This window comes from Oncorhynchus mykiss, chromosome 4 (assembly GCF_057628025.1).
Source record: "Oncorhynchus mykiss isolate SJ-2025 chromosome 4, ASM5762802v1, whole genome shotgun sequence".
Classification (NCBI taxonomy): domain Eukaryota; kingdom Metazoa; phylum Chordata; class Actinopteri; order Salmoniformes; family Salmonidae; genus Oncorhynchus; species Oncorhynchus mykiss.
In genome coordinates, this window is record NC_143025.1 from 83,689,793 (window position 1) to 83,818,660 (window position 128,868).

Consider the following 128,868-nt stretch of genomic DNA (forward strand, 5'->3'; position numbering starts at 1 on the left):
ATGGTTCTCAATCAGGGACAACGATAAACAGCTGCCTCTGATTGAGAACCATATCAGGCCAAACACAGAAATAGAAAAAACATAGAAACACAAACATAGACTTCCCACCCCAACTCACGCCCTGACCATACTAAATAAAGACAAAACAAAGAAAATAAAGGCCAGAACGTGACATATACGCTGAGTTTGAGAAGGGATTGCATGACGATTAGCTTAGCAACCGCGTGTCGCAGCATGACAATGGAAACGCGATTGGTCGACGGTCTGCTGGGTGGGGTGTTATAGGTTCTTTCATTCATTGGATTCCCATCTCCTTTCTATGGCAATGGTAAAAATGATAAATTATACATTTCGTGAGTTAGGAATATCACAAAAAATATGATCAATGACTCATTGGAGAGAAGACATCCTCTGTCATTATGACATCAACAAGTCTGACACGTTTGATAGATGTTTTAGATCTAAAACTCGTATTCCTGTTAACTTCCAGTGTAGTGAGAGAGACTTTATCACAATGTCATAACGGCCAGATTTCTGCCTGCTTCAACAGCAATAACTCAGATACACATGAAAACAAACAAATGACCCAGGGAATCGATAGAACATCACTCAGAGATGCACAAAAACAGTATAACAGTAAAACATTGAAAATGGGTGAATCTTTCCTTTAAGTATAGTTTCTGGTCTTTTACTTTAGGTTTTGTACACCAGCTTCAAACAGATGAAAATACAATATTTTTGGTTATTGAAAATATATTTAACAGAGGTTTGATTTTCTGGCAGGGCTATCCCAAACCCCGGTCACGAAACCGTCTCCTGACAAAAGCTGAGGGAAACTTTCGTAACGCCTATAGGATAGCTAGCTGCTGCTCCTGATGAAAGCATTGTCCGATGGATGGAAAGATAATGAGATCATATAATAGAGAGGAGGAGCGGACGGCTGCTGCCTGGGTCGGGTGCGGAGTGTTGTTTTTTCCTGTAAAGCGCACTTTCCCCTCCTTGCTTAAACGTGTTGTTATTTTTAAAAAGGGAGAGAAAAACGTCTGGCAGCTTTTTGAGCAGGTCCAGTTAAGAAAAAAAGGGAGCAATGTATTTTTTAATTTTTTTATTTTTCAAATCTGCTGGAAATGTAAGCAGCAGAATGAAACTGGGTCCTTAACCAGTCAAGTCATAAAAGATGGGGTTAGACCAGATAATAATAATAATACTAGAAAGTTGTGTAATGGTCCATCAATAGCTTCATCATCTCCAGCAACAATCTACAGCGGTTCTTCATCTCCAACAACAATCTACAGCGGTTCTTCATCTCCGCAACAATCTACAGCGGTTCTTCATCTCCAACAACAATCTACAGCGGTTCTTCATCTCCGCAACAATCTACAGCGGTTCATCATCTCCAGCAACAATCTATAGCGGTTCTTCATCTCCGCAACAATCTACAGCGGTTCTTCATCTCCAACAACAATCTACAGCGGTTCTTCATCTCCGCAACAATCTACAGCGGTTCATCATCTCCGCAACAATCTACAGCGGTTCTTCATCTCCAACAACAATCTACAGCGGTTCTTCATCTCCGCAACAATCTACAGCGGTTCTTCATCTCCAACAACAATCTACAGCGGTTCTTCATCTCCAGCAACAATCTACAGCGGTTCTTCATCTCCAACAACAATCTACAGCGGTTCTTCATCTCCAGCAACAATCTACAGCGGTTCTTCATCTCCAACAACAATCTACAGCGGTTCTTCATCTCCAGCAACAATCTACAGCGGTTCTTCATCTCCAACAACAATCTACAGCGGTTCTTCATCTCCAACAACAATCTACAGCGGTTCTTCATCTCCAGCAACAATCTACAGCGGTTCTTCATCTCCAACAACAATCTACAGCGGTTCTTCATCTCCAGCAACAATCTACAGCGGTTCTTCATCTCCAACAACAATCTACAGCGGTTCTTCATCTCGAACAACAATCTACAGCGGTTCTTCATCTCCAACAACAATCTACAGCGGTTCTTCATCTCCAGCAACAATCTACAGCGGTTCTTCATCTCCAACAACAATCTACAGCGGTTCTTCATCTCCAGCAACAATCTACAGCGGTTCTTCATCTCCGCAACAATCTACAGCGGTTCTTCATCTCCAGCAACAATCTACAGCGGTTCTTCATCTCCAGCAACAATCTACAGCGGTTCATCATCTCCAACAACAATCTACAGCGGTTCTTCATCTTCAACAACAATCTACAGCGGTTCTTCATCTCCAGCAACAATCTACAGCAGTTCTTCATCTCCAACAACAATCTACAGCGGTTCTTCATCTCCAACAACAATCTACAGCGGTTCTTCATCTCCAACAACAATCTACAGCGGTTCTTCATCTCCAACAACAATCTACAGCGGTTCTTCATCTCCAGCAACAATCTACAGCGGTTCTTCATCTCCAACAACAATCTACAGCGGTTCTTCATCTCCAGCAACAATCTACAGCGGTTCTTCATCTCCATCAACAATCTACAGCGGTTCTTCATCTCCAGCAACAATCTACAGCGGTTCTTCATCTCCAACAACAATCTACAGCGGTTCTTCATCTCCAACAACAATCTACAGCGGTTCTTCATCTCGAACAACAATCTACAGCGGTTCATCATCTCCAACAACAATCTACAACGGTGCATCATCTCCAGCAACAATCTACAGCGGTTCTTCATCTCCAGCAACAATCTACAGCGGTTCTTCATCTCCAACAACAATCTACAGCGGTTCTTCATCTCCAGCAACAATCTACAGCGGTTCTTCATCTCCAACAACAATCTACAGCGGTTCTTCATCTCCAGCAACAATCTAGTGTCATTGACATCTGCAAATCAATCCATAGCAACGTCCTTTCTCAAAGCAGCATTCCCAAGTGATCATGACGGCATACCCTCCACGGTCAGTACCCTCCACGGTCAGCACCCTCCACGGTCAGTTGTGTGTCAGCTACTCAGTGTGTGCATTAAGGGGACCTGTTGTTGGCATGATGATGCGATAGCGGGTCGAGAGAGAGAGCGAGCAGTGAGCACTGAGGAGGAGTTTGTACACGTCTACCCTCCTGATCATAAAGCCAATCAAAGCCCTCTGTATTCAGAGAGGAGATAGAAGAAACACCATCCTGGTAGGAGAGCTCTGTTCTGGAGGCTGGCAGGAAGCAGCAATCGCATCACATCAAAGAGACACTTGTGAGGAGAAGGCCAGATTAACACGAGCCATTCAATGGAGGAACGGGAAAGAAGAGAGAGAGAAAAGCCTTTTAAAGAAAGCCATACTGGACTACGACAAGAGGACACACACACACACACACAGGGAGAGAGACTAACAATGCTTACTTACATTCCCACATGGTTATGATGAGGTGAAAATTAGTTAGAGGGAGTAGTGATTATACATCTCCTTGTGAAGAATAACAACAACTAGGACTATTTCTTCAGTGCAACGCTGAATATAAAAGTGTGTGTGTGGGAAAGAAACAGTGTAGTGTACCCCCTTCCTAAACAGAATGTTATTTTGTGATATTACATTTCCTATAAAAGTTTAGCGGTGTCTGGTCCCCACAAATATCAACAAAGGCCTGATGGTTTGTGGGTAAATCAAACGCTTCCAACTAATGAACTTTGACAGAGAGCCAGCAGGTTAAACAAGTTTATGACACCGAAACCACACACACAGACCTGGCATACACAACCCAAAATGTCCTCCCCCCATCCCCTCAAGGTTCATCTCCTAACAGTCACCACGTAGTCTTCTAGGCTTTGATTTATGTTACCATGTTCCAATAACATTTCAGGTTTCAGATTCAGAGTGAAAACAGCCCAATGAGTTATGGTGAGCAGCTTAAAGGCACATCTGTCCTGAGGGGAATCTATGGTTTATGCAGTGGTCAGATAATACAGATGGGGGTCGTCGGGGGGCGGGTTGTTCCTCTTTCACTCATCTCTTCCTGTTCACCAAACGTGCTGCTGGAATAAGTAACAGCAAGGCTTTTCTTTCCAAGAGAGAACAGAGAGCTGCTCCAAGGAGATGGAGATGTGGCCTTCCTGAAAACCTCTCAGTTGCCTTAAATCAGTCGTATGACTATAAAACACTATTTCCTCTTATTAGACCGAATGCAAGACAGGGTCACTGATTTTGTACATTGGGTGAAGATTAATTTAACCACAAAAAATAACCGTTGTATGAAATCCGTGCCCATTGGCTGGAAGGTAATCTTCATTACAATGAGGCCATCTGCATGGCCAGCTGCTGTTTCCATGGTGTTGACCATCACCCTGGCCTGGTGGAAGGGTCAGAGAGAGAGAACTACAACTGGAAACAGACTGTCTGTCCACTCAACCTCTAGAGGGATGCCCTCCTTCTGGAAAGAGTAGTTTAGAACAGCGAACGGGACACAGCTTACTTGTGTATCACAATCTGTGAAAAAGAGACGGAGGGAGAGATGATAATTAGAGAGTGAAAGAGAGAGAGAGCGAGAGAGATAGCGAGAGGAAAGAAAATAGAGGGAGAGAGAAAGAGTGAGATCTCGCCATCAAGAGAGTGAGACATGATATACATAACAGAGAGAGAGAGAGATCTCTCCAACACGAGAGTGAGACATGATATACATAACAGAGAGAGAGAGAGAGAGATCTCTCCAACAAGAGAGTGCGACATGATATACATAACAGAGAGAGAGAGATCTCTCCAACACGAGAGTGAGACATGATATACATAACAGAGACAGAGAGAGAGAGAGATCTCTCTAACCAGAGAGTGAGACATGTTATACACAAAAGAGAGAGAGAGATATCTCTCTAACAAGAGAGTAAGAGATGTTATACATAACAGAGAGAGAGAGATAGATCTCTCCAACAAGAGAGTGAGATGTTATACATAACAGAGAGAGAGAGAGATAGATCTCTCCAACGAGAGAGTGAGACATGTTATACATAACACAAAGAGAGAGATCTCTCCAACACGATGCCTGAATCTGGAGACAGTGAATCTGGAGACAGTGAATCTGGAGACAGTGTGAAAGTTAGGCACCGTCGAGCGGAATGACGTGGCACGTTACCAATGACAGAGAAGAAGAGGGAGGTGTAGGGGTTGTGAGGTTACATGAATTGCCCAGAGGCTGCTAAGAGTTTGCTTCACGCCTTTTGAAGATTCCAACGTCCCAGATCTGTCCCCTTTGTCACCCAACCACAGATAAGAGCTGATAATAGGACATGGGTCATGGTGGTGGTGTTGTGTTGCATTTTCCTGGTCCCAGATCTGTTGTGCCGTCTTGCCTATTCCAGGTAATTCAATACAAACAGATGTGGTACCTGGATAGTGCTGCATGGCCTGGCTTAGTTCAAACCAGCCTGGGCCTTTTAGCGGTTACCATTGAAATTCAAAGGAGGAACTAGTAGAGGCCAAAACAAGACGGTTGAGGTTCCTGCAGCACATATTGGTGCAAACAATGCCGAAATAACAAGGAACGTCAAAACAAGGAAGTTAAATTGGCTTGGATCAGTGTTTTTGTTCATCAGGCTGGACAGACTGTTGGTGGGTTGAACGAGAGGTCATTCTAGCCATGCTGAATCCCTGTGAGTTTTGGCCTGGGAAAAATAGAGAGATTGTGAGGCAAAAGTGTGGACTTTTTTTTTTTATATCATTTTCATTAGATTGATGCACCCTTTGGGACGGCATTACCTGTGAAGCACTGTGACCACATACTCATTCAACAAGCTTTAACCTGATGGTTCTTTACTTTCGCTCACAGTATGACCAGTCAGTTAAATGTTTATTTAAACCTCACAGTATGACCAGTCAGTTAAATGTTTATTTAAACCTCAGTGACCAGTCAGTTAAATGTTTATTTAAACCTCAGTGACCAGTCAGTTAAATGTTTATTTAAACTTCACAGTACGACCAGTCAGTTAAATGTTTATTTAAACCTCACAGTGTGACCAGTCAGTTAAGCGTTTCATTAAACCTCAGTGACCAGTCAGTTAAATGTTTATTTAAACCTCACAGTACGACCAGTCAGTTAAGCGTTTATTTAAACCTCACAGTGTGACCAGTCAGTTAATTGTTTATTTAAACCTCACAGTACGACCAGTCAGTTAAATGTTTATTTAAACCTCACAGTGTGACCAGTCAGTTAAGCGTTTAATTAAACCTCACAGTGTGACCAGTCAGTTAAATGTTTATTTAAACCTCACAGTACGACCAGTCAGTTAAGCGTTTATTTAAACCTCACAGTGTGACCAGTCAGTTAAATGTTTATTTAAACCTCACAGTACGACCAGTCAGTTAAGCGTTTAATTAAACCTTAGTGACCAGTCAGTTAAGTGTTTAATTAAACCTCAGTGACCAGTCAGTTAAGCGTTTAATTAAACCTCAGTGACAAGTCAGTTAAGCGTTTATTTAAACCTCACAGTATGACCAGTCAGTTAAGCGTTTAATTAAACCTCAGTGACCAGTCAGTTAAGCGTTTAATTAAACCTCAGTGACCAGTCAGTTAAGCGTTTAATTAAACCTCAGTGACCAGTCAGTTAAGCGTTTAATTAAACCTCAGTGACCAGTCAGTTAAGCGTTTAATTAAACCTCACAGTGTGACCAGTCAGTTAAGTGTTTAATTAAACCTCACAGTGTGACCAGTCAGTTAAGCGTTTAATTAAACCTCAGTGACCAGTCAGTTAAGCATTTAATTAAACCTCACAGTGTGACCAGTCAGTTAAGCGTTTAATTAAACCTCACAGTGTGACCAGTCAGTTAAATGTTTATTTAAACCTCACAGTACGACCAGTCAGTTAAGCGTTTAATTAAACCTTAGTGACCAGTCAGTTAAGTGTTTAATTAAACCTCAGTGACCAGTCAGTTAAGCGTTTAATTAAACCTCAGTGACAAGTCAGTTAAGCGTTTATTTAAACCTCACAGTATGACCAGTCAGTTAAGCGTTTAATTAAACCTCAGTGACCAGTCAGTTAAGCGTTTAATTAAACCTCAGTGACCAGTCAGTTAAGCGTTTAATTAAACCTCAGTGACCAGTCAGTTAAGCGTTTAATTAAACCTCACAGTGTGACCAGTCAGTTAAGTGTTTAATTAAACCTCACAGTGTGACCAGTCAGTTAAGCGTTTAATTAAACCTCAGTGACCAGTCAGTTAAGCATTTAATTAAACCTCACAGTGTGACCAGTCAGTTAAGCGTTTAATTAAACCTCACAGTGTGACCAGTCAGTTAAGTGTTTAATTAAACCTCACAGTGTGACCAGTCAGTTAAGCGTTTAATTAAACCTCAGTGACCAGTCAGTTAAGCATTTAATTAAACCTCACAGTGTGACCAGTCAGTTAAGCGTTTAATTAAACCTCACAGTGTGACCAGTCAGTTAAGCTTTTAATTAAACCTCAGTGACCAGTCAGTTAAGCTTTTAATTAAACCTCAGTGACCAGTCAGTTAAGCATTTAATTAAACCTCAGTGACCAGTCAGTTAAGCATTTACTCAAACCTCAGATTTACTACAAAAATTGAGGAGTTAAGTGGAAGAGGGAGAAGGTAGGGAACTTGTTTGTCTGCCATATATTACAAATACAAATTGGCTGAAAATAATTGGCATAGTTAGAAAAATATACCAGTTTAATTTGAAGACAAAAATGTTGACAGCTGCGATATACAGGTTGCAAAATAAATGGGATGAGATTTCTAATGTACCAATTCCATGGGACATGGTTTATGAACTGGTAAAAAACAACAACACTCGATTCACCGCTTCGAGTTTTTCAATTTAAATGATTATACAAAATTCTTTCAACCAACAGAAGGCTATAAAAAGTATATGGGGCATACAAAAATCTCAACTCTGTAGATTTTGCTGCGAAGAGACAGAATCACTAGATCATTTATTCTGGTATTGTCCCTACGTAGCTTGTTTCTGGTCACAGTTTCAGGAATGGTTAAAAAAAAAATCACAATATTAATTTAAAATGAACCTTACAAATAGCAGTGTTGGGTGATTTGGAAAGCAAAAGTCAGTCAAAAAGTAATATAATAATACTGGTAGGAAAGGTTTTCGTCTTTAGCTCAGAATATGGTTGGTCATGTATTATTATGTGATTGCTGTATATGAAAGTAACATGTATGTAACATGTATGTAACATGTATATTGAGCAGAAAAGCTGTAAAATAACACAAAAATAAGATGTGTCCTCCAAAGATGGATGGTGGTCGATAGGTAAAACAACCCAAATATTTTTTTAAATAATTAGGGCTAGGTTCCTTTTCTCTCAATTTCCGCCTGACTGATGTGCCCAAAGTAAACTGCCAGTTGTTCAGGCCCTGAAGCCAGGATATGCATATATTTGGGACCATTGGAAGGAAAACACTTTGAAGTTTGTAGAAATGTTAAAATAATGTAGGAGACTAGGAGAAAATCCAAAGAAACCAAAACTGGATTTGTTTTTTTGAGAGCCCAAGCTCTTACAATGGAAAGTATAGGGAAATAATGAATTCTAGCTCCCAGGATGCAATTCCTATGGCTTCCACAGGGTGTCAGCAATCTATGTTCAAGGTTTCAGGCTTGTAACTTCCAAAAAGAGTAAGAAATATGAGTTTTAGTACGGGGACATACTCTTGGAAATTCGTGTTTGGGCGAGCGATGAAGACAAGACGCAGCTGCTAATATCGGTTTCCTAGTGAACATACTTCTTTCCATATGAAATATTATAGTTTGATTACATTTCAGGGTATCTGAAGAGTCAATAGAAACATATTTTGTCTTGTTTTAAAGTTGTGAACTAGTGGATTACTCAAATCGATGGCGCCAACTAAACAGACTTTTTGGGATATAAAGAAGGATTTTATCTAACAAAACTACACTACATGTTATAGCTGGGACCCTTTGAATGACAAATCAGAGGAAGATTTACAAAAAGTAAGTGAATATTTAATATCTATTTGTGAATTTATGAAACCTGTGCCGGTGGAAAAATATTTGGATCTGGGGCACCGTCCTCAAACAATCACATGACATGCTTTCGCTGCATTGGCTACTGTAACTCGGACAGTGCAGTTAGAATAACAAGAATTTAAGCTTTCAACTGATATAAGAAACTTGTATATACCTACATGTTTAAAACCTCTTTGGGCTAGGCGTGCCTCAAGCGACCCACCTTGACAACATCCAGTGAAATTGCAGAGCGCCAAATTCAAATGACAGAAATTGTAATATTAAACATTCATGAAAATACAAGTGTCATACATAATTTAAAAGCTTAACGCGGCTGGATTAACAAGAAGTTATCAGATTTCAAAAAGGCTTTACGGCGAAAGCACACCATGAGATTAAATAAATCCCTTCCCTTTGAAGATCTTCATCTGGTGGCAATCCAAAAGGTCGCAGTTACACAATGAATGGTAATTTTGTTTGATAAAGTCCTTCTTAACCTGTCTACGATACTGGTTCCCAATTGGGAATCAACCCTCCCACGTGCAGCTGGAACGGTGGCGCATGGAACGCAAAAATATTCTTAAAAATATTTAACCTCCACACATTAACAAGTCCAATAGCTCAAATGAAAGATAAACATCTTGTTCATTTAGCCAGCAAGTCAGATTTCTAAAATGTTTTACGGCGAAAACATAGCACATATATATGTAAAACCACCACCAGACACAGCTCATTTCAATAGCCAAAACATGCAATCAACAAACGCAGGATTAAAAAATAAATCGCTCACTAACCTTTTGAAAATCTTCATCAGATGACAGTAATATGACATATTACACAGTACATATTTTTTTTTTTCAATAATATGCCATTTATATCCATAAATGTCCATTTACAGTGAGTTCACCTTCAGAAATTACTCAAAAACGCCCGCAGGAAATCTATGTAGCGCGGCAAGATAACGTAAAATAGACATCATAAACTTTGACTAAATATACATGTTCTACATATAGTTAGAAAGATACACTGCTTCTTTATGCAACCGCTGTGTTAGATTTATTTTTAACGTTACAGAAATCGCACACTATTCCATATTGTGAGACAGCGCTCAGTTCCAAGCTACATTTCCACGTAATGTTGGAGTCAACAGAAACACAGATTTAAGCATAAATATTCCCTTACCTTCGATGGTCTTCGTTCAGAATGTTCTGGAAGGCTTCATACTTACCCAATACATCGTTTGGTTTCAAGTCTTGCGTCTTTGTATTAGCTACTGCTAATAACATCAGCTGAAATGCACCCAAAACGTCCTCTGGTCCGGATAAGTTGCGCATCAAAACTTCAAAATTACACATTATATGTCGACTAAACAGGTCAAACTAAGTGCAGAAGCAAGCTTTATGATGTTTTAGACGTGCAAAACAAACTTCAATTCAATCGCCCATCGTCTGCCCTTCTCTTCAGTGCTGGAAACAAAGGAATGACTGTGACCAATTCGCGCCCATACGCACAGCCTATTCTCTCGTGGCACGCACTAATTTCACTCCCATAGGGTCAATTCTCGCGCGATTTGAACGGTTTGAAGCTCTAATGAAAGAGGACATCTAGCGGAAGAGATAGAAAGTGTCCCCAGAATCATAGCTGGTTGGGAAGGGTGGGGGCATGACGTCAAAGTTGCTCCAACTTTCATGGCCACAGAAACTAGTTTGGAAGAATGCCTGCCCTGTGAGTTCTGCTATACTTACAGACATAATTCCAACGGTTTTAGAATCTTTAGAGTGTTTTCTATCCAATAATAATTTTTATTTGCATATATTAACAATTTTTGAAAGATTTTTTTTCCAGTTTACTAGGGGTACCCAATCTCTCCAAAGGGGGCGTATGTCTGCCATATCCTCAACAGGTTTTAAATATCCCAAAAATGTTTGACGCACTTCATTCAATAATCCACCTGTTTCCCCTTGTTCAAAATGCATACAAAATTAATCCCAAACGTTACCAATAAACTTGGTCCAAACATGTCAAACAATGTTCCTAATCAATCCTCAGATACCCTAATATGTAAATAAACGATACAATTTAAGACAGAAAATAGTGTATTCAATGCCTGAGATAAATAACCAAGTGCGCGCCCTCAACGGAGCGCGTTGCAAACATTATCCAACCAAGCAGATGCATCACGAAAGTCAGAAATAGCGATAAAATAAATCGCTTACCTTTGAAGATCTTAATCTTTTTGCAATCCAAAAGGTCGCAGTTACACAATGAATGGTCGTTTTTTTCGATAAAGTCCTTCTTAAATATCCCAAAAATGTCTGTATATTTGGCGCGCGTGATTCAGAAATACACCTGTTTCAACTCGCCCAACATGCCTACAAAGGAATGTAAAAAGTAACCTGTGAACTTGGTCCAAACACTTCAAACAATGTTTCTAATCCAACCTCAGGTACCCTAATATGTAAATAATCAATACAATTTAAGACGGAATTAATTGTTTTCAATACCGGAGAAAAACAACGAGGAGCGCACACTCATTCACTCGCACCAAAAGACTAGAGTCCTTCTGAGTGACACTTAAAAAGAATACGAATACTTCTTCATTTAAAAAAAATAAAACATCGAAACATTTCTAAAGACTGTTGACATCTACTGGAAGCCATAGGAATTGCAATCTGGGTCCTAATAATTAGGCTTTCCCATAGAAAAGCATTGGAAACAAAAACATTATTGGATGGATTTTCCTCCTTGGATGGGTTTCGCCTGCCAAATCAGTTCTGTTATACTCACAGACATTATTTTAACAGTTTTAGACACTTTAGAGTGTTTTCTATCTAATACTACCACGCATATGCATATCCTAACTTCCGAATACTGCCCCTTATCCCTAAAAAGATGTATTAATATCCATAATTTGTATGATTATTTATTTGAATTGCGTACCCTCCAGTTTCACTGGAAGTTGCCCTGATAGCGGGATGCCTTGCCCTAATAAACCTCAGATTTGCACTAGTAGAAGAAACAACCCCAATGGCATCTAAGAATTCTAAACGTTTGCTTTCCTAAGGTGCAGTTTCCAAATTCGAGCACTTATCTTTAGTTAGGGCCAAACCAGCTGCAGATGTCTGCTGTAACTTCCATTTCTTTATTTCAGTTTAAAATAAAGCTGAGTGCAATTTCACAGAGGGGGTTAGAGTACTTGTAGTTGCTAATCAGTCATTTTCGCTAAACCCACTCAAATTAGGACCAGTGTGAATTAATGCCATCTCAGTGATTTTCACAGGCATGCAGGGCTCCACGGACAACAGCAACCAGTCAACTCTGTTTTGAAAACCACAATGCCCACAGAAACATGTCATTAACTCTGACAGAGACATGTCTCCCTGCATAAAGACCTCTCATGTTTTCACTAATCAGTTAAATCTATAAGGAAATGGTGGTTGGCAGGCAGGCAGGCAGGCAGGCAGGCAGGCAGGCAGGCAGGCAGGCAGGCAGGCAGGCAGGCAGGCAGGCAAAGATAGATAGGTTCAGTTGAGCACGGATGGACAGACAAGCAAACAGAAAGACAAAGCATACGGAGAGAGGGAAACAGACCGACAGACAGACAAGCAGACAGACATACAGACAACCAGAAGGCAGAGGCACACACAGTGTCAGTGAACCAGCCGGTGGACTCAGTGGACCCAGGCACCAGAGTGAAGCCTTAACGGACCAGTAGCTGTGGACTGCTGCTTTTCCTTTCATTCTCATTTATTTTGGGGGGATTTGGATCGTAAAACGAAAAGTTCACAGCCTTTCGTTTGGGCCTCCGAGGCTTTTGGGAGTTGACTGTGGAATGCACCAGCAGCTCTGAGTCGTGCAGGATGAGACTAGAGGGAGATTATTGTGTGTTTATGTATGTGTGTCTGTCTGACCCAGGGGAGATCAACTGCCTGCTCTGATTGAAACCACGGAAGTTCAAGGCCAACCGCGGTACTGCAGTAATTGTTTGCAGAAAACAGGATCTCCCATTATAGTTAATGGAAAAATGTCAATCTTTGTAGTCAATCTTTGGGTAAATAAATACACATTAGAAGACAATCATGGTACCAATCATTGCTTCTAATACACCAGATGTATGTCCTTGAACTGATTATGTTTAAATCACACACAGAACAAGTTATAAGGATAATGTAATTGCTAATGGCAGCCTGCAGTACCCCAGTTGGCCTTCAACTGGAGTTACTAAATGAGAGGGGGCAGCACTGAGCTAGCGTTCCACTTCCTGGAACTTTCTGAAATATTTCAAACTGCGCATGCTATGTATCCATGAGACGCCTCTTAACTGACTTAATTTGGCTTCAATGCACTTTTGAGTCTTCAAATAGGAATGAATGGTGTCACATGATCGGTGGCTTTGTCCATTCATATACATTAATTAATCTGTCCACACTATTTCCCCAAGAGATGATCTAAGCCTGGTCATATTTCAGTAGTATTAACTGTGTGTCCTGTGAAAGTCTGGTAACAGTTACCAGATCATGAAGCCCACAGTAACATGTCATTAACTCTGACAGAGACACGAATCCCTGCATAAAGACCTGGCATGTTTTCACTGAAATATAACAAACCATTTCACATGGAAACACTGGATTTTCAGCGTTCAAAAGAAACGAAAGTTTATTAATATGAATATCATTCCACCCATGAGGCCACTAGAGGGTGATTTGGTCATTTGACTGCAGGAACTACGGATCCTCATTGTTTACACCATAATTCATAATTATTTCCACTTTACACATGGTCTGACGTCATTGATTATAACAAGCAGCAAGTGAATGATTTCCCTCATCCCTGTCATAGTTGGTAAACGTTGTCTCGTGAAAAAGTGCTGTCTCAAGAGACACATATATAGCCTATAACCCCACCAAGAGGGTTCAAAGTCACCAAACAAGCACTGTGTGTGTTTGTGTGTGTATGTGTGTGTGTGTGCGTGCGTGCGAGACCGTGCAAGCTGTCTAACAACGATTAACCAGTCCAGAACACAGCCCCAGCCACCTGACACACTGTTATCATCTTTTGCTTTTGTGTGACCATGATTCTCTCTGCTCCCATGGCACCAATAAGCCTTCGCTGAGCCTGGAAGAACTAATTGTGTATGCGTAAGGCTGAGCTTGGGAGAGCTAATTGTGTATGCTTAACTTCTTATGGCTGCAGGGGCAGTATTGAGTAGCTTGGATGAAAGGTGCCCATATCAAACGGCCTGCTCCTCAGTCATAGTTGCTCATATTTGCATATTATTTTTAGTATTGGATAGAAAACACTCTGAAGTTTCTAAAACTGTTTGAATGATTTCTGTGAGTATAACAGAACTCATATTGGCAGGCAAAATCCTGAGTTGAAAATCTGAGCTTGTATGTATTCACCAGAGTCACCAATGAAATCCCATTGACATATGAATGATGTTGCACTGCCAAGGGGTTCCACTAGATGTCAACCATCAATAGAAATTATAATGAGGCTTCTATGTTGTTGTGGGAGTGAATGAGAGCAGAATATATCAGATGTCCATCAAGCAGCCACTTTGTGATCTCACTTTTTCCTCATAGTCACTTGCGTTCCATGGCTCACGAAGACTAGAAGGAATACTCCAGTTGGAACTTTATTGAAGCTATATGTTAAAAACATCCTAATGATTGATTCTGTACTTAGTTTGAAATGTTTCTTCGACCGACATAACGCTGACCAGAATTAGCGTTTGGATATGTATACCAAAATCACTTGATGTTTTCGGAACTAGTGAATCTAACTCGCCAATGTAAACTCAGATTTTTTAAATATAAATATGAACTTTATCAAACAAAACATGCATGTATTGTGTAACATGAAGTCCTATGAGTGTCATCTGATGAAGATAATTCAAGGTTAGTGATTAATTTTATCTTTATTTCTGTTTTTTGTGAATGCTATATTTTGCTGGAAAATGGCTGTGCTTATTGTGGTTTGGTGGAGACCTAACATAATCGTTTGTAGTGCTTTCGCTGAAAAGCCTATTTGAAATCGGACACTTTGGTGGGATTAACAACGAGAAAAGCTTTAAAAGGATATAAGACACATGTATGTTTTAGGAATTGTAATTATGAGATTTCTGTGGTTTGAATTTGGCGCCCTCTGTTTTCACTGGTAGTTGTCATATCGATCCCGGTATCGGGATTGCAGCCATAACAGGTTTTAAGGCTGAGCCTGGGAGAGCTAATTGTGTATGCTTAAGGCTGAGGCTGGGAGAGCTAATTGTGTATGCTTAAGACTGAGCCTGGGAGAGCTAATTGTGTATGCTTAAGGCTAAGCCTGGGAGAGCTAATTGTGTATGCTTAAGACTGAGCCTGGGAGAGCTAATTGTGTATGCTTAAGGCTGAGCCTGGGAGAGGTAATTGTGTATGCTTAAGACTGAGCCTGGGAGAGCTAATTGTGTATGCTTAAGGCTAAGCCTGGGAGAGCTAATTGTGTATGCTTAAGGCTGAGCCTGGGAGAGCTAATTATGTATGCTTAAGGATGAGCCCTATGGGGTAGTTGTGTATGCTTAAGGATGAGCCCTAGGGGGTAATGGTGTATGCTTAAGGATGAGCCCTAGGGGGTAGTGGTGTATGCTTAAGGATGAGCCCTAGGGGGTAGTGGTGTATGCTTAAGGATGAGCCCTATGGGGTAGTGGTGTATGTGTGTATTGCCTGCACTCCTGTTGTAACCATGTCCTTTTTATTCCCTTCCTGAATGTTGTTTCCATGGATTAATTGGGGATTCGGCTCGCACAAGTGTCCTATCAGCAACTCTCACTTCCTCAAAACATTTCCTGTTTTGCAAGACCGAGCAAATAAAATAGGCACACCAGGATGTGATGCAAGTTTCCCCAGCCAGGAGGAGGTGGTGGATTTTAATATCGCAATGAACTACAGAGAAAGACACTGGTTAAAGGCAAAGAAGTTGAAAAATGACTGAATGAACTTAAGGACATAGAACATACAGCACTATAAGACCAGCGGTTTCAGAGTCAAACCAAAGTGTAATACAACTGAAACTAAAGCATGGGGCCTTGGTGCATCTAGTTAACCATTACTGTAGGTTTCATTAACACAAGCAGTGTTTCGCTGAGTTTCTGAGCTGATTCAAAAAGAAGGACAGCGAGGGAAAGGTGAAGGAAAGAGAGGGAAAGATGAGAGGAAAGGATGAGGACAGAGAGGGAAAGATGAGGACAGAGAGGGAAAGATGAGGGAAAGATGAGGAAAGAGAGGGAAAGATGAGGACAGAGAGGGAAAGATGAGGACAGAGAGGGAAAGATGAGGAAAGAGAGGGAAAGATGAGGAAAGAGAGGGAAAGATGAGGACAGAGAGGGAAAGATGAGGACAGAGAGGGAAAGATGAGGAAAGAGAGGGAAAGAGAGGGAAAGATGAGGACAGAGAGGGAAAGATGAGGAAAGAGAGGGAAAGATGAGGACACAGAGGGAAAGAGAGGGAAAGATGAGGAAAGAGAGGGAAAGATGAGGAAAGAGAGGGAAAGATGAGGACAGAGAGGGAAAGATGAGGAAAAAGAGGGAAAGATGAGGAAAAAGAGGGAAAGAGAGGGAAAGATGAGGACAGAGAGGGAAAGATGAGGAAAAAGAGGGAAAGAGAGGGAAAGATGAGGACAGGGAGGGAAAGATGAGGAAAAAGAGGGAAAGATGAGGAAAAAGAGGGAAAGAGAGGGAAAGATGAGGAAAAAGAGGGAAAGAGAGGGAAAGATGAGGACAGAGAGGGAAAGATGAGGAAAGAGAGGGAAAGAGAGGGAAAGATGAGGAAAAAGAGGGAAAGAGAGGGAAAGATGAGGAAAAAGAGGGAAAGGTGAGGAAAGAGAGGGAATGATGAGGAAAAAGAGGGAAAGAGAGGGAATGATGAGGAACGAAAGGGAAAGAGAGGGACAGAGAGAGAAAGAGAGGGAAAGATGAGGAAAAAGAGGGAAAGAGGGAAAGACGAGGACAGAGAGGGAAAGATGAGGAAAAAGAGGGAAAGAGAGGGACAGAGAGAGAAAGATGAGGACAGAGAGGGACGGAGAGGGAAAGAGAAGGCTGGAGGAACAGAGAGGGACAGAGCGGTAGACTAAACAAACACTGTGTGCGCTGCTGTACAGCTCCCTGGAGAAGGATGGGGGACTATCAGCCTCTTTTCCATGCCTAGCTCTCCCTCTGCCTGTTAGACAGGCCTCACACAGAGCACAGAACATAACACACATACACACACACTCCTTCAGACCCTACCGCTATCCCCCATCCAGGGATGTAGTGGTAAAAATATAGGTGTGTAAACTCTGATCGCTGGTCGCGGTGAAACAATTACTGCTCTGTATACTTTCAATGCATTTGACCCTCCACTACACCACTGCCCCATGCTAAACCCCCACTGATCTTACAACGCCAGCATCCCACATGTTCTCCCACAGCTGGACAGGAACAGAGAACAGATGGTGTAGGAGTCTAAAATCCACTCCAGCAGTTCAACACCCTATCTAAGTCAGGACTTGACCTCTGGACAGCTCTGAGTGGCACCTTAAGTCCAAGTGCATTTAAAGTGCTTCAAAATGACAACAACAATAACCCAGGACATGTGTTTACTAGTACATAGCTAGAAGACCTTGTCCAGCACTCAAGAGTTCATGTTGTATGACGGAGAACATAGTGTGTTTCCCTCCCTATGCTAATAGAGAGAATGGATAGTATATGCTGCAGCGATGATAACCATCTCTGATAGAGAGAGAGAGCTCTCCGGAAAAGCTGCCCCGCTGGGAAGAGGAGGGCTCCAATAAACATGTCCAGCACAGATCTCTACCTGCCCCTTTTCCCTTGGTCTCTCTGTCTTTCTCACTCCCTCTTTTTGCCTTCTGTTTCCTTTCCCCTCTGTCCCTCAGTAAACCCTAGTGGTCTAGTGGCTGGGCAGTCTTTGTGCTGTGTGGCTGTGTGTGACCAAACCTCGAGGGTAGGATGCGGCGGTTTGATTAGGGCGACCGATTTGGACGGAGGACAACCCAATAATGCAGATAAGGCCCGAGTGAGGGCATGGAAAGTGTCTCAGTGTGTTGCTGGCTGGCTGCACACAGTGGCTCCCTTATCAGAGGCAGATCACTGGAGCCTCTGTCACACACAGTTAATGAAGGAGCTCTGCTGCTGACAAAGGGAGTCTGTCTGTCTGTCTTTTTGTCTGTCTGCTGGGCCCTGCTGTTGACAAAGAGTGTGTCTGTCTGTCTGTGCGTTACAGACCTGGGCTCAAATACTATTGGAAATTATTTCAAATGCTTTGTGCTTTTGCTTAATCCTGTATGGAGTCTGGACAGGGTTTGCACCTTTGGTACTATTCTATTGATTAAATTGTACCAGGGCACACATAGCTTAACTATTCAAAATGATTTCAAATAGCATTTTGGAAACTAGTCTGTCTGTCCGCTGGGCCCTGCTTTCTCACAGTGACTGACTTATGACCCCCTCTCTCCCGTCAAGCCCCAGAGGGAGCACAAGGGGTTAATTAAACCACACCGGATGGCTCCGTTGAACCTCATTTAAAGCCTATTTTTATTTACATCCCTCCCTCACACAAACACCCCACTCAGAGGCAAGAGTGCACATGCATACACACACATCACACAAGCATTCATTAGGAACACCAACCCTCATCCATATCTTTAGGCTTTACGCTTGCCATTGTGAACAGCCAGCCAACGGTTTGGGGCATTTTATGTGCCCTGCCTTGGGGATTGCCTGTCTCAACTGTTGGCACCAAACTACCATTGGCATTGGCACTGGGCTGGCTATTGAGTTTTCATCAAAATGAGGTCAGAGGGAGCTTCAGTTGGACAACTGCAGTTTCACTAGATTAAAGACAGAGCTGGGACAGGCCTTAAAGGGATCCCATGTCCCTCAGAGATTTAAAACGTTCTTTCTCTAATATTGTCTATGACAACATACAAAAACAGATGCAGACATTTTCAGAAGTTAGGCAGTTAGGCGTATCTGAAGACAAGCACAGTATGACATCAGTAGAGTATTTCTGCATTGATAGCTGGGCTAGAGCGGGTGCTGGCTTCGAGCAGGGATTCCCAATCTCTGGGTGGGGCCAGGATCGAGTTTGGGAAACCCTACGTTGCAGCATGTATAGGTCAGTACAGCAACCAGCTCATCTCTACCCAGTAGTTTCTCTACAGCGATAGACAGCTGTCCCTGATTGAGAACCATACCCGGCCAAAACATAGAAACAGAAAACATAGAAATAAAGGAACTAGAATGCCCACCCTAGTCACACCCTGGCCTAACCAAAATAGAGAATAAAAGCCTCTCTATGGAGAGAGAGAGAGAGAGAGAGAGAGAGAGAGGCAGCCTTTCTTCGAGGGGCATCTTTGTATTTAATGAGAGAGAGTAGTTTGTCAGAGAGAGAAAGAGAGAGTACTGTTACAGGTCAATTCCATGTGTCTATTAGATGACGTAAGAGAATCAACGCGTATCTCTTTACTCAAAGGCTAGCCTCAGCATAATGTTGATCCAACATTCACTGTTCCGACTACTCCGCCAGGACACAGATACGTATTCACACACATGCTGAGGGAGTGATGGAGAGAGATACAGGATACAGGTCATAGAATAGCTGTGTTACCAAGGCGATGGCGGATAAAGGAAATAGAAAAGCTGTGTTACCAAGGCAATGGTGGATACAGGTCATAGAATAGCTGTGTTACCAAGGCGATGGTTGATAAAGGTAATAGAAGAGCTGTGTTACCAAGAAGATGGTGGATAAAGGTAATAGAAAAGCTGTGTTACCAAGGCGATGGTGGATAAAGGTAATAGAAGAGCTGTGTTACCAAGGCGATGGTATACAGTAGGATCAAACAAATCTCAGTGACCTATCTTTGACACTTGATATGTTTCAGAGAGTCACAGGCAAGGGGACATGCTACACACGTCACTACATCAGTATGTGGTGTAATGTCTTTGTTCAATAGTACAGTAAGTAGTAGTAGTGTTAGTAGCAGTGGTAGTAGGGATAGTAGTAGTAATGGTAGTAGGGATAGTAGTAGTAGGGAGAGTAGTAGTGGTAAGTAGCCTTAAACAAGTCAGGAGCCCATCTCAGTAATACCATGAATATAATACCATGAAGATACAGTAATACCATGAAAATAATACCATGAAGATACAGTAATATCAAGAAGATAATACCATGAAGATACAGTAATACCATGAAGATAATACCATGAAGATACAGTAATACCATGAATATAATACCATGAAGATACAGTAATATCATGAAGATAATACCATGAAGATACAGTAATACCATGAAGATAATACCATGAAGATACAGTAATACCATGAAGATAATACCATGAACATACAGTAATATCATGAAGAAAGTACCGTGAAGATACAGTAATACCATGAAGAAAGTACCGTGAAGATACAGTAATATCATGAAGAAAGTACTGTGAAGATACAGTAATATCATGAAGAAAGTACCGTGAAGATACAGTAATATCATGAAGAAAGTACCGTGAAGATACAGTAATATCATGAAGAAAGTACCGTGAAGATACAGTAATATCATGAAGAAAGTACTGTGAAGATACAGTAATATCATGAAGAAAGTACCGTGAAGATACAGTAATATCATGAAGAAAGTACTGTGAAGATACAGTAATATCATGAAGAAAGTACCGTGAAGATACAGTAATATCATGAAGAAAGTACCGTGAAGATACAGTAATATCATGAAGAAAGTACCGTGAAGATACAGTACTACCATGAAGAAAGTACCGTGAAGATACAGTAATACCATGAAGAAAGTACCGTGAAGATACAGTAATATCATGAAGAAAGTACTGTGAAGATACAGTAATATCATGAAGAAAGTACCGTGAAGATACAGTAATATCATGAAGAAAGTACCGTGAAGATACAGTAATACAGGTTTGTCATGCTAAATGTTAATTTCATGTTTTTTTATCTGAAAGCAGTGAACTTTAGATCATGAACACAAAATAGTACAACTCCTTGTTTGATAAGACCTGTCATTAAAATGGGAGATTGCTTTTACTTGACCTTAAAAGACTGATACACAATTGTCAGTAGTAGGTCAGAAAACAAAAACATTGAGACAATGTGGAAGGTTAATATGTATCCAAACCAAAACAGCTCTTAGATAAATGCATTCTGAATTTCATTGGGTCTGAGACTGACACAGCAGAATTTTGAGTAAATTCACTCAAATAATCAGTGGTGCCATCGCAAAGCAGCACTTTGTAAATCAAATCAGCCTTAATGAAATACCAACGTGAGAAATCGGTTGCCAATACAACAGTGTCATAAAAAGAGCTATAGTTGTCTTAAAGCCTCCAGCCTCTGGCTTGAGAAAGCTACATGGTGCCTTGTAGCCAGCTGCGGCTGACATAAGTCCATTGGTCAACAAAAAGGCTCCAATAATAAGCTCATGTTTGGACAAGCAATGGGCTCTCCTGTGTTGTTCTAATCCAGAGAAACAACACAGTTGAATTTTTAACCCATAGCCTCAGCTACATCCTGTAAACTTACACCAAATCAACAATTCCACACAATCTAAGATTGGAGTAGAGGCAATTGGCTCCAATCTACCACAGTCATCCAGTCTCGCAAAATTTGGCACCGTGTCATACAAACAAGAACAGGTAAATGTAACGACCCTAGTGGTTTGGCACTGGGTGCTAATATCAAAAGTCTTTACTTATTTAATCATGATAGCCCTCATAAGTGGCCCCTAGCAAGGTAGGATAACCTCGCTGTAGTCTCTAGTCAGGGCACATTTCTGTTGATAATATGGAGGGGGTGAAGGCAGCACGTTCTGCCAAGTCCAAACAGCTCTCACTTTAACTGTGGAAGGGGTGAAGGCAGCACGCTCTGTCAAGTCCAAACAGCTCTCACTTTCACTACAAACATGCTTGTATGGCAAATGGCAGCAGGTAGCCTCGTGGTTAAGAGCGTTGGGCCCCAAGCCGACTAGGTGAAAAATCCTGTCAGTTAACCCTACTTGCTCCTGTAAGTCACTCTGGATAGGATCATCTGTTAAATGACTGAAATGTAAACATGGTGCATATGACTTACACACAAGCTCAATGATCACAAAGGTACACAGATTAAATAAAGAAGACATGTTAGCTAGCAAATACATAATCAAATGAGTTTAAAGATGGATAGGAAAGGACAAGAGCTGTCAAATCTGAACCTCAAAGCCAATTTCAATGCTTTTATCAGTCTTCCTCTCTAACCAGGAACTGATTTAGACCTGGGACACACCAGTTGGAGGTCATTATATTATCAGTTATTCCGGAGCTCGTAGGATAATGTTGTAATACCCCTGGCCTAGAGTATGGTGTATAGTACAGTCGCTATGTAAGCAGAAGCGTACGGGGTTCAGTAACCATCAGGAGGATCCCACTGCAATGTCACACCAGGTATGTTCACATGTGTAAATACAGTCATGACATTCTGACTAGTTTTAAACAGCCCTGTCTACACCTTTATGACAGTAGCGGCAACTACATCCTCTATAGACAAAAAATAGCCGCCAGTAAATAAGCTGTCAGTCATGATGAAAGGACAAGCTTCTGGGCCACAGCTGTGCGAAACACCACCTGTTCACCTCTGGCTGTCAGATGGAGTCATGTGTTACTAGGGGGAATGGAGTCATGTGTTACTAGGGGGAAATGGGGACATGTCATTAGGGGGAAATGTTGTCATGTGTTACTAGGGTGGAAATTGAGTCATGTGTTATTAGGGGAAATGGAGTTTTGTTATTAGGGGGGAAATGGTGTTGTGTGTTATTAGGGGGGAAATGGTGTTGTGTGTTATTAGGGGGGAAATGGTGTTGTGTGTTATTAGGGGGGAAATGGTGTTGTGTGTTATTAGGGGGGAAATGGTGTTGTGTGTTATTAGTGGGGAAATGGTGTTGTGTGTTATTAGGGGGGAAATGGTGTTGTGTGTTATTAGGGGGGAAATGGAGTTGTGTGTTATTAGGGGGGAAATGGTGTTGTGTGTTATTAGGGGGGAAATGGTGTTGTGCGTTATTAGGGGGGAAATGGTGTTGTGTGTTATTAGGGGGGAAATGGTGTTGTGTGTTATTAGGGGGGAAATGGTGTTGTGTGTTATTAGGGGGAAAATGGTGTTGTGTGTTATTAGGGGGGAAATGGTGTTGTGTGTTATTAGGGGGGAAATGGAGTTGTGTGTTATTAGTGGGGAAATGGTGTTGTGTGTTATTAGGGGAAATGGTGTTGTGTGTTATTAGGGGGGAAATGGTGTTGTGTGTTATTAGGGGAAATGGAGTCATGTTGTTAGGGGGGAAATCGAGTTGTGCGTTATTAGGGGGGAAATGGTGTTGTGTTTTATTAGGGGGGAAATCGAGTTGTGTGTTGTTAGGGGGGAAATTGAGTTGTGTGTTGTTAGGGGGGAAATGGAGTCGTTGTTATTAGTTATTATGGGGAAAATGGAGTCGTGTTATTAGGGGGGAAATTAAGTAATGTGTTATTAAGGTTAAATGGAGTTGTGTGTTATTATGGGGGAAATGGAGTCATGTGTTATTAGGGGGGAAATTGAGTCATGTGTTACTAAGGGGTAATGGAGTCATGGTACTAGGGGTAAATGGAGTCGTGTTATTAGGGTGAAATGGAGTCATGTGTTGCTAGGGGGGAATAGAGTTGTGTTACTAGGGGGGAAATTGAGTCGTGTTATTAGGGGGGAAATTGAGTCGTGTTATTAGGGGGGAAATTGAGTCGTGTTACTAAGGGAAATTGAGTCGTGTTACTAAGGGAAATGGAGTCGCGTGTTACTTGGGAAATGGAGTCATGTGTTACTAGGGGGAAATTGACTCATGTGTTATTAGGGGGGAAATTGAGTCAAGTGTTATTAGGGGGGAAATTGAGTCATGTGTCACAAGGGGGGAAATGGAGTAGTGTGTTATTAGGGGGGAAATTGATTTGTGTTACTAAGATAAATTGAGTCGTGTTACTAAGGGGAAATGGAGTCGTGTGTTACTTGGGAAATGGAGTCATGTGTCACTAGGGGGGAAATGGAGTCATGTGTTATTAGGGGGGAAATGAAGTTGTGTTATTAGGAGGGAATGGAGTTGTGTTACTAGGGGGGAATGGAGTCATGTGTTACTAGGGGGGAATGCAGTCATGTGTTACTAGGGGGGAATGGAGTCATGTGTTACTAGGGGGAAATGGAGTCATGTGTTACTAGGGGGAAATGGAGTCATGTGTTACTAGGGGGAAATGGAGTCATGTGTTACTAGGGGGGAATGGAGTCGTGTTGCTAGAGGGGAATGGAGTCGTGTTACTAGAGGGGAATGGAGTCGTGTTGCTAGAGGGGAATGGAGTCGTGTTACTAGGGGGAAATGGAGTCATGTGTTACTAGGGGGGAATGGAGTCATGTTGCTAGAGGGGAATGGAGTCGTGTTACTAGAGGGGAATGGAGTCGTGTTACTAGGGGGGAATGGATGTTGGAACCCATACACTCTCCCTGAAGACTAAGGAGGAAAGTCTGAGTAACAGGCCAGGCACTGAGGGATTTACAGGGGATGAATTCAGAGTTGTTGCTGTAGTAATAACGGACTTCACTCCCTAGTGCTAGTAGGCTAACCAGGCTAGCAGTTGGAGAATATAATCTAGTAGATGATTTGATCAAATATTGCATACTCCAGGGCTTTTCAAACTTTCTTGGCTGAAGACCTCTTTTGCGAGAGCAAATGAATCAGGAACCCCCTCATAATCAGAACACAACTCAAGGGCTATACAAATTGTCTACAGGGAGTTTTACTATGATGTCTGCAGTGCATGGCTGGACGAACCAAGTCTAAGGCCCAGAGAATTCATTTTAAAAGACCTCTTGGCGTCGGGGATAGTATTGAGTTTAAAAATGAATAATTGGTGGAGTACTGTCGATACCAATATCCCTGTGAGCCTCCTCCCAGGCCCATGTTGCCCAGGGCTAAGAACATACATTGTAGATTCATAATATTACATTGTATTATATTGTATTAAAATATAATAATAATATATGCCATTTAGCAGACTCTTTAATCCAAAGCAATTTACAGTCATGCCTGCATACATTTTAAGTACGGGTGGTCCCGGGAATCAAACCCACTATCCTGACGAAATAAAAAATAAAAATATATGATTTATTTATTTGTATTTATTTAACTTGTCCTACAAAGTGCATTGCACTATTGCCTTTCCACATCCCACATCGTTGGCAGCTTCTTTTCTCTTGGCTTATTTTATGGGATCGTTCTGACACCTAGTGTCTGAATGGCAGTTCTACAGTATATTAGGCATGAGAAGTGGTAGTCCTGAAGGTCTAATGATTATTTTTCCAGTTTAAATGTCCTCAAATAGGCTTCTAAACAGCTTCTACCCCCAAGCCATAAGACTCCTGAACATCTGATCAACTGGCTACCCAGACTATTTGCATTTTATTTCATTTACATTGTTTGGTTTTCTTCTTAAAACTACATTGTTGGTTAAGGGCTTGTAAGTAAGCATTTCACTGTAAGGTATTCCTAATGTATTCAGCGCATGTGACAAATGCATTTGATTTGATTTGATTATCCATTGTACTTTAGAAATACCCTGTATCTAGACTCTGTATCTATGTAGATGACACATCTGTCAAGGCCACCCATGTTCTTGGGCAGAGTGGCCGGCACACTGAGCTTCAGTCACATCAAGCTCTTCCCACAACCTGAGGGGCCTATCACCTGAAGGAGGGAAAAGAGGTTCAACGTCACCAGCTGTCATCATAGGCAGCTCTATGGTGGGAAACATCTCGGTCCCCAGGGCAAAAACCCTGTGGTACCCAGGAGCACGAATACAGGACATAACAAGACTGTTCTACCACAGATGCCGTTAACTGACACTGTCGTAGTCCATGTGGGGTCAAACAACATCAGGAGGGCTCAGCTCTGATCATCTGAAAATGGATTTTAAAGAACTGATTTTAGCATTAAAAGAATCCAAAAAACAGCCTATCATTTCAGGTCCAGTACCATTGTTGGGCCGCGGATGTGAAAGATTCAGCAGACTGCTGACATTACACATCTGGCTAAAAGACTACTGTAGCTCAGCTGGAGTCACTTTTATAGATAACTTTGACACCTTCTGGAAACAGAAGATACTCTACAGGAATGACGGAGTCCATCCAAATCATCTTGGCTCCTGGACTCTGCACACGCATTTCATGTCTGCGTTGAAACAATGACTTATCAATGATCAAAGACCAGCTCAGTTTATCCCTACCATTGTGACAAAAAGTTGTCATAATGCTGCATCAAATGTACATTATCCTAGGGGCGTATTTAAATCAAATGAAATATAAAAGATAAATAAATATTAACTAAACATGGCATACTACAAAGACCAAAGTCTAGCGCCATGGCGCATGAGATAACAAAAGCTCAGGGTTCCCAGCCCGGCGGAGATACAATCTTTCGCAAGGAGATTCCTGCAAAAATATTATTTGAAGATGACAAAAGTCTTAAAACAAAAATGCACACAGGAGGAACTCAAAATCCCAAAACACCTCACGGCCATCAAAAAAAAAAAAAAAACATTTAAAATGAATAGCTTTATAAAATAGAGTAGTATTTATACAGAACATACAGAACTGGCACGACGATGGTTCTTAAAAGGTCCCGAAGTCTTGTGATGTGCTTCCATGACACGGAGGGCTCTCTCTCTCTCTTCTTCTTTGTGCAGGTAGATCCATTTTTTGAAAAGCTCTGTTTACATATGAATCTATATGTTAATATATTATAACATGAATGAAAATCACATACATATCTGGATGTTGCCCAAAAAATAGATTGGTAAATGTTGAATTAATATGGAAATGACTAAAAGTAACTCCACGACATGTAGCTATTATTCACAATGTAAGTAACTTAATTGATGTCCCTCTAAATGGCCAAATTATTAGGTTCAGGCACATGGGCTACTAACATCTTACTACACCACATACACTTAGTGTTAGTTTCTTAGCTACAGTATATATATATCTCCCTGGCATATTGCATAATGCCAGGGAGAGGGACATCAAAACAACTGTGAACTCTGAGAAAAACAAGGTGGAATCATGGTGATCATGGAATCAATTGATCGTCAGGTCATAGCTCTAGAAAGAGGCCGGATTTACCATAACGAGTTGGATGACCATTCAAAACGTTCAAAATGAAGCTTGTTTATTCCCGACTTCCCAGTTGTCTTGAACTCACTGAAGTCAAGTTTTTGCAGTTCTGATTTAACACTTGTTTTGAGCATGGCATGGCCAATGTTGAATGTTTATCATTTTAAACTTAGAAAAGAGCCCCTTACTGTAATCCCAGATGTGAGACCACACAGCCACTCAACTGAATGGCAGGCTAGTGATTGCTTTGCAATGCTTGCAGTTAGCCACTATCACTGATTCCTTCCACTGTCACTGATTCCTTCCAAACTGCTCATTGTTGAATTTGCAATTTCAAACTTGTTGTGTAATGTTTATGTCCAATGGCCGATGAGCATCGATACCTTATATCTTACATTTTTCTTCATTATTTCTCTTCATATGACAAGGATTTGTATTTGTCATAGTATTTTTTAGGGATCCCGATTACTATTTTTGGGTAGCAGAATGACTTTAGCTTCCCTCCAGGCCTGAGGGCACACACTTTCTAGTAGGCTTAAATTGAAGATGTGGCAAATAGGAGAAATAGAACACTTGAATAAGAAAAGGAGAGCCACACACTCTAGGAGCTCAGATGCAATAATTGAATAACCTGATATCCAACGTTTGGACAGACAAGCTGTCTTCATCAAGGTTACACTGTCTCTTTAACTGCCTTATTTTCTCAATCACTGTCTCTCTCATTCACTTCATCCATCTTACTACTTCTCCCTAAATCCTCTAGGTTATATCAGCTATGTCGGTAAACCCCTCCCGCATCTGAACTGGCTACATAAAGGTCACAGCATGATCAGAGGTGAAAGGTCACTTGGTCGGGTCAACTGGAATTATTATTAAAAATATGCTTTACATTGAAATACAGATAGAGATGTAGTAGTCCCAGAGTTAATGATCCAATGTCATTTCACCTCCTGATGATTATGATGACTGACAGTGTTAGCATGATTAAGCCTTGTTTTTAAAAATTCTCTCTCTCTCTCTCTCTCTCTCTCTCTCTCTTTCTCCATCTGTCTCTCTTCTGCAGCTATGTTTTGATGTGAGAAATGCCAACCCCCCAGTCCCGTCATCGCCACCTCACCCACTTTCAATATATGCTTTGGGCCAACTGGGGGCCCAAGGCTGGTTAGGAGACACCGCTAGAGTCACTATTATGTAACTGTGATGAACTGAGAGAATATGAAGTTTAGTAGCACTGTAATTCATTAATCATATGCGTTCTTCCCTAGTAGCACTGTAATTCATTAATCATATGCGTTCTTCCCTAGTAGCACTGTAATTCATTAATCATATGTGTTCTTCCCTAGTAACACTGTAATTCATTAATGATATACATTCTTCCCTAGTAGCACTGTAATTCATTAATCATATGTGTTCTTCCCTAGTAACACTGTAATTCATTAATGATATGCGTTCTTCCCTATTAGCACTGTAATTCATTAATCATATGTGTTCTTCCCTAGTAACACTGTAATTCATTAATGGTATGTGTTCTTCCCTAGTAGCACTGTAATTCATTAATCATATGTGTTCTTCCCTAGTAGCACTGTAATTCATTAATGATATGCGTTCTTCCCTAGTAGCACTGTAATTCATTAATCATATGCGTTCTTCCCTAGTAGCACTGTAATTCATTAATCATATGCGTTCTTCCCTAGTAGCACTGTAATTCATTAATGATATGCGTTCTTCCCTAGTAGCACTGTAATTCATTAATCATATGTGTTCTTCCCTAGTAGCACTGTAATTCATTAATCATATGCGTTCTTCCCTAGTAGCACTGTAATTCATTAATCATATGCGTTCTTCCCTAGTAACACTGTAATTCATTAATCATATGTGTTCTTCCCTAGTAGCACTGTAATTCATTAATCATATGTGTTCTTCCCTAGTAGCACTGTAATTCATTAATGATATGCGTTCTTCCCTAGTAGCACTGTAATTCATTAATCATATGTGTTCTTCCCTAGTAGCACTGTAATTCATTAATGATATGCGTTCTTCCCTAGTAGCACTGTAATTCATTAATCATATGTGTTCTTCCCTAGTAGCACTGTAATTCATTAATCATATGCGTTCTTCCCTAGTAGCACTGTAATTCATTAATGATATGCGTTCTTCCCTAGTAGCACTGTAATTCATTAATCATATGCGTTCTTCCCTAGTAGCACTGAAATTCATTAATGATATGCGTTCTTCCCTAGTAGCACTGTAATTCATTAATCATATGCGTTCTTCCCTAGTAGCACTGTAATTCATTAATCATATGCGTTCTTCCCTAGTAACACTGTAATTCATTAATCATATGCGTTCTTCCCTAGTAACACTGTAATTCATTAATCATATGCTGTCATCCCTGCTCCTATGTTCTTATCTCTTTCCCTTTCTGTCTTTGACACTCTTTCTCACACCTCTCTCCCTCCTCCTCTTTCTTCCTCAGGTTTTATAGTGCACACCAGATGTGCATTGAAGTCCAGATTGAACTTGTATTCATAATATAATATTACAATTATAATATTTATAATTAATGTATTATGTATTTATAACACTTTAATAATGAACTTCTTGTCTACTGGATGGGTTCACATTCTCTACTGGTTGAAATGAAGTCTCTCATTTCATGAAATACTATCAAATCCAATCAATTTTATTCATAAATCCCTTCTTACATCAGCTATGTTACAAAGTGCTGTACAGAAACCCAGACTAAAACCCCAAACAGCAAGCAATGCAGGTGCATAAGCACGGTGGCTAGGAAAAACTCTCTAGAAAGGACAGAACCTAGGAAGAAACCTAGAGAGGAACCAGGCTATGAGGGGTGCCGGGTGGAGATTAAAACAGAACATGGCCAAGATGTTCAAATGTTCATAGATGACCAGCAGGGTCAAATAATAATAATCACAGTGGTTGTCGAGGGTGCAACAGGTCAGCACCTCAGGAGTAAATGTCAGTTGGCTTTTCATAGCCGATAATTCAGAGTATCTCTACTGCTCCTGCTGTCTCTAGAGAGTTCAAAATAGCAGGTCTGGGACAGGTAGCACGTCCAGTGAACAGGTCAGGGTTCCATAGCCGCAGGCAGAACAGTTGAAACTGGAGCAGCAGCACGGCCAGGTGGACTGGGGACAGCAAGGAGTCATCAAGCCAGGTAGTCCTGAGGCATGGTCCTAGGGCTCAGGTCTTCCGAGAGAGAGTGTTACGGATACAGGTATCCTGTGTGTGTATCCTGTGTTTCTTTTCTCTCCTTCTCCCCTCACAGGTGGCAATCATCATTCCCCCAATCAGTCACCAATAAGTCACCAATCAGAAGACACACCTCCACCTGTTTCCTTACCCTATCACATTCCCTTTCCCTTGGTTTAAAAACCCTGTCAGTTGTTTTCTCAGGAGCTCGATCTCTCAATCTCTCACAATATCTCTCTCTGTCACGTTCTGACCTTTATTTTAATTTGTTTTGTCTTTATTTAGTATGGTCAGGGCCTGAGTTGGGGTGGGCAGTCTATGTTTTGTGTTTCTATGTTTAGGTTTCTGTTTCGGCCTAGTATGATTCTCAATCAGAGGCAGGTGTCGTTAGTTGTCTCTGATTGAGAATCATACTTAGCCTGGGTTTCACTGTTGGTTTGTGGGTGTTTGTTTCCGTGTCCGTGTTTGTCACCACACAGGACTGTTTCGGTTTGGTTATCGTTCATGTTCACATTTATTGTTTTGTATTTCTTAGTGTTCCGTTTATGTTTTATAATAAACGATATGGACACTTACCACGCTACGTTTTGGTCCAATCCCTGCTACAGCTCCTCTTCAGACGAAGAGGAGGAAATCTGCCGTTACACTCTCTCTCGTTATTGAGCTCTCTTTTGGTTTTTGCACCTACATGTCAGTTTGTCCGTAAACCTGTGAGTATTGTTTTGTTATGGTGTTTGATGGTGGGAAAAGGGGGTACTAAGACAAGTCACCCATGGGCATACACTACCCGTAGGTAAACTTTGTCTAAGAACACTAGTTAGAACTGGGCGGACCACCCACTATATTTTTGGTTAGTTAGTTAGCTGTATTGAAGTAGGCTAGTCTAGCTTAGGGGTGTTTTGGGATATTTGTTTCTTTCCTTGGGTCCAGCTCAGCCCCTGAGCTGCCCCCCTTTACCGTGTGTTTGAGTGTTTGACGGTAATTTAGTTGTCTGTGTTTTATTTCATTCTCACTTTTACTTTGTCACTATTATAATTTGTATGAGTTATGTTACGGGTCTCGTTACCATCCCCCCCTAGACTGTCGGGCCAAAGGGATTTGTAACAGAGAGAAAGAAAGAGAGAATTAGAGAGAGCATACTTAAATTCACACAGGACACCGGATAAGACAGGAGAAATACTCCAGATATAACAGACTGACCCTAGCCCCCTGACACAAACTATTGCAGCATAAATACTGGAGGCTGAGACAGGAGGAGTCGGGAGACACCGTGGCCCCATCCGACAATACTCCCGGACAGGGCCAAACAGGCCTGATATAACCCCACCCACTTTGCCAAAGAACAGCCCCCACACCACTAGGGGGATATCTTCAACCACCAACTTACCATCCTGAGACAAGGCTGAGTATAGCCCACAAAGATCGCCATGGCACAACCCAAGGGGGGGGGGTGCGCCAACCCAGACAGGAAGATCATGTCAGTGACTCAACCCACTCAAGTGACACATGCCTCCTAGAGACGGCATGGAAGAGCACCAGTAAGCCAGTGACTCAGCCCCTGTAATAGGGTTAGAGGCAGAGAATCCCAGTGGAGAGAGGGGAACCAGCCAGGCAGAGACAGTAAGGGCAGTTCGTTGCCCCAGTGCCTTACCATTCACCTTTACACTCCTGGGCCAGACGACACAAAATCACAGGACCTACTGAAGAGATGAGTTTTCATTAAAGACTTAAAGGTTGAGACCGAGTGTGCGTCTCTCACATGGTTAGGCAGAGCATTCCATAAAAAGTGAGCTCTATTGGAGAAAGCCCTGCCTCCAGCTGTTTGCTTAGAAATTCTAGGGACAGTAAGGAGGCTTGTGTCTTGTGACCGTAGTGTACGGCAGGACCAAATCGGAAAGATAGGTAAGAGCAAGCCCATGTAAAGGTTTGTAGGTTAGCAGTAAAACCTTGAAATCAGCCCTTGCCTTAACGGGAAGCCAGTGTAGCTAGCACTGGAGTAATATGATACAATTTTGGGGTTCCTGTCAAGATTCTAGCAGCCGTATTTAGCACTAACTGAAGTTTATTTAGTGCTTTATCCGGGTAGCCGGAAATTAGAGCATTGCAGTAGTCTAACCTAGAAGTGACATAAGCATAGATACATTTTCTGCATAATTTTTGGACAGAATGTTTCTGATTTTTGCAAATGTTATGTAGATGGAAAAAAGCTGTCCTTGAAACAGTCTTGATGTGTTGGTCAAAATCAGGGTCCAAAGTAACGCCGAGGTCTTTCAGAGATTTATTTGAGACGACTGTACAAAAAAAGAGATTGTCAGATTCAGGAGAAGATCTCTTTGTGTCATGGGACCTAGATCAAGATTCTCTGTTTTGTCTGAGTTTAAAAGTACACCTATCCTGTGTCCTCAGATCAGTGCAGATGAAGGAAATTAAATATTGAGATTAATCTGTTTTAGTGTATTTACATGGTGCATAAGAAGTGTAGTGTACTGTTTTTTAAATTCTGATTCTGTATATATGAATTACAAATCAGCCTTTAATGAACTAGTTAATTAAATCATGTGTTCCAGTCTATTGCCTAGTTACAATGTGCCCCAGGATCAGGATTGGTAAACACTGTTGAAGTGTATAACTGTAAGACATACATGCTGTCACATGCGTCGTATGAATCGGACCAAGGCGCAGCGTGGTATGCGTACATTCTTTATTATATTAGAATTAACACTGAACAAACTAACCAAAATAACAAAACAACACGTGAGGCTATACAAATTAGTGCTGACAGGCAACTACACATAGACAAGAACCCACAAACACCAAAGGGAAATGGATACCTAAAGATGATCCCCAATCAGAGAAAACGATAAACAGCTGCCTCTGATTGGGAACCATATCAGGCCACCATAAACATACAAATACCTAGACCTACAAAACCTTAGACATACAAAAACCCTAGACAATACAAAACCCCTAGACAATACAAAAACTAGCGTACCCACCCTAGTCACACCCTGACCTAACCAAAATACACTGCTCAAAAAAATAAATGGAACACTTAAACAACACAATGTTGTTTAACTCCAAGTCAATCACACTTCTGTGAAATCAAACTGTCCACTTAGGAAGCAACACTGATTGACAATAAATGTCACATGCTGTTGTGCAAATGGAATAGACAACAGGTGGAAATTATAGGCAATTAGCAAGACACCCCCAATAAAGGAGTGGTTCTGCAGGTGGTGACCACAGACCACTTCTCAGTTCCTTTGCTTCCTGGCTGATGTTTTGGTCACTTTTGAATGCTGCCGGTGCTTTCACTCTAGTAGTAGCATGAGACGGAGTCTACAACCAACACAATTGGCTCAGGTAGTGCAGCTCATCCACGATGACACATCAATGCGAGCTGTGGCAAAAAGGTTTGCTGTGTCTGTCAGCGTAGTGTCCAGAGCATGGAGGCGCTAACAGCAGACAGGCCAGTACATCAGGAGACATGGAGGAGGCTGTAGGAGGGCAACAACCCAGCAGCAGGACCGCTACTTGCGCCTTTGTGCAAAGAGGAGCAGGAGGAGCACTGCCAGAGCCCTGCAAAATGACCTCCAGCAGGCCACAAATGTGCATGTGTCTGCTCAAATGATTAGAAACAGACTCCACGAGGGTGGTATGAGGGCCTGACGTCCACAGGTGGGGTTTGTGCTTGCAGCCCAACACCGTGCAGGACGTTTGGCATTTGCCAGAGAACACCAAGATTGGCAAATTCGCCACTGGCGCCCTGTGCTCTTCACAGATGAAAGCAGGTTCACACTGAGCACATGTGACAGACGTGACAGTCTGGAGACGCCGTGGAGAACGTTCTGCTGCCTGCAACATCCTCCAGCATGACCGGTTTGGCAGTCATGGTGTGGGGTGGCATATCTTTGGGGGGCCGCACAGCCCTCCATGTGCTCGCCAGAGGTAGCCTGACTGCCATTAGGTACCGAGATGAGATCCTCAGACCCCTTGTGAGACCATATGCTGGTGCGATTGGCCCTGGGTTCCTCCTAATGCAAGACAATGCTAGACCTCATGTGGCTGGAGTGTGTCAGCAGTTCCTGCAAGAGGAAGGCATTGATGCTAAGGACTGGACCGCCCGTTCCCCAGACCTGAATCCAATTGAGCACATCTGGGACATCATGTCTCGCTCCATCCACCACAGACTCGCTCGTTGCACCACAGACTGTCCAGGAGTTGGCGGATGCTTTAGTCCAGGTCTGGGAGGAGATCCCTCAGGAGACCATCCGCCACCTCATCAGGAGCATGCCCAGGCATTGTAGGGAGGTCATACAGGCACGTGGAGACCACACACACACTACTGAGCCTCATTTTGACTTGTTTTAAGGACATTACATCAAAGTTGGATCAGCCTGTAGTCTGGTTTTCCACTTTAATTTTGAGTGTGACTCCAAATCCCGACCTCCATGGGTTGATAAATTTGATTTCCATTGATAATTTTTGTGTGATTTTGTTGATCGGAACATTCGAATATGTAAAGAACAAAGTTTTTAATACGAATATTTCATTCATTCAGATCTAGGATGTGTTATTTTAGTGTCCCCTTTATTTTTTTGAGCAGTGTATAAAGAAAACAGAGATGTCTCAGGTCAGGGCGTGACACATGCAGACAGAGTATCATTCCAATACTGGAGTTTGATACCCCTGGTATTGGATATGACTGAAAAATAATGTCTCGCAGACATCCACACCTGAACTACACCTTTATTTGCCAAGGTAGAGTACATGATCAGTGATTATATTCAATGACAGGCTACAATGTGGGGGAACTCATGCTTGGAAATAACTACATGTATATACGACTTGCATCCTTGGCACAATAAAGTTATATAATACTCAATTCACAGGCTTTATTGATGCCAGTAAGACTGTACTGAAGTCAAGAAAACTGTCTATGATAGCTGAGGTTCATAGCTAGGTTCTGAACTAATATTTATACCAAACGTTTTAAGGTCCATACACAGATTGACGACATAGATAGCTACACATCCATAAGTATACAGGTATTTTTATACTCCACTACACAATAAGCAAGAAAACAGTTAGCTAGCTACATTACATCAGCTGCATTGCATAGCAAATATCAGCAAGGCAAGCTTACAAAATTGTATATTCAATATGCAGTAAATGCTTTATCTAGCTAGATTTTTTGCAACCCCTGTTTCACAAGACGGCAGCCTGGTTTGCTGGTTTTCTCAGGAGACCCTAAAACATTAAACAACACGAATTACAATTGTATTATCATGTCAGAACATGCATAAAGCAAGCTAATGTTGGCTAGTCAGTTAGCTTACTAAATAGCGATTTTTCTAAATGAACTTCATGACAAAAAAATATACATAATCGCTTGTCTCTAAATGAACTATTATTCCACTCAACTGTACATTTTTTTTGCATGATTCGTTATGACATCATAATTATTTATATTTGCTTCCATGCAAGCTCTTTTGTCAGCCATCTTTACTGAAGAAAGTCTCCAGTGTTGGTTTGCATAGCATCAAATTTGTCATGGGAACCACTCGATATGATAGGTCATCGTTCCAAGATGGCATAGCAGTTCAGACGTCTTTTGTCCGCGTCTTGTCGTGTCCCGTGTATATGTATGTATGTATGTATATATATATATATATATATATTTACAACTTTCTTCGCATACCTTTTTATATATATTTTTTTATTTTCCATAAACTCATCTTCAAAACACTCTCCTGCACGCCGCCTCACCAATTTATATTTATAAAAAAAGAAAGTATTATTTACCTCAAATCTGTAATCCTCCATAGAAGCTAACCAGAAGCTAACCAGAAGCTAACCAGAAGCTAAGCCAGAAGCTAATCAGAAGCTAATCAGAAGCTGGTTAGCTTCTTTACTGGCTAATCGTTAGTATTCAGCTAACCACGGTTTAGCTCGAAAATCTATTGCCAGTTTTGTACGGCGCGGACCTATTTTCTCTCCATGTCCCTGGATTTCAACCACTAACTCTGGACATTTATACCTGGATCTCGCAGCTAGCTAGCTGCTATCTGGCTTTCGTCGATTCTGGAGCAAACATCAATTATTCCGGAGCTAGCCAGCTGAAGAGTTCCATCAATCACTCTTGGGCTACAATCAGCTATCCGGACCCGTTTTACTGCCAATGCGGAGCCCCACTGGGCCTTCACAACTGGACTACCGACGTTATCTACCGGAGGGAGTTATCCGGCTGGCTCCTCCGTCACGACATTACCTGAATGCCCATCTGCGGTCCGCTAACCGTTAGCTGTCTTATCGGCTGCTATCTGAACAGACCTATCTGACAATTTATTTCTTTTTTCTTTTTTTTTCTTCTTGGGCCACTATATCTATTTTTATTCCATTTTTTGTGTGAATTGTATTCATCCCCTCTACCACATGGAACCCCACTAATCCTACCGACGGAAACGCACGAGGTGGCTAATAACAGACCTCCATCCTATGCTAGCTTGCTACCGATGATCCGGCTAGCTGTCTAAATCGCCGTGACCCCAACTAATCTCACTACTCACTGGACCCTTTTGATCACTCGACTAAGCATGCCTCTCCTTAATGTCAATATGCCTTGTCCATTGCTGTTCTGGTTAGTGTTTATTGGCTTATTTCACTGTAGATCCTCTAGTCCTGCTCACTATGCCTTATCCAACCTATTAGTTCCACCACCCACACATGCAATGACATCTCCTGGTTTCAATTATGTTTCTAGAGACAATATCTCTCTCATCATCACTCAATACCTAGGTTTACCTCCACTGTATTCCCATCCTACCATACCTTTGTCTGTACATTATACCTTGAAGCTATTTTATCGCCCCCAGAAACCTCCTTTTACTCTCTGTTCCAGACGTTCTAGACGACCAATTCTTATTGCTTTTAGCCGTACCCTTATCCTACTCCTCCTCTGTTCCTCTGGCGATGTAGAGGTGAATCCAGGCCCTGCAGTGGCTACCTTCACTCCTATTCCCCAGGCGCTCTCTTTTGATGACTTCTGTAACCGTAATAGCCTTGGTTTCATGCATGTTAACATTAGAAGCCTCCTCCCTAAGTTTGTTCTATTCACTGCTTTAGCACACTCTGCCAACCCGGATGTTCTAGCTGTGTCTGAATCCTGGCTTAGGAAGATCACCAAAAATTCTGAAATTTTCATCCCAAAACTACAACATTTTCAGACAAGATAGAACTGCTAAAGGTCTGTACCCAAACAATTTGAACTTCTACTTTTAAAAATCCACCTCTCTAAAAACAAGTCTCTCACCGTTGCCGCCTGCTATAGACCACCCTCTGCCCCCAGCTGTGCTCTGGACACCATATGTGAACTGATTGCCCCCCATCTATCTTCAGAGCTCGTGCTGCTAGGCGACCTAAACTGGAACATGCTTAACACCCCAGCCATCCTACAATCTAAGCTTGATGCCCTCAATCTCACACAAATGATCAATGAACCTAGCAGGTACAACCCCAAATCCGTAAACACGGGCACCCTCATAGATATCATCCTAACCAACTTGCCCTCTAAATACACCTCTGCTGTCTTCAACCAAGATCTCAGCGATCACTGCCTCATTGCCTGAATCCGTAATGGGTCAGCGGTCAAACGACCTCCACTCATCACTGTCAAACGCTCCCTGAAACACTTCAGCGAGCAGGCCTTTTTAATTGACCTGGCTGGGGTATCCTGGAAGGATATTGATCTCATCCCGTCAGTAGAGGATGCCTGCTTATTTTTTTTAAATGCCTTCCTAACCATCTTAAGTAAGCATGCCCCATTCAACAAATTTAGAACCAGGAACAGCTATAGCCCTTGGTTCTCCCCAGACCTGACTGCCCTTAACCAACACAAAAACATCCTGTGGCGTTCTGCATTTGCATCGAACAGCCCCCGTGAGATGTTCAGGGAAGCTAGAAACCATTATACACAGGCAGTTAGAAAAGCCAAGGCTAGCTTTTTCAAGCAGAAATTTGCTTCCTGCAACACTAACTCAAAAAAGTTCTGGGACACTGTAAAGTCCATGGAGAATATGAACACCTCCTCCCAGCTGCCCACTGCACTGAAGATAGGAAACACTGTCACCACTGATAAATCCACCATAATTGAGAATTTCAATAATAATTTTTCTACGGCTGGCCATGCTTTCCACCTGGTTACTCCTACCCCGGTCAACAGCACTGCACCCCCCACAGCAACTCGCCCAAGCCTTCCCCATTTCTCCTCCCAAATCCAGTCAGCTGATGTTCTGAAAGCGCTGCAAAATCTGGACCCCTACAAATCAGCCGGGCTAGACAATCTGAACCCTTTCTTTCTAAAATGATCTGCCGAAATTGTTGCCACCCCTATAACTAGCCTGTTCAACCTCTCTTTCGTGTCGTCTGAGATTCCCAAAGATTGGAAAGCAGCTGCGGTCATCCCCCTCTTCAAAGGGGGGGAGGACACTCTTGACCCAAACTGCTACAGACCTATATATATCCTACCCTGCCTTTCTAAGGTCTTTGAAAGCCAAGTCAACAAACAGATTACCGACCATTTCGAATCTCACCATACCTTCTCTGCTATGCAATCTGGTTTCAGAACTGGTCATGGGTGCACCTCAGCCACGCTCAAGTTTCTAAACGATATCTTAACAGCCATCGATAAGAAACATTACTGTGCAGCCGTATTCATTGATCTGGCCAAGGCATTCGACTCTGTCAATCACCACATCCTCATCGGCAGACTCGACAGCCTTGGTTTGTCAAATGATTCACCAACTACTTATCTGATAGAGTTCAGTGTGTCAAATCGGAGGGTCTGCTGTCCGAACCTCTGGCAGTCTCTGTGGGGGTGCCACAGGGTTCAATTCTTGGACCGACTCTCTTCTCTGTATACATCAATGATGTCGCTCTTGCTGCTGGTGAGTCTCTGATCCACCTCTATGCAGACGACACCATTCTGTATACTTCTGGCCCTTCTTTGGACACTGTGTTAACAACCCTCTAGGCAAGCTTCAATGCTATACAACTCTCCTTCCGTGGCCTCCAATTGATCTTAAATACAAGTTAAACTAAATGCATGCTCTTCAACCGATCGCTGCCTGCACCTGCCCGCCTGTCCAACATCACTACTCTGGACGGCTCTGACTTAGAATACGTGGACAACTACAAACATCTAGGTGTCTGGTTAGACTGTAAACTCTCCTTCCAGACCCACAACAAACATCTCCAATCCAAAGTTAAATCTAGAATTGGCTTCCTATTTCGCAACAAAGCATCCTTCACTCATGCTGCCAAACATACCCTTGTAAAACTGACCATCCTACCAATCCTCGACTTCGGCGATGTCATTTACAAAATAGCCTCCAATACCCTACTCAACAAATTGGATGCAGTCTATCACAGTGCAATCCGTTTTGTCATCAAAGCCCCATATACTACCCACCATTGCGACCTGTACGCTCTCGTTGGCTGGCCCTCGCTTCATACTCGTCGCCAAACCCACTGGCTCCATGTCATCTACAAGACCCTGCTAGGTAAAGTCCCCCCTTATCTCAGCTCGCTGGTCACCATAGCATCACCCACCTGTAGCACACGCTCCAGCAGGTATATCTCTCTGGTCACCCCCAAAACCAATTTTTTCTTTGGCCGCCTCTCCTTCCAGTTCTCTGCTGCCAATGACTGGAACGAACTACAAAAATCTCTGAAACTGGAAACACTTATCTCCCTCACTAGCTTTAAGCACCAACTGTCAGAGCAGCTCACAGATTACTGCACCTGTACATAGCCCACCTATAATTTAGCCCAAACAATTACCTCTTTCCCTACTGTATTTATTTAATTTATTTATTTATTTTGCTCCTTTTGCACCCCATTATTTTTATTTCTACTTTGCACATTCTTCCACTGCAAATCTACCATTCCAGTGTTTTACTTGCTATATTGTATTTACTTTGCCACCATGGCCTTTTTTTTGCCTTTACCTCCCTTCTCACCGCATTTGCTCACATCGTATATAGACTTGATTATACTGTATTATTTACTGTATGTTTGTTTTACTCCATGTGTAACTCTGTGTTGTCTGTTCACACTGCTATGCTTTATCTTGGCCAGGTCGCAATTGTAAATGAGAACTTGTTCTCAACTTGCCTACCTGGTTAAATAAAGGTGAAATAAATAAAATAAATAAAAATTGCCCAGCGTTTGCCACTGGTGATTTGCATGAATAAATTAGCAATTTCATTTTGCAATGAATGAAGGAACATATAACGCCCCACCCAGCAGACTGTCGACCAATCGCTTTCACATTGTCATGCCGCGTCACGCGGTTGCTAAGCTAATCGTCACGCAATCCCTTCTCAAACTCAGGGTATTACTCGACAAACCTGCCTATTTTCCTCAAAAGGACGTCACAATTCCAAAGCAATACGATATTACAGAGAACAAGTTCATTATCTCACATCTGAAAATATTTCTAATGTTGTACTTCTTGTTGACAAAATTCATGCTAATGTTGGGTTTTTGAGCCAGTACCCAATTGACTCCCATTCACTCCTTGGAGGAGATCTCCTTGTCCCAGAATCGCCCAGAATGCACCGGGCGGGCCATTGACGACACTTGGGCAACGTACACAATGGGCGTTAACTCGATCCCAATATAGTTTCCCATCTCCTCAGAAGTATCTCTTACCACACTGCACTGGGTCCATACTTTGATGCACTGTTTTTAGGCCTGGGACTGGCTGATGAATTTCTAAAGAAAAAATAAACAAAACACATTCTTTCAAATGAAATACAGTGGACATGTTGTGTTATTGTGATGTGGTGGGACTGTAAAGTAGACCGCAGCAGAAACCCATCACATATGAATTATTCCCTGTTTATCATCTCTCTGTCTCCCTCTCTCTGTCTAGACCCCATCACTCCATCCATGGGCACCTGACTTTGACTGAAAGTGGGGGTGCAAAAGCTGAGGTGACCTTCCTCTGGAAATGATTGCATTTTTAAAACAATTTTCCTGCAATTCTTCACTGTTTCTTAACTTGAGAGTCTCCATCTCCCCCATCCTATGTCTGTATCAATCCTGTCTATTATTTGGAGTGACTGGGGTGTGATGGAGGCCCATGTAGGGCCATCATGGCAGGGTTCTCCCTTATCACCAGAGAGATAAGAACCTCCCCTGCACCCAGAGGTAGGCATGTCATGTCCCGTTGCTGAGGTGGCCGGTTAAAATAGAGGATGAGAGGGGCTGGTTGATAAGCTCAGGGATAAGGCTACCAGTACTGTTTGCTCTGCCAAGTTATCACCAAGGGGAAATGGGCAACACTGGACGAGTAGTATTTTTAACACTGACACTTGAAATACCACATAGGGACGCTGTTATTGTTAAGGTATGGTGTAATATAGGGTGCATAGCAGAGGAATATTAGAGACGGGACCATGAGAGATATCAGTCTCTACTGTACAGAGACTGGGGAATGGAGCTCGGGTGACGTCTGACTGTGTGTTACGGAGACCAACATTTCCCCAACAGACCAGTTTCACCCATTCTTGGTTGCTGAGCCAAAACTTTGGTTCTGGACAGACCATTCTGGAAGTGTTTATTTTAAGATCAGTGCATTCCCAGGCTCCAGAGGGAAAGCAAGCAAGCTTCTGTGGAAAATAGCAACACCGTTTCCATTTACGTTGATGCTGTTTAAGTGTATTTATCTTATTATAAAAATAGAGCATGCATTAGTGGGATTTTAATGGAAGGCTATTTCTCTTGGAATCGAATCAAGAGTAAGAATGTAAATCGTTGTGAATAATGAGTTGGACTAAAGTCCTCTTATGAGATTTTTCTCATTGGTCATGTCTAATAGCCTTGGCTGAACTTTTGAATTTTTCGAAAATGTATTAATCTTTCCCCTCAACTCAATATTCTAGGGACTTGTAAGAGCATCACTTAACATTCCGTCTGAGTAGCAGAGAGGTAGAAGAGCGTATCCTAACAACCACACAAAGTGGAAACAAACATGTCTGTTGAAAGATAAAGTACGAGAGGAGAACTCTCACACTTCAAATGACATACAAGTGATTACATTGTCTCTCATTGAACTAATTCACTGAGCCTGAGCCTGCTGTCACATTTAAAATTTGCTCGCAAATATAAATAAGCACAGATATACTACTGCTACTAGGTATTATTTAGTTCATTTAGTTCATTTAGTTCATTTAGTTCATTTAGTACATTTGGGTTAAATTAAATGTCTGTCCTAGTGGACTAGGTTCAAGTCTGCGGTGCAGTGGCCAAGGGACCAATAAACAGTATTGGGACTGGGCCAGAATCAGCAGCATATACGTCATCGTAAAGGAGGGGCTATGTAAATTTCGTAGAGTAATGTAAGGGAGGATGCTGTCTGCTATTTCCACTTTTCCATCAATAAAAGCTAGCCGATTCAAATTACTGAATTAAAAAGAAAAAAGGAAATAATATTCTCAAGGGGGCATTAGTCCAGAATACAATTAACATGGCATCGAAATGTCCTAAATGCGACAAGACAGTTTATTTTGGTAAGTGCATTTTTCATATGATCGTGCATATCCTTCCATGCTATCCTCCCATGGGTTTTATGTACGAACCCCACACCCCAAGTCAGCTATGTAATGACTATTGTAGTCACCGTTATTTTGTCTAAAATCTGAGCCAACTGTTGTAACGTTATAATTATACCGTATGCATATTAACCTATAGATTGGGGGTAGGCCTAATAAACAGTTGTACTGCCTTTGATATATTGTATAAGAATGAACCAGTATTAGGCTATTTACTATAAGTATTGGTCAGCCTGGCGTTCCTATAGAGACTAAACCAATTATGCCTGGTTCCTGACTGTAAATGACTTCAGACGTTCTGTGTGGTATAGTCTACATGTGCTTATGCAGTCTTTGTGTTGATTGACAAACCAAAGCCATGTCCTCGCAGGTGTGATCATTTATTATTTCATGAGGTCATATGGGAAACCTACTGTATGACTTCATGTAGCTCGTGGCTATACATCGGTCATATCAGTCCAATAAAACGCCAGCGGTGCGATAGGATTTCCGCGCGCACACCACTTACCTGCAGCTGACCAGTTGGGTTTTTGGAGGGATATAAAGTGAAAACATCTGTCCCCAGATTAGTGACATAAGCAGACTATCCCATTGATGGCTATTAGGTGGATCTAAAAGCAATCTCTTATCCTTAACCGATAGCCTGTTTACAGTAGGCCTATTCAGGGAATGTGTTCGTAGTTTTAAAAGATTTGAGATAGCCTTTAGCCTAGCTCCGTGGCACAATAAAGAGATTGAGCTAATGCAATTAATAAGGTTTAGGCTATTAATGTTGCTGCGCAGATAGATTGTCACTATACCTTGCATATACATTATTAATTCGTAGCATATGTGTGATGGATCGACTTTGCCTTGATCTATCTCTGGAGAACAATAGGATCCCCATTTCAGCACTAACTGGCATGGACAGCTCCCAGCCTCCCAAATAATGAAATGGAATGGATCCGCGCACGAGCCGACCGGCCAAACCGCACCCTTAAAATGACAGAGCATGCGTGTAGTGTGAGACACTCTTAAAGAAAAACGGATTCAACATGTTCATTCATATGGTCGATCCAGACCTGTTGGTCTCTGTTGAAACTGAAACATACTGTACATGGTTCAAACCATTATCATTCATTTTTTATCCCACTTCCCTGTCATAGGAAGCCCCTATACACCACAGTAAAAAACTAAATAAATAAATAGTTTTGATAGTTCTTCTTAGACTATATTAGAATAATTTTTTGTTAATTCATAAATTAAAAACAGTAAGCAGATGGTACTTGCTTCTGTGGTTCTTTATTTTTTGTGTTTGATAGTCAGTGGCAGTGTGTCAGAATGAAACCTCTGGGAACCTTGCAACACTTTTCACTCATCTTGAAGCATCTGTTTCTTTTGCCTAATTAGTCCCCAAATGGGCAATGGTTTGGGTTTTCCATCTGGTAATGAACGACTGAATAAATACCTGGTAGCCTTTCACTTGAAATCTGCTCGCTGTCTGAGACATTGAAAACTAAGCATCTTAGTACTTTCACTTATGGAAAGGCCCCTCTGAGCCATACTTTTGTAGCTTGTCAGTCTCTTTTTGTTTGTTCCCATTATTTACACACTGCCCCCCCCTTAGGTTCCTAGTTCCTTTAGTCCCTGTCTGCTTAATGGTATCATTGAGTGCTGCTATATCTACAGTGTTTACTTCTCTCAGTCTACTCCCACTCTCATTACGAAATACCTCATATTCTGTCCGTGTCCCTCTGCCTCAGGAGTTTAGATGATGTATGTTATGTAATTCCCAGTCTTTGATTCATGCCCCATGACTTCTCCTCATTTTAACATTGTAATCTGGGTCATTACATAATAGTCATCACCCATATCTCTGAAAGTGTACTGACTTTGTGGGTAATTTAGTGTTGCCCGTTGCTGTCCTTGAATGCTACTGATAATAATAATCCTCACTCCTCTCTGACTGTCAGAGTTCTCGACTGTCCCAATTAACACCCTATTCCCAATGTAGTGCACAACTTTTGCCATGGTCAAAAGTAGTGCACTACATAGGGAATAGTGTGCCATTTGTGATTCAACCATAGAGTCCTGCTCCTACACTGCCACTGGATGGATCTCATCAACAGATACAGGAAGAGACATAATCACATATTGTACCAAAGGGCAAACAAAATACCCCTTAATCAACATTGATTATTTAGAATGAACAAACCCCCACAGCCTCCTTTCTCACTTCCTCTCCCTGTGTGTGTGTGTGTGTGTGTGTGTGTTCGTGCGAGCGTGTGTGTGTGTGCGTGTGTGCTATGCTTGTGCAGCTAGACAAAGTAGAGGGAGAGAACAAGAGAGAGACTGGAAGGGCAGGAAGAGACACAGACGAGAGAGTGAGAGAAAGACAGACAGACGGACAGAGAGAGTGAGAGAAAGACAGACAGACGGACAGAGAGAGTGAGAGAGAGGGAGTGAGAGAAAAAACCCTGCAGGGACAGCACAAAGTGTTCACAGCCTCCCACTTAACTGTGTCTTGCATTAGTGACAGGTCGCCAATCTAAAGAGGATGGGATATCTGAGGTTAGAGATAACAGCCTTATCTTCACTACATTTCTATATACTGTATTGACCAACACTCTTAGAATGAAAGGTGTTATCTAGAACCTTATAGGATTCTCCGGCTGTCCCCATAGGAGAACCTTTTGAACCCTTTTAGGTTCCATGAAGAACCCTTCCGACTGAAGCAGCTCACTCTGTAGCATCTTATACTGAATTGACATGTCCCTCTAAATGGGTAAATTCAACTACAAATGTCAGTTTCCTGTACAGTAATGTAACCAGTGTCCCCCTCCATCCCCCACACAGCGGAGAAGGTGACATCTCTGGGGAAAGACTGGCATAAGTTCTGTCTGAAATGTGAGCGTTGTAACAAGACCCTGAACCCAGGGGGCCATGCTGAGGTAAGAGGATTCAGTACCTTACAACCATAGAAAAATAGGTGCTATCTAGAGTGGGCTCCCGAGTGGCACACTACATCTCAGTGCTAGAGGCGTTACTACAGACCCTGGTTCGATTCCAGGCTGTATCACAACCGGCCGTAATTAGGAGTCCCATAGGGCGGCTTACAATTGGCCCAGCGTCGTCCGGATTAGGGTTTGGCCGGAGTAGGCCGTCATTGTAAATGAGAATTTGTTCTTAACTGACTTCCTTAGCTAAATAAAGGTTAAATAAAAAAATACAAAATAAAATAGAATTGAAAAGGGTTCTTTGGCTGACCCCAATGGAGAACCCTTTGAATAACCCTTTTTGGTTCCAAGAAGGTTTGTACATTTTTTCACACAGAAACAGTCAGAAACTGCAGGAAGTGTTGTGTACAATAAAGATGAGTAACTAAGAGGACATTTTGGCTCTGTTCCGATAGATCTCTGGGAAGGTTATGGAGGGTTAAGGTCTCACGGGGAGCGTATCGGCATTCTGTGAGAGTTTTCTGACGTAGCCTGTTCATCAATATAGGTACTGTACAGTACTATACAGGGACCTAGGCCAGTTACGAACAGAGAGGATTGGCTTCTATAGTTCATTTAGGGTACAGTAGGCTACTAAAGTGTGGGGTGCTATCATGTGTAATGTGCAGTGCATCTAAAATCCATTGGTTTTCTCTCATTTCTGTTGCATGTTTCACAGATCCAAAGATCCCTCTAAAGCTACACAGGCTGTTTTAAACTCAAGTCAGTCATGTAGCATTCAATGCTAGAGTGGACGTCAATATGTTGTAGTGGCATTTTTACTTCAAGTTATACCAAGATCCACCCCAACAAAGTCCAATGTGTTTGTTCCCAGATACTTATTCTGCTCATTGTCTTTCCCTCTGTTCACAGCATGATGGAACTCCGTACTGCCACAAGCCATGCTATGCTGCCCTCTTTGGACCAAAAGGTGCAATACATTAACTTTATAGCCATCCATTATTTAGTTATGTGTTCTTCATGTGGTTATAAAAACATTTTCATTATTCACAGCAAGCCTATAAGATAGGCCTAATGTATGCGTTTGCAGAGAGACTTATAAAAGGAAACTATGATCACTGTGTTTGTATGTTGACTGAATTAAGCATTTCTCTCTGTAGGTGTGAATATTGGAGGTGCTGGCTCTTATGTCTACGAGGCGCCTGTCAATGATACCCCTGCCAGCGTTTCCACGGAAACAGAGGCCAAACCTGAGGAGAAGAAAGCTCATGCCAGAGGCCCAGTGAAGGGTAAGCAACATGAAAGAAAAGAGTAACAGATCTGCTGTCGTGTTATTATATCCCATATGAAGATAACCACTGGCTGTAACAAGCCTCATCTTCTCAATCTCTTTTTGATACAGCCGCAAGCTTCTCAACTTTCTCCGGAGAACCCAGTAAATGCCCAAGGTGCAGCAAGACAGTGTATTTCGGTACGTGTGTTATGTTACTGCCCATGCCATATTGGAGCTCTTACTGTATATGCTAATGTGTGTGTGGACACAAACTCACATCCTCCCACTCACATCCTCCCACTCACATCCTCTGTGAGTGGGTGTCCAGGGGAATATGGTGAGGTGGAGGAATGTTGTTTCCATGGTGATATGTCTGACGGTGTGTGTGTGTGTGTGTGTGTGTGTGTGTGTGTGTGTGTGTGTGTGTGTGTGTGTGTGTCTGTGTGTGTGTGTGCAGCTGAGAAGGTGACGTCCCTGGGGAAGGACTGGCATCGACCCTGTCTGCGCTGTGAGAGGTGCAGCAAGACCCTGGCCCCAGGCAGTCACGCAGAGGTGACAGACAGAAGACTGGGAGGAGGGGGGTGTGGGGGAGGGAGAGGGGGGTGTGGGGGAGGGAGAGGGGGATGTGGGGGAGGGAGAGGGGGATGTTGGGAGGGGAGTTATCAGAAAGATTCCAGGAATGCAGAACCATAGAAATACAGTTAGACAATGGCTGCTGGTCCACCCTTCAGATATAGTAACATTGACTTGAATGGGAATCAGAGTCAGATTCACCTTTTTTTCACCAAGTACATTTTCACATACATAGAATTTGACATGGTGCTGTTAGCAATATACAAAATATACAAAGATAATGTATAAAACGGGATCTACACATAATCTACACATAATCTACATACAGTATATATAATATAAAAACAATAAACATAGAACAATTACACATGATAGAAGAGTAGATTCTAAATGATAGTTGAAAATGTGCTGAGAATATACTGAGAATATACAGAGACTGCCATTTACAGTAGAATATACAGAGACTGTAACATTTACAGTGGAATATACAGAGACTGTAACATTTACAGTGGAATATACAGAGACTGTAACATTTACAGTGGAATATACTGAGACTGTAACATTTACAGTGGAATATACTGAGACTGTAACATTTACAGTGGAATATACTGAGACTGTAACATTTACAGTGGAATATACTGAGACTGTACCATTTACAGTGGAATATACTGAGACTGTAACATTTACCATGGAATATACTGAGACTATACCATTTACATTAGAATATACTGAGACTGTACCATTTACACTGGAATATACTGAGACTATACCATTTACAGTAGAATATGCTGAGACTATAAGATGTACATTAGAATATACCGAGACAATACCATTTACAGTGAAACATACTGAGACTGTACCATTTACAATGGAATATACTATAGTGCATATACCCTATGTGTATATATTGCAGTGCAAATGCAGTGTAGTGCGGTAGTTCTATTTCTATGGCCATAGATAGATACAGTATTTCTATAGCCATAGACATATATATATATATATATATATATATAGTATTTATATGGCCATATATATATATATATATATATATATATATATATATATATATATATAGAGAATATATATTCTTTTTTTTGCTGAGTTTTTATATAGTATTTATGTGGCCATAGATAGATACAGAAGCCTTTAAAGCTGTGTCTGGAACTGTCTCAGTAGAGTACATTATATTCATTCCATTCTGTTACAGCATGATGGGCAGGCCTACTGCCACAAACCGTGCTACGCCACCCTGTTTGGGCCCAAAGGTAGGCTCACTCACGCAAAACTTTCTTCCTCTTAACCACATAAAAGATCAAATGCCTTATTGCTATGGTTTACAAGTATTATGATATTTCATACACTGTATATCACCGTATTCTGACGTCTTTCTATTGGCCCATTCCAGGGGTGAACACTGGAGGTGTAGGAAGCTACATCTACCATGAACCCAGCACCGAGGCAGAGACTGAGGCCCAGCCTTGAGTTTACCCATACCCACCCAGACCTCTTCAACATTGCCTCCCTTACCCTGGCCTTGTTACTAACCCCAGTCGTAGATAGACTCACCCTTCCTGTATTTCCAACCTCTGCCAACACCTTCGACTATGTTCACACCTGCCCTGATTAAATAGTATTGTCTCCTTTAGGCTATTCAGCATCTACAGAAAAAAAAACACATGTTAAATCATACATAGTGTAGGCCTATTTAGAATGTTCTGTTGTATTTCTACATAAATTTTGTGTACGAAATGTCATCTTTATAGCTTCTCCCATCTAGCTAGCTTCTCCCTGTGAAATACACAGTAGGTTCATGGGTGTCCTCTACCTCGTTGTTCGTGTCAAATGAACAGTTGTGTGTAAGATGTACAGTACATTGTTTATTGAACGATAAGTCGCCATATGGTTTGACTCTACACAATACAGCACACACCTATAGGGGAAGACTTGGGTGTGGTAGGCCTACTGTTTGTCATTCCCTGAAAACTATGTCCTTTGTTGTGCACCAGTAATGACATGGCTGACACAACTGCTTGATGTCCAAGCTATCCGCTATGGGCCTATTTTCACCCTGCTGTATAGAGACAGAGTAGATAGATAGAACATACGGCTACTAGGAATGTGCATTAGTATTAGCCTATTGTTGTTGGTGATTGAATATGTTTTGTACTTTGTGTCTTTGAGCACCAAATGTGTGTTACTGAGAAGAACAGTGGTCATCAGAGGTTTTCTACAATAAAATTGTGAGAACAGGAAAGGTTGTTTTGTGTCTTATTTGGGGAAATATGTAAGGTTGTTACTTTACAGGAAGCTGTAAATGTAAATGTATGACATATTGGTAGCTACAGTCTAATTACAGTGTACATCACATACGTGACATCACCAGTGTCTACCAGCAGGGTGCGACTACTCGTTATGTAGCGAGGTGTCACGAGCACATGAGCATGTGAAGGTTTTGCAAAGCCTTGTGGATGTTGTTGTTCATTCCTTTCTCACTGTGTTACATAAATATTGTAAGTGAAACATAAAAGTATTCGCTTTAATGTCAGCTGCGATTATTGTGGCCGCTGTCGTCGGCGGTGGAATACTGCTAATTGTTCGCAGAATGTTCCCCCGGAAGAAAGCGGTCGAGTTGCTCCGGTACCCGGCCGATATGATGCGGGGAAAGACTGTCATTGTGACCGGGGCGAACAGCGGCATAGGGAAGGCCGCGGCCGGGGAGCTGCTCAAACTCCAGGCCCGGGTGATCATGGCCTGTCGGGATCAGCAGATGGCTGAGGAAGCAGCGCAGGACATCAAGAAGCAAGCGGGGCCAGAGCACGGAGAGGTGGTGATCAAACACCTGGACCTCGCCTCGCTTCAGTCTGTGCGGAGCTTTTGCGAGGAGATCCTGAAGGTAAATGTGCATTTTGCTGAACTTTATTGAGGTCAGTCTAGGCTAAATAACTATTGTACATAAGGCAAAAATGTCAAAATGTTATTCTGGTCCGCGAAGATAAAAGACTGATGCAGTGGAATATTCTGTTGTTTGAGCTGTTGGAGGGTCTCGTCTCGTTCATTCCATACCATCATACTGGGGCTGTTGTTTTTTTAAACGAAGGTTACCTTTCAAAGCGCCATAGTGAGCTGTCCAACGTTCTGAAACAATCACATGTACACATTCATTTTACGTTTTTTTTTACAAAAGCTATCAACATCAATTCAATTGTAAAGGGATTACATTTAGAGATAAGGTCTTCCTTATTACAATTCCTTCACTTGAAATCACTTGCATTGATTGTAGTTTCTTACTCATGAATGATTGAGATAAAGAGACCCACATGACACAGTTATCCAGCCACCACTAAGCAAAACCTCTCTACTAATGGTACAGTATGTCTGCCTCATACATGCCTGTCTTCTTCTGACTGCCCCTGTTAGGAAGAACAACAAGTCGACGTGCTCATCAACAACGCAGGCATTTACCAGTGTCCCTACACGAAGACAGAGGAGGGGTTTGAGATGCAGCTGGGGGTCAACCACCTGGGTCACTTCCTCCTCACCCACCTCCTCCTGGACCTCCTCAAGCGCTCCTCCCCCAGCCGCGTGGTGGTGGTCTCCTCCAAGCTCTACAAGTATGGCAGCATCAATTTCGACGACCTCAACAGGTGCGGTTGGTTCATGTTATGTTTTGTGTATTGTGTTTTTACCTGGATTCCATTCATTAGTGCAGACTGTAGCAAAACGGTTTGCACAAAAAACACTATTGTTTATTATTGGACAATAGTTCAAGTTAGTCTTTCCCTGTTTCGGTCAGTTTTCTTTATTTTGGTGCCTAATGAACACAACCCTTGTGTAATGTCTGTTGTGTTTCTATGGATGATTCTCCCCTTGAGGGATAATGTTTTCTACTTCTATCACCACTACAGTGAGAGAAGCTACAACAAAGCCTTCTGCTACAGCCAGAGCAAGCTGGCTAATCTGCTCTTCACCCACCAGCTGGCCCGGCGCCTGGAGGAGGAGGGCGTCACGGGGGTAACGGTCAATGCCCTCACCCCAGGCATCGTGAGGACCAGGCTGGGCAGGCACATCCACATCCCCTTCCTGGCCAAACCTCTCTTTTACCTGGCCTCGTTGTTCTTCTTCAAGAGCCCACTGGAGGGAGCTCAGACGCCACTCTACCTGGCGTGTTCACCCGACGTGGAGGGCGTGGCGGGGAAGTGCTTCGCTAACTGCGAGGAGGAGGAGCTGATGCCCAAGGCGACGGACGATCAGGCGGCCAAGAGACTGTGGGACCTGAGTGAGACCATGGTGGGGATAAAAACTCAATAAGAGACCTGGGTTCCAGACTCTCTTATAGAGACCATATGAGAGACTTGCCCTGGGAATCAAGTGAATTGGGAGATGATTGATTGAGACTTCTTGGGGTTTCATTGGAACTGGGGTCAGTGGGTAAAGTTTCCACTGTTTTTAATTAACCTCGGTATGTGGGTGTGTGTGTGGGCGCGTGCATGCGTGGGTCCGTGTGTGCACCTATAATTGTGTGATGTGCAAATGAGGTGTGGATGGAGTGTGAGTGTGATTGGAGGTGTGCAATGTGCCTGTGAAACTGAGAACTGCAGTCTTCCATGAATGTGTAACTAAGTATATCCGTTCCCATAGGAACCAGCTATTCTATCTCCTGTACTGTCTTCACCAGTGTTCACTGAATCAGAAGTTCACACAGTCAAAGTGGAGGGGAGCTAATTCCCAGTAGCGATTATCAAAGGGGAGCTGAACTGTCATATTTGCTTTTTCCGAGTGCGAACATGATTGGTTATAGTGCTACAGAAACATCTCCGGGGTGGTTTGAAAAGCCAACAGGTATGTAGTTCAGCAGCTGTAAGTAAATGCGAAGGCGGCTAAGCTCATGCATCCTGCAGCATGCACTTGGCAGTAGAAAAAGGAATAGGAGACTGGTTGTGTTGCGTTACCTAATCCAGTTTTCCTCTCATGATGTGTTTGACGTGTGAATTCGTCACCTTCTGCTGTGACAGGATGGACGGGAACAATAAAGTTGACAATGAGATTCAGATTCAGTCAGATGATGTTGATGCTGTGGTGACTCCTTCCTCTGGTTAGATGTTATCTCTCAAGTAATTCCCTTTTCGCTCCAGAGTTGAGTGAGAGGGGGGAATGTGTTTTGAATGTCAATGCGGAGGTATGGCTAATTATGTAGTCGAACAAAATAGTCGACAATCCAAAGATAATTTCTCTACACGTGTATGTGCGCACACACACAGTTTGATTTGAAAGCTTTTAAAACCATTACAGTGACATTGTATCTGTGATCTTTTACACTAAATGACATTATATTTATTTCCCACACACACTAAAACAGTTGAGGCAGCCTTGGCGCATCAAAATGCGTAGTTTGTGCTTTATTAGGTTAAAGGAAACACAACAGAAATATAGAAACATGCATAATGATGTGATAGTAACAAGCATGCAGTTGCTTTATGGGGGGGTGTGAGAATGAGAATCTGAGGTAGAGTGGGACAGGAAAACTTATCCAAAGGTTATAGAGAAAAAAATAGTATCAACGGGTAGGACAAATGTTTACATCTCAAAAGAAGTCCATTGTTTACAAAATAATACTTACATTAAACGGTCTCTTTAAGTGCTCTGGGTATTTTAAAATCATGTCAAAGCAAAAACTGAATGAGTGGACAGAGCTGCACTGAAATGGATTCAGCCTAGGGGCATCTATATATTTTTGTAAAAACACCTAGTACTGCAACTTTAACCCATTCCCCAGGCCCTTTACAGTATAGTGCTGCAACTTTAACCCATTCCCCAGGCCCTTTACAGTATAGTACTGCAACTTTAACCCATTCCCCAGGCCCTTTACAGTATAGTGCTGCAACTTTAACCCATTCCCCAGGCCCTTTACAGTATAGTGCTGCAACTTTAACCCATTCCCCAGGCCCTTTACAGTATAGTGCTGCAACTTTAACCCATTCCCCAGGCCCTTTACTGTATAGTGCTGCAACTTTAACCCATTCCCCAGGACCTTTACTGTATAGTGCTGCAACTTTAACCCATTCCCCAGGTCCTTTACAGTATAGTGCTGCAACTTTAACCCATTCCCCAGGACCTTTACTGTATAGTGCTGCAACTTGAACCCATTCTCCAGGCCCTTTACAGTATAGTACTGCAACTTTAACCCATTCCCCAGGCCCTTTACTGTATAGTGCTGCAACTTAACCCATTCCCTAGGACCTTTACTGTATAGTGCTGCAACTTGAACCCATTCTCCAGGCCCTTTACTGTATAGTGCTGCAACTTTAACCCATTCCCCAGGCCCTTTACTGTATAGTGCTGCAACTTAACCCATTCCCTAGGACCTTTACTGTATAGTGCTGCAACTTTAACCCATTCCCCAGGACCTTTACAGTATAGTACTGCAACTTTAACCCATTCCCCAGGCCCTTTACTGTATAGTGCTGCAACTTTAACCCATTCCCCATGCCCTTTACAGTATAGTGCTGCAACTTTAACCCATTCCCCAGGACCTTTACAGTATAGTACTGCAACTTTAACCCATTCCTCAGGCCCTTTACAGTATAGTGCTGCAACTTTAACCCATTCCCCAGGCCCTTTACTGTATAGTGCTGCAACTTTAACCCATTCCCCAGGCCCTTTACAGTATAGTGCTGCAACTTTAACCCATTCCCCAGGACCTTTACAGTATAGTACTGCAACTTTAACCCATTCCCCAGGCCCTTTACAGTATAGTACTGCAACTTTAACCCATTCCCCAGGACCTTTACTGTATAGTGCTGCAACTTTAACCCATTCCCCAGGCCCTTTACTGTATAGTGCTGCAACTTAACCCATTCCCTAGGACCTTTACTGTATAGTGCTGCAACTTGAACCCATTCTCCAGGCCCTTTACTGTATAGTGCTGCAACTTTAACCCATTCCCCAGGACCTTTACAGTATAGTACTGCAACTTTAACCCATTCCCCAGGCCCTTTACAGTATAGTACTGCAACTTTAACCCATTCCCCAGGACCTTTACTGTATAGTGCTGCAACTTTAACCCATTCTCCAGGATAGTATAGTTCTACAACTTTAACCCATTCTCCAGGACCTTTACTGTATAGTACTGCAACGTTTACCAGGATACCCCATTGGTCATACATATTTTACTCTGCATAAATGCAGCACAGTTTTCAGCCTGTGATTGACAATAAACAAATCTATAATTGTAGTTTAGACAGTCCTCTGAATCTTCAACATTCTAAGGACTCTATTCAATTCACATTGCGGAAGTTCAGCTTTAAAGCGTGATTGAAATTTAAAGGCAATGTTCTCTCTTTAAGGGAGGCTGCATTGACGCTAAACGCTGCATATGTCGGGTCAATCGGAATTCACTTTTACATTTCTATGGCGGAATCTTTAAAGATTGAATAGAGCCCCAAGTATCTCTCTTTGATTGGCAGATGCTCTTAACCAGACATATTTACAATGTGTTGCTGCCCACACCTGATTGAATTGTAGTCATTTCTATTACATTTTTGATGTTGTAATTAAAATATTAATATATTTCAACAGTTACTTTAAATGTTTCCTTTGTCTACAAGCTCACTGTGCTTTGTGTACAGCACATGGAACAATTGGTCTCTGGTACCTCCAAAGACAATTTTATGTACCAAATGTACCAAAGGTAGCAAAGTATTTTCCTATAGTCCCCACTCATTTGGGACAGTAATGAATTGTCAATTCACCTGACCCAGACAAACTTACACATTCGTTGTAGTGATGCGAACCACTAGTTTGTCAGTTTTTCACAGCTGTGGCAACAATCTGATAAATTCATGCTTAATTACTGTATCTTCCAACTGTCCTTTCAAAATGGATGTCCTTAAACTGAACAACTGGCTAGCCTCACACTAATCAATATGTTTTGCTAGATTCACCAAGACTTCTTACCTCACATCCCACCAGGGAAAGAGATGGATAAAAAGAGACAGTAAGTCAGAATACCTTCTTCTCTCAGTTCAGAAGTGTTCCATACAGCTGGGCTTTGGTGAGACTGTCCTTTCTCGAAAGTCCCAATGTGCCAAAATTGTGATACTGCGGTGGAGGGGGACAAGGTGGTGGCGGGGGCGGTGGTGGACTGCCCTGGGGGGGCGAAGGGGGCTGCATCTCGGACTGGTAGTGCTGCTGCAGTTCGGCAGCCATCTCCAGGGACCTCTGGTTTAGGGACTCATTGGAGCTGTTGGGGCTGATGTCCACGTACTCGTTGGTCTGTCCCGCTCCTCCACATCCTCCCCCAGCCCCCGCCACATCAAAGCTGCCCTCCCTGTTTTCGGGGCTCCCTGAGTGGTAAAGGATGTGCTCCGACTCCTGGTTGTCCTCCTTGGCCCGGTAGAGATGGGTCTGGTGGGCCTGCTGGTTGTGGGACTGATGGGACTGACGGAGGCCCCCCACAGGGCTGCACTCGGGGCTGGGCGTGGAGAAGCACACCGGGGGGTCCATGATGGGTCCTACCCCTCCCTGGTAGTAGTCGGGCCCCTCCTGGAAGCTGCTGTAGAGGGGTCCAAGGCGGATCTTGGCAGGCCGAACTGAGAAGTGCTGCTCAGAGAAGCTGTAGGGCGAGGCCCGACCGGGCGAGCAGTACGAGTGGGAGTTTAGATCCTCCGCGCTCAGCTGTCTCCAGCGGCCAATCGGCTCCTCCTCCTCTGGTGCCAGTGTGCTGCCGCGGCGGCTGTCTCCGTAGGCAACGCTTGGTGAGGAGGAGGGAGGGAGGGGTTCGTAGGGCTCGCTGAAGCACGAGGACATGGTGCGGCTGTAGACGGGTGAGCTGCCGTTCTGGTGGTGTGCTCCACCATGATCGCCGGCCTGCTGGAAGACAGCGTGGACCTTGGCGAAGCCTCCACCGCTAGGACTGTCCTTCTCCCAGGAGGAGTCGCTCTTCCTCTCATAGTCTCCCCCATCCCTCCAGTCCATGTAGAGGGAGTGGTGGTGGGGAGAGGAGGCTGTGCTGCTGGGAGGGCCATTGCCTTTGTTGTCATCTGAGCCCCCTCCGCTGAAGCTGGAGTAGGAGCTGCCTGAGGCGGGGCCCAGAGAGGTGGGGAACTTGGCGAAGCACTCCTGGGAGAAGCCAGACCTCAGCCCCAACAAGGTACCCTCCTCTGGGTTACTGTCCGTGGAGATCTTGGGGCCGTAGAGCAGCTTCCTCTGGCTGTGGACGTCCATGCTTGGCCTGCGTTCGCGGTTCTGATCGACCGGGCAATAGAGGGCTGTGTCACTGCTGTACAGGTCTGACTTGTATGCTGCCCGGAGGCCCAGGCGCTCGTCTCTGTCCAGGGTGTCCAGGAGGAAGCCTTGGTCCTGGTGCTGGGGGCTAGGCGAACTGGAAGCTTGGCTGCCGCTGCAGGCCTCGTCGGGCTTCTCCAATACCTTGGCGATGACGGAGGCGGGGACGGAGTCAGTGTAGACGGTGTGGCAAAGAGGTGAGCCATCCATGTGCATGGTCACTCGTTCCTGGAATTCAGCAGGTAACTGAGAAAGAGAGAGAGAGAGATAGAGAGATATAGAAAATTGTGATAAAGCGACCAGTGGTGAGAGAGTGCAAAGTTCATGAAAGATGTAAAAAAGACATAGAAACTACAAAAATGTTAACACATAATGGCACCATATGGCGAACAGACAGGAATTCAACTTTAAACCATAACCTGAAGTTAAAAGGTGGAACTGTTGTCGAACAAACACAGTGAATTCAGAAAGTATTCATATCCCTTGACTTAAAATTTTTTTTTGTTACATTACAGCATTATTCCAAATTGAACTACACACAATGCCCCAAAATGAAAAAGAAAAAAATGGTTTTTATAAATTTTTGCAAATGTATAAAAAAACCCCACCAGAAATCACATTTACATAAGTATTTAGACCCTTTACTCAGTACTTTGTTGAAGCACCTTTGGCAGTTATTACAGCCTCGAGTCTTCTTGGGTATGACGCTACAAGCTTGGCACACCTGTGTTTGGGGAGTTTCTCCCATTCCTCTCTGCAGATTCTCTCAAACTCTATCAGGTTGGATGGGAGCGTCGCTGCACAGCTATTTTCAGATCTCTCCAGAGATGTTCGATCAGGTTCAAGTCCGGGCTTTGGCTGGGCCACTCAAGGTCATTCAGAGACTTGTCCCAAAGCCACTCCTACGTTGTCTTGGTTGTGTGCTTAGGGTTGTTGTCCTGTTGGAAGGTGACCCTTCACCCCAGTCTGAGGTCCTGAGCGCTCTGGAGCAGGTTTACATCAAGGCTCTATTCATCCTTGCCTCAATCCTTGCCTCAATCCTCAATCAGTCCCTTCCGCTGAAAAGCCTCCATACAGCATGATGCTGCCACCACAATGCTTCACTGGGATGGGATGCTTCCAGGGACCTTCCAGACATGACGCTTGGCATTCAGGCCAAATAGTTCAATCTTGGTTTCATCCGACCAGAGAATCTTGTTTCTCATGGTCTGAGAGTCTTTAGGTGCCCTTTGGCAAACTCCAAGCGGGCTGTCATGTGCCTTTTACTGAGGTGTGGCTTCTGTCTGGCCACTCTACCATAAAGGTCTGATTGGTGGAGTGCTGCAGAGGTGATTGTCCTTCTGAAAGGTTCTCCCATTTCCACAGAGGAACTCTGGAGCTCTGTCAGAGTGACCATCGGGTCTTTATTCATATTTTTTTACACCTTTTTCTCCTCAATTTCGTGATGTCCAATTGGTAGTTACAGTCTTGTCCCATCGCTGCAACTCCGGTACGCACTCGGGAGAGGTGAATGTCGAGAGCCGTGAGTCCTCCAAAACACGACCCCACCAAGCCGCACTGCTTCTTGAGACAATGCTCGCTTAACCCAGAACCCAGCCGCACCAATGTGTTGTAGAAAACGCTGTACACCTGGCGACCGTGTCAGCGTGCATTACATGCGGCCCGCCACAGGAGTCGCTAGAGTGCAATGAGATAAGGACAACCCGGCCGGCCAAACCCTCCCCGAACTCGGACGACGCTGGGAAAATTGTACCCCACCTCATGGGTCTTCCGGTCGCTGCCGACTGCAACACAGCCTGGGATCAAACCAGGATCTGTAGTGAAGCCTCAAGCACTGCAGTGCCTTAGACCGCTGCGCCACTGGGGAGGCCTCTATTTATAATTTTTTATAAATTCCCCCAAAAATCCTAAAAACCTGTTTTCGCATTGTCATTATGGTGTATTGAGTGTAGATTGCTGAGAAAAATATATATTTAATCGATTTTAGAATAAGGCTGTAACGTAAGGAAATATGGAAGAAGTCAAGGGGTCTGAATACTTTCCGAAGTCATTGTACATCATGAGATTTAGTTTGATATTTTTACCGAGGTTCTATTCTTCTGGGCAGCTCTCGATGCAAACTGAAATGCACTAGAAACCTGTTGCTGCCACCTCTCCATTGCAACAAGAATTAAGCCAATTGCAGAACGTTATCAACATGAATCTAGTCAACTATCGCTAGTAAGAAGGTAGTAAATTATAGCTGCATTGGCTAATAGGAAGTTGCATCACACTTTCACTTTTTATGTAAATACCCAATTACCATGAGACATTTCGTTGTCAACACGTACCGTGAGGTCTGTAATTATTGGATCCCTGATAAAGATGGCAAAAAAAAATGTATAAAATACATAATACAAATACTGAGTTATATTTTATGCACATTTTTTTTTTATGTTAATTATTTTATACCAACATCAGAGAAAAATAAGTATTAAAAAAAATATCAAAAAGATAGGAGTCAGAGTTATTGGATCCTCTGTTTTCAATACGGCAACACCGTGTTGCACCACACGCCATCAGTGATTGTTTGATTACTTTCCAGCCCACAAATAAACAGGATAAAAGACATAAGTAGGACAATAACCTTTGTATATATCCGAGGTGTCATCTGTTTATTGTTTTCACTCCACATAGGAACAACACACACACTCATATAGGCCAGTGGAGGCTGCTGAGGGGAGGACGACTCATAATAATGGCTGGAATGGAGCAAATGGAATGGCATCAAACATGGAAACCATTGAAACCACATGTTTGATGTCTTGGATCCCATTGTACTTATTCCGCTCCAGCCATTACCATGAGCCCGTCCTTCCCAATTAATGTACCACCAACCTCCTGTGATAGAGTACACACACACACACACACACATATGAACACACACACCCCGCAGGGGACCCATCACTAGTTTATTATGTAACTGATAAATCGTGGTTGCATTGATATTTCCATTCCGTCCTCATTGTGCCAAATGTGATAAGGCATTTTTTAATGGTATAGGCAACGTGCCAGCTTTGTAATCTGCTCTTGCCATGCTGGCCGGGCACGAGGCCCAGGGCTAATACAGTGGAAAGCCTTGCCAATCCGCCCTGGCACTAACGCACTGATTAATTCTCACTTGTTCCTTTGCTGCTGGGCAACAAAAGTAGCATGGGCACTGTTGGGCACACTCAAATAGAGCCGGGCCTGTATGTATGTATATCTATCTTCCATCAATTACTCACCCACCTGTCACATAGTGCAGCTACAGCTTTCCATTGTTAATCCCTGTCAAACATTTGCTTCATTAGCAATCCATCAGTGGAGTAATCATGATTCAGACTGTTGATGTATTGGAAGTTTAGAACTGCATGAGCTTGTGTCAAGAGCCCCGGTTTTAGCCCTTAACCCTTGCTCATGCATTGATCGATGTGAACGGATCAAGACTCATGCATATATTTGCAACCCTGCACATCGTGCACATACCTGAAATGCTCAAGGTATTTGATACAAAGCTAATTCAAAATTTGAACCTAGTTGGTCTGATTGGTAGTGCTGTTGGTGGAGGACTCACCTCAGAAAGCTGGGTCCTATAATGGGACTTGTTGCACTGGAGCAGCTGGGCGGCCAGGTTACAGTCCTTCCTGTACAGGTCCTATAGGACAGAATGTGTTACACTGTGTTAGAAGAAAACAACATGCTTTAAAGAGTTCATCTAAAGAACACACAGCACTGACTTAGGAGAGGAGCCAGAACCGGGACTTGAACTCAGGTCTGTCTCAGTGCACCACCTTCGCTATTTCACAAAGTAGTCATAACCTCTTGGCAAAGACGCTATAGGTGATGTATACTAAGGTCATTACAATACACTTTGAGGGTTGAGACTACACTTTTGATGACCTCTACATCTGACCTCATAGAGTGTTGATAGAGAGAGTCCATACTAGCCAGGCCCTTACATTGTCCTCTTGTAGTTTTTCAATGGTCAGCTTGGCCTCCATCAGGTGGTTGTTGAGCACGATGATCTCTCTGCTCAGGGCTCTCTTCTCGTTGTCATGGTGCTGAGACTGAGGAAAACAAAGACTCATGTCAGATTCAAATCAGAATCCCGTTGCAAATACATTATTGTTTTTTCTTTGATTTCATGTAATGTAGCTAATTCCCACTTGGTTTGGAGGGCTGTGGGGTCAGATGAGATTTGCTGTGCCTCATAGAGTAAATTAGATTGAGGACGGGGGAGAACCCAAGCCAGATACCATATCATGAGTAAACTGCTTAATTGCTTACACATAACTTAAAATGTTCCTAAAGTATTCAAGTGTAATTCTCTGTGCCCCAGATCACACAGGACACAGAAATCGCAGAGGCCTCAACTCCTCGTGACAATCCAACCTTTAACTGGCTAAAACAGCTAAATTCCCCTCTCTGTTCCGGACAACATCACAGCATAGTAGGTGTTCTCATTATTTAATTGAAAATTGCATCAGTTTCATATCTACCAACATCTGTAATGATGCATGTATACACAACTCAGAATGACTATATAATATTGAGACTCAGAAGAAAAATTTGCCTCCAGGCCTTTCTAGCCATCATCCTTCAGCCTTCAAGCCTTTCTAGCCATCATGCCTTCAGGCCTTTCTAGCCATCATGCCTCCAGGCATTTCTAGCCATCATGCCTTTAGCCTCCAGGCCTTTCTAGCCATCATGCTTTCAGGCCTTTCAAGCCATCATGCCTTTAGCATCCAGGCCTTTTTAGCCATCATGCCTTCAGGCCTTTCTAGCCATCATGCCTTCAGGCCTTTCTAGCCATCATGCCTTCAGGCCTTTCTAGCCATCATGCCTTTAGCCTCCAGGCCTTTCTAGCCATCATGCCTTCAGGCCTTTCTAGCCATCATGCCTCCAGGCCTTTCTAGCCATCATGCCTTTAGCCTCCAGGCCTTTCTAGCCATCATGCCTCCAGGCCTTTCTAGCTATCATGCCTTTAGCCTCCAGGCCTTTCTAGCTATCATTCCTTTAGCCTCCAGGCTTTTCTAGCCATCATTCCTTTAGCCTCCAGGCCTTTCTAGCTATCATGCCTTTAGCCTCCAGGCCTTTCTAGCCATCATGCCTTTAGCCTCCAGGCCTTTCTAGCCATCATGCCTCCAGGCCTTTCTAGCTATCATGCCTTTAGCCTCCAGGCTTTTCTAGCCATCATTCCTTTAGCCTCCAGGCCTTTCTAGCTATCATGCCTTTAGCCTCCAGGCCTTTCTAGCCATCATGCCTTTAGCCTCCAGGCCTTTCTAGCCGTAATGCTTTCAGCCTCCAGGCCTTTCTAGCCATCATGCGTTTAGCCGATGTTTGCCACCAGGGCTATTATACCATCCTGCTTAGTCTCAGGTAATATTAGCCTCTGGTGCTATTAGTCTCTGGTGCTATTAGCAATTGTATTCTCACATGACTACCTCATATGACTACCTGTACCACAAAGCTCTGTGGCTTTGAGTCTCCTTTCTCTCCAGCCAAGTCAACATATCAGAAATTACAGCTACAGGCTTCACCAAGTCAAGGTATCAGAAATTACAGCAACAAGTTTCACCAAGTTAACTTATCAGAAATTACAGCTACAGACTTCACCAAGACGGATTGTACCTCATAAAATGTTTTAGAAAACAAGACTACTAAGTCCACCAAGACAGCCCTTGGCTTAACTTGGCATTGTGTGCAGCTGTTCCCCCAAAAATGAATGATCCACATACCAGTTGAAGATTGTCCAGTAGTTAGACATTAAATTGCATCATCTACAGAAGTTGCTTCTATTTTGAGCCAAATGAACTGTCTGGGGCTTCTGACTGAAGCAGAATTTTCTTGCCACTTGCTAGGAATCTCTGGCACTGCCTGGTATCAAGATGGTTGCATTTGGCGAGATCCTGATTAACGTTGGAGACGTTGGATTGTTCCAGAAGCTTATACTGCTTGGACTGCAAAACCTCATATTCCCAGTCCTATTCACTAGTTTTCTTTTTGTCCAGACAGACTCTGGCCGCCACTGTAACACTGACTGAATCCTCAGAGCTGGTGCTAATCTGAGCAGTGAGGAACAGCTGAATCTGACCATGCCCCGGGAGCAGCTTGGAGCCTTCAGTAGGTGTCTGATATTTAACCCAGTGGACTGGGACATTAACACCATCAGGGAGAATGGATTCAGACCCTTGAGTGCCAGAAGGGATGGTTCTACGACAAGACACTATGAAACCACCATAGTCACTAGTTTTGATCTGGTGTGTGAGAAAGATCATTTAGTTGGAGTTACACAAACTATGTTCATGGCTGGTATTGTTTTTGGTTCCCTCTTTTTTGGACCCACTGCTGAATCGTACGGTCATAGACAAGCAACTCAGCTACCTGTGGTGCAGGCCTGTCTTACTGTGATGACAGGCCTGTCTGCAAACCTGTACGTATACCTGGTATCCCAGTTTATACTAGTGGCTGCCCTAAGAGGATATTGAATCAACAGCACTGTATTAGCCACTAAATGGGTTGGAATGACCAGGCAATCCTTTGCCTCCTGTCTAAACTAGATGTTTGCTGGTGTTGGACAATGTGTCCTGGCTGGTTTGGTGGGACTGAAGAATTACTAAATATGTGATGGTGGCACCACAGGCACTGTTTCTCATTTACATATGGTTTATTCTGGAGTCAGCAAGTTGGTAACTTGGTCGGGAGAAAACCAAAGAAGCTAATGAGTTGATTCTTAGAGTTGTAGCAAACAACAAACACAGAGTTCCAGATACTCTACTGGAGGTGACTGAGGTTAGGAAAATACAGATACTCTACAGGAGGTGACTGAGGTAAGGAAAATACAGATACTCTACAGGAGGTGACTGAGGTAAGGAAGATACAGATACTCTACAGGAGGTGACTGAGGTGAGGAAAATACAGATACTCTACAGGAGGTGACAGAGGTGAGGAAAATACAGATACTCTACAGGAGGTGACTGAGGTGAGGAAAATACATAAATGAGGCATAAAGGTTCTATTTGCTTCACCTGTGCTAAGAAAATATTTCCTTATTTTATCATTTGCATGGTTTGCATTAATCTTTGGCTACTTCTGCCTCTCTGTAAATGTTGGTAAATTTGGCTTGGACATCTTTCTGGTGCAGCTGATGTTCAGTGCTCTATCTATTGGCCATGTACCACTGGTGCATTCCTACAGCAGTGTTCAGCAGCCTGTCATTGACTGATGGGGCTCTGTTCCTCCTGCTTCCTGAGACCTGAGAACTGAACCACCCGACTACTGATGAGGCCGAAGGGAAAAGGAATGTGAACATCATGAAGGCAGGAATCTGAATATGAAAGTGGATCATAGTAATGGTGGAAGATTAACCAAACTGTACTGTAGATTGTTTTTTGTTTTTTTCAGGTTTTTCCCTGGAACATTCCAGTCTAACAAACAATAACTTTTTTTAGTGGAACCGTCTCACATTGTAAACTAAATATTGTTCTGTTGAGCTATATACCTAAAAGGTTCCAGGAAGAACCATTTTGGATCCAGGTAGAACCCCTTTGGGTTTAATGTAGAACCATTCCACAGAGGGTAACCTGTAACCAAAAGGATGGTATGGGTACAGCCAAAGAAAGTTTTCGGAACCATTTTTTTTTAACCCTCCTGCTGTGTTCCCGGTCGAATTGAACCTTTTTAGAAGTTTTCTCTCTGAAAAATGTGGTTCATTTAATCTGATTGTCATATAAGGTTCCATGACTTTGTCCACACAGGGCATCTGAACACACAAAATACATGCTGATGATTTTCATTACGTTTAGGGTGTTTTATTTAACATTTGTACACCTGTGGTGTTCCCTGTCAAAAATGACGGGTCAGTAGAAATGAATGGGTGAAAACTGAGTTCAGGCACACACCCATTCATCAGATGGGATACACTTCCTCTCCCAGACCCCCACATGCATGCGTGTTTGAGCACACACACACACACACACACACACACACTTCACTCCCCTTCTTGGCTTCCATGGCAACCCCAACGGGAACCTTTCCCCAATAGAATCTTTCCCCCACGGGAACCACACCTGTTGGCATTCTCACAAACAATCGCAACATCTTTTCAATAAAATATATTGAACTTCTCTCGCAGCTCCGGTATATAATGCTATTTTGAGGCCTTGTTCACAATTCATTCTGTGGCAGCACAATGACCAAACGATAAACTGTATGTGAGACTCTTGTTCATATATTTGATCATGACACTGGTGAGGAGGAGAGAGTCCTTGTTAAACTTTGACACAAAGTAGCCTGTGATAAATAGCACAATATATTTCATCTGAGTATTTGTTATAGTCAAAATAATCCATTCATTATGCTTTTTTTTAACTAAAGGCCATAGAGGCCATAAATAGCAAATAGAAGTTCAAAACTTGTAATGTTCACAAGAACTTAAGTTGATAAAAAGATCTAACACAACATTAGGTGATAATATATGCATTATTATGGATTTATAATCAGCTATAATGGGGCTGTCATTTTGGACCAGGTACACATAATTAATCAACATGAAACGAACACAACAGGAGGATTAAGAGTGCAATAACTTCAAGCATACTTTACTTTTGCCCCAAATAAAATAATGTTTTATACTTATCCCAGAAACATAGTTGACCTATTTTTTTACCGGAGGCCGCAAAGTGTTTTTTGAAGTAAGAGCATAAAAGGTATGTAAATGCTTTGTTGGGTCATTCCACAAAGTGAGTACCTTTGTTGGGTCATTCCGCAAAATGAGTACCTTTGTTGGGTCATTCCGCAAAATGAGTACCTTTGTTGGGTCATTCCGCAAAATGAGTACCTTTGTTGGGTCATTCCGCAAAATGAGTACCTTTGCTTCCCTTTGATATATTAAGTAGGAATTGTCCACAAATATAGGATTTTACGCTGTTATGCAAACCCAAACTCTACTATGGTGAAATAATAATTTTTAAATATGTTTTTCAAAAGAAACATTGAACATCTAGTAGTCAAGTCATAGTGTAAAGGGAGGTGAGCAGGTTTGACTCTTTTTGGCCACTTTCTGGTGTTTTGTGGTGGAAAACTGAGCGGGTCGAGCATAACACGTCAACTCTGTTACCCAGAGATAGACAGGCTCAAAATGTTGTAGCAATAAAAAATAAAAATGTGAAGCTTGCATTCAATTGTCCCTCCCTGTTGCACACAACACACTTCCATTCCCCCTGTCACAAGGGGATTTATGGCTGATTTAGGATGAAATTGTCAACCCTGTTACGGTCAACCTTGTTACGATCAACCCTGTTACGGTCAACCCTGTTACGGTCAACCCTGTTACGGTTAATCCTGTTACGGTCAACCCTGTTACGGTTAATCCTGTTACGGTCAACCCTGTTACAGTCAACCCTGTTACGGTCAACCCTGTTACTTTATTTGGCACTTACAATAGTAAAAAAAAAAATGTTCACCTCGAGATTGGAAAACATTGCTTTGTTATTTTATTTTGGACATCAGAGCAATGATGAGGAAATCCTATTTGAGTTGGAAAAGGATACTAATATGATAGGAAAGATGTACAAATCCTCGCAGAGAGCCTATCCAACAGAAAATATAAACTATTGGAACCAATACTTAAATAGCAGAAAAAACTGACATTGGCACAAGATGGAGGGAGATTATATAGTCATGTATTGTCAAAGAGACAAAATTCACAAATCCTACAGCAGAATGGCAGTCATGTCTTAAGTGTAAAATGAACAATGACTGAATAATTCATTCCTTCTGGGAGTGCTATGAAGTCCAACAGTTATGGGCAGAGTTAGAAAGTTGGCTGTCCAAAATGTTACAATTTAAGATGACTTTTAATCAGTCTATCTGCATATTTCAAAACATGGCTTATAAGGGGCAGTGAGATACCCGATGGGTAGGACTATACTCCATCGTTAAGACAGTAGATAAATCAAATGCATTATTATTTAAATATTGAAAAAGTGTTGGTTACAGAGAGAGATAGAATAGTGCACTTTGACGGCATAATGGCATAGAGTGTTACATACACTGGAAATGCCCAAGGTATGAAGAATGAGAGTAAAAGTTGGAGACAGATGGGATGGGTATGGATGCTGTAGAAACGTGTGGTTTTGAGCAGCTGTGATGTCATTGACGTTTGTTGGAATTTGTGTGCGTCTCTTTATTGTAGGTTATATTTTGTTTGACATTTTTATTAAAGCTTTTTAAAAAAGAAAAAGAGAAAGACTGGTGAAGTTTTTTTTCCCTATCGAACTGCAATAAAGATCAGGGGTTTGTGAAGTGTAAAAAAAGTTAGTCAATTATCTACTGAGCACAGGATAACTACATCATCACTTTGGTAACCCCTAAAGAGGGAGCATCTGAGCTGAATAGACATACAACTGATAAGGATTCACAGCTTAACATCCAATAAAAAAAGACATATGCATTTTGACAAATTATTCAGTCCCTCTACGTTCCATGAAACAAAGACCCTCTCCACTCCTCCTCGCTATCAGCCTGCAACATCTTAAAGTTCCAGCTCTTTGTGATCATGATTATCTTTTCCTTAACAGATTCAGAGAGGGAGATATTCAGCTGTCTATTCATAGCGAGGAAGAAGACACATGATGATCGTACAATGCTGGAATGGCTGGATGGTTAATTGTATCCCTCCTTTTGCCATCTGACAAAAGATGTAAGTCGCAAGGCTAGCTCAGAACAATGGGGTTGCTATCCAACTGCCATAGGAAGGAGGACAGGCTATTGAAATAGGCTGCAATTAACGTCAGTGGTACCAACAGCTAGTGTATTCATATTCAAATCCATTGCTCAGTGCTTTTCATTGCCTTTTCTAAAGATTAAAGACCACTGCTTGCTTAGAGGCGTGTGCATGCACACACAACTACAGGTGTACACAAACATGCATGCACGTATGGGTACACATGCGCGTGCACGCACACACACAACACGCACACACAAATATGCACACATTTATGCCTGGACACACACCTACAGGTGTACACAAACATGCATGAACGTTTTCGCACACTCAAACACAAGCACATACATGCGCATGTGCGCACACACACACACACACACACACTTCACTTACATTTCTTTGGATCTTATCCTCCAGGTCCTGGTTGATCCTCTGCAGTGCTGAGTAGCTGCTTTGTATTCTACCAGGAGACACACAATGACACAGGCTTACCAACTCACACTATTAATAATTGAACACATTCTGCACCCTTTGGATTAATGATGTCTATGCTATGTGTCCATCATGATAATGCATTCCTGTGTTCGTTTTAGGGCTTTACCTTGATAGGTATCCTGTGTCAGATTTAGGGTTTTACCTTGATAGGTATCCTGTGTTCGTTTTGGGGCTTTACCTTGATAGGTATCCTGTGTTAGTTGTAGGGCTTCACCTTGATAAGTATCCTGTGTTAGTTTTAGGGCTTTACCTTGATAGGTGTCCTGTGTTAGTTGTAGGGCTTTACCTTGATAAGTATCCTGTGTTAGTTTTAGGGCTTTACCTTGATAGGTATCCTGTGTTTGTTTTAGGGCTTTACCTTGACAGGTATCCTGTGTCAGATTTAGGGCTTTACCTTGATAGGTATCCTGTGTTAGTTTTAGGGCTTTACCTTGATAGGTATCCTGTGTTAGTTTTAGGGCTTTACCTTGATAGGTATCCTGTGTTAGTTTTAGGGCTTTACCTTGATAGGTATCCTGTGTCAGATTTAGGGTTTTACCTTGATAGGTATCCTGTGTTAGTTTTAGGGCTTTACCTTGATAGGTATCCTGTGTTAGTTTTAGGGTTTTACCTTGATAGGTATCCTGTGTTAGTTTTAGGGCTTTACCTTGATAGGTATCCTGTGTCAGATTTAGGGTTTTACCTTGATAGGTATCCTGTGTTAGTTTTAGGGCTTTACCTTGATAGGTATCCTGTGTTAGTTTTAGGGTTTTACCTTGATAGGTATCCTGTGTTAGTTTTAGGGCTTTACCTTGATAGGTATCCTGTGTTAGTTTTAGGGCTTTACCTTGATAGGTATCCTGTGTTAGTTTTAGGGCTTTACCTTGATAGGTATCCTGTGTTAGTTTTAGGGCTTTACCTTGATAGGTATCCTGTGTTAGTTTTAGGGCTTTACCTTGATAGGTGTCCTGTGTTAGTTTTAGGGCTTTACCTTGATAGGTATCCTGTGTTCGTTTTAGGGCTTTACCTTGATAGGTATCCTGTGTTAGTTTTAGGGCTTTACCTTGATAGGTATCTAGTCTAGTATATTAATCCAGTCTGATATATTTCCAGACAGAAAAGCACAAAATCAATAGAATGTGATTAAAAAAGGTGTGGTTATGTGGTTAGGAATACCTGCGTAGTTTGTCGGTGAACTTGTCGAGTTCCTCCTGAGCACGGCGTAGCTCTGTCTCCAGGTACTGTCGGGTGGAGTCAAACTCGCTCTCTAGCAGCTCCAGCTTGTGGGTGGTGTAGGACAGACGCTTCCGGAGGTCCTCTTTCTGTTCCTGCAAAGAGCTGTGAGGGACACAAACACACACACCAGGCATCAGACATAGTGAAAGACATATTACTGGGGTAACTTCATGTTATATTATATGCATATATTTTATATGTTACATTGAGTATAAATAAGATGGAATGGGAGTCTTGTGTGATGACTCATGAACAATATACATCATACAGTGGTGATGAAAACGTTTTGAATTCCAAAATCATATATTCTATATGCACTTAAATAATATAAAGTTCAGGCTGCCTTTAGCTTCCAGTAACATTCAGCTCTAGTACCTAATACTTTACAACCTTGACGCATAGCACAGAACACCACCACCATAATCAGCCAGAGTGGTTACAGTGACTTACAGGATCACTTTAAACTAAGACTTTGTCACAAATGGCACCCTATTCCCTATATAGTGCACTACTTTTAGCCAGAAGTCTCCGGTCAAAAGCAGTGCCCTATAGAGAATAGGGTGCCTTTTGGGAAGTAACCTACTATGAAATATGGCTCTATGATCTGTAATCAATCACAGGAAAAGATTTAGACGGCTTGGATTCACTGAATAGTGATCCCCCATGTGTAATTCACTGAATAGTGATCTCCCATGTGTATTTCACTGAATAGTGATCCCCCATGTGTAATTCACTGAATAATGATCTCCCATGTGTGTAATTCACTGAATAGTGATTTATGTGTGTAATTCACTGAATAATAATATCCCATGTGCAATTCACTGAGTAGTGATCTCCCATGTGTAATTCAACGAGACAGCACAATGTGGACTATTTATAAAGCCCCGGCACAACCTGAGACCCAATCTAATAACAAGTAGGTGTGAGAAGTAAAATACATGTATCCCTCTCCCCTTTGATGGGTCTGAGTTTCCATGGCAGGCTAATGGGCCTGTATTGATGGACAGATGTAGGAAGTATGGTAATGACTCTATCTGCTGGGAGATCACCAATAACAGAGAGCGAGGGAGAGAGCGAGGGAGAGAGCGAGAGAGAGAGAAATGGAAGAGAAGGAGATAGAGGTGAGAGATGTGGCCACTGTGCTCTCATCCCTCTATCTCCTTAACAAGATCATAGAAGGAGGAAGAGGTTGCGAGTAGAGGCCAAATCTAATCAAATGTATTGTCACATACACATATTTAGCTGATGAAAATGAAGATGTTTCCTTTTAAAGGTGACGTCCCTTAATTAAAAGGGCAATCCAATTATCATTTCAACTTTTTGGGGGGTTTTAATCATGGAGATAATATCTTGAATTAAACTGAATACAGTGACTGTGCAAATTACATGAATTCACCTGAACGACGCAAACACATATACACAAACGCTCCAATCCATATTCCAAACACACACACTCCTACAGAACACAGACAAAACACAACCACCACAGCCCATGATACACATGCAACAAGGTTTCAGATTCCCATTAAGGCAAGCAGAACGTGCTCTTAAGATATGACTGAAAACTAAGCTATTGCTTCTGAGATAAAAAAAATAAATGAAAGAAGGTACAGTAAGTGGAGTGATAATACTGTTATTCCCTCCTGGGTTTAGTATTACTCATCTCCAGTTTACCTTCCTACTTGCTCTAAGTTTCACAGCTAACACGTTTATGACTAAATGGAATAACAATATCCTAATATTTGAATATCATCCCATTCTGTAACCAATGGTTAGTAAAATGTTTTTGGGGGGGCACTGTTTGAATGCTTTTCATGCTACTGTATAACAACCCCCTTGCCAGGTACTAACAACACGATGCATGGCTCACCACAGGTGTTTGTTACATGACAATAGAATGAGTTTATGAAGTCAATCTCCCAATGGGAATCACACATTAGTGACCTTTGGAAACGGCAGCTGAGTCACACGGTAATGAGTATTTTCATTTAGATGGCGGTCGGCGGTGAGAAAACAATGAGGCAGGATAATGATTCTGTTAGGAGGACGGACGTTCGAGTTGTTCACGACCACTTGACAAAGATGGGGAGGATGAAATGAACTCAGTGGGCAGATGGAGAGATGGAGGGATGAATAGCTTCTGAATTGTTCTCTCTTACCTCTTTTTCTGATGTTTACTGCCATTTCGGGAGACTTTTAGGGCCGTTTTGCCGATATATATCTTTTTCATGTCTGCTGTGTTCGCTCCCTCTCATGTGTTTTTGTGTTACAAATGGTTAGTGGGAGTGCATCTATTTTTCTGGGCAGAGGTCATAGGTCAGGTTGGTTAAGTTTGACCTGTTGAGTGAGTTGTCTGAGGGAGTTGTCTACCTGTGTTGGTCCTGTCAACAGAGCAAAGAGACAGTTCGGCAGCCATTAAAAAACATTCAAACCAGGGGCATAGGCACGTGTGAGTTTGGGTGGGCTCAGGCCCACCCACTGGGGAGCCAGGCCCAGGTAAACAGATTGAGCAACAAAAGAATACACTAATATATATATATATATAGGATATACAGGATATATATATTTTTTTTATTCTCTCCTTGTCAGTGTTTCAAACAGGAGATTATTTGTATTTTTACCTTAACACACTACAGTACTTGACTTGGCCAGGAGCTCACCGGAACTGAGTAATGGCACCTACAATTTTCTTCTGCTTGAGTTCCTGAACCTCCTATAGAATATTAGCTCAAAAGTATTGTGGAATTCCTGCACCTAAAATTAAACAGTCTCGGCACCGAAATGAGTATCGGCACCTACAGTTGAAGTCGGATGTTTACATACACCTTAGCCAAATACATTTAAACTCAGTTTTTCACAATTCCTGACATTTAATCAGAGTAAAAATTCCCTGTCTTAGGTCAGTTAGGATCACCCCTTTATTTTAAGAATGTGAAATGTCAGAATAATAGAAAAGATAATTATTTATTTCAGCTTTTATTTCTTTCATCACATTCATCACATCAGAAGTTTACATACACTCAATTAGTATTTGGTAGCATTTCCTTTAAATTGTTTAACTTGGGTAAAACATTTCGGGTGAGCTTCCACAAGCTTCCCACAATAAGTTAGGTGAATTTTGGCCCATTCCTTTTGACAGAGCTGGTGTAACTGAGTCAGGTTTGTAGGCCTACTTGCTAGCACACGCTTTTTCAGTTCCGCACACACATTTTCTATAGGATTGAGGTCAGGGCTTTGTGATGGCCACTCCAATACCTTGACTTTGTTGTCCTTAAGCCATTTTGCCACATCTTTGGAAGTATGCTTGGGGTCATTGTCCATTTGGAAGACCCATTTGCGACCAATCTTTAACTTATGTCTTGAGATGTTGCTTCAATATATCCACATAATTTTCCTCCCTCATGATGCCATCAATTTTGTGCACCAGTCCCTCCTGCAGCAAAGCACCCCCACAACATGATGCTGCCATCCCCGTGCTTCACGGTTGGGATGGTGTTCTTCGGCTTGCAAGCCTCCCACTTTTTCCTCGACACATAACAATGATCATAATGGCCAAACAGTTCTATTTTTGTTTCATCGGACCAGAGGACATTTCTCCAAAAAGTACGATCTTTATCCCCATGTGCAGTTGCAAACCGTAGTCTAGTTATTTTATGGCGGTTTTGGAGCAGTTGCTTCTTCTTTGCTGAGCGGCCTTTCAGGTTATGTCAATATAGGACTTGTTTTACTGTGGATAAAGATACTTTTGTACCTGTTTCCTCCAGCATCTTCACAAGGTCATTTGCTGTTGTTCTGTACTTTTTCCACCAAAGTATGTTCATCTCTAGGAGACAGAATGCGTCTCCTTCTTGAGCGGTATGACGGCTGCAGAGTCCCATGGTGTTTATACTGCATACTATTGTTTGTATTGATGAATGTGGTACCTTCAGGGGTTTGGAAATTGCTCCCAATGATGAACCAGACTTTTCTCTATGGTCTTGGCTGATTTCTTTAGATTTTTCCATGATGTCAAGCAAAGAGGTGTGAAGGTAGGCCTTGAAATACATCCACAAGTACACCTCCAATTCACTCAACTGATGTCAATTAGCCTATCAGAAGCTTCTAAAGCCATGACATCATTTTCTGGAATTTTCCAAGCTGTTTAAAGGCACAGTCAACTTAGTGTATGTAACTTCTGACCCAGTGGAATTGTGATACATTGAATTATAAGTGAAATAATCTGTCCGTAAACAATTGTTTGGAAAATGACTTGTGTCATGTACAAAGTAGATGTCCTAACCGACTTGCAAAAACTATAGTTTGTTAAAAAGAAATTTGTGGAGTGGTTGAAAAAGGAGTTTTAATGATTCCAGCCTAAGTGTATGTAAACATCCGACTTCAACTGTAGTTCAATCCAAGTCAAGTCAAGCACTGGCCTAAACATGCATACACTGTCACAATTCAAAGCAACCAGTAGGGAGGGGTGGGTAAACAAAAAGGATATACACTCAGTGGCCAGTTTCTTAGGTCCACCTATCTAGTACCAGGTCGGACCTCCCTTTGCCCCCAGAACAGACTGAATTTTTCAGGGCATGGAAACGTTTCTCAATGAGTATCAAGGGACCTAACATGTGACAGGAAAACATTCCCCACACCATTACACCACCAACCTGTACCATTGACAGCAGGCATGATGGGGCCATGCTGCTTATGCCAAATCCTTACGCAGCAGGAACCGGGATTTGTCCGACTCCTCAATTGTCCAGTGTTGGTGATCTCATGCCCACTGGAGCTGCTTCTTCTTGTTTTTAGCTGACAGGAGTGGAACCTGGTGTGGTTGTCTGCTGCAATAGCCCATCCGTGACAAGAACCAATGTTGTACTGTTGTACTGCAGCGTTATTTGCCTGTTTGTGGCCTGCCTGTTAGCTTGCTCAATTCTTGCCATTCTCCTTAGACCTCTTATCAATGAGCTGTTTTCTCCCACAGGACTACCGCTGACTGGATGTTTTTTGTTCATCGCACCATTCTCGGTAAACACTAGACACTGTCGTACGTGAAAAGCCCAGGAAGCCGGCCATTTCCGAAATACTGGAACTGGCGTGACTGGCGCTGATGATCATACCACGCTCAAAGTTGCTTAAGTCAATCGTTTTTCCAATTATAACGTTCAATCAAACAGTAGCTGAATGCCTCCATGCCTGTCTGTTGGCTTTATATAGCAAGCCATGGCCACGTGATGTGACTTACTGTCTTTCGGAGCAAACCACTTTCGTAAACGATGTGGTGTACCTAATAAACTGACCACTGAGTGTATTTTGACAATAATAATTATACATTTTATTTGGCAGATGCCTTTGAAGACACTCAAGGACATCTTACATCAAATCTAGTGCTGTACATAAAATATATTTCATTTAGGCCGATGTAATGAATTTGACCTATGCTGGCTTCTCAATTTTAAAGTAATGGGCGGGTTAATGCAAGTCACTTTGCACTTATACCATGTGCAGTAAACAGTAGCTATTGCTGTGTAGACTAGGCTACACCGTGTAGGCTATTCACAGTTAGCTAGCTAGCTAAGAGTCACTAGCCAACTGGGTTAGAAAAAACAAGTAAAATGTCTGAACAAAGAGACTGTGTATTGAAGAGGATGTTGGAGCATTTGCCAAGTTATTTGATATCAGTGATTTCGCCTTGAAGGGCCTCCAGTGACCCTTTATATCAATCACTGATTGCATTATTCTAATGGAGGGCCTTAAAAACTGTTTCAGGACATTCAGAGACTACAACACTGTTTTTATTCAACACTTTTACAAATCATGAAACATGCTTCTCCATTTCGACCCCCTCCACTTCGACCCCCTCCCTCCTCCACTTCGACCCTCTCCACTTCGATCCCCTCCACTTCGACCCCCTCCCTCCTCCACTTCGACCCCCTCCACTTCGACCCCCTCCCTCCTCCACTTCGACCCCCTCCACTTTGACCCCCTCAACTTCGACCCCCTCCACTTCGACCCCCTCCCTCCTCCACTTCGACCCCCTCCACTTCGACCCCCTCCACTTCGAACCCTCCCTCCTCCACTTCGCCTCCATCCTTCAGCTGAGACATGAACATCAGTCCAGTGAAAAAAATATAGATATATTTATTTTTCAATTTATGCTCCAATGTGCCTTGCAAGTAATAGACTATAACAACTGACATATTACCAGCTTCATCATTACAGCCTAGCTTGAGACTCGAGTTTTGAAATATAAGGGAACTCTATGTTATTTATAACAAAGGGTAGGCCTACATGGAGAAATTCACGCCTCTCTTATTATATATGAAAATAGGCAAATGCATGAAACAATATTTATTTCCAGTCAATGTAAATAGCCCATGCACTGTCCCTATAAGTTACTCAATGAATTGATATCACAGAATACATTGTAGGTGCACTTGATCTCCTGCATTGTGACTCATTCATTTGGATTTGTATTTATTATGTATCCCGATTAGCTGCTGCCCCTTCCTGGGGTCCAGAAAAATTAAGGCAGTTTATACAATTTTAAAAACATTACAATACATTCACACTCAGGCCCCTACTCCACCACTACCACATACAATATATAGTGTACAAAATCTATGTGTACATGTGTGTATAGTGCATATGCTATCGTGTTTGTGTGTATGCATGTGTCTGTGCCTATGTTTGTGTTGCTTCACAGTCCCCATCTGTTCTATAATTTGTTTTTTTTTTATCTGTTTTTAAATATAATTTTACTGCTTGCATCAGTTACTTGAAGTGGAATAGAGTTGCATGGACTCATGGCTCTATTTTGTACTGTGAGCCTTCCATAGTCTGTTCTGGACTTGGGGACTGTGAAGAGACTTCTTGGGGCATGTCTTGTGGGGTATGCATGGATGTCCGAGCTGTGCGCCAGTAGTTCAAACAGACAGCTTCAACATGTTAATACCTCTCATAAATACAAGTGGTGAGGAAGTCAATCTCTCCTCCACTTTGAGCCAGGAGAGATTGACATGCATATTATTAATATTAGCTCGCTGTGTCCAACCAAGGGCCAGCCATGCAGCCAGGCTGCCCTGTTCTGAATTAACTGCAATTTTATTTTTTGTGGCACATCCTTTTTTTGTGGCACCTGACCACATGACTGAATAGTAGTCCAGGTGCAACAAAACTAGGGCCTGTAGGACCTGCCTTGTTGATAGTGTTGTTAAGAAGGTAGAGCAGTGCCTTATCATGGACATACTGCTCTCCATCTTAGCTACTGTTGTATCAATATTTTTGACCATGACAGTTTACAATCCAGGGTTACTCCAAGCAGTTTAGTCACCTCAACTTGCTCAATTTCCACATTATTATTTACAAGTTTTAGTTGAGGTTTAGGCTTTAGTGAATGATTTGTCCCAAATACAATGCTTTTAGTTTTAGAAATATTTAGGACTAACTTATTCCATACCACCCACTCTGAAACTAACTGCAACTCTTTGTTAAGCGTTGCAGTCATTTCAGTCACTGTACTGTAGTAGCTGAAATGTATAGTGTTGAGTCAACCATATACATAGACACTCTGGCTTTCCTCGAAGCCAGTGGCAATTCATTAGTAGAGATAGAAATAAAGTGGGCCTGGACAGCTGCCTTGGGTAATTCCTAATTCTACCTGGATTATGTTGGAGAGTCTTCCATTAAAGAACACCCTCTGTGTTCTGTTAGACAGGTCCACAATATAGCAGGGGGTGTAAAGCCATAACACATACGTTTTTCCAGCAGCAGACTATGATCAATAATGTCAAAGGCCGCACTGAAGTCTAACAAAACAGCCCCCACAATATTTGTATCATCAATTTCTCTCAGCTAATCATCAGCCATTTGTGTAAGTGCTGTGCTTGTTGACTCTCCTTCCCTATAAGCATGGTGAAAGCTTGTTGTCAATTTGTTTACTGTAAAATAGCATTGTATCTGGTCAAACACCATTTTTCCAAAAGTTTACTAAGGGTTGGTAACAGGCTGATTGGTCGGCTATTTGAGCCAGTAAAGGGGGCTTTAATATTCTTAGGTAGCGGAATGAATTTTAAGCCTGAGGGCACACACTTTCTAGTAGGTTTACATAGAAGATGTGGCAAGTAAGAGTGGCAATATCGTCCGCTATTATCCTCAGTAATTTTCAAGTTGTCAGACCCGGTGGCTTGTCATTGTTGATGGACAACCATTATTTTTTCACCTCTTCCACGCTAACTTTACGGAATTTAAAATTGCAATGCTTGATCAGTTATACTTGGATGTGTAGTGTCAGCATTTGTTGCTGGCATGTCATGCCTAAGTTTGCTAATCTTGCCAATGAAAAAATCATTAAAGTAGTTGGCAATATCAGTTGGTTTTATGATGAATGAGCCATCTGTTTCAATGAATGATGGAGCTGAGTTTGCCTTTTTTCACAGAATTTAATTTAAGGTGCTCCAAAGCTTTTTACTACCATTCTTTATTTAATTTATCTTGATTTCATAGTGTAGTTCTTCTTCTTTTTGTTCAGTTTAGTCACATCATCTCTCAATTTGCAATAGGTTTTCCAATCGGTTGTGCAGCCAGACTTATTTGCCATTCCTTTTGCCTCATCCCTCTCAACCATACAATTTTTCAATTCCTCATCAATCAACAGGGATTTGACAGTTTTTACAGTCATTTTCTTAATGGGTGCATGCTTATTAGTAACTGGAATAAGGAATTTCATGTGTCAAGTACAGTGTCTGTTTGCTCCTCATTACACACCACGGACCAACACATATTATTTACATCAACAACATACAGTAGGAATCACTACAAAACTTCTTGTATGACCTTTTATACACTATATTAGGCCCAGCCGTTGGAACTTTGGTTTTCCTATATATGGCTACTATATTGTGATCACTACATCCAATGGATTTTGATACTGCTTTCAAGCACATTTCTGCAGCATTAGTAAAGATGTGATTGATACATGTTGATGATTTCATTCCTTTGCTGTTTGTAAATACCCTGGTAGGTTCACTGATAACCAGAAGCAGGTTGCAGGCACTGGTTACAGTTTGAATATATTTCTTGAGTGGGCAGCTTGATGAAAGGCAGTCAATATTTAAATCACTCAGAAAATATACCTCTGTTGGTATCGCATACATTATCAAGCATTTCACACATGTTATCCAGATACTGACTTGGTGGTCTGTAGCAGCTTCCTACCAGAATGGGCTTTAGGTGAGGCAGATGAACCTGTAGCCATATTACTTCAACAGTATTTGACATGTGATCCTCTCTAATCTTTACAGGAATGTGGTTCTGAATATATTCTATAAATGTTGTAACCTTGTATTGCTACCGCTGTATCATCAAAGGTAGTTTCTAAGTGAGTTTCAGAGATAGTCAGAATGTCATCTGTTACTAGCAAATTATTGATTTCATGAACCTTGTTTCTTAAGCTACATATATTAACGTGGGCTATTTTGAGCACTTTTCTTCTGGAATGCTTACTTGCTTTCATTGCTTTACTGGGAAGCTTAGCAGCAGTAGATGTGCTAATGTTCTTTATGTTAGTGCAGGGTGAGCTGCCAACAGTGGACTTCCTCCTAGGGAACACCGGTTTAGTGCTAACAGTATAACTCTGGTTCATAGACACATGATTACTGCATACAATAGCTGTAGGATCAGCAGAGGCATTCAGGCCAGTTAAAGGGACATACATTAGGTTACTTACATTGTGTACTGATGCCCCTGGTGTAATGTACAATTGGTAAAGCATAATGATGACTCAGCGGCACAATGGTAGGGATTAATTGAGCTGAACTTGGGTCATTGATAAGTCATTGTCGCAACACAACCTTATAATGCTGTGAAAGGATCCAGGAACCCAAATGATTTGGGTGGATCCCATCCTCCTTATAAAACATGTTCTGTTTCCAAAAGGTATAGACATTGTCAACTAAAGTTACACCCAATGAACTGCAATAATCACGTGGCCAGTTGTGAAGAGAGAATCCTGCTAAAGAGTTCAATGCCACGATTCAGAGATGGCAGAAGGCCAGATAAGATGTGTCTTTTGTTAGTGTTTAGGAGAGAGTCAATCAACTCTTTAAAATCCAGTTTCAACTTTTCAGAACTGCCCTTAATAATGTCATTAAAACCCACATGGACTATGATAGAATTCATTTCCATTACAAAGAAAAGGCTGTTCTAGTCTATATAGGCTATGTCTGCCTATTGAGATTATTACCGGGCAGGTGTTATGGGCTGCCCTACCGTACCTCCTTGCCCGTCCAAATAAAATATTGAAATAATGACAATTTATTTGACCGAGACACGCACTGACTGAAAGACGCATAAATCTCAGATAAAGAATCCAAGTGAGATAAACAGCGCCTCTCTGTCTCCGTATGTGTTGACCATGTATCTGATGCTGTCTGGACAAAAGGTGTATGGCATGTCATACTTTTTCTGGACAGACAGCATCAGATTCATGGGCTACAGTAAGAGAGAGCGGCTCGCTAGTTTCGGCAAAGAGGAAGAGGCGAAGCGAGAGGGTTCTCTCTCGCCTAAACCTGTCCTCAATAAGCCCAATGTGTTTGTATGGGCATAATATGCAGACCTAGGCTTGTCGACTGCATTCCCGCCTTTGGGACAACAACTTGCATTGTTTGAGCGGAGACATGAGCATCTCGTTATTATAGACAGATCTCTCGTTTCAGTCACTTGCGAATTGGTAAGGAAAGTTGGCGCGGATGTTGGCTCCCCCTAAAGTCAATTGATATTTTGCCAAAATTATATAATTACTCCTGTCTAAATAAAATAATTCAAAATATATTACAAGAGAGCTTGACTTAGCCATAGAGGATCATTAGCTTCTTAAAATAAATAGCTGTGGATTGTTTCAAATCACAAGTGCATACATGTAGGCCTATACCTAGTATTTGGGAAGCCAGCAATTTGGGCAGCACGTATGGCAATAGGCCTAGCTGATTATTGAGTTGGACGGGTCAGTGAAAAGCATCTAAAATATGTGAAGATAATGTGTCCTGAGTATAATTCAAAATGTTGAGACAATAAGAAGGGGAGGGATGTGTGGGGACGATATGGGCATCTCTCTCCAAAATACATGCATTCAGCTCTCCAGAATGTGCTCCACTGTCTCCCACCAATTTTTGCACATTCGTGTTTCATTATGTGAATTGTTTGTCCTTTGTTTTTGTTTTTTTATCAATTCCCCATGACATACCGTATGTAACCAGTAGGCCTAGTAAATGTACCACTAATCCCGGTAATTTGGTTAGATTCATTTCTGTTAACGCATGTATTACAGTCATTTCCCTTTATCTTTCTGGAAACATTGTTTGCAGAGTTCACAACCTGCTACACTTCTGAGAAACATGTTATGGTTTATTTCATAACCATAATTTAGGAGTTTAGCAAATTGTTTCATTGTCTTTTGTTTGGTGTGCTTCATGTGAGCAATGAGCATGTGTGGTATACAGTGGCAACATTTTTAGAAAAGATGAATACAATTTTAAATTAAAAAGGGGCTTGCCTATTTTTCATGTTATTTTGTCATTAATATGTGTCACATATCAGTTTGCAAACAATGTAAAAAAATATATATATCAATGAGTTAATGAAGCCGCATACAAACATGGTCTCTTTTTGTTTTCTTGAGGAAGGCAGATCTAAAATGCAGGTGTTTCATCCAAGCTCAGGGCTTTCTGTGGTGGTGGGGCAAGCCAGCAGAAAATAGGAAGCGTTGCGCCGTGATTGTCTCAGTGTTCTGTCATTCATACAGTAGCTTTGATTGGACTGATCATGTCAACATCATACTTTCAATATCTTAGCTAGCAGGCTTCATCATGAATCAAGTCGACAATCTACTGGCAAATCCTTATTCATCCTTGTCATATGAAGAGAAATAATTAAGAGAAATTATAGATAAAATGTATCAGTGCTCATCGGCCATTGGACATAAACATTACACAAGTTGAAAATCACAAATTCAACAATGAGTGGTTTGGAAGGAATTAGTGGCTTATTGTAAGCATTGTAATCATTAGCCTACTATTCAGTGGAGTGGCTGTGCGGTACTAGTGCCGTGCTAAAAACCACTGACTTTGGGGAGTTCAAGACAACTGGGAACTTGGGAAAAATTTGCTACGACTGCAAAATACTTTCATCCAACTTGGAATTGTAAATATGGAACTTGAGCTATGACCTCTTTCTAGAGCTATGACCTGAAGATCACTGACTTCATAATGATTCTAATTTTTTTCCCGAGTTCCCAGTTGTCTTGAAAGCACCATAAATCTAGAGAATGGCAAACTTTGATGACAAAGTTTAACGACAGAATTTGCCCACGAAGGACCACCGCGCCACCTTCCTGTTCAAGTGAGCACAACACAACAAGGTGAGTCCAAAAATGTCTTGTATGCTGCTGTATAAATTATGTAATATGCCAGGGAGATATGTATACTGTAGCTAAGTAAAAGTAATAGTAAGTGTATGTTGTGTAGTAAGCTGTTAGTAGCCCATGTGCCTCACCCTAATTATTTGGTCTATTTTCACCTCTTAATTTCACCTACTGTTCTGACTTGGTGGTGTGCATGTAGCCTATAACCTGTTTAAGAGAAATGTAATCAATGAATATTTTAAGAGCTTTCATTGTCTGCTTATATGTCCCCTTTATCTATCCTACGGTTCTGACTTGGTGTACAGGGAGAACACTGTAAGAACGGCCCATGTTCTGAATTTCAAAAGTGCTGAACAAATAGTTATATTGACTACGTCCGTCGTAGTAGTGGTGGTAAGGTGTTGGAACTGCTTTGTGGACTCTGCTGTTGGGACAGCTGTATGTAGGCCCTAACCGTTTGTGGGCACCGTTTGTCACCATTATAGTCCAATTCATGTATTGTTTAGCATAATGTTGTGTAGTGGCTTTGCTGGCATACAGCCCACTTTTTTTTTTTGCCCCACCAAGATTTACATGCTAAAATTGCCACCGGTGCTTTCTCTGTCCTGATAACGTTGAGGGAGCATGGCAACCAGCTGAGTTTATACAATGTTGCACATCACTAGCAATAGCTCAATTCAAGACATATAAAAATGGAGACAAACAGGTGGAGTAAAGAGATTCATCCGATAGAAAGAACCTGGATTTTCATCAGGATATTTTCAACTGATTTAATTTGTCTGCTTTAGGCCTTTATGTATTTCACTTAGTTGAAGATGGAAGTTATAGGCCTACTGCTGCATTAGCCTGTAGGCTATCTCTGAGTGCAATGCCTAATTTATTTAGCCGCTGTCACGACTTCCACCGAAGGTAGCTCCTCTCCCTGTTCGGGCAGCGCTCGGTGGTCGTTGTCGTCTGTCTACTAGCTGCCACCGATCCCTTTTCTTTTTCATTTGGTTTTGTCTGTCTTGTTGTTCACCTGTGTATAGTTTAGGTTATTAGTGGGGTATTTAATCTCACCCTACCCTCTTGGTTTTGTGAGAGATTGTTCGTTTAGCTATCATTTGTTTGGGTTGCGTTTTGGTTTGTTCTGTTGAACAGGTGTTTTCCTTTCGGGACTATGTTCCTGTTGTTTTGTGGCTACTGTTGTGGTCCTGTTCCTGTTCTTTGGACTTAAATAAAACGCCCTTTCTTGCAATTCGCTCTCTCCTGCGCCTGACTCCACACCCACCTCTCCTAGGGAGAAACTGACAGCTGCCAATGAATCACGGTGTAGGCTGTCTATGTGTCCATTTAGCAAAGGCTGGTGCTATTGCATTAGTTGAATTTTAACATTTAGATTTTTACTATTTAAATTCATTTTTTTTAACGATTAACCGTTATTATTGAAATTAGATTGTTCCAAGGAAATGCGCATATAAAAGTACTGGCGTGCAGATAGGTAGGAATTGTCTTTATTTTGACACCCATTATAAAACTCTTGTTCAGGCACACAGGGGGAAAAACGGAGCCGAGGTATAGAAATGTCCGTTCAACTGATTCATTCTGGCACCGGCCCTGGATTATTACTGCTCTGTCAGGGCACCAGCCCTACATTATTACGGCTCTGTCAGGGCACCAGCCCTGGATTATTACGGCTCTGTCAGGGCACCGTCCCTGGATTATTACTGCTCTGTCAGGGCACCAGCCCTGGATTATTACGGCTCTGTCAGGGCACCGGCCCTGGATTATTACTGCTCTGTCAGGGCACCAGCCCTGGATTATTACTGCTCTGTCAGGGCACCGGCCCTGGATTATTACTGCTCTGTCAGGGCACCAGCCCTGGATTATTACGGCTCTGTCAGGGCACCAGCCCTGGATTATTACTGCTCTGTAAGGGCACCAGACCTGGATTATTACTGCTCTGTCAGGGCACCGGCCCTGGATTATTACTGCTCTGTCAGGGCACCGACCCTGGATTATTACTGCTCTGTCAGGGCACCAGCCCTGGATTATTACTGCTCTGTCAGGGCACCGGCCCTGGATTATTACTGCTCTGTCAGGGCACCAGACCTGGATTATTACTGCTCTGTCAGGGCACCGACCCTGGATTATTACTGCTCTGTCAGGGCACCGGCCCTGGATTATTACTGCTCTGTCAGGGCACCAGCCCAGAATTATTACTGCTCTGTCAGGGCACCAGACCTGGATTATTACTGCTCTGTCAGGGCACCAGCCCTGGATTATTACTGCTCTGTCAGGGCACCAGCCCTGGATTATTACTGCTCTGTCAGGGCACCGGCCCTGGATTATTACTGCTCTGTCAGGGCACTAGCCCTGGATTATTACGGCTCTGTCAGGGCACCAGCCCTGGATTATTACTGCTCTGTCAGGGCACCGACCCTGGATTATTACTGCTCTGTCAGGGCGCCGGCCCTGGATTATTACTGCTCTGTCAGGGCACCAGCCCTGTATTATTACTGCTCTGTCAAGGCACCAGCCCTGGATTATTGCCTGCTCTGTCAGGGCACCAGACCTGGATTATTACTGCTCTGTCAGGGCACCAGCCCTGGATTATTACTGCTCTGTCAGAGCACCAGCCCTGGATTATTACTGCTCTGTCAGGGCACCGGCCCTGGATTATTACTGCTCTGTCAGGGCACCAGACCTGGATTAAAACTGCTCTGTCAGGGCACCAGCTCTGTATTATTACTGCTCTGTCAGGGCACCAGCCCTGGATTATTACGGCTCTGTCAGGGCACCAGACCTGAATTATTACTGCTCTGTCAGGGCACCAGACCTGGATTATTACTGCTCTGTCAGGGCACCAGCCCTGGATTATTACTGCTCTGTCAAGGCACCAGTCCTGGATTATTACTGCTCTGTCAGGGCACCATACCTGGATTATTACTGCTCTGTCAGGGCACTAGCCCTGGATTATTACTGCTCTGTCAGGGCACCAGCCCTGGATTATTACTGCTCTGTCAGGGCACCGGCCCTGGATTATTACTGCTCTGTCAGGGCACCTGCCCTGGATTATTACTGCTCTGTCAGGGCACCGGCCCTGGATTATTACTGCTCTGTCAGGGCACCAGACCTGGATTATTACTGCTCTGTCAGGGCACCAGCTCTGTATTATTACTGCTCTGTCAGGGCACCAGCCCTGGATTATTACGGCTCTGTCAGGGCACCAGACATGAATTATTACTGCTCTGTCAGTGCACCAGACCTCGAATATTACTGCTCTGTCAGGGCACAAGCCCTGGATTATTACTGCTCTGTCAGGGCACCAGCCCTGTATTATTACGGCTCTGTCAGGGCACCAGCCCTGGATTATTACTGCTCTGTCAGGGCACCGACCCTGGATTATTACTGCTCTGTCAGGGCGCCGGCCCTGGATTATTACTGCTTTGTCAGGGCACCAGCCCTGGATTATTACTGCTCTGTCAGGGCACGAGCCCTGGATTATTACTGCTCTGTCAGGGCACAAGCCCTGGAATATTACTGCTCTGTCAGGGCACCAGCCCTGCATTATTACTGTTCTGTCAGGGCACCAGCCATGGACTATTACGGCTCTGTCAGGGCACCAGTCCTGGATTATTACTGCTCTGTCAGGGCACCAGCCCTGGATTATTACTGCTCTGTCAGGGCACCAGCCCTGGATTATTACTGCTCTGTCAGGGCACCAGACCTGGATTATTACTGCTCTGTCAGGGCACCAGCCCTGGATTATTACTGCTCTGTCAGGGCACCAGCCCTGGATTATTACTGCTCTGTCAGGGCACCGGCCCTGGATTATTACTGCTCTGTCAGGGCACCAGACCTGGATTATTACTGCTCTGTCAGGGCACCAGCTCTGTATTATTACTGCTCTGTCAGGGCACCAGCCCTGGATTATTACGGCTCTGTCAGGGCACTAGCCCTGGATTATTACTGCTCTGTCAGGGCACAAGCCCTGGATTATTACTGCTCTGTCAGGGCACTAGCCCTGGATTATTACTGCTCTGTCAGGGCACCAGCCCTGGATTATTACTGCTCTGTCACGGCACCGGCCCTGGATTATTACTGCTCTGTCAGGGCACCAGCCCTGGATTATTACTGCTCTGTCAGGGCACCGGCCCTGGATTATTACTGCTCTGTCAGGGCACTAGCCCTGGATTATTACTGCTCTGTCAGGGCACCAGACCTGGATTATTACTGCTCTATCAGGGCACCAGCCCAGCATTATTACTGCTCTGTCAGGGCACCAGCCCTGGATTATTACGGCTCTGTCAGGGCACCAGACATGAATTATTACTGCTCTGTCAGTGCACCAGACCTGGATTATTACTGCTCTGTCAGGGCACCAGCCCTGTATTATTACTGCTCTGTCAGGGCACCGGCCCTGGATTATTACTGCTCTGTCAGGGCACCAGCCCTGGATTATTACTGCTCTGTCAGGGCACCAGACCTGGATTATTACTGCTCTGTCAGGGCACCGGCCCTGGATTATTACTGCTCTGTCAGGGTACCGACCCTGGATTATTACTGCTCTGTCAGGGCGCCAGCCCTGGATTATTACTGCTCTGTCAGGGCACAAGCCCTGGATTATTACTGCTCTGTCAGGGCACGAGCCCTGGATTATTACTGCTCTGTCAGGGCACAAGCCCTGGAATATTACTGCTCTGTCAGGGCACCAGCCCTGCATTATTACTGTTCTGTCAGGGCACCAGCCATGGATTATTACGGCTCTGTCAGGGCACCAGTCCTGGATTATTACTGCTCTGTCAGGGCACCAGCCCTGGATTATTACTGCTCTGTCAGGGCACCAGCCCTGGATTATTACTGCTCTGTCAGGGCACCAGACCTGGATTATTACTGCTCTGTCAGGGCACCAGCCCTGGATTATTACTGCTCTGTCAGGGCACCAGCCCTGGATTATTACTGCTCTGTCAGGGCACCGGCCCTGGATTATTACTGCTCTGTCAGGGCACCAGACCTGGATTATTACTGCTCTGTCAGGGCACCAGCTCTGTATTATTACTGCTCTGTCAGGGAACCAGCCCTGGATTATTACGGCTCTGTCAGGGCACTAGCCCTGGATTATTACTGCTCTGTCAGGGCACAAGTCCTGGATTATTACTGCTCTGTCAGGGCACTAGCCCTGGATTATTACTGCTCTGTCAGGGCACCAGCCCTGGATTATTACTGCTCTGTCACGGCACCGGCCCTGGATTGCTACTGCTCTGTCAGGGCACCAGCCCTGGATTATTACTGCTCTGTCAGGGCACCGGCCCTGGATTATTACTGCTCTGTCAGGGCACTAGCCCTGGATTATTACTGCTCTGTCAGGGCACCAGACCTGGATTATTACTGCTCTATCAGGGCACCAGCCCAGCATTATTACTGCTCTGTCAGGGCACCAGCCCTGGATTATTACGGCTCTGTCAGGGCACCAGACATGAATTATTACTGCTCTGTCAGTGCACCAGACCTGGATTATTACTGCTCTGTCAGGGCACCAGCCCTGTATTATTACTGCTCTGTCAGGGCACCGGCCCTGGATTATTACTGCTCTGTCAGGGCACCAGCCCTGGATTATTACTGCTCTGTCAGGGCACCAGACCTGGATTATTACTGCTCTGTCAGGGCACCGGCCCTGGATTATTACTGCTCTGTCAGGGCACCAGCCCTGGATTATTACGGCTCTGTCAGGCTACCAGCCCTGGATTATTACTGCTCTGTCAGGGCACCGACCCTGGATTATTACTGCTCTGTCAGGGCGCCGGCCCTGGATTATTACTGCTCTGTCAGGGCACCAGCCCTGGATTATTACTGCTCTGTCAGGGCACGAGCCCTGGATTATTACTGCTCTGTCAGGGCACAAGCCCTGGAATATTACTGCTCTGTCAGGGCACCAGCCCTGCATTATTACTGTTCTGTCAGGGCACCAGCCATGGATTATTACGGCTCTGTCAGGGCACCAGTCCTGGATTATTACTGCTCTGTCAGGGCACCAGCCCTAGATTATTACTGCTCTGTCAGGGCACCAGCCCTGGATTATTACTGCTCTGTCAGGGCACCAGACCTGGATTATTACTGCTCTGTCAGGGCACCAGCCCTGGATTATTACTGCTCTGTCAGGGCACCAGCCCTGGATTATTACTGCTCTGTCAGGGCACCGGCCCTGGATTATTACTGCTCTGTCAGGGCACCAGACCTGGATTATTACTGCTCTGTCAGGGCACCAGCTCTGTATTATTACTGCTCTGTCAGGGCACCAGCCCTGGATTATTACGGCTCTGTCAGGGCACTAGCCCTGGATTATTACTGCTCTGTCAGGGCACAAGCCCTGGATTATTACTGCTCTGTCAGGGCACTAGCCCTGGATTATTACTGCTCTGTCAGGGCGCCGGCCCTGGATTATTACTGCTCTGTCAGGGCACCAGCCCTGGATTATTACTGCTCTGTCAGGGCACGAGCCCTGGATTATTACTGCTCTGTCAGGGCACAAGCCCTGGAATATTACTGCTCTGTCAGGGCACCAGCCCTGCATTATTACTGTTCTGTCAGGGCACCAGCCATGGATTATTACGGCTCTGTCAGGGCACCAGCCCTGGATTATTACTGCTCTGTCAGGGCACCAGCCCTGGATTATTACTGCTCTGTCAGGGCACCAGACCTGGATTATTACTGCTCTGTCAGGGCACCAGCCCTGGATTATTACTGCTCTGTCAGGGCACCAGCCCTGGATTATTACTGCTCTGTCAGGGCACCGGCCCTGGATTATTACTGCTCTGTCAGGGCACCAGACCTGGATTATTACTGCTCTGTCAGGGCACCAGCTCTGTATTATTACTGCTCTGTCAGGGCACCAGCCCTGGATTATTACGGCTCTGTCAGGGCACTAGCCCTGGATTATTACTGCTCTGTCAGGGCACAAGCCCTGGATTATTACTGCTCTGTCAGGGCACTAGCCCTGGATTATTACTGCTCTGTCAGGGCACCAGCCCTGGATTATTACTGCTCTGTCACGGCACCGGCCCTGGATTATTACTGCTCTGTCAGGGCACCGACCCTGGATTATTACTGCTCTGTCAGGGCACCGGCCCTGGATTATTACTGCTCTGTCAGGGCACCAGCCCATGATTATTACTGCTCTGTCAGGGCACCAGACCTGGATTATTACTGCTCTGTCAGGGCACCAGCCCTGTATTATTACTGCTCTGTCAGGGCACTAGCCCTGGATTATTACTGCTCTGTCAGGGCACCGGCCCTGGATTATTACTGCTCTGTCAGGGCACCAGACCTGGATTATTACTGCTCAGTCAGGGCACCAGCTCTGTATTATTACTGCTCTGTCAGGGCACCAGCCCTGGATTATTACGGCTCTGTCAGGGCACCAGACCTGAATTATTACTGCTCTGTCAGGGCACCAGCCCTGGATTATTACTGCTCTGTCAGGGCGCCGGCCCTGGATTATTACTGCTCTGTCAGGGCACCAGCCCTGGATTATTACTGCTCTGTCAGGGCACCAGCCCTGGATTATTACTGCTCTGTCAGGGCACCAGCCCTGGATTATTACTGCTCTGTCAGGGCACTAGCCCTGGATTATTACGGCTCTGTCAGGGCACCAGACCTGGATTATTACTGCTCTGTCAGGGCACCAGCCATGCATTATTACTGTTCTGTCAGGGCACCAGCCCTGGATTATTACGGCTCTGTCAGGGCACCAGTCCTGGATTATTACTGCTCTGTCAGGGCACCAGCCCTGGATTATTACTGCTCTGTCAGGGCACTAGCCCTGGATTATTACTGCTCTGTCAGGGCACCAGCCCTGGATTATTACTGCTCTGTCAGGGCACCAGCCCTGGATCATTACTGCTCTGTCAGGGCACCAGCCCTGGATTATTACTGCTCTGTCAGGGCACCGGCCCTGGATTATTACTGCTCTGTCAGGGCACCAGACCTGGATTATTACTGCTCTGTCAGGGCACCAGCCCTGCATTATTACTGCTCTGTCAGGGCACCAGCCCTGGATTATTACGGCTCTTTCAGGGCACCAGACCTGGATTATTACTGCTCTGTCAGGGCACCGGCCCTGGATTATTACTGCTCTGTCAGGGCACCAGCCCTGGATTATTACTGCTCTGTCAGGGCACCGGCCCTGGATTATTACTGTTCTGTCAGGGCACCAGCTCTGGATTATTACGGCTCTGTCAGGGCACCAGCCCTGGATTATTACTGCTCTGTCAGGGCACCAGCCCTGGATTATTACTGCTCTGTCAGGGCACCGGCCCTGGATTATTACTGCTCTGTCAGGGCACCGGCCCTGGATTATTACTGCTCTGTCAGGGCACCAGACCTGGATTATTACTGCTCTGTCAGGGCACCAGCCCTGCATTATTACTGCTCTGTCAGGGCACTAGCCCTGGATTATTACGGCTCTGTCAGGGCACCAGACCTGGATTATTACTGCTCTGTCAGGGCACCAGCCCTGCATTATTACTGCTCTGTCAGGGCACAAGCCCTGGATTATTACGGCTCTGTCAGGGCACCAGACCTGGATTATTACTGCTCTGTCAGGGCACCAGCCCTGGATTATTACGGCTCTGTCAGGGCACCAGCCCTGGATTATTACTGCTCTGTCAGGGCACCAGCCCTGGATTATTACTGCTCTGTCAGGGCACCAGCCCTGGATTATTTCTGCTCTGTCATGGCACCGGCCCTGGATTATTACTGCTCTGTCAGGGCACCGGCCCTGGATTATTACTGCTCTGTCAGGGCACCGACCCTGGATTATTACTGCTCTGTCAAGGCACCGGCCCTGGATTATTACTGCTCTGTCAGGGCACCAGCCCTGCATTATTACTGCTCTGTCAGGGCACCAGCCCTGGATTATTACGGCTCTGTCAGGGCACCAGACCTGAATTATTACTGCTCTGTCAGGGCACCAGCCCTGGATTATTACTGCTCTGTCAGGGCACCAGCCCTGCATTATTACTGCTCTGTCAGGGCACCAGCCCTGGATTATTACGGCTCTGTCAGGCCACCAGACCTGAATTATTACTGCTCTGTCAGGGCACCAGCCCTGGATTATTACGGCTCTGTCAGGGCACCAGCCCTGGATTATTACTGCTCTGTCAGGGCACCGGCCCTGGATTATTACTGCTCTGTCAGGGCACCAGCCCTGTATTATTACTTCTCTGTCAGGGCACCGGCCCTGGATTATTACTGCTCTGTCAGGGCACCAGCCCTGGATTATTACTGCTCTGTCAGGGCACCAGCCCTGGATTATTACTGCTCTGTCAGGGCACCAGACCTGGATTATTACTGCTCTGTCAGGGCACCAGCCCTGGATTATTACTGCTCTGTCAGGGCACCACCCCTGGATTATTACTGCTCTGTCAGGGCACCAGACCTGGATTATTACTGCTCTGTCAGGGCACCAGACCTGGATTATTACTGCTCTGTCAGGGAACTATGTTCTAGTCTTGTAGTCCATTCATTATAGGCCTCTGGTTTAATATGTTTAGGTCTATGTGAGTCTCATGTTAAATGTTTCTTAGGCCTACAAGACTATTTGGTCTGTAATGCAAAATCACATTAGATTACAGTAAGATATAGTGTAGGCTATGCTTTTATCTTCATCTAATGATGATTTGAGAGCCCAAATTTTGGCCCACCTAATTTTTTGCTGGACCTGCCATCAATGGATTTCTGCCTACGTTACTGATTCAAACCCAACCAAAGTGATCAGATATTTGACTTCCGAATCATCAAACCAAATGAATTTCTCAAGTGGACGTGCAGTGCACACACAGGAGGAAACATTTTCACATCTTCACTCTCTAGCATTAAATCACTATGACAGAGGCCACTTCTGTAAATATTTCAGCTCCTGTCTCGATTGGGTCCATAGCACAGGTGCAGCTGTCATCAGGCAAAAAAACTGTAGGTAATGAGAGGAGACAGACTGCGACTTGATCAAAGCACCTCCGGGCTTAGAATAAGATGGACTGTCAAGCAGTGAACACAGTGAGACTCAGAGCCACAGCGGTGGTGGGCAAGACTGTGCCTTACAAATGAAATGTTATGGCTGACACAAACACACACACACACACACACGCACGAACACACCCAGATGCAAACACACACATGCACACAAACACATACACAAAAGAACGCACCCAGATGCAAACAGACACACACAAACGAACGCACGCACACAGATACATACACACACACTGTCATAGAGAGATCATTTGTGCTGACAGCTCATCCTCACGACTGGGACCTTATCAACTCCAGCTGCACCCCTCTGAGTCATCACACACAGTGTGTCTGTGTGTGTGTGTGTGCGTGTGTGTATGTGTATGTGTCCGTGTGTGTGTGCTTTTCCTTGTTTGCTTGTGTGTGCACATGCGTTTGTGTGTGTGCGTCTTTCTCAGTGTGTGTATCTCAGTAAGACTCTACCCACTCAATCTAATCCTCCCTGGGAGATAAATTAACAATGTCTTCTAGCTGCGACATAACGGACAGCCTTCCCCAACAAACAAACACACACACATTTCTCCTGGTGTCAAACACCCTCACCCTGGGAGAATCTCAATTGCATACACGTTCCCTCTCCTCTCTCCTATCCTCCTCAAAACTCATTGGAGGAGAAGGTCAGAGGGGAGGGACATCTGGCTTTCTCATCCAATGGGTTTTGAAAAGGAGACGAGGACAGAGGACGCGAGGAGTATGCAATTGAGATCTTCCCTCTCTCCTCTAAATCCCCTCCCTGACCCAATCCTCTCATATCGGAGAAAACATAGACTGTACTCGATTCAGATGGAACTGCTGCTGCCTCCCACTCATGTGCCACCCTGACATTTGAGAGGGGGGCTGAAAATGAAGATATTGAGAGCAGCGAGAGGAGGAGGGGTGATGAGGGAATGAGGTAGGAGGGAAGAGAGAGAGAGAGACAGCAGGGGCTGCAGGGAAAGAGAGGAAAGGGCCTGCTTCTCAGATCTGCCCCCCTGCAGTAAAGAGGGAGGGAGAGAGAGAGAGAGACACAGAGAGAGAGAGAAAGAAAGAGAGCGACAGAGAGAGACAGGGAGAGAGAGACAGGGAGAGAGAGACGGAGAGAGAGAGACAGGGAGAGAGAGACACAGAGAGAGAGAATGAAAGAGAGCGACAGAGAGAGACAGGGAGAGAGAGACAGGGAGAGAGAGACAGGGAGAGTGAGAGAGACAGGGAGAGAGAGACAGGGAGACAGAGAGAGAGATAGGGAGAGAGAGCCAGGGAGAGAGAGAGAGAGACACAGAGAGAGAGAGAAAGAAAGAGAGCGACAGAGAGAGACAGGGAGAGAGAGACAGGGTGAGAGACGGAGAGAGAGAGACAGGGAGAGAGAGAGACAGGGAGAGAGAGACAGGGAGAGAGAGACGGAGAGAGAGAGACAGGGAGAGAGAGACACAGAGAGAGAGAATGAAAGAGAGCGACAGAGAGAGACAGGGAGAGAGAGACAGGGAGAGAGAGACAGGGAGAGTGAGAGAGACAGGGAGAGAGAGACAGGGAGACAGAGAGAGAGATAGGGAGAGAGAGCCAGGGAGAGAGAGAGAGAGACACAGAGAGAGAGAGAAAGAAAGAGAGCGACAGAGAGAGACAGGGAGAGAGAGACAGGGTGAGAGACGGAGAGAGAGAGACAGGGAGAGAGAGAGACAGGGAGAGAGAGAGAGGCGATAAAAGAACGAATGAACAAGAAAGACAGAAAGAAAGGGAGCGTTGAAAAAAGAACAAATAATTGCTTTCCCATCACTCCACCTCTCCATCACTCCATCACTCCATCTCTTCATCACTCCACCCCTCCACCTCTTCATCACTCCACCCCTCCACCTCTCCATCACTCCACCTCTCCACCCCTCCACCTCTCCACCCCTCCACCCCTCCAGCTCTCCACCCCTCCACCTCTCCATCACTCCACCTCTCCACCTCTCCACCTCTCCATCACTCCATCTCTCCATCACTCCACCTCTCCACCCCTCCACCTCTCCACCCCTCCACCTCTACACCTCTCCACCCCTCCACCTCTACACCTCTCCACCCCTCCACCTTGCCACCCCTCCATCTCTCCACCCTTCCACCCCTCCACCTCTCCACCCATCCACCTCTCCACCCCTCCATCTCTCCACCGCTCCACCCTCCACCTCTCCACCCCTCCACCCCTCCACCCTTCCACCCCTCCACCTCTCCACCCTTACACCCCTCCACCTCTCCACCTCTCCACCCCCCCACCCCTCCATTTCTCCACCCTTCCACCTCTCCACCTCTCCACCCCTCCATTTCTCCACCTCTCCACCCCTCCATCTCTCCAACTCTCCACACCTCCACCTCTCCACCACTCCACCCCTCCACCCCTCCACCTCTCCATCACTCCACCTCTCCACCCTTGCATCTCTCCCTCACTCCACCCCTCCATCTCTCCACCACTCCACCCCTCCTTCTCCCCTCCTCTCAAACCCTCCATCTGTCCATCACTCCATCTCTCCACCCCTCCATGTACTCGTCTACCTCAGTAGACGGATTAGCTGTCAGGAAAGCCCATGCCCAGACTCAGCATTAAAGGAGAAAGCCCTAATGGCAGGCTCAGACTCAGCATTAAAGGGGGTGAGCCCTGAGTGGCTGCCTGGCTGACTCATGCACAGTGGCATATAATGGATTCCAAGGGAAGCCAGGCTTCCCCCCAAATTTGCAAGAGGCTGAATGTATCTCACCGGTAAAGCATCTGAGCGAAACAGCACCTCTCTGCCTCTGTATGTGTAGCCCATCTATCTGATGCTGTCTGGTCAAAAAGAGTGTGACATTGTTGCTGCCCGTAGCATTGAATGCAATGGCCTCCCTTGATCATTTTTAAAATAAAATAATAGCCAATCAGTGTTGAGCTAAACTGAGTGAGCTCAGCTGTGAATGGTCCCAGCGCCGGTTTGAATTTGGCTTCACACCAATCACAACACATCAGAAGCCAAACATCATTGACAGAAAAAAACTTGAATTGTTGCATGATCTCGTTGTTTCATTGACCTTCATTGGCCAACTAGCTAGCTAAAACCACCCCTTTCCTAAATTAGCCTTGGAGGGAGATAGGGATTTCAACCTGTGTATTTTCTTCATTCTCCTACTGGCCAATGATTGTAACAGTGATTCTGGAGGAGGAGGAGGAGGAGGAGGAGGAGGAGGAGGAGGAGGAGGAGGAGGAGGAAGAGGAGGAGGAGCAGTAGTAGTAGTAGTAGGAGGAGCAGTAGGAGGAGGAGGAGCAGTAGCAGGAGGAGGAGGAAGAGGAGGAGGAGCAGTAGTAGTAGGAGGAGGAGGAGCAGTAGTAGGAGGAGGAGGAGCAGTAGCAGGAGGAGGAGGAAGAGGAGCAGTAGTAGTAGTAGTAGTAGGGGGAGGAGGAGGAGGAGGAGGAGGAGGAGGAGCAGTAGTAGTAGGAGGAGGAGGAGCAGTAGTAGGAGGAGGAGGAGCAGTAGTAGGAGGAGGAGGAGCAGTAGAAGGAGGAGGAGGAAGAGGAGGAGGGGCAGTAGTAGTAGGAGGAGGAGGAGGAGCAGTAGTAGTAGGAGCAGGAGGAGGAGGAGCAGTAGCAGGAGGAGGAGGAGGAGCAGCAGTAGTAGGAGGTGGAGGAGCAGTAGTAGGAGGAGGAGGAGCAGTAGTAGGAGGAGGAGGAGCAGTAGAAGGAGGAGGAGGAGCAGTAGCAGGAGGAGGAGGAGGAGGAGGAGGAGGAGCAGTAGTAGGAGGAGGAGGAGCAGTAGTAGTAGTAGTAGTAGTAGGAGGAGGAGGAGGAGGAGGAGGAGGAGGAGGAGGAGGAGGAGGTGCAGGAGGATGAGGAGGAGGAGGAGGAGCAGTAGTAGTAGGAGGAGGAGGAGCAGTAGGAGGAGGAGGAGGAGGAGGAGGAGCAGGAGGAGGAGGAGGAGGAGGAGAAGGAGGAGGAGCAGGAGGAGGAGGAGCCGGAGGATGAGGAGGAGGAGGAGCAGTAGTAGTAGGAGGAGGAGCAGTAGTAGTAGGAGGAGGAGGAGGAGGAGCAGGAGAAGTAGCAGTAGGAGGAGGAGCAGTAGTAGGAGGAGGAGGAGGAGCAGGAGAAGTAGCAGTAGCAGCAGGAGAAGCAATAGCAGGAGGAGGATCAGTAGCAGGAGGAGAAGTAGCAGTAGCAGGAGGAGAAGTAGAAGTAGCAGGAGGAGAAGTAGCAGTAGCAGCAGGAGGATCAGTAACAGTAGCAGTAGCAGGAGGAGAAGTAGCAGTAGCAGGAGCCGTAGCAGGAGGAGAAGCAGAAGCAGCAGGAGGAGCAGTAGCAGGAGGAGGAGCAGTATCAGGAGGAGGATAAGTTGAACCAGGAGCAGTAGCAGGAGGAGGAGCAGTAGCAGGAGGAGGAGCAGTAGCAGGAGGAGGAGCAGTAGCAGGAGTAGGATCAGTAGCAGGAGGAGGATAAGGAGCAGGAGGAGGAGCAGTAGCACCAGGAGGATAAGTAGAAGCAGGAGCAGTAGCAGGAGGAGGAGCAGTAGCAGGAGGAGCAGTAGCAGGAGCAGGATGAGCAGTAACAGGAGAAGTATGAGCAGGAGGAGAAGAAGTAGCAGGGGGAGGAGGGGTAGCAGCAGGAGGAGCAGTAGCAGGAGGAGAGGTAGCTGGAGGAGCAGTAGCAGGAGGAGAAGTAGCAGTAACAGGAGGAGTATGAGCAGGAGCAGGAGTAGCAGTAGCAGGAGGAGCACTAGCAGGAGGAGCAGTAGCGGGAGGAGGGGTAGCAGCAGGAGGAGCAGTAGCAGGAGGAGGAGCAGTAGCAGGAGGAGGAGGGGTAGCAGCAGGAGGAGCAGTAGCAGGAGGAGCAGTAGCAGGAGGAGAAGTAGCAGGAGGAGCAGCAGCAGGAGGAGAAGTAGCAGTAACAGGAGGAGTATGAGCAGGGGCAGGAGGAATAGGAGCAGGAGGAGCAGGAACAGTAGCAGAGGGGGTATGAGCAGGAGGAGTAAGAGCAGAAGGAGAAGTAGCAGAGCAGGAGGATGAGTAGAAGCAGGAGAAGCAGGAGGAGTACGAGCAGTAGCAGTAGCAGGAGGAGCAGTAGCAGCAGGAGGAGGAGCAGCAGGAGGAGCAGGAGTAGGATGATGAGCAGCAGGAAGAGCAGTAGCAGCAGGAGGAGCAGTAGCAGCAGGAGGAGCAGCAGCAGGAGGAGCAGGAGTAGGATGATGAGCAGCAGGAAGAGCAGTAGCAGCATGAGGAGCAGCAGCAGGAGGAGCAGGAGTAGGATGATGAGCAGTAGCAGCAGGAGGAGCAGCAGTAGGAGGAGCAGGAGGAGGATGATGAGCAGCAGGAAGAGCAGTAGCAGCAGGAGCTGGCTGCCTGTGTGTGCCTTGCCTTCTGACAGACAGAGCCACAGAGCCACAACCATAGACGATCGCCAGGAGTGGTTTCCTTACCACATAACTTGACCAGTTATAGCAGGGCTATTAAACTGTCAGTAGTACTGTTGCTTGTCCTTCCTACCTGGCTTACTAAAAGTAACTACACTTATTAACTGATGGACCAGATCTGAGTCAGGCTCTGATCAGAGGGCCTGTGTCACCTATGGTTGCCATGGTGCTGTGAGGAGACCTTGGCTGAGAACTCTGCAAGTATTGTACGTATTTTTGTTATTTTGTGTATTTTGGGGGGTGTTGATAACCTGTTGAGTGATGATCCATGGAGTTGCAGGACTGATGATATAGCTAGCTAGCTAATCTAATCATATTTTTGTTATTTTGTGTATTTTGGGGGGTGTTGATAACCTGTTGAGTGATGATCCATGGAGTTGCAGGACTGATGATATAGCTAGCTAGCTAATCTAATCATATTTTTGTTATTTTGTGTATTTTGGGGGGTGTTGATAACCTGTTGAGTGATGATCCATGGAGTTGCAGGACTGATGATATAGCTAGCTAGCTAATCTAATCATATTTTTGTTATTTTGTGTATTTTGGGGGGTGTTGATAACCTGTTGAGTGATGATCCATGGAGTTGCAGGACTGATGATATAGCTAGCTAGCTAATCTAATCATATTTTTGTTATTTTGTGTATTTTGGGGGGTGTTGATAACCTGTTGAGTGATGATCCATGGAGTTGCAGGACTGATGATATAGCTAGCTAGCTAATCTAATCATATTTTTGTTATTTTGTGTATTTTGGGGGGTGTTGATAACCTGTTGAGTGATGATCCATGGAGTTGCAGGACTGATGATATAGCTAGCTAGCTAATCTAATCATATTTTTATTCCAGCTTGGTTTCTGGAAAGATGTGGACTGCGGTGTGAGGGGATGACAGAGGCTCACCTCACAGGACACTGTTGCTGATTACTGCTGAGATGTGATGGTCTCTTGGGCGTTTATAGCTACCAAATTACCACCTAGGCAGGTGCTACACGTTCAATGGTGGATGTTCCAGCCTACCTACAGAGGAGCTGTGACTGACAGAGGGGCCTGTCTGACTGATGTTTCTCACACCCTGGCTTTACCATCAACGCCTCCTCCACTCAAGCTACTCCTTTACTGAAATGCATCATCGTCTGGCTGTGGAAGATCAACTCCCTGAATGTGATTTTTTAAAAGAGATTTTACGATTCCGTATGAAAAGCACTATGTATAATTTTTACAATTCTTCTTCTTATTATTATTTTGACCTAAGCAGGAAAAACTCCTGTCCCCACTTCCCAGTAGGCCCTGTCTGTAAGACCAGTGGTAGCGTGGAATTAGAATGTCCAATTAGCTCTATTCCTACGGGTGGTACAGTCCCCACAGTGGACCCACACCTGAGAGCATTGGTCCACTCAGAACAAACCTACAAGTTTCCCTTTCCCAGCCACCACCCCCAACTTCTTCATTACCAACAGCACTGGGCTAGCTACCGGCAGAAGTGATTTCCTACACTGTTGATGGTACTTAGCTGAAAGAAGGGATTTCCTACACTGTTGATGGTACTTAGCTGAAAGAAGGGATTTCCTACACTGTTGAAGGTACCCTGGAAGGGATTTCCTACACTGTTGAAGGTACCCTGGAAGGGATTTCCTACACTGTTGAAGGTACCCTGGAAGGGACTTCCTACACTGTTGAAGGTACCCTGGAAGGGATTTCCTACACTGTTGAAGGTACCCTGGAAGGGATTTCCTACACTGTTGAAGGTACTTAGCTGAAAGAAGGGATTTCCTACACTGTTGAAGGTACCCTGGAAGGGATTTCCTACACTGTTGAAGGTACCCTGGAAGGGATTTGGGATCAACGGAAAGTGGGAAACCTGATGGCGCCAATGTCGAAAAACAACATGAGCAAAACAACGACATGAGCGAGTACACACACACAACTTAAAACAACACACACACACATACACAACCGACAGAAAACAACACACACACATACACACACATACACACATACACATTCTGTTCTGAAATTAACACAGCCTCCACTCGCAGGCATATAAAACCTGTCATGGTGCCGAGTAAACCCCACAGGGAATTCTCCATTCTTTACCGGAATGTGGTTTGTTTTCCCAAAGTTACACTTGTGTTGAGATGCAGAACTTATTCTGGCAGAGGATGACGGAGTCACAGATTGTGAAAACAAGTCATTTTGTCAAAAGGAGGACATGATACGTTTTGCTTTTCACACATTATGAAAACAGTGGTTTGTTAATCCAAATGGCAGGATATGTTGGAAAATATAAGATCCTTGGACCCAGTGAGATACAAAAATACACTAAATAACTGGTTCAAGTCATTAAAAATAGAACACACTCACAATGAGCTACCAGGCCTTCACAACACACTGTTAGTGACTAACTCAAATGGACAACAACAATACACAAGATTTGCTAGGAGGCCTGCGTGTGAGAGAGGAAGATGGAGAGAGAGTTGTAGAGAGAGAGAGTTGTAGAGACAGACAGAGAGAGAGAGAGAGAGAGAGAGAGAGAGAGAGAGAGAGAGAGAGAGAGAGAGAAAGAAAGAGAGAGAGAGAGAGCGAAAGAAAGAAAGAAAGAAAGAAAGAAAGAAAGAAAGAAAGAAAGAAAGAAAGAAAGAAAGAAAGAAAGAAAGAAAGAGAAAAGATCAACCCCTGGCAGGTCTGTCTTCTTCTGCAATGAGCCATTCACCGTGTTTGAGTAGATCATTAGCGAATAGCCATCCAGCCCAGTCCATTCGAGCCTGGGAGACAGTCTCTAACCCAACTCACTTCTTTTGCATTTAACACTGCATGACTCCTCACTCCTACACACCATGACAGGGCCATGGGGCCATACGGAGCTCTCTCTCTCTCCCTCTACCTATCCCTCAAATTTGTCTCACAATAAAATATACATTTACTACATAAGACGGAGGTCAAAATACATACAGGAAATTTGAGCCAGAATAAGGGGCTTATGAATGTATTGTAGTGTTTCAAAAATTGTACAACTGCCTTGATTTTGCAGGACCCAAGGAAGAGTGCCTTGCTTTGGCAGCAGCTAATGGGGATCCATAATAAATACAAATACAAATGAGGACACACATTGAAGAGATTTCAACACATTTCATCATTTTCTTTGTCTGGTATACTTGGGAGGACTGAGGTCACTGGGACAGGAGCGCTGAGTGATTCACTCTGGGGGTTGGTGTCAAATCTGTAGGTCCATGTCTCTTTTTCCCTTTACCCTACTACTCTATCTCTTTGGGGTTGGACAGCCACAGGTGACTGTAAATAAGAAGGGATTGAACCACAGTTCCTGCTCCTGATGATTAAATGTGTCTTTAAGTCAATCATGTATTGTGAAGACAAAGAAGAATTTCCAAACTTTATGGACCATATTTAAAAAAATCTAGAATGGAGTATAATTTTCTAGTCCATCGTAATGTAGATTTGGCACTTGTGTCGTTGTACTGTATAATTAAAGAGCCAAACGGTTAGCGGCTAACGTCGGTCACAGAGATGATGATAATCAATACAGGGTGTTGGTAAAACCAGCCCATCAAATGAATTGACCCTCCCTGGCATTTAAAAAAGACATTTAGCCTCACTCATCTGAAAATCATTACACCATATAGCCAAGGTATATAGTACTATGTGTTCCAGGTTATATCCAGGCTATTTCCAGGCTATCTATAGGCTATTTCCAGGCTATTTTTTAAATTAAGGACCGGTTGAACAAAAACTATTCTGACAGTAAGATTGTAGCTGATCTGATGGAAAGTTAATAGCAAAATGATGGAGGGAAGAGCAATACCATTTTAAAGAGGTATAAGAGGGTGGTTTTATTTCTCCCAGAAAATACAATCGTAATAGCATTAAACATGGTACTAATTTAATAACATCAGAGGGGTATGGGAGGTTTATAAGAAATGTTCATAGGATAAAAAGCGTTGGATAGCTAAATATCCATGCCAATCAATCAATCAATCAATCAATCAATCAAATGTATTAGATAACATCAGCTGTCACAAATCCTTTACAGATACCCAATGCAGAGGCAGAAACACAGGGGATAGAACAACTCACTAGAAGGCAGGAGCCTAGGAAGAAGGGTAAATAGCTATTTTTCTCCCTCTAAATGACCGTACACTGAAAAGGAATTTGTGGCTTCCCTGAAACTACAGGTGACTTCCCAGAATTATATCAGACATATCAGAGTGATAAAACACTACAGGAACATCCTAGTTCACTCAACAAACCTTTAAACACCTTTTAGCCAAGCCTTCTCTCTCTCGCTTTCAAAAGAGGAAATGTTTAAATACAATATAGTTCTTATTTGACATGTTCCCTGTATTGAACAATAAGCCTGAAAACAATACAGTGGTATAACTACTGTACCAGTGCAGTGGAACTACATGTTCTATTCAGGAATTTTACTACTATCCTTTGCAAAGAATGACATGTATGATCATTCCAAATACCATTCAAGCTCTAGGCTACACCGATGTCAAGCAAACGAAAACTGCGCAAACATACAGTAGCGATAAATCTCACACACAGTGACACACACACACAATGCCAACCCCAGATCCCAATGAAAGACGTTCCCTCTGTTGAAGGAGCAGTACCTTCCCTTGGTGCTCACACAGAGTCTCATTGTGAATCGCTGGTGCTGGTGATGATGACACAGAAATCCTGCCTGCTGCCTCCACTCTTTGCTGTATGTGTGAGGGGAGTGGTGCTGAGTCTGTATGTGTATGTGTGTGTGTGTGCTGGGGCTGCTGGTGAAAGCCCTTCCGTGTGATCGAGGGCTGGCTTACCCAGGTTTGATAAGCTTGGAGAAACCCTCAGTAGCAGAGGAGAGGTGGAGAGAAGGAGAAGAGAGAGAGAGAGAGAGAGAGAGAGAGAGAGAAAGAGCGGGAGAGCTAGACAAAGACAGAGCGAGAGAGAGAGAGAGAGAGAGAGAGAGAGAGAGAGAGAGAGAGAGAGAGAGAGAGAGAGATGGAGGACTGGGCAGGCAGGGATAGAGGCACAACAAGCTCTCACAGTCTCACTTCAGAATCTATGTTTCTCAAACGTCAAATTTGGACATTTTTAAGGTTACATTTAGACATTAACTGAGAATTTTTAAGGTTAGGGGTAAGTTTAGGCATTAACTCCGAATGTTTAAGGTAAGGGTTAAGGTTTAGGATAACCTTCATTTAAAAACGATCAAAAACAACTTTCAATCGCTAGATTCAAACATGCGTCAGATCCTTACACTCATCCACCATCCCCGTCCACAACACCCTAGCAAAACCGAAACCTACTTGAAGGTAACAGCGCTCACTGTTGCCCCCTAGTGGCCGGTTTCCACGTCATCTCCCGACGTCGTCAGACATGGATGGACGTGTAATAATGACTTGTATCATGGGTGACCTGGCTGAGGAGGCAGGTAGGGAATAATGGAGAGAGAACGTCATCTTACCTTATGGTATTCATCTCCTCATCAGGAACCTAAAAGAAAATCACAGGAGATTAGAGGAACAGAGGAGACACAAACACTCACTCACACATTTCACTTAACACTTGCACTCTCTGTTTCCATCTCTGCTCTCTCTCTCACTCTCTCTTCTATCTCCCTCTCCATCTCTTTCCCTCCATTTGTCTCTCTCTCCTTCTTGCTCTCTCTCATGCAGAGAGCCTGTCAGGCTACAGAGTCTGTGTACATCTGTAAAGAGAACAATCCTGTCATATTAAGAGAGGGAGAGAGAAAAAGAGAGAGTGGGAGAGCAGAAACCTCAATATCAGCCAGACTGCAGATACATGGCAACTGCACCCCCCCCCCCCATGAGAGTTGCTGGCAGTGACTCTGTATATGTATTGAGCTGAAGAGAAAAAAGAGCGAGAACAAAGAGAGAGGGGGGAGAGGGGAACAGGTGGCACCATCTGTTGAATTTCATATTATGTCACTAGGTGGTGGGGAGGAATGAGACTCTCACCAGGCGGTGGGGAGGACTGAGACTCTCACCAGGCGGTGGGGAGGAATGAGACTCTCACCAGGCGGTGGGGAAGAATGAGACTCTCACCAGGCGGTGGGGAGGAATGAGACTCTCACCAGGCGGTGGGGAGGAATGAGACTCACCAGGCGGTGGGGAGGAATGAGACTCTCACCAGGTGGTGGGGAGGAATGAGACTCTCACCAGGCGATAGGGAGGAATGAGACTCTCACCAGGCGGTGGGGAGGGATGAGACTCTCACCAGGCGGTGGGGAGGGATGAGACTCTCACCAGGCGGTGGGGAGGAATGAGACTCTCACCAGGCGGTGGGGAGGGATGAGACTCTCACCAGGCGGTGGGGAGGAATGAGACTCTCACCAGGCGGTGGGGAGGAATGAGACTCTCACCAGGCGATAGGGAGGAATGAGACTCTCACCAGGCGGTGGGGAGGGATGAGACTCTCACCAGGCGGTGGGGAGGAATGACACTCTCACCAGGCAGTGGGGAAGAATGAGACTCTCACCAGGCGGTGGGGAGGAATTAGACTCTCACCAGGCGATGGGGAGGGATGAGACTCTCACCAGGCGGTGGGGAGGAATGAGACTCTCACTAGGGGGTGGGGAGGAATGACACTCTCACCAGGCGGTGGGGAGGAATGAGACTCTCACCAGGCGGTGGGGAGGAATGAGACTCTCACCAGGGGTAGGGAGGAATGACACTCTCACCAGGCGGTGGGGAGGAATGAGACTCTCACCAGGCGGTGGGGAGGGATGAGACTCTCACCAGGCGGTGGAGAGGAATGAGACTCTCACCAGGCAGTGGGGAGGAATGAGACTCTCACCAGGCGGTAGGGAGGAATGAGACTCTCACCAGGCGGTGGGGAGGGATGAGACTCTCACCAGGCGATGGGGAGGAATGACACTCTCACCAGGCGGTGGGGAAGAATGAGACTCTCACCAGGCGGTGGGGAGGAATTAGACTCTCACCAGGCGGTGGGGAAGAATGAGACTCTCACCAGGCGGTGGGGAGGGATGAGACTCTCACCAGGCGGTGGGGAGGAATGAGACTCTCACCAGGGGTAGGGAGGAATGAGACTCTCACCAGGCGGTGGGGAGGGATGAGACTCTCACCAGGCGGTGGGGAGGGATGAGACTCTCACCAGGCGGTGGGGAGGAATGAGACTCTCACCAGGCGGTGGGGAGGAATGAGACTCTCACCAGGCGGTAGGGAGGAATGACACTCTCACCAGGCGGTGGGTAGGGATGAGACTCTCACCAGGCGGTGGGGAGGTATGACACTCTCACCAGGCGGTGGGGAAGAATGAGACTCTCACCAGGCGGTGGGGAGGAATGAGACTCTCACCAGGCGGTGGGGAGGGATGAGACTCTCACCAGGCGGTGGGGAGGACTGAGACTCTCACCAGGCGGTGGGGAGGAATGAGACTCTCACCAGGCGGTGGGGAGGAATGAGACTCTCACCAGGCGGTGGGGAAGAATGACACTCTCACCAGGAGGTGGGGAGGAATGACACTCTCACCAGGCGATGGGGAGGAATGAGACTCTCACCAGGCGGTGGGGAGGAATGAGACTCTCACCAGGCGGTGGGGAGGAATGAGACTCTCACCAGGCGGTGGGGAGAAATGAGACTCTCACCAGGCGGTGGGGAGGAATGAGACTCTCACCAGGATGTGGGGAGGAATGACACTCTCACCAGGTGGTTTAATAAATATAATGAATAATAATAATATAGCATTTCAAAAAATAGATAAATAATAGAAATAACAATAAGATAATGGTAAAAGTGAATAGTAAATATTATAAATAATAGGGACAATTAAAGGATAAACATGGAAAATGAACATGCTACTATTATTAACACTAATACTACAACCATCCCTACTACTATCATTAACACAAGCAGAATTTCTACCTCTAATATCGCTACCTACCGCTTATTAAAACTATAGCTAACTTATCACTAAGTGTCATCATCACCATTATATCAGTACTACATCTACCATCCTCATTACTACTGCTAATACTACCACCACCACCATAGTTGTACTGTTGGAAGGTGAACCTTCGCTCCAGTCTGAGGTCCTGAGCACTCTGGAGCAGGTTTTCATCAAGGATCTCTCTGTACTTTGCTCCATTCATCTTTCCCTCGATCCTGACTAGTCTCCCAGTTCCTGCTGCTGAAAAACATCCACACAACATGATGCTGCCACCACCATGCTTCACCGTAGGGATGGTATAAGGTTTCCTCCAGACGTGATGCTTGGCATTCAGGCCAAAGAGTTCAATCTTGGTTTCATCAGACCAGAGAATCTTGTTTCTCATGGTCTGAGAGTCTTTAGGTGCCTTCTGGCAAACTCCAAGTGGGCTGTCATGTGCCTTTTACTGAGGAGTGGCTTCTGTCTGGCCACTCTACCATAAAGGCCTGATTGGAGGAGTGCTGAAGAGATGGTTGTCCTTCTGGAGGTTCTCCCACTCCACTGAGGAACTCAGGAGATCTTTCTGAGTAACCATTGTCTTCTTGGTCACCTTCCTGACCAAGTCCCTTCCTGATTGCTCAGTTTGGCCTGGTGGGGAGAAGGGACTTGGTTTGACCTCTTGGTGGTTCCATACTTCTTCCATTTAATGATGAAGGCCACTGTGTTCTTGGGTACCTTCAATTCTGCAGTAACATTTTGGTACCCTTCCCCAGATGTGTGCCTCGACATATTTTAAAATAAATGAGCAAACATTTCTAAAAACCTGTTTCGCATTGTTGTTATGGGGTAATGTGTGTAGGTTGACAAGGATTTTTTTCTTTATCCATTTTAGAATTACAAAATGTGGAAAAAGTCAAGGGGTCTGAATAATTTCCGAATAAACTGTCCATATTTGGCTGCAAGAGGAGCCATTGCTCCTTCGCCCATGAGAATGTTTTGTTTTTTCCACTGGGTTTTAATAAGACAACATTTTGAATACATTAGGTAATTTCTGCTAATAAAGAATCTCTTGATGAGGTATATTTCTCACAGTAGAGGAGAAAGTGCATCTCTGTCTCTACCTCCCCTGTCATGCAGTGACCACATACACGCTCCTCTTTGGGTAGCCATGTCTTTTTATGTCTGCCGGTTTCTATTGCCAATCGGTGGTCACTCATCCTGAACTTGGTAAGGATCTGTCTCTGCTTCGTATCTCTAACAGAGTAGAGATAATTGGCCAGTTCATATTCTCTGTTTAGGGTCAGATAGCAATTTAGTCGGCTTTGAGATTCTGTTTTGCTTTTCCAGTATAGTAAACATGTTTACGTTTTGTTTATTTTGAGTAGTTATTTTAAAGCAGTGCTGGTGTCAGCTTGGTTGGATAGGTCCAACACCAGCTGACTGAGAGGGCTTGTTTCTGGGCTCAGCTGTTAGATTTGAAGTGCTTTAAATTGGAGACTTGAATTTGGACTCTCTCTCTCTCCCATCTCTCACTCTCTTTCTCGCTCTCTCCCTCATACTTGATGTATCAGGTCAGATTAGGCCTAGGAATCAATGGAATTCCCATCTCCATTCAGATTTAGAGTGCTGTGCTAACCAAGTGGCAGTAACACTTTAGGTTTGAGTTATCTCATGAATATTAGTACAACCTCATTGTCTATTGTTTTCAATGAGGGAAAACACTGTTTAATATACCATGTAATATAAACCATGATGCATTCATTGAAAGATATTGTATCGTTTGTGTGTGTGTGTGTGTGTGTGTGTGTGTGTGTGTGCGTGCGTGCGTGCGTGCGTGCGTGCGTGCGTGATTGCGTGCGTGTGTGTGTGTATGTGTGTGTGCACATCTGTAATTAAATAATTGTTTTAATATACAGTACCATTCAAAAGTTTGGACACACCTACTCATTCAAGTAGGTGAGATTTTCTTTATTTGTACTCTTTTCTATTGTAGAATAATAGTGAAGACATCAAAACAATGAAATAACACATTTGAAATCAAGTAGTAACCAAAAAAGTGTTAAACAATTCAAAATATATTGTATATTCTTCAAATTAGCAACCCTTTGTCTTGATGACAGCTTTGCACACTTTTAGCATTCTCTCAACAAGCTTCATGTAGAAGGCTTTTCCAACAGTCTTGAAGGAGTTCCCACATATGCTGATCACTTTTTGGCTGCTTTTCCTTCACTTTGCGGTCCAATTCATCCCAAGCCATCTCAATTGGGTTGAGGATGGGTGATTGAGGAGGCCAGGTCTTCTGATGCAGCATTCCATCACTCTCCTTTTTCAAATAGCCTTTATACAGCCTGGAGGTATGTTGGGTCATTGTCCTGTTGATATTCCCACTAAGCGCAAACCAAATGGGATGGCGTATCGCTGCAGAATGCTGTGGTAGCCATGCTGGTTAAGTGTGCCTTGAATTCTAAATAAAACAAAGACAGTGTCATCAGCAAAGCACCACCACACCATCACACCTCCTCCTCCATGCTTCATGGTGGGAATCACACATGCGGATATCATCCGTTCACCTAGTCTCCGTTCATCTAGACATGGTGAAAACCAAAAATACAGCATTTGGACTCATCAGACCAAATGACAGATTTCCACCTGTCTAATGTCTATTTCTTGTGTTTCTTGGCCCAAGCAAGTCTCTTCTTTTTACTGGTTTCCTTTAGTAGTGGTTTCTTTGCAGCAATTTGACCATGAAGGCCTGATTCATGCATTCTCCTCTGAACAGTTGATGTTGAGGTGAACTCAGTGAAGCATTTATTTGGGCTGCAATCTGAGCTAAAGATAACTCTAATGAACGTATCCTCTGCAGCAGAGGTAACTCTGGGTCTTCCTTTCCTGTGGCGGTCCTCATGAGAGCAAGTTTCCTCATAGCGTTTGATGATTCTTGCGATTGCACTTGAAGAAAGTTTTTTAAATTCTCCACATTGACTGACCTTCATGTCTTAAAGTAATGATGGACTGTTGTTTCACTTTGCTTATTTGAGCTGTTCTTGCCATAATATGGACTTGGTCTTTTACCAAATAGGTCTATCTTCTGTATACCACACCTACCTTGTCACAACACAACTGATTGGCTCAAACACATTAAGAAGGAAAGAAATTCCACAAAGTAACTTGAAATTAATTTAAATGCATTCCAGGTGACCTCATGAAGCTGGTTGAGAAAATGCCAAGAGTGTGAAAAGCTGTCATCATGGCGGGGGTGGCTACTTTGAAGAATCTCAAATATAAAATAGATTTGGATTTGGTTACTTCATGATTCCGTATGTGTTATTTCATAGTTTTTATTTCTTTACTATTATTCTAAAATGTAGAAAAATTGTTAAAATAAAGAAAAACCCTGGAATAAGTAGTTGTGTCCCAACTTTGACTGGTACTGTAAAAAAATATTTATTTTGCTGCGCAGTCAAACAAACAAATAATGCCGTAAAAGAAACATAGTTACTGGGTTCAATTGTTATTTGACAGGAAGTGGTATGAGAGCAGAAGGCCATGTGCCTGTCATGATGGCACTGCTCTCAGCTAACACCAGAAGGAATCCTGTGAAATACTACTGAGAGAGAAATCAACTTTACAGATACACACACACACACGCATACGTGTATGTATGAACACACATGAACGTGCGCACACATCCATACACATACCCACACACTCACACGTGCACATTCACACGTACACACACACACACACACACACGCACGCACACACACACACGCACACACACACACACACACACACACACACACACACACACACACACACACACACACACACACACACACACTGAAACTGACACAAACACATAAACAAGCTCACATACACGCTTGTCTCTCAGCCCCCTCACCGCCCACATTTTTTAAAGCAGTTGCTAAGGTGACGGCAAAGACTGAATTTTAATCAGACAATAAATGAAGGCAATGTTATTTTCTCTTTCATTACTGAATGTCTGTGATACCTATGGCGAGATGATGTCTCAGTCTTAAAGGGGCAACCTGCAGTTGCTACATCCATGTTTGGACTTATTCAATTAACGATCTGGACCCATTTATTCTTGAAGAAAATAACTTATGAATGCCTCATTAGCTGTGTTCAACTGTCATACTCTATCATAACCCAGAATATAAATTGGATTTAGTCCAATATTTGTAAACAAAGTCAATGTATACATGCACTATATAGCCTCCAAAACATGGTTGAAACTATCATTTTTATGTAATGGATACATAAAAATGTCCCTGCACACAGATCTGTCTATGAATTTTAGAGTGGTTACATTTCTCCAGCCCATGTTTGTTACCGAAACAACTTCCCGAAACTCGCATTGTTATTGTTTTAACAGCTGATTGCCGCTTTAAAGGCAAATGTCATATGATCTTTACTGCATAAATGCAGAATAAGACATTTCATATTTCCCTTGTTGCCAATTAAACCCATGATAACACAAATTCTGAATTATAAACCCGCGCACTACACTTGAGACCTTCGAAATTTTGGAAGGGCAAGGGTCGTTTGGCCCATGGACTGGCCCGAAACTGGCTGAAACTTTATGTTTACGGAGTGGATACTTGGCTAATCTTGTTAGTATATTTTCTAACATGTCTCCCCCAGAACCTAATCAAGCATCCGACGCAATTACTTCAAGATTTTAGTTCTGGGGGTTCGAGATTATACCTGTTGGATAACAGATATGCACATTCTTATGTCTAATGTTATAATACTGTCTAATTATGAATGTGTAACAATTGAGAGTGTCATAAACAGGACACAGACTAAACAATGGGCCACTGAGTGACTACACAACTCATAGCCAAAAGGCTAACAATCACAAGAGAGAAAATGATTATCGTTAATTTGCTAATATTGATAACGCTCCGGAAAGGGGTTAGCAGCATGGGGTGGAAGCTGCAAACGCATGACATTCCATGCTGTTTTAGTGATTGGCTAAACGTTTTGGTTTATTTTGTATAATATTAGATAATATATATATAGATATGCATGTTCTGGTGTTTTAATTCGTAATTAGATATAGTATCAAAGTAGCTTTGAGGAGACCACTGTGTTGTGTTTTTGGAGTAAATATCAGCCAGTTTAAATTAGTTCTGTGGGTATTTACAAAGCCATTCCTTCCTACATTAGCCTACATGCTGAGAGTAATAATAACAACAATGGCCAGGTCGCAATTGTAAATGAGAACTTGTTCTCAACTTGCCTACCTGGTTAAATAAAGGTGAAATAAAATAAATAAAAAATACAAAAAATAAAAAAAATAATAATAGTAAAAATAACAACAATAATAGTAATAATAAAAACAACAGTAATAATAAAAGTAACAACAATAATAAAAATAATAGTAATAAAAAAAGTAATAACAGTAGTAACAATAATAATAATAATATTAATATTAATAGTATTCATAATAATAACAATTGTAATAATAATAACAATAATAAAAGTAATAATTAAAATAGTAGTACAAATAATAGTAATAATAACATTAGTAATATTGAAAATAATAGTAATAATAATAGTAATAATAATACTAATAATAATAGTAAATATAATAGTAACAATAATAGTAATCATAATACAATAATGTAAAAAATAATTTTAATAGTAATACTAGTAATAATAATACTACTAATAATAGTAACAACACTAGTAATAATAATAACAATAATAATGAAATAATATTAATAATAGTAATAACCATAATAATTAAATAATAGTAATATTAATAGTAATAATAATAATAATAATAATAGTAATAATAATAATAGTACTAATAATAATAATAGTAATAATAATAATAGCAATAATAATAATAGTACTAATAATAATAATAGTAATAATAATAATAATAGCATTAATATTAATAATATAAATAATAGTAAAGATAATAAAAATAATAATAGTAATAATAGTAATAATAATAGTAATAATGGTAATACAAATAATTGTCAAATAATATTAATAATAATAATAGTAATAATAATAGCAATAATAAAAATACTAGTAAACGTAATACTAATAATAATATTAACAACAAAAATAACAATACAAATAATAGCAAGTATGGTAGTAATAATAATAATAGTAATAATACAAATAATAATACAGACAGCTCAAGAGGTATGCTTAGATATGCAAAAAATTAGACAGATTTTTTTACATAGAATTAAGGATATTGATTATGGCTCTAGGTTGCAGGAACAAGCTGTTTCGGGTGTTTGAACAAGGCAAAATTCTCCACCTTAGCCAGTGCATGTCATATAAAATGTTAACCTTTATTCGCTTCAGAAATGATTGACAATCTGACATTATTGTGCATCAAGCTTTTTGAAAATGAATTTATGGCTTTTTGTAATGACACACCTTGTACCACGCACTATTGCGCAATCACTGTAATGTACTGAGCATGCTCAGTAGACATACGAGATATGTATAAAGAAATGGCACACCACAACGGGGTATAACATTTCTGATGTGTCACTCACCATGTTGATCCCTCTGGGGAGAGAGTTAGAGCAGTTGGGATATCTCATCACCAATCTCTCATCCCACAAAACTGGACTGGGATTTCTACACCTTCCCAATGTGTCCTGACGGAATTCTGGAGGAGGTGCTATTCCCCCCACACCCATTCTCCTCTCCCTCTCCAGCGTTGACAACGTTTTCTCCTTCTTGATCTTAATGTCCTTCAGCTCATCCTCCCTACGGACGCTATCAATGTCCGTCTCCAGGTAGGTTTTCTCCACGGGCGTCTCAATGAAACCCTGCTCTTCCTGCCTCCTCTCGCCAGGCCGGGTGCTCCGCTGCTGGGTTACCGAGCATGGTGGACTGCTGCTCCACTGGCGCTCTACTTGGATCACATCTCTGGACTCTGTGGTGGTGCTGAGGCTGGTTCTGGGGCTGAGGGAGCTGGATCTCTGGGGAGGAGGGGGCGGCGGTAGTTTCCTTAAAGCCTCCAGGTTGCCTGGGACCAGCACTCTTCCGCTCACGTCGTCCAGGAACTGTGAGAACTTAAGTTTGGCTTCAAACTTTTGCTCCAGCCAACAATAACACACTGACGTGTTGATCGTGTTACAACTGCTGCTAATGCTGGTGGCTGTTGTGGTGTACTGGCTACTGGAGGTCAGGCTGTGCACAGAACCAGCCCTCCTCCCCCTCCCTCTCCCCAGCCATGCTCCCCCTCCCAGTGCTGCCTGTGCTGCCCCCTCATGTAGCCCCACGAGGCAGTATGCCCCTCCCTGGAGTCTGTCTGCACAAGTTCTGCCGTGAGGCCCTCTGGCTGAGCTGGGGCTGCTGAGTCTGGCCTGCAAGGTCTCCTGGCTGTGATTACTGATGGAGCTGTGGAGCAGGCAGGTGGACCCGGAGCTCCAGCTGTCTATGCTGTCGTAAGCCTCACTGCTGCTGCTGATCCGGCTGCTGCTGTTCTGAGCACTGCTAGGGCTGGGGCTGGATGTCAGGCTGCATGGGGAGGACCTGCTGGAAGAGGAGGCTGAAACATCAGATTCCTCCAAACAGAAATGCATGAATGTAGGGCAGGAGCCAGAGGTGGTGGAGGAGGCCCAGAAACCTGGGGATGGCCTGCCCAGTCTCCTGGGAGAGCAGGGTGTCCCTGTCCGGTCAGTCAGCTTGGAGCTCCTCTGCATTGTAGCTACTACCTAGACAGATTGGGGAAATGTTGCAGCACTCCCTCACTCTCTCAATTGGCATTAATGACTGAACCATTGCTCAGTGCACGTCACTGATTTTAAAGTGTTCATCCCCAATTCTGTCCTCTTCTGCCAGTCAGGTTGACCTAGGGCCAGTCTAGTTCATTAACAATCCAGGCCAAATGAGTGGCCCACTACCATGGCAATCTGTCCCAGGACCATTCCAAATCGGATATTAAACTAGGACCCCCTGTGCGGGGTGCCACATTGCCCGTTCATGCCAATCTGACAAAATGAGCACTCTAGCCTTAATACGTGGTCCACATAATACAATCCCCATCCCCCCCTGTAACAGCCAGGCTAAACTGAAAGATGTGTTATTTACTATCACAAATCCACCTACAAAAGGCTGAAACCAGCATTACAGCAAAAAAGAAACAATTCAGTTTCCTCTAATATTATCTCAGAAAATCAGCAAGACAAGAAGCAGTAGAATATGTAGGTTTAGTTCTTAGGAAGTATCAGGTCCTTAATTAGACATCTATTGATAACAGTGGGGCCAATGAGGCTTTTTCTGCCTTTTCAGGTCAGTGGCTGCAACAGGGCATTGATCTCATATAGAAACACGTGGCATCTGATAGACAGAGACAGAGAGCGACAGAGAGAGAGAGAGACAGAGAGAGAGACAGAGAGACAGAAAGAGATAGAGACAGAGAGACAGGGAGAGAGAGAGACAGAGACAGAAAGTGAGGGAGAGAGACAGAGACAGAAAGAGAGGGAGAGAGTCCGGGAGACAGAGAGAGTGAGAGAGAGACAGAAAGAGAGAGCGAGAGCGAGAGCGAGAGAGAGAGACAGACAGACAGACAGACAGACAGACAGACAGACAGACAGAGACAAATCCAACATTTCTTAAAAACATAAAGGGACAGGACATCATAATCCTACTGGAAACATGGTGTCGTGGAGACATAGATACTCAGTGTCCCTGTCATGCCCTGACCTTAGTTATCTTTGTTTTCTATAATATTTGGTTAGGTCAGGGTGTGACAAGGGTGGTTTGTTTAGTTTTGGATTGTCTAGGTTTTTTTGTATGTCTAGGGTTTTTTCTAGTCTAAGTGTTTATATGTCTATGGTTGCCTAGATTGGTTCTCAATCAGAGGCAGCTGTTTATCGTTGTCTCTGATTGGGAACCATATTTAGGTAGCCATATTCCTTGGTTATTTTGTGGGTTGTTATTCTATGTTTAGTTGCCTGTTCTGCACTGGCCATATTGCTTCACGGTTGGTTTTGTTGTTTTGTTTAGTTCTGTTCAGTGTTCTCTCTTTTATTAAAGAGTCATGTTCTCTCACCAGGCTTGGTCTCCTCTTTATGACGACCGTGGCAGTCCCTCAGGCCATAGAGAAAGTTTACTGCCTTTAATCAAACATAAAAATGTTAAATGGGGCCAGGCATAAGCAAGACTTAGCACAAAATTAAATTAAAAAAGGTACTGTCCACATTTGGTTAAAACTTAACAAATGTACAATCTATTTTGACAATGTTGTATACATATGTGCAGCTTATGCTCTTCCTTCAGATTCTTCATATTATGATGATCAGTTTTCATATCTTCAGATTCTTCTTCATATTATGATGATCAGTTTTCATATCTCCATATAGAAATCATTCCATTTCAGGCAGAGGGTAAAGTGCTTCTTTGTGGAGATTTCAATGCAAGAACAGGTTCTGAGCCTGACTTCACTGATGCGGGAGGTAACCACCACATATTTGGACACCCCTCCTTGTACAGTAGCCCTATTATCAATAATAGAAACATTCCTGACCAAATACTGATCAAAAATGTGAAGGAGTTAGTGCATCTCTGTCGAGCCTTAGGCCTGTACATGCTTAATGGTAGAATCAGAGGGGACTTTTTAGGCCAGTTTACTTACTGCTCAGCTCTTGGGACAAGTGTAGTCGATTATGCAATCACTGACATCGACCCCTCCTCCATTAGTGCATTCACTGTCAGACCACAGACACCGTTGTCAGATCACAGTCAGATCAACGTGTTTCTGAAGAAATGAACCCGGCAATATTCATAAATTAAACAGCCCAATAAACTCGACAACATAAACCAATCATACAGATGGGCTCGAAACAGTGCAGAGAGAATCAGCGAAACATTGAACTCAAATGAAATGATGAACTCTATACAGTTCTTCAATAACTTAGAATACCGAAACAATAAAGAAGGTGTCAATTCGGCTACTCAAAACATCAACTGCATATTCCAAAAATCAAAGGCAAATTTGAGCAAACCAAAGAAATGCAACATCAGAAACAAAAAACAAAATATTTCTGAAAAATTGTTTGATAATGAATGTAAGACAATTAGAAAACACCTAAGACAAATGTCAAATGAAAAACATAAGCAGCAAAGCAACCCAGGGCTACACTATGAATACGTTGAAACTCTGAAACAGTATAAACATGCACTGAAACGCAAGAAATTGAAATATACCAATAAGACACTTCATGAAATTGAAAACTCTTACAATCAACAATACCGGACAAGGACATGGAACAGAGGGTTGAATACACAACATGTAATTGATGGGATTGAAACCAGGTGTGACGGAAGACAAGAGAAAACAAATGGAAAATTAAATGTGGATCAGCGATGGCTAGAAGACCGGTGACGTCGACAGCCAAACGTTGCCCGAACAAGGAGAGGGACCGACTTCGGAGGAAGTCGTGACAGTACCCCCCCCCCCCCCCCTTTGACGCATGGCTCAAGCAGCGCCCCGACACCGGCCTCGGGGATGACCCGGAGGGCGAGGCGCAGGGCGATCCAGACGAAGACGGTGGAACTCCTGCAGCATTGAAGGGTCCAACACGTTCTTGACCGGAACCAAGCACCTCTCCTCCGGACCGTACCCCTCGTTGTCCAGAGGGCGCGGAGGAACCTCCCGCACCTCAGAATCCTGGAGCGGACCAGCCACCACCGGCCTGAGGAGGGACACATGGAACAAGGGGTTAATACGGTAATCGCATGGAAGTTGTAACCTTTAACAAACCTCGTTCACTCTCCTCAGGACATTAAATGGCCCCACAAACCGCGGACCCAGCTTCCGGCAGGGCAGGCGGAGGGGCAGGTTTTGAGTCGAGAGCCGAACACCGGGGCCTTGCTGCGGTGGCGATCTGCGTTCTCCTTTTGGCGAGTCACAGCCTGCTGAAGGTGAACACGGACAGCCTCCAATGTCTCCTCCGCGCGCCTGAACCAGTCGTCCACCGCAAGAACCTCGGTCTGACTCTGATGCCAAGGCGCCAGAACCGGCTGGTACCCCAGTACTCACTGGAAGGGAGAGAGGTTAGTGGAGGAGTTGCGAAGCGAGTTCTGTGCCATCTCAGCCCGGGACACGAACGCCGCCCACTCCCCCGTCCTGGCAATAGGACCGCAGATCTGAAGCCCTTCTTGTGATTATTGTGACTTTGCCATTGTAATTGTTTGTAAGCTTGTGTCGTCTAAAATGATCGTATGCTATCCATTTGTATTGTTTGTATGCTGCTCTTTCTATGCCATTTTAATATTTGATAATTAACCAATGATATTAGGCCACACTTGGCCATGATTACAGACACCTGTGTGTCTTTTGACACTATATAAACGAGTCATACCGCTGTGTTTGATCATACCTTGATGAAGACAGCTTGGCTGTCGAAACGTTGGACATTACATTGTTGCATCTGAGCTCCTAAAGTGTGCGGCTCTCCTTTATTTTCAAATAGGACCACAGAAACCTGCCCACATCCTGGTTTGCTCTCTCCACCTGACCATTACTCTCGGGGTGAAACCCTGAAGTAAGGCTGATCGAGACCCCCAGACATTCCAAGAACACCTTCCAGACCCTAGACGTGAACTGGGGACCCCGATCAGACACTATATCCTCAGGCACCCCGTAGTGCTGGAAGACATGCATAAACAAGGGCTCCGCAGTCTGTAGGGCAGTAGGGAGACCGGGCAGAGGGAGGAGATGACAGGACTTTGATAAACGGTCCACAAAGACAAGGATCTCGGTGTTACCCTGTGATCGGTCAGAAAATCCACCGACAGGTGCGACCAAGGCCGTTGTGGATCGGGTAAGGGGAGTAGCTTACCTCTGGGCAGGTGCCTAGGAGCCTTACACTGGGCGCACACCGAACAGGAGGAAACATAAACCCTCACGCCCTTGGCCAAGGTAGGCCACCAGTACCTCCCGCTACGACCAATCCCAGGATGACCAGAGGAGGGTGACGTGTGGGCCCAATAGATCAATTTGTCACAAACAGCAGATGGGATGAACTGACACCCAGCGGGACAATGCCTGCTCAATGTCCGCGTCCAGATAGGAGGCGGGGAGTATGGGGGTGGGATCCATGGGCCGCTCCTCTGTGTCATACAGCCGAGACAATGCGTCTCACATTGAGGGGTCACAAGACAAGACAAAACAAAGGAAAATGAAAGGTGGATCGGCGATGGCTAGAAGACCGGTGACGTCGACCGCCGAATGTCGCCCGAACAAGGAGAGGGACCCACTTCAGAGGAAGTTGTGACATATACACCTTACACACACACTAATCAATAAGCACGTCCACCAAAAAAAAAAAAGAGGGAAACATTTTTGATTGTTTAATTGACTTTAAAAAAGCATTTTATTCTATTTGGCATGAAGGGCTATTCTACTAAATTCTCCAAAGTGGGCTTGGTGGTTAAGTTTATGACTTAATAAAATGTATGTACACAGAAAACAAGTGTGCAATAAATATCAAAAACCAAAGAACATAATTATTTTCACAACGTCGAGGTGTGAGACAAGGCTGCAGCTTGAGTACAAATCTTTTCAACATTTTTATCAATGAGTTAGCAGACATGTTGGACCAATCTCCACCCACAGGACTCACACTATTTGACACAGAGGTAAAATACCTGCTATTGTTACGTCCGTCGTCGGCATGAGACCAAAACGCAGCTTGGAAAGTGTACTTCTTAATTTATTTTAGAATGAACAACAAAAAAACAACAAAACAACTACGAAAGAACAACGAACGTAAAGTTCTGCAGGGCTCTACAGCTACAGTGCAAAAACAAGATCCCACAAACTCGGGTGGAAAACAGGCTGCCTAAGTATTATTCCCAATCAGAGACAATGATAGACAGCTGCCTCTGACTGGGAACCATACCCGGCCAACAAAGAAATAGAAAACTAGAATGCGCACCCAAATCACACCCTGACCAAACCAAATAGAGAAATAAACAGGCTCTCTAAGGTCAGAGCGTGACAACTATATGCTGATGATTTGGTACTTCTATCACCAACCAAAGACCGTCTTCAACAGAACCGTAATAGCATTATTTCCATAATTGGGCCCTGGCAGTAAAACATATATATTTTTTAAATCAGGATCCCCCCCCCCCAAAAAAAAAAAAACTGATGTCAGAAACACAAATATAAATTCACCCTGATCAACACCATAATTGAACACACTAAAAATGTCACATACCTTGGTCTGACCATATCTGCACCGTGAAACTTTAATATGAATCCACTCAAAGAAAAAGCCCGCAGAGCAATGTTTGCAATAAAAATGAAATTATTCCAAATCAACATCCCAATTAGAATTAGAACCAAAATATTTGACAGTGTAATCCTACCAATAGCTCTTTATGGAAATTAGGTTTGGGGGCCACTCAATAAACTGGACTTTAAAATGTGGGACAAACATCCAATTGAAGCCCAGAATACTAGACATTGAGGAAATTGAACCAACCTCTGTCGACCTCTATAAGTCTGGGACACTAATGGTGCAGTGCATCCTCGTGCAGTCACATGTCTACTGACCACTGTGACTGACTCACAATTAACTGTGACTGGCCCACAACTAAGGAAATATTTGACTATGTACAGACTCAGTGAGCATAGCCTTGTTATTGATAAAGGCAGCCAAAGGCAGACCTGGCTCTCAAGAGAAGACAGGCTATGTGCACACTGCCCACAAAATGAGGTGGAAACTGAGCTGCACTTCCTAACCTCCTGCCAAATGTATGACCATATTAGAGACACATATTTCCCTCAGATTACACAGATCCACAAAGAATTCTAAAATAAATCACATTTTGATAAACTCCCATATCTACTGGGTGAAATTCCACAGTGTTCCATCACAGCAGCAATATTTTGACCTGTTGCCACAAGAAAAGGGCAACCAGTGAAGAACAAACACCATTGTAAATACAACCCATATTTATGCTTATTTATTTTCCCTTTTGTACTTTAACTATTTGCACATCATTACAACACTGTATATAAACATAATATGACATTTGAAATGTATTTTGGAAATTTTGTGAGTGTAATGTTGACTGTACATGTTTTAATGTTAATTTCACTTATTATCTATTTCACTTGCTTTGACAATGTAAACATATGTTTCCCATGCCAATAAAGCCCAGGATATTGAGAGAGAGAGAGAGAGAGAGACAGAGAGAGAGGGAGAGGGAGGGAGAGAGAGAGACAGAGAGAGAGGGAGAGGGAGGGAGAGAGAGAGAGAGAGAGAGAGAGAGAGAGAGACAGAGAGAGGGAGAGAGCGAGGGAGGGAGAGAGGTGAGAGAGAGAGAGAGAGAGAGAGAGAGAGACAGAGAGAGAGGGAGAGGGAGGGAGAGAGAGGGAGAGAGAGAGAGAGAGAGGGAGAGGGAGAGGGAGAGGGAGAGGGAGAGGGAGAGGGAGAGGGAGAGGGGGAGAGGGAGAGGGAGAGGGAGAGGGAGAGGGAGAGCGAGAGAGAGAGAGAGAGAGAGAGAGAGAGAGGGAGAGAGAGAATAATGGGATGAAATGTGAGTTGGAGACACATAGACTAAAGTAGTGGTCACCAATCGGTCGATGGCGATAGACTGGTCGATTTCAAAGACATTCCTAGTCGATCACCAAACATTTCTGTAAAAAAACTACGGTAAAGCCTTTTATTCATATTATTAGCAGCTTGTGTGTCTTTTTCTTATATCGAGGAATATTTCACTTTCTCTGGTCATAGGAGTCACAACATGAATGTGTGCATGACGCAGAAGTAATGCAGTGCGCAATCACCTGGACGACTTTGTCCCCTTCTCTCAGTGGAGGGAAGGAGCGCAGAGGGAGGGTGGAGTCGGATGAGAGACAGCCTCGCAGCTACTCCCTCCCCTCAGACTGACCATCTGATGCAGGCCATCAGTCCTCCAAAAAAGAGGCCTCACAAGTAATATAACAAATTGTTTTACTCACTTAGCTGTGCCTCATAAGTAATACAATACATTATTTACCAGTGTGATCATATAGCCAATATGCAGTAATAATGTATTGGGTCTATACCCTACTGCACCAACCTCATTGCTCCAGAACTGTTTGTTATTGGTTAATGTTACATAGGCTTACATTTCTTTAAAGTCGTTTTTTTTTGTTGTTGCATAGGCTTACATAAAATAAATTTGAGCTGTAGATCTTGGCTTGCATTTTGACTCAGAAAGTGATCTTGACTCAGAAAAGGACCGAAGGATACTACTGTAGTAGGGGCACTGAGGGTTCTGCAAATAATAATACATTGAAAATAATATTTTTTCACAAAAGTAGAGCACTGGGCCTTTACCAGTCCTGTATTAGCAGACCAATATATCCGTCTGTAACGTGGGCAAAAAAAACATGTGGCACCACCACCACCCCTAAATGACTTCCCGCACTATGGTAGTAAACAGTCACTGGTATGGCATACAAGCAACAGGCTACTGTGGGCACATTTACACAGTAAAGAATAACACAGATCATGGCAAAAAATACCAGAAACCTCATCATAGTCTACAATGTTATGAGGACACAACTAGTTATGCATTTCTCAGTTTACTAAAGTCTAGTTTAATGGTCTCCTACCTCCTCCTCCCGAGACAGAATAATACTACAGTATCCATGTTCGGTATCTATCTGAAATTCTGAAGATATGGATGTATGATCTCTGTGGTAACTTGTATCTGTACAGGGTGAACTGTAAATTACTCGATGCAAAGGGGTTTTTATTGTCTATTTCCATTGGTCTCATCCCCCACACAGGCCTTTAGATGCTGTGACATCCTGTGGAGATATTGGGCCTGGGTGATCAGGTTACTGTAAACGTGGTATCGTTTGATTGGTCAATAGTGGGTGGTTTTCAGATGTTTTAAAAGGAATGAGATTTCTTTGTTCTGTCTCTTATCTTGTATCCAGTCCATGGAGGAAGGATGTATTATCATTTCTCATTTCCTAGGTTTTTAGGCATCTGGCCTAGTTGGCATCTCTTTGTTCATCTCTTTGTTCTTGTAAGTTAACCTAGGATCTATATGCCTAGAATATTGCTTTAATGTCAGTATTGGCTTGTAACTGAAGCTTTATGCCTTGTATGTGAATCCATTATTTTTATTCAATAACATTTCCTTTGATGTTCGCTTATCATGACCATTCCTTCATCTTAGTCAACTTAAACACATAATATTTGATTGCACATGGTTTTACTATAATGTTAAAGTAAGTCAGATATTCAGTTTAATAGACTTTAATCATATTAATTGCATTGTCTTATTATGGGTCACGTGAGGTGTATATAATTTGCATACACATCAAATATTACCCTACTTCAGTAAATGGCAACCTTCAACTTGTTGTATCTTACAGATCATTTAGAGTTTTATTGACAGGTGTGTTAATGTAGGAAGTTTGGATGACTTATTTTAGATTGATTCCCCCATATATAACGAACACATGTATGATGGAGAATATGCAGGCAACAAATATTTTTCAGTTCTGGGAATCTCGTATTCATGATTTGGCTCAAAGCTGATCAACAAAGACCAGAACGGTCTTAACATTAATTAGACAAGCGATGAAATACTCGATGGCTGGCAAACAATTGGCATGAAAAGGAGGCGAAGAAGGAAACGATACACGTTTTCTCTCTGACGAGATCCGTTGCAAAAAGGAAACATGAGCTTAATGTTGAGAATGTTTCCTCCTTAGAACGAGAGGGGACGCTTTTGAAGCAGCAATGTAAAGCCCTAGAAAAAGATTGTCCAGACATTGGAGCACCGGGCCCACAGCTGTGCTTTGAGGTCGACCATTCAGGTACTGGTGATGTGACACCGATAGTGATGTGGAGAACCAAGCCGCACTCCAAAACACACATTTTGCCTTCGCCATATTCAAACTCCCAGCCACTGTCGCACTTCTCATAGACTAGCGAGTCCATTTAGGGCAGCAGAAGGTCATGTTTCAGCCATTAAGACAAGGACAGACAATGCAGGTGCAGTCTGTCATTTCACGCCGGTTAACAAACAGTAAAGCCACCTCTCACCAAAATAATATTGGACAACTCTCAGTGAAATGTTCTTCACACCATGGTGAAAACAGGTGGACTTGAATAGGATTTGTCTGTTTGTGTCTCTCTCCAGCAACCAAACAAACCAAGCTACAGAGCTAAGCATTTTTTTCTATGAATTCAAACTCTAATTTGTGAAGCGTTCCTTGTTTTTTTAACATGAATAGCTAGTTTTAACCGACAATGCGAACACACCGTAGTGTATTTTTGGGAAACTGGAGGTTTATTATGCTGTGGTTGTCTTGGTTACGCGTAGGACAGGTTTCAACTTTAGCAATTACAATGTATAGGCATCCTCTCAATGCATGTTGTGAGCTGGTAAATGTAGAGCAAATGATCCTGCAAACCCAATTTGATAAATATCCTGACTTGTTTGAGAAACGGTGCAGACGCAACCGCAATGATTTATACTCAGAAATGTTGGTTTGTATTGGATAGATTCTCAGTCTTAAATCATTTCCCACACACAGTCTGTGCCTGTACTTTGTTTTCATGCTAGTGAGGGCCAAGAATCCACTCTCACATACAGTATGTACATGGTTGCAAAGGGCATCAGTGTCTTAACAGTGCGATTTGCCAAAGCAGGATACTCTGAGTGCAGCCTAATCCAGAAATCTGGCAGTGGCTTGTGATTCAATTCCATTTTCACAGAACTGCTTGCTGCAATTTTGATGAGGCTCTCTTTTTCAGATATCAGTAAGTAGACTGGAGGCAGGGCATGAAAGAGATAACGAATCCAGTTGTTTGGGTCATCAGTTTCAGGAAAGTACCTGGTAATTGCACACCCAACTCACTCAGGTGCTTCGCTAAATCACATTTGACATTGTCTGTAAGCTTGAGTTCATAGTCACACAAAAACATCATCCAATGATGGAAAGACCCATGTTTAATCCGTGTTAATGCTGACAGAGAAGAGCTCCAACTTCTTAATTATAGCCTCAATTTTGTCCCGCACATTGAATATAGTTACGGAGAGTCCCTGTAATCCTAGATTCAGATCATTCAAGCGAGAAAAAACATCACCCAGATAGGCCAGTCGTGTGAGAAACTCGTCATCATGCAATCGGTCAGAGAAATGAAAATTATGGTCAGTAATGAAAACTTTAAGCTCGTCTCTCAATTTTAAAAAAACGTGTCAATACTTTTCCCCTTGATAACCAGCACACTTCTGTAGGTTTCAAAAGCTTTACATGGTTGCTGTCTCATGTCCTGGTTTCCAGTGGTTTGCAGAAGAGGATGTCTTCCTTAATTGACCCCCCATAAACGTAACATTTACCAGGAGCTGTGCCAGGCCTGCCACGTCTATTGATTCATCCAGCTGTAACGCATAGAGTTCGATGGCTTGTATGTTGTATGTTCATTATTTCAAAACATCTCCTGCCATGTCACTGACGTGTTGTGAAACAGTGTTGTTTGATGAAGTCATTGTCTGTATCGTTTTTTGGCCTTTTCCCCCAGCATTTTCGAAGCCATATCCTCAGCAGCAGCTAAGTCCTCCACACTTGTATGGGGCTTGCCTGTCCTAGCCACTCAGTAGCTCACCATATAAGACGCTTCTAGACCCTTCTTATTAATGGTATCTGTTGCTTTTATACTGTACATGTCTTACTACTCAAAAGTTGTCTTAATTCTTGCCCAAAAAACTCCAGCTTCTTATTTTTCAAATTGGCATGTTTGTTTCTAAATGTCTGCGCAAGAGTGAAGGTTTCATCAACTTTGCACATATAACACAATGTGGATGCGGAAAGGCACTACTCCCAATATAAGTGAACCCCAAATCAGTGTAGTTCTCTTCATATTTGCACCTCTTCGATGGTCCAACGTCCCTGTCTGTTGTTCAGTGCTTTCCCAGGTAAGGGGGCAGTAGCTCTTCTGCTGCATCAGATTCATAACTGTCAGTGTCCATGCTAGCTGAGCTAACGACAAATGTAGAAATACTGATGCTAGCATTGGATGTGCTCGTGGAAGCAGAACAACTTGTGTCGTCGACAGGTGCAGGTATAGTACTGCTGGCAGTACTACCAGTATAGAGCTGGTATGTATCTCTGTGGACGTGGGCCATTTTATCAATTTTCGAGCAAACGGAATGAGAAGCAGCTACGTTTGGCTACACACGGAGCGCTAGTGGAATTCCGGTGAAAGAGTAACGGTTAATGTGATTGGATGTTAATTTGACTAGGCTACCTGTATTTGACATTGTGTTGTTATCTCGCTGAAAACTAGATGGTTTAATTTTATTTTTGGCAGTGAAACGAGGCTACTCAGGTGAGAAAAAAAACTCACCCAAATGCATAGTCGGGTTGGAAAATCTACATTGACTGTTTGAAAATGTGACAAATATTATTTTATTATAAAAATAAATAAATGTGAATCACATTTTTTTTTGCCGTAACCCCGACTGCATTGTACGTACCCTTGGGGGTAGGAGATCCTGGTTCCATGAAGAGGTGTGGCAAAGAGCCATTGGGAAAAGTGGACAGGGCCTGTCGCTAACTGACGAAGGATCTCTGGAGGGTGTATGTGTGGAGATCAATGACGGAAGTGGACATCAAATCAAATCAATGTTATTTGCAACATGCACGGCATACAAAAGGTACTGTATATAGATCTTACAATGAAATGCTTAATTAGAAGCCATTAAACAACAATACAGTTTTAAGAAAAATACGTGTTAAGTGAAAAATAGATAAGTAAAAAATTAAGAAATAAAAGTAACAAATAATTAAGGAGCAACAGTAAAATTGCAATAGCGAGGCTAATACAGGGGATACCGGTACAGAGTCAATGTGCGGGAGCACCAGTTAATCAAGGTAATTGAGGTAATATGTACATGTAGGTTGAGTTAAAGTGACTATGCATAGATAATAAACAGAGAGTAGCAGCAGCGTTAAAGAGGGTGGGGGGTAGCCATTTGATTAGATGTTTAGCAGCTTGGTGGTAGAAGCTGCTGAGAAGCCTCTTGGACCTAGACCTGGTGCTCCGGTACCGCTTGTCGTCCAGTAGCAGAGAGAACAGTGTATGACTAGGGTGGCTGGAGTCTTTGACAATTTTAGGGCCTTACTCTGGAAGACTTGTGAGAGTCTGTAAGCATGAGTACAGTTGATGAGAATGAGGGAACGATGGGGAAGAAGAGTGCAGTGAAAAGGGCTAAAGTTGCAAATGAACAGCAGTTTATGTTTAGAGAGCGATTCACTGGCAAGGATGTTTTTTTGGGTGACCCGTTCTTCGGTCTCAAAGATGTCAAAAAGGAGAAAACTCTGTGGCACTACAAGGTATGATGTGGAAAGCTATAATTTTCAGAGTAGGGCACCGATTAAAGGAGTCATCTCCGGCATGTCATTGGACATGGAGGCTGTGTGGTTTAGAGATAACATGCCAGGAGTGGTAGACGCACGTCAGTTGAATGGAATGATAGAAGGAAAGAAGGAGCAAAGTCTATTGATTTAACTGATGAAGTGGTTCTCCTGACATGTAAAACTTGGGTATGTGAGATATGAGATAAAACTGTATGTACTAAAGGTTTTACTGTGGTTTGATGAAGTGATTCTCCTGACATGTATAACTTGGGTATGTGAGATATGAGATAAAACTGTATGTACTAAAGGTTTTACTGTGGTTTGATGAAGTGATTCTCCTGACATGTAAAACTTGGGTATGTGAGATATGAGATAAAACTGTATGTACTAAAGGTTTTACTGTGGTTTGATGAAGTGGTTCTCCTGACATGTATAACTTGGGTATGTGAGATATGAGATAAAACTGTATGTACTAAAGGTTTTACTGTGGTTTGATGAAGTGGTTCTCCTGACATGTATAACTTGGGTATGTGAGATATGAGATAAAACTGTATGTACTAAAGGTTTTACTGTGGTTTGATGAAGTGATTCTCCTGACATGTATAACTTGGGTATGTGAGATATGAGATAAAACTGTATGTACTAAAGGTTTTACTGTGGTTTGATGAAGTGGTTCTCCTGACATGTATAACTTGGGTATGTGAGATATGAGATAAAACTGTATGTACTAAAGGTTTTACTGTGGTTTGATGAAGTGGTTCTCCTGACATGTATAACTTGGGTATGTGAGATATGAGATAAAACTGTATGTACTAAAGGTTTTACTGTGGTTTGATGAAGTGATTCTCCTGACATGTATAACTTGGGTATGTGAGATATGAGATAAAACTGTATGTACTAAAGGTTTTACTGTGGTTTGATGAAGTGATTCTCCTGACATGTATAACTTGGGTATGTGAGATATGAGATAAAACTGTATGTACAGAAGCTGCTGCAGTGTTACAATTGTAAAAAGTTTGAACACGTGGCAAGTGCTGGTCAAAGTAATAAATATGTCACAGTTGAAGAGTCAGATGAAGCATGTTGATGTAACTGTGATGGGAATCATGTTCCCGAGTTCCAGGAGTGCCCTGTAAAGATGAAGGAGGTCGCAGTAGCTAAGATCAGGTCAATCCAGCAGGTCTCCTATGTGAAGGCAGTGAAAATAGCCAAAGTAGTGATGAGATGGTAGTGGATCTCCCACAGTCTACAGTGCCACGCAGGAGAAGGATCCCCACACACTACAAGTGGAGAAGGTGGACTTTGTAGAATTTATAGCGCAAGTGATAAATTGCACTAGTCAAACTAATAAAAAATCTAAGAAATTAAACATCATTGTGAAGGCGAAAAATAGTTTCTGTATCTCCAGGATTTTACAGCAGAGATATTACAGGGAATACTGAATAAAGAGGTTCCCCCCTCCCAAGTTCCTGAGCCTGTGTATGGATCTGAATAGACATTTAAATCCGACTGAAAGAGTACCGTTTGTTGTTTTTGTTCTAAATTCAGGGTCGGTTGTTAAGAGATTAAGAGAATATAGTGGTATAGACAGGTCGTTACCGGCCTCACACTCCAATACAGTAGGTGGCGGTGTATGCACCTGTTAGTTGGTTGCAATCCGCCAATAAAAACTTAAAGAAGAAGATAGGAGTTTCCGATGTTTACATTTGTTTACTTGTTGTTATAATGATGATTGACTTATTTCCCTTACACGGCAAAGAGGCAAAGATTGCTTTGATTTCAAATTGTAACTTTTTCTGACCTATTTTGTATTTTTGTAGCATTTTAGCTAATCACTGACACTATGGAAAGCTGTGTCCTTGGATGAGTTTCTTTGCTTCGGCTCGACACCCCTTTTATGTGCACTATAAAAGGGAATTACGTTGGCCTGGCTGGTTCTCCATACCAAACTCAGCTCTCAATATGAAACAGTAGAGTTTAATGCATTTTTAATAGGAGATTATGATTCTCCCACTTTTGAGCTGACTTTGATAGAAGTCCTTCGCCAAGGCAACTCCTTCACTTTGTCCCAGATATCGGCCTACGTTTGTCCACGTTATATGTTCTATCTATTGTTATATGTTGAATTTTTCTGTCCTGTCTTGGGAATAACCTGACGTGTTGCTCAAAAAATATACTGACACGCTTACTAACACACAGATAACATGTCTTGTTTTAGGTGACCACGTTAAATCCCTTTGTTGTCACACACAATGCTAGACAAAATGGCTTCTGTGGATGTGCAAGGGACCAATTTATTTGTATATTATGCATATTTTTAAATCTTTTGGTTGACCCCATCCACCTTGATGTGTGTGTTCAAGAGAGGAGAGGGTCTTATATCCTTCAAAAGGTGGCCTACGAACTTAGAACCCCGAGAATTGGGTTTACAAATAACTGAATTATTCATATCTTATTTGCAGTGGGTGAGCTTTGGATCTCACTCCTAAGTATTATTTTGTTGTCGTCCTAATCTGACAGGTGACTTGGTAAAGATATAATAGTTTTAAATTCATATTTTAATGTGATTTTGTCAAGTTTTAAATTTATTGACAGCTCTGTCTCCAGAGACAGGACATTAACTGAGACATATACCATTTAAAGACTTTTAAAGACGCAGTTAAGTCTCTACTTCCTGATTGGGTCTAAACACATTTCAACACATTTACTTTGCAGGCCCTCTGCTGGTTTAGAAACGAGTTCAAAATTGTAATTCCTCTTATGACCTGTCGGCAGAGAACATGGAGATAATTTAGCAACCAAAATACATTTGTTTTTTTATTCTAATATTGATTGATGGTAATTCAGACATATGTGTCACCTTTGATGTTGTTATCCAACTATTTTACAGAAAATTGTATTGCTTTTTGCTTTTAACAGAATGTGTTTATTTTAAAGTTTATTTTAAAGTTTCTATTCATCTAAACAAAATAATTGGTCTTGAGATGAATTATAATGTTTTTCCCTGAGGGGGGAGGCTATTTCAATCTGAACTCAAAGAAAAGTACAATTTTAACACTCATGATAGAGTGTAACTTTAATTATGCAGTTAATGGCTTTTCATTCCATTTTATATCCATCTAATTCATACTTGTCTGTAATAATGTTTCATCAAATCCTATCTTTCTAGTTCTAGAGTATAAGAAGAACACTGAACATACTCTATTCAATAGCTGCATTGCAAATTGGCCAGTGTTTCATAGTGT

At 43.4% G+C, this 128,868-nt stretch overlaps 3 protein-coding genes and 1 pseudogene across 4 annotated transcripts; 3 read left to right on the forward strand and 1 right to left on the reverse strand.

Annotated features, from left to right (window-relative positions):
• The first annotated feature begins 42,683 nt into the window (after positions 1-42,683).
• LOC110522544 (cysteine-rich protein 2) lies at positions 42,684-50,005 on the forward strand. The gene is made up of 8 exons (XM_036976151.2): positions 42,684-42,927; positions 45,805-45,899; positions 46,818-46,875; positions 47,066-47,194; positions 47,308-47,376; positions 47,636-47,730; positions 48,959-49,016; positions 49,157-50,005. Exons 1-8 carry the CDS (start codon positions 42,885-42,887, stop codon positions 49,231-49,233), a joined length of 624 nt encoding a protein of 207 aa, XP_036832046.1. The 5' UTR covers positions 42,684-42,884; the 3' UTR covers positions 49,234-50,005.
• Positions 50,006-50,143: 138 nt separating this feature from the next.
• rdh14b (retinol dehydrogenase 14b) lies at positions 50,144-52,799 on the forward strand. The gene is made up of 3 exons (XM_021600994.3): positions 50,144-50,644; positions 51,169-51,395; positions 51,657-52,799. Exons 1-3 carry the CDS (start codon positions 50,291-50,293, stop codon positions 52,057-52,059), a joined length of 984 nt encoding a protein of 327 aa, XP_021456669.1. The 5' UTR covers positions 50,144-50,290; the 3' UTR covers positions 52,060-52,799.
• Positions 52,800-53,118: 319 nt separating this feature from the next.
• On the reverse strand, positions 53,119-102,164 carry LOC110522545 (brain-enriched guanylate kinase-associated protein). Of its 2 annotated transcripts, XM_036976149.2 has the most exons (7): positions 101,946-102,164; positions 71,650-71,871; positions 69,431-69,592; positions 68,174-68,240; positions 61,014-61,121; positions 60,629-60,709; positions 53,119-57,279 (listed from the first exon to the last, which is right to left on the reverse strand). In XM_036976149.2, exons 2-7 carry the CDS (start codon positions 71,718-71,720, stop codon positions 55,768-55,770), a joined length of 2,001 nt encoding a protein of 666 aa, XP_036832044.2. In that variant the 5' UTR covers positions 71,721-71,871; positions 101,946-102,164; the 3' UTR covers positions 53,119-55,767. The 2 variants fall into 2 exon arrangements, with proteins under 2 accessions (XP_036832044.2, XP_036832045.2); XM_036976150.2 differs by lacking the exon at positions 71,650-71,871 and having other exon boundaries at positions 101,946-102,145.
• LOC149984161 (solute carrier family 22 member 13-like) lies at positions 62,926-63,790 on the forward strand (annotated as a pseudogene).
• Positions 102,165-128,868: the final 26,704 nt, after the last annotated feature.

Excerpts from the sequence above, each read along its gene's own strand:
- LOC110522544 (XM_036976151.2), top strand. The coding sequence starts at position 42,885 with ATGGCATCGAAATGTCCTAAATGCGACAAGACAGTTTATTTTG. Across the intron at positions 42,928-45,804 it reads CGACAAGACAGTTTATTTTG|CGGAGAAGGTGACATCTCTG; the intron begins GTAAGTGCATTT and ends TCCCCCACACAG. Across the intron at positions 49,017-49,156 it reads CACCCTGTTTGGGCCCAAAG|GGGTGAACACTGGAGGTGTA; the intron begins GTAGGCTCACTC and ends GGCCCATTCCAG.
- rdh14b (XM_021600994.3), top strand. The coding sequence starts at position 50,291 with ATGTCAGCTGCGATTATTGTGGCCGCTGTCGTCGGCGGTGGAATACTG. Across the intron at positions 50,645-51,168 it reads TTTGCGAGGAGATCCTGAAG|GAAGAACAACAAGTCGACGT; the intron begins GTAAATGTGCAT and ends TGCCCCTGTTAG. Across the intron at positions 51,396-51,656 it reads AATTTCGACGACCTCAACAG|TGAGAGAAGCTACAACAAAG; the intron begins GTGCGGTTGGTT and ends TCACCACTACAG.
- LOC110522545 (XM_036976149.2), bottom strand. The coding sequence starts at position 71,720 with ATGAAAAAGATATATATCGGCAAAACGGCCCTAAAAGTCTCCCGAAAT. Across the intron at positions 60,710-61,013 it reads AAAAACTACAAGAGGACAAT|GACCTGTACAGGAAGGACTG; the intron begins GTAAGGGCCTGG and ends TCTGTCCTATAG. Across the intron at positions 57,280-60,628 it reads ATAGGACCCAGCTTTCTGAG|TTACCTGCTGAATTCCAGGA; the intron begins GTGAGTCCTCCA and ends TCTCTTTCTCAG.